The sequence below is a fragment of the Arachis hypogaea genome, chromosome 1 (genome assembly GCF_003086295.3).
Source record: "Arachis hypogaea cultivar Tifrunner chromosome 1, arahy.Tifrunner.gnm2.J5K5, whole genome shotgun sequence".
Taxonomy (NCBI): Eukaryota; Viridiplantae; Streptophyta; class Magnoliopsida; order Fabales; family Fabaceae; genus Arachis; species Arachis hypogaea.
The window spans coordinates 54,649,542-54,787,745 of record NC_092036.1 but is presented as its reverse complement, the minus strand read 5'-3'; the positions used below and the strand labels follow the sequence as shown (position 1 = coordinate 54,787,745).

The following is a 138,204-nucleotide window of genomic DNA, read 5'->3' as shown; positions in this document are numbered from 1 at the left end:
TCACCTCTTCCATGGATGGGTTCTCAGGATCATAAGCTTCTTCTTCAGATGAAGTGTCCTTAGTACTGCCTGGTGCAGCTTACATTCTAGACAGACTTTGAGAAATCATATTGACTTGCTGAGTCAATATTTTGTTCTGAGCCAGTATGGCATTCAGAGTATCAATCTCAAGAACTCCTTTCTTCTGATTCATCCCATTGTTCACAGGATTCCTTTCAGAAGTGTACATGAATTGGTTATTTGCAACCATTTCAATGAGTTCTTGAGCTTCTGCAGGCGTCTTCTTCAGATGAAGAGATCCTCCAGCAGAGCTATCCAATGACATCTTAGACAGTTCAGACAGACCATCATAGAAGATACCTATGATGCTCCATTCAGAAAGCATGTCAGACGGACACTTTCTGATCAATTGTTTGTATCTTTCCCAAGCTTCATAGAGGGATTCACCTTCCTTCTGTCTGAAGGTTTGGACTTCCACTCTAAGCTTACTCAATTTTTGAGGTGGAAAGAACTTTGCCAAGAAGGCATTGACTAGTGGTGCACGAAATTGTGATCACTACAATTTCGCACAACTAACCAGCAAGTGCACTGGGTCGTCCAAGTAATACCTTACGTGAGTAAGGGTCGATCCCACGGAGATTGTCGGCTTGAAGCAAGCTATGGTTATCTTGTAAATCTTAGTCAGGATATCAATAATTATCAAGGTTGATTGTGAAAAGTAAAAGGACATGAAATAAGTACTTGTTCTGCAGTAATGGGGAACAGGTTGAGGTTTTGGAGATGCTCCATCTTCTGAATCTCTGCTTTCCTACTGTCTTCTTCTTCAAGCACGCAAGGCTCCTTCCATGGCAAGCTGTATGCAAGGGTTTCACCGTTGTCAATGGCTACCTCCCATCCTCTCAATGGAAATGTTCAACGCACCCTGTCACGGCACGGCTATCCATCTGTCGGTTCTCAATCAGGCCGGAATAGAATCCAGTGATTCTTTTGCGTCTGTCACTAATGCCCCGCCTTCAGGAGTTTGAAGCTCGTCACAGTCATTCAATCATTGAATCCTACTCAGAATACCACAGACAAGGTTTAGACCTTCCGGATTCTCTTGAATGCCGCCATCAGTTCTAGCTTATACCACGAAGATTCTGATTAAAGAATCCAAGAGATATCTACTTAATCTAAGGTAGAACGGAGGTGGTTGTCAGGCACACGTTCATAGTTGAGAATGATGATGAGTGTCACGGATCATCACATTCATCCGGTTTAAGAACAAGTAATATCTTAGAATGGAAGCAAGCATGATTGAATGAGAAACAGTAGTAATTGCATTAATCCATCAAGACACAGCAGAGCTCCTCACCCCCAACCATGGGGTTTAGAGACTCATGCCGTGGAAGGTACACAAAGAAACGTGTAAAGTGTCATGAGGTACAGATACAATGTCAAAAGATCCTATTAATAGTAAGCTAGTAACCTAGGGTATACAGAAATGAGTAAAATAACGTAAAAATCCACTTCTGGGTCCACTTAGTGTGTGCTTGGGCTGAGCATTGAAGCTTTCATGTGTAGAGACTTTTTCTGGAGTTAAACGCCAGCTTTCATGCCAGTTTGGGCGTTTAACTCCAATTTTTATGCCAGTTCCAGCGTTAAACGCTGGGAATTCTGAGGCTGATTTGCAACGCCGGTTTGGGCCATCAAATCTCGGGAAAAGTATAGACTATTATACATTGCTGGAAAGCCCAGGATGTCTACTTTCCAACGCCGTTGAGAGTGCGCTAATTGGGCTTCTGTAGCTCCAGAAAATCCACTTCGAGTGCAGGGAGGTCAGAATCTAACAGCATCTGCAGTCCTTTTCAGTCTCTGAATCATATTTTTGCTCAGGACCCTCAATTTCAGCCAGAAAATACCTAAAATCACAGAAAAACACACAAACTCATAGTAAAGTCCAGAAAAGTGAATTTTAACTAAAAACTAATAAAAATATACTAAAAACTAACTAGATCATACTAAAAACATACTAAAAACAATGCCAAAAAGCGTATAAATTATCCGCTCATTACAACACCAAACTTAAATTGTTGCTTGTCCTCAAGCAACTGAAGATCAAAATAGGATAAAAAGAAAAGAATATACTATAGACTCCAAAATATCAAGGAAACTTAGCTCCAATTAGATGAGCGGGACTAGTAGCTTTTTGCTTCCGAACAGTTTTGGCATCTCACTCTATCCTTTGAAGTTCAGAATGATTGGCATCTATAAGAACTCAGAACTCAGATAATGTTATTGATTCTCCTAGTTAAGTATAATGATTCTTGAACATAGCTATGTCATGAGTCTTGGCTGTGGCCCAAAGCACTCTGTCATCCAGTATTACCACCAGATACATACATGCCACAGACACATACTTGGGTGAACCCTTTCAGATTATGACCCAGCTTTGCTAGAGTCCCCAATTAGAGGTGTCCAGGGTTCTTAAGCACACTCTTTTTGCCTTGGATCACAACTTTATTTCTTTCTTTTTCTCTCTCTTTTTTTTTCTTTTTCTCTTTCTTTTTCCTTCTCCTCTCTTTTTTTTTCATCGATTTTTTTTGAATCACTGCTTTTTCTTGCTTCAAGAATCAATTTGATGATTTTTCAGATCCTCAATAACAGTTCTTTTTTTCCCTCATTCTTTCAAGAGCCAACAATTTTAACATTCTTAAAACAACAAATTCAAAAGACATATGCACTGTTCAAGCATTCATTCAGAGAACAAAAAGTATTGCCACCACATCAAACTAATTCAACTGGTTTCAGAGATAAATTCGAAATCCTGTACTTCTTGTTCTTTTGTGATTAAAGCATTTTTCATTTAAGAGAGGTGATGGATTCATAGGACATTCATAGCTTTAAGACATGAATTTTAAATTTTATTAATTATGAATTAAGAACAAGACTCAAAAATAGATATAAGATGAGACTAAAAAAATATAGAAAACAAAAAATTTAAATAGGCTCCTAATGATAGAGGTTTTCACAGAGTTAGGACTCAACAACCTTGATTTTGAGAAGTGGATGCTCCCTCAAATTGAGGGGAGAACTTTTGGCGTTTCAGTTCTTGAAGTTCACGCCCCTGCTTCTCTTGTTCCTTCAGCAATTTGCAGAGCATGCAGTTCTGATTCTGCTGTTCTTCCTTAAGTTGCTCCATAGTCTCTTGCAACTTGGTGATAGATGTTCAATGGGTATGAATTCATCTACTCCCATCTTTACCCCAGCCTCTTTACAGAGCAAGGAGATCAAGCTTGGGTAAGCCAGTTTGGCTTCAGTGGAATTCTTATTTGCAATTGTGTAGATCTCACAAGCAATCACATGATGAACCTCCACTTCTTTTCCAAGCATAATGCAATGAATCATCACTGCTCTCTTGATAGTGACCTCAGAACGGTTGCTAGTGGGCAGTATGGAATGCCCAATAAAGTCTAGCCAACCTCTTGCAATTGGTTTGAGGTCTCCCCTCTTGAGTTGGTTTGGGACACCCTTTGAATTGGTTATCCACTTAGTTCCAGGGAGGCATATGTCCTCTAGAACTTGATCCAACCCTTTATCTGCTCTCACCATTCTCCTATTAAAGGATTCAGGATCATCCTGCAGTTGAGGCAATTTGAAGATTTCTCTTATTTTGTCCAGATGGAAGTATAAACCTTTCCCTCTGACCATGGTTCTGTAAGTATGGTAAGCAGTTCCAGTCATTCTCTGCTTATCTGTTAGCCACAGATTTGAGTAGAATTCCTGAACCATATTTCTTCCAACCTTTATCTCAGGATTGGTTAGAACTTCCCATCCTCTGTTTCGAATTTGCTCTTGGATCCCCGGATATTCATCTTCTTTCAGATCAAATTTAACTTCCGGGATCACTGACCTCAGACCCATTATTTTGTGATAATGGTCTTCATGTTCTTTGGTTAAGAACTTCTCTTGATTCCAAAGATTCTTTGGATTATTCTCTTTCTTTCCTCTTAAATTGGTTTGTTTTCCCTTAGGAGCCATGATCTTGATGAATCTTGGCTTAGTGATCACGGAAAAGCACACCAAACTTAGAGGTTTGCTTGTCCTCAAGCAAAAGAAAGGAAAGAAGAGAGAGAGAGGAGAAGAGCAAATTCGAATGGTGTGGGGGAATGAGGATGCCGAACGTGTTTTTGTAAGGGGGGGAAGGAGATTTCGAAAAAAATTGAAAGGAGATTTGAGAAGATATGGAGAGAATTTGAGAGAAGGGTGAGTTTTTGAATAAGATTTGGGATTGATTTGAGAGAGATTTGAAGAATGTTTTTGATTTCTGAAGATTTGAAAGTGAATGATGAAAGGTTGAGATGTGTTTATGTAGAAAAGTATGGGTAAGAAAAGGAAAGTTTGAAAAAAATTTGATTGGAAAGCAAAATCTTGGTCCCCCACCTTTCTGGCGTTAAACGCCCAGAATGGCATCCATTCTGGCGTTTAACGCCCATTTGCTGCCCATTGTGGGCGTTTAACGCCCAGCCAGGTGCCCTGGCTGGCGTTAAACGCCAGAATTCCCTTTATCACTGGGCGTTTTGCTAAACGCCCAGGATGCTGCACACCTGGCGTTAAACGCCCAGAATGGTGCCCATTCTGGCGTTTAACGCCCAAAATGGTACCTTTACTGGCGTTAAACGCCCAGAATGGTGCTCATTCTGGCGTTTAACGCCCAAAGTACCCCTTACTGGCGTTTTTTCGCCAGTAAGCTCTTTTTCTCTGCTTTTTGCACTGAATCCTTCTGTAACTTTGTGAATTCCTTCATTTTTGATACTTGCCTTTGTAAAAACAAAACATATAACCTGCTAATGACTGGGTTGCCTCCCAGCAAGCGCTTCTTTATTGTCTTTAGCTGGACCTTTACTGAGAATCACTCAAGTCTCAGTTTTGAGCATTCCTGCTCAAAATTGCCTTCAAGATAATGCTTGATTCTCTGTCCATTAACAATGAACTTTTTGTCAGAATCAATATCCTGAAGCTCAACATATCCATATGGTGACACTCCTGTAATCACATACGGACCCCTCCACCGGGATTTAAGTTTTCCTTGGAACAATCTGAGCCTAGAGTTGAAGAGCAGGACTTTTTGTCCTGGCTCAAAGACTCTGGATGATAACTTCTTGTCATGCCACTTCTTTGCCTTTTCTTTATAAATTTTTGCATTTTCAAAGGCATTGAGTCTGAACTCCTCTAGCTCATTTAGCTGGAGCAATCTTTTTTCACCAGCTAACTGAGCATCCATGTTTAGGAATCTGGTTGCCCAGTAGGCTTTATGTTCCAGTTCCACGGGCAGATGACAGGCCTTCCCATACACCAGTTGGTATGGAGAGGTTCCTATAGGAGTTTTGAATGCTGTTCTGTATGCCCACAGAGCATCATCCAAACTCTTTGCCCAATCCTTTCTTCGGGCTATCACAGTCCGTTCTAGGATTCTTTTTAGCTCTCTGTTAGAGACTTCAGCTTGCCCATTTGTCTGTGGATGATACGGAGTTGCCACTTTGTGGCTAATTCCATATCTGACCATAGCAGAGTATAGCTGTCTATTGCAGAAATGAGTGCCCCGTCACTGATTAGTACTCTGGGAACACCAAACCTGCTGAAGATGTGTTTCTTTAGGAATTTCAGCACGGTCTTGGTATCATTAGTGGGTGTAGCAATTGCTTCTACCCACTTAGATACATAGTCCACTGCCACCAGAATGTAAGTGTTTGAGTATGATGGTGGGAATGGACCCATGAAGTCAATTCCCCATACATCAAACAATTATATCTCTAATATCCCTTGTTGAGGCATGGCATATCCGTGAGGCAAGTTACCAGCTTTTTGGCAACTGTCACAGTTACGCACAAACTCTCGGGCAGCTTTATAGAGAGTAGGCCAGTAGAAGCCACATTGGAGGACTTTAGTGGCTGTTCGCTCACTTCCAAAATGTCCTCCATACTGTGATCCATGGCAGTGCCATAGGATCCTTTGTGCTTCTTCTCTGGGTACACATCTGCGGATCATTCCGTCTGTACATCTCTTAAAGAGATATGGCTCATCCCATAGGTAGTACTTGGCATCTGAAATTAATTTCTTTCTTTGGACTCTGCTGTACTCCTGGGGTATGAACCTCACAGCTTTATAGTTTGCAATATCTGCAAACCATGGAGCTTCCTGAATGGCAAAGAGTTGCTCATCTGGGAAAGTCTCAGAAATCTCAGTAGAAGGGAGGGACGCCCCAGCTACTGGTTCTATTCGGGACAGATGATCAGCTACTTGGTTCTCTGTCCCTTTTCTGTCTCTTATTTCTATATCAAACTCTTGCAGAAGCAACACCCATCTTATAAGCCTGGGTTTTGAATCCTGCTTTATGAGTAAGTATTTAAGAGCAGCATGGTCAGTGTACACAACCACTTTGGATCCTACTAGATAGGATCTAAACTTGTCAATGGCATAGACCACTGCAAGTAACTCTTTTTTTGTGGTTGTGTAATTCTTCTGTGCATCATTTAGAACACGGCTGGCATAATAAATGACGTGCAGAAGCTTGTTATGCCTCTGTCCCAACACTGCACCAATGGCATGGTCACTGGCATCACACATTAGTTCAAATGGCAATGTCCAATCTGGTGCAGAGATGACTGGTGCTGTGACCAGCTTAGCTTTCAGGGTCTCAAATGCCTGCAGACACTGTATGTCAAACACAAATGGTGTGTCAGCAGCTAGCAGGTTACTCAAAGGTTTTGCAATTTTCGAAAAATCCTTTATGAACCTTCTGTAGAATCCTGCATGCCCCAGAAAGCTTCTGATTGCCTTAACATTGGCAGGTGGTGGTAATTTTTCAATTACCTCTACCTTTGCCTTATCCACCTCTATTCCCCTGCTTGAAATTTTGTGCCCAAGGACAATTCCTTCAGTCACTTTCTCCCAGTTTAAAACTAGGTTAGTCTCTTGGCACCTTTTCAGGACAAGTGCTAGGTGATTAAGACAGGAGCTGAATGAGTCTCCATATACTGAGAAGTCATCCATGAAGACTTCCAGGAATTTCTCCACCATATCTGAGAAGATGGATAACATGCATCTCTGAAAGGTTGCAGGAGCATTACACAGACCAAAAGGCATCCTCCTGTAGGCAAACACGCCAGAAGGGCAAGTAAATGCTGTTTTCTCTTGGTCCTGAGGATCTACTGCAATTTGGTTGTAACCTGAATAGCCATCCAAAAAGCAGTAATAATCATGACCAGCTAGTCTTTCTAGCATTTGGTTTATGAATGGTAAAGGAAAATGATCCTTTCTGGTGGCTGTATTGAGCCTTCTGTAGTCAATACACATACGCCACCCTGTGACTGTTCTTGTAGGAACCAGTTCATTTTTTTCATTATGAACCACTGTCATGCCTCCCTTCTTGGGGACAACTTGTACAGGGCTCACCCAGGGGCTATCAGAAATAGGATAAATAATCCCAGCCTCTAGTAATTTAGTGACCTCTTTCTGCACCACCTCCTTCATGGCAGGATTTAGCCTCCTCTGTGGTTGGACCACTGGTTTGGCATTATCCTCCAACAGGATCTTGTGCATGCATCTAGCTGGGCTAATGCCCTTAAGATCACTTATGGACCACCCAAGAGCTGTCTTGTGTGTCCTTAGCACTTGAATCAGTGCTTCCTCTTCCTGTGGATTTAAAGCGGAGCTTATAATCACTGGAAAAGTGTCACCTTCTCCCAGAAATGCATACTTCAGGGATGGTGGTAGTGGTTTGAGTTCAGGTTTGGGAGGCTTATCCTCCTCCTGAGGAATTTTCGAAAATTCCTTTGTTTCCTCTGGTTCTTCTTGATCAGGTTGAGCATCCTTGAAGATGTCCTCAAGCTCTGATTCTAGGCTTTCAGTCATATTGATCTCTTCTACCAGAGAGTCAATAATGTCAGCGCCCATGCAGTCATTTGGTGTGTCTGGATGCTGCATAGCTTTTACAGCATTTAACTTGAACTCATCCTCATTGACTCTCAGGGTTACTTCCCCTTTTTGTACATCAATAAGAGTTCGTCCAGTTGCTAGGAAAGGTCTTCCTAGAATGAGAGTTGCACTCTTGTGCTCCTCCATTTCCAGCACCACAAAGTCAGTTGGAAAGGCGAATGGCCCAACCTTGACAATCATGTCCTCTATTATGCCTGATGGATGTTTAATGGAGCCATCAGCAAGTTGGAGGCATATCCGGGTTGGTTTGACTTCTTCAGTCAACCCAAGCTTTCTGATAGTGGATGCAGGTATTAGATTGATACTTGCTCCAAGGTCACACAGGGCTGTCTTGGTGCAAGCACCTTCTAATGTGCATGGTATCATAAAGCTTCCTGGATCTTGAAGCTTTTCTGGTAAGCTTTTTAGAATGACTGCACTGCATTCTTCAGTGAGAAACACTTTTTCAGTTTCTCTCCAATCCTTCTTATGACTTAAGATTTCTTTCATGAACTTAGCATAAGAAGGTATTTGCTCAAGTGCCTCTGCAAACGGAATCTTTATTTCAAGAGTCCTTAGATAGTCTGCAAAGCGGGCAAATTGCTTATCCTGTTCTGCTTGGCGGAGTTTTTGAGGATAAGGCATCTTGGCTTTATATTCTTCAACCTTAGATGCTGCAGGTTTATTCCTTACAGAAGTGGTTGAAGAAGCCTTGTTAGAGGGATTACTGTCAGCACTCTCAGGTGTCTGATCCTCCCTTGGCGTCTGAACGCCAGAATTGGATGAAGACTGGGCGTTTAACGCCAACTTCTCTCCCTTCTCTGGTGTTTGAATGCCAGAACTGGGCAGGGAATGGGCGTTTAACGCCAGCTTTCCCCCCTTTTCTGGCGTTTGAACGCCAAAAGTGTTCCTCTCTGGGCTCTTACTGTCCTCAGAGGGAATTTGAACAGTGGTTTGGTTATCCTCTGTCAATTGTTCCTTATTTGGCTTTTTGCTCTTTTGAGCAGTGTTATTCAGTGTCTTCCCACTCCTCAGTTGAACTGCTTGACATTCCTCTGTTATCTGTTTAGATATTTGCTGTTTTGCTTGATTCAACTGCAGTTCTATGTTCTTGTTAGCAACTTTAGTTTCGTGGAGCATCTCTTTAAATTCTGCTAACTGTTCTGTCATCAGGAGCAATTGTTGATTAAGCTCAATCATCTGTTCTTGAGGATTGGGATCAGTGGCTACTGCCATGACTTCCTCTTTTGGGGAGGACTCATTGCTAGAGTATAAATATTGATTTCTAGCAACAGTGTCTATAAGCTCTTGAGCCTCTTCAATTGTCTTCCTCATGTGCATGGATCCACCAGCTGAGTGATCTAAAGATATCTGAGCTTTTTCTGTAAGCCCATAGTAAAAGATGTCTAACTGTACCCACTCTGAAAACATTTCAGAGGGGCATTTTCTTAGCATACCTCTATACCTCTCCCAGGCATTATAAAGGGATTCATTATCCTCTTGTTTAAAGCCTTGGATGTCCAGCCTTAGCTGTGTCATCCTCTTTGGAGGGTAAAAATGATTCAGGAATTTGTCTGATAACTGTTTCCATGTCTTTATGCTTGCTGTAGGTTGGTTATTCAACCACCTCTTAGCTTGATCTTTTATAGCAAATGGAAACAGTAATAGTCTGTAGACATCCTGATCCACCTCTTTATCATGTACTGTGTCAGCAATTTGTAAGAACTGTGCCAGAAACTCAGTAGGCTCTTCCTGTGGAAGACCGGAATACTGGCAATTTTGCTGCACTATGATAATGAGTTGAGGATTTAGCTCAAAGCTGCTTGCTTTGATGGGAGGTGTACAGATGCTACTCCCATATGCAGCTGTAATGGGGTTAGCATATGACCCCAGAGTCCTTCTGGACTGTTCAATCCCACTTAGGTCCATGATGGATAAAGGAAAATGATATGGATTGCAAGTAGATAAATATTTTTTTTTGAATTAACCAAAAAAAAAAATAAAATAAAATAAAACAAAAGGAAAATAAAATAAAAATTCGAGAATTAAAAGAGAATAAGATCAAAGCAAATTGAAAACTGAATCAATTAGTTAATTAAAAAGATTTTGAGATAAGCAATTAGAAAGATATGATTGAAAAATTTTTATGAAAAAGATTTGATTTTTGAAATGAGGAAAGAGAAAAACAACAAAATGACACCAAACTTAAAATTTTTAGAAAATCAAACACTAATTTTCGAAAATTTTAAGGGAAAAACACAAAGAGGACACCAAACTTAGAATTTTTACAGATCAAAAAGGGACTAAAGACATGCAAATTCGAAAATTAAAAGAAAAACAAAAGCATGCAATTGACACCAAACTTAAAATATGAAACTAGACTCAACTAAAAGACTCTAAACCAACAAAAATAAAACCGTCCTAATCTAAGCAACAAGATAAGCCGTCAGTTGTCCAAACTCGAACAATCCCCGGCAACGGCGCCAAAAACTTGGTGCACGAAATTGTGATCACTACAATTTCGCACAACTAACCAGCAAGTGCACTGGGTCGTCCAAGTAATACCTTACGTGAGTAAGGGTCGATCCCACGGAGATTGTCGGCTTGAAGCAAGCTATGGTTATCTTGTAAATCTTAGTCAGGATATCAATAATTATCAAGGTTGATTGTGAAAAGTAAAAGGACATGAAATAAGTACTTGTTCTGCAGTAATGGAGAACAGGTTGAGGTTTTGGAGATGCTCCATCTTCTGAATCTCTGCTTTCCTACTGTCTTCTTCTTCAAGCACGCAAGGCTCCTTCCATGGCAAGCTGTATGCAAGGGTTTCACCGTTGTCAATGGCTACCTCCCATCCTCTCAGTGGAAATGTTCAACGCACCCTGTCACGGCACGGCTATCCATCTGTCGGTTCTCAATCAGGCCGGAATAGAATCCAGTGATTCTTTTGCGTCTGTCACTAACGCCCCGCCTTCAGGAGTTTGAAGCTCGTCACAGTCATTCAATCATTGAATCCTACTCAGAATACCACAGACAAGGTTTAGACCTTCCGGATTCTCTTGAATGCCGCCATCAGTTCTAGCTTATACCACGAAGATTCTGATTAAAGAATCCAAGAGATATCTACTTAATCTAAGGTAGAACGGAGGTGGTTGTCAGGCACATGTTCATAGTTGAGAATGATGATGAGTGTCACGGATCATCACATTCATCCGGTTTAAGAACAAGTAATATCTTAGAATGGAAGCAAGCATGATTGAATGAGAAACAGTAGTAATTGCATTAATCCATCAAGACACAGCAGAGCTCCTCACCCCCAACCATGGGGTTTAGAGACTCATGCCGTGGAAGGTACACAAAGAAACGTGTAAAGTGTCATGAGGTACAGATACAATGTCAAAAGATCCTATTAATAGTAAGCTAGTAACCTAGGGTATACAGAAATGAGTAAAATGACGTAAAAGTCCACTTCTGGGTCCACTTAGTGTGTGCTTGAGCTGAGCATTGAAGCTTTCATGTGTAGAGACTTTTTATGGAGTTAAACGCCAGCTTTCATGCCAGTTTGGGCGTTTAACTCCAATTTTTATGCCAGTTCCAGCGTTAAACGCTGGGAATTCTGAGGCTGATTTGCAACGCCGGTTTGGGCCATCAAATATCGGGCAAAGTATGGACTATTATACATTGCTGAAAAGCCCAGGATGTCTACTTTCCAACGCCATTGAGAGCGCGCCAATTGGGCGTCTGTAGCTCCAGAAAATCCACTTCGAGTGCAGGGAGGTCAGAATCCAACAACATCTGCAGTCCTTTTCAGTATTTGAATCAGATTTTTGCTCAGGACCCTCAATTTCAGCCAGAAAATACCTGAAATCACAGAAAAACACACAAACTCATAGTAAAGTCCAGAAAAGTGAATTTTAACTAAAAACTAATAAAAATATACTAAAAACTAACTAGATCATACTAAAAACATACTAAAAACAATGCCAAAAAGCGTATAAATTATCCGCTCATCAACTAGCTTTTCCCAAGAGTTCAGGCTTTCTTTAGGTTGTGAATCCAACCATATCGTAGCTCTATCTCTTACAGCAAAAGGGAATAGCATAAGTTTGTAGACCTCAGGGTCAACCCCATTGGTCTTGACAGTGTCACAGATTTGCAAGAACTCAGCTAAAAACTGATGAGGATCTTCCAATGAAAGTCCATGGAACTTGCAATTCTGTTGCATTAGAGAAACTAATTGAGGCTTAATCTCAAAGTTGTTTGCTCCAATGGCAGGGATAGAGATGCTTCTCCCATAGAAGTTGGGAGTAGGTGCAGTAAAGTCACCCAGCACCTTCCTTGCATTGTTGTTGTTTTCGGCTGCCATGTCTTCTTCTTGTTTGAAGATTTCTATTAGATCCTTTACAGAGAGTAGTGCTTTAGCTTCTCTTAGCTTTCACTTCAAGGTCCTTTCAGGTTCAGGGTCAGCTTCAACAAGAATGCCTTTGTCTTTGCTCCTGCTCATATGAGAGAGAAGAGAACAAGAAAGTATGGAATCCTCTATGTCACAGTATAGAGATTCCTTGATGTGTCAGAGGAAAAGAAGAATAGAAGGAGAAGGTAGAAGAATTCGAACTTATCAAGAGAGATAGAGTTCGAATTGTACATTGAGGAGGAGTGTTAGTCCATAAATAGAAGGATGTGAGAAGAAGGAAAGAAATTTTCGAAAATTAAAGTGAATTAATTAAAAGAAATTTTGAAAAATGGTAATTGATTTTCGAAAACTAAGATTGGGAAAGAAATTAAGTGAAATTTGAAAAAGATTTTGAAATTAGAAATAAAAAAGATATGATTGAAAACTTATGGTTTTAAAAAAATTTGATTGAAAAGATATAATTGAAAAACAATTTAAAAAGATTTGATTTTTAAAATTGATGACTTGGCTAATAAGAAATTTAAAAGATATGATTCAGACATTAAACTTTTCTCAACAGAAAAGGTAACATACTTAAAATGTTGAATCAAATCATTAATTGTTAGCAAGTATTTTTGAAAATGGAAAGAAATTGATTTTGAAAATATATGATTGAAAAGATATGATTTGAAAAAGATTTGATTTTGAAAAATTATGAAAACTTGAAAAAAAAATTGAATTAAAAACAGAATCTTCCCTCTTGTGCCATCCTGGTGTTAAACGCCCAAAATGCTACCCTTTTGGGCGTTAAACGCCCAGCCAGGTGCCCTGGCTGGCGTTTAAACGCCATTTTTCCTTCTTCACTGGGCATTTTGAACACCCAGCTTTTTCTGTGTAATTCCTCTGCTGCATGTTCTGAATCTTCAATTCTCTGTATTATTGACTTGAAAAGACACAAATTAAGAATTTTTTTGAATTTTTAATGATGAGGAATAATCAAAATGCCACTAAGATCAAATAAACAATGCATGCAAGACACCAAACTTAGAAGTTTGTATACTATTGACACTAACAAATTGAGAATACATATGAGAAACAACAAAACACTCAAGACAAGAGAATTTAAAGATCAGAGCAAGGAAATCATCAAGTACAACTTGAAGATCAATGAAGAACACAATGCATGTAATTTTCGAAAATTAGAAGAATAGAGACATGCAAATGACACCAAACTTAAAATTAGACACTAGACTCAAACAAGAAACATAAAATTATTTTTTTGATTTTAAGATTTTATAAATTTTTTTTGGATTTTTCGAAAATTATATGGAAAAGAAAATAAAGAGGATCAAAACTTTTAATAAGAATTCCAAGAATCATGCAATGTTAGTCTAAAGCTGTAGTCTAAAAAGATTAGACATGGCTAGCCAAGCTTCAGCAGGAGATTACATTCAAGAGCTAAATTGATGAGAATCAATCAGCTTTGGTGATGATAAGAACATCACCTTGAAACTCTAGAATTCATTCTTAAAAATTCTGAAGAAAAATACCTAATCTAAGCAACAAGACGAATCGTCAGTTGTCCAAACTCGAACAATCCCCGGCAACGGCGCCAAAAACTTGGTGCATGAAATTGTGATCATCAATGGCGCCATCAACATGGTACGCTCAATTGCAATCTCAACTCTTTATCACAACTTCGCACAACTAACCAGCAAGTGCACTGGGTCGTCCAAGTAATAAACCTTACACGAGTAAGGGTCGATCCCACGGAGATTGTTGGTAAGAAGCAAGCTATGGTCATTTTGTAAATCTCAGTCAGGAGGATTCAAATAGTTATGGAGGATTAATGATTAAAAGATAAATAAAACATGAAGTAAAGATAGAGATACTTATGTAATTCATTAGTGAGAATTTCAGATAAGCGTATGGAGATGCTTTGTCCCTTCCATCTCTCTGCTTTCCTACTGTCTTCATCCAATCCTTCTTACTCCTTTCCATGGCAAGCTGTATGTTGGGCATCACCGTTGTCAATGGCTACAGTCCTGTCCTCTCAGTGAAAATGTTTAACGCGCTCTGTCACAGCACGGCTATTCATCTGTCGGTTCTCGATCATGTCAGAATAGAATCCAGTGATTCTTTTGCGTCTGTCACTAACGCCCCACAATCGCGAGTTTGAAGCTCGTCACAGTCATTCAATCCTTGAATCCTACTAAGAATACCACAGGCAAGGTTTAGACCTTCCGGATTCTCAAGAATGCTGCCATCAATTCTAGCTTATACCACGAAGATTCTGATTAAGAAATCCAAGAGACATCCACTCAAGCATTGTTTGCATGTAGAACGGAAGTGGTTGTCAGTCACGCGTTCATAAGTGAGAATGATGATGAGCGTCACATAATCATCACATTCATCATGTTCTTGGGTGCAAATGAATATCTTAGAAGAAGAATAAGCTGAATTGAATAGAAGAACAATAGTAATTGCATTAATACTCGAGGTACAGCAGAGCTCCACACCTTAATCTATGGTGTGTAGAAACTCCACCGTTGAAAATACATAAGAACAAGGTCTAGGCATGGCCGAGAGGCCAGCCTCCCATAATCTAAGAACTAGACATCCAAAGATGATCCTAAGATCTAAAGTGATCAAAAGATTTCTAATACAATAGCAAAAGGTCCTATTTGTAGAGAACTAGTAGCTTATGGTTTACAAAGATGAGTAAATGACATAAAAATCTACTTCCGGGCCCACTTGGTGTGTGCTTGGGCTGAGAATTGAAGCTTTCATGTGTAGAGACTTTTCTTGGAGTTAAACGCCAGCTTTTGTGCCAGTTTGGGCGTTTAACTCCCATTCTTGTGCCAGTTCCGGCTTTAAATGCCAGAATTCTTGAGCTGATTTGAAACGCCGATTTGGGCCATCAAATCTCGGGCAAAGTATGGACTATTATACATTGTTGGAAAGCTCAAGATGTCTACTTTCCAACGCAATTAAGAGCGCGCCAATTGGGCTTCTGTAGCTCCAGAAAATCCACTTCGAGTGCTGGGAGGTCAGAATCCAATAGCATCTGCAGTCCTTTTTAGCCTCTGAATCAGATTTTTGCTCAGGCCCCTCAATTTCAGCCAGAAAATACCTTAAATCACAGAAAAACACACAAACTCATAGTAAAGTCCAGAAAAGTGAATTTTAAGTAAAACTAATAAAAATATAATAAAAACTAACTAAAACATACTAAAAATAATGCCAAAAAGCGTATAAATTATCCGCTCATCAGTGGTTATGCCTTTCGGTTTAAAAAATGCTGGAGCGGCTTACCAATGGGCAATGAATGCCATTTTCTATGAATTTATTAGAAAATTTATGGAGGTATATATCGATGACATAATGGTCAAATCGATTTCTGTCAGTCAATATATAGACCACTTAAGAAAAGCATTTTTGACTATGAGAAAGAAAGGATTAAAAATGAATCCTTTGAAATGTGCTTTTGGGGTATCGGCTGGAAATTTCTTAGGTTTTGTTGTTCATAAAAAGGGGATAGCTAAAGTAGATGCAATACTAGCTTTATCTGCACCCAAATCGAAAAAAGAAGTAGAATCATTTTTTGGGAAGATAAATTATCTTCGAAGGTTCATTTTGAATCTTTCAGATCGAACAAGGGTGTTTGCACCTTTAATAAAATTGAAGAATGGTTCGAGATTCGAATGGACTATAAAGCATCAATTAGCGTTCGATTCGATTAAAACGTATTTATCTAAAGCCCCAATTATGGCGAATGTTCGTCCATTTGAACCTTTAAAATTGTACATTGCTGCATCTGAAGATACTATTGGGTGTATATTGGCCCAAGATGGTGAAGACAGACATGAGAGAGTGATTTACTACCTTAGTCGAGTTTTAACTGATATCGACATAAGGTATTTGCCGATTGAAAAATTATGTTTGTCGTTGTATCATGCTAGTATGAAGTTAAAGTGTTATATGGTGGCTAAATTGAAAAAAGTGATAGCACAGACCGATATTATTAAGTATATGCTTAGTTTTCCTATGTTAAGGGGACATTTGGGAAAATGGATGTTAGCATTGACAGAATTCGATTTGCAATATATCCCAGCAAAGGCTATTAAAGGACAGGTCATTGCAGACTTTCTTGTGGATAATTGGAAAGGTCTGAATGACCAGGGGACAAATATAGTCGATGTAGAGGTCAACTATTAGAAATTGTATTTCGATGAATCTAAGCACAAAGATGGTGTAGGGGTTGGAATCCTCATTATTTCACCAGAGGGTATTCCGTCAGAATTTTTGTTCGAATTAAAGTATCATTGCTCCAATAATGTTGCTGAATTTGAGGCTTTAATTCTAGGTCTCGAAATTTTAATCGACAAAGGAGCTTTAGAGGTTCAAATTCTAGGGGATTCACAGTTGGTTTTAAAGTAGTTGTCAAAGGAGTTTAAATGTAATAATGAGACGTTACAGAAATATTTAGTAACTTTCTGGGAGTTATTAATGTCTTTTCAGAAGGTATCTTTGGTACATATCCCTAGAATTCATAATGAAATTGCCAATGAATTGGTTCAAATTGCTTCGAGGTATCGAATTGGCCTAGAAACGTTTAAGAAGTTATCTAGTATCCATCAAATTTTAGTACCAGCAAATGAAAGAGAAGTGTTGTGTATGGATGAATGGGAGGACTCTGATTGGAGAAAGACTATTACTCAGTATTTGAAAGATCTCAATACTACAGTCGATAGAAAAATAAAATTACGGGCAATGAATTTTGTTTTATTGGCTGATGAATTATATAAAAAAGGGATTGATGAAAGTTTAATGAGATGTTTGAGTCGAGAAGATCAAAATATTGCTTTGGGTGAAATTCATAATGGAATTTGTGGTGCTCATCAAGCAGAAAAGAAAATGAGATGTGTGTTATATTACAATCATGTATATTGGCCATCTATGATAAAATATTGTATCGATTATGCAAAGGCATGTCAAGAATGTCAGAAACATGGTTCGATACAACAAATTTCAGCAGCCGAATTACATTTGATAATAAAGCCATGACCATTTAGAGGTTGGGCTTTGGATCTAGTTGGGTTGATTCACCATCCTTCATCGAAACAACACAAGTTTATTTTGGTGGCTATTGATTATTTCACAAAGTGGGTTGAGGCTATTCCGTTAATAGAAGTTAGTCAAAATGAGATAATTAATTTTATCGAGGAAAATATTATCCATCGATTCGGAATTCCTCAGACCTTAAGTACTGACCAGGGTACTATGTTTACTGGCCAGCGAATAAAAAATTTTGCGACTTCTAAAAATATTAATATGGTTACTTCAACCCCCTATTATGCACAAGCTAATGGGCAAGTAGAAGCAGCATGTAAGATATTGATAAGCTTAATTAAAAAACATATCGGTAATAGGCCTCGAACATGGCATGAGACTTTAAGTCAAGTGTTATAGGCTTATCGAAACTCACCAAGGGGTTCGATAGAAACTTCATCTTATAAATTGGTGTATGGCCATGATGCAGTGCTACCATTAGAAATTAATTTAAATACTTTGAGAGTATCAAAATAGAATGATTTGCCAGTCGATGATTATTGGAATGCAATGTTTGATGAATTGAATGAGTTATATTCAGAGCGAATCTTAGCATTGGAAAATATAATCCGACAGAAAGAAAATATTTCTCGAAGTTATAATCGTCGAATTAAAGAAAAGTCTTTCAGGGTAGGTGATTTGGTTTTGAAAGTTATTTTATCTATGGAAAAGAAATCGAGGTTTTTAGGTAAGTGGTCCCCTAGTTGGGAAGGACCTTTTCCAAATTATAAGGACATACTCGGGAAATGCTTATCAAATTAAAGATATCGAGTCGAAAAAAATAATTGACTCGATCAATGGGAAATACTTAAAACCTTTCTATTGTTGGCAAACTTAAAAGTTCAACATATCTATTAAAGATCAGAAAGGATAGAAAGTGTTATAAAATAAAGCTAGAAACGAAAAAAAAATTTTCAAGGTGCCAATAGCTTTGCCAAATCGGAGCGCAGCTTTGTTCTTTTGTTTTTCAGGAGTGTAAGTACTTCAATCTGCTTGAACTTTTTAGCCTGGATTTTCTCAAGCTATTTTTCATATTCTCCTCGTTCGGTATCGAGTGAGACAAGTTTTTGAATAAGGAGATGCTGCTCTTGTTGGGCTGCAACAAGAAGCCTGGCTATAGTGACTTGATTTTGGCGAATGGTAGCAAGTTGTTCTTGAATCTGAGCCAATTCTGCTTTGAGTCTTGCTTCCTCCTGATCATGGAAAGCTTGTACAGAGATGGCATGAGAGATTTTCAGATCAAATTCTTCACGAGAAGCTTGAATGGGTTGAGCAGTTGTAAGAACATTGTCTATTTTTTATTTGGCTATGGCTTCTTCATTTTCAGTTTTTTGAAGTTGAAATTGAGATGCAACACTCTCATTGAGAAGTGGTTTGAATTCTCGAATCGAAGCAGAGTATGGTGTGTTGGTTGGGAATTCAAAAGAGAATTTCAAAACATCAGCCAAGATTTGATTGAGAATTGGATCATTAACCCAGGTAGTAGGAGCATGATCCAAGAGCTTGATGAGTGATCGAAGTTGTTCCTGAGTAGTAGGATTTAATTCGATCAAGGGCCTTGATGTAGAAGGTTTGGAAATTATTGGTGCAGGGACTGGTACTTTGTGTTCCTGGATGATTTTGTTTAAAACAGAGGTCAGATCCTCTAAAATAGCACTGGTTGGAGTGGTAGGAATATTTGATGTTCCTAGTCTTGGACCTAGAGGGGTTTGATGTGAAGGATCAGGTTGCAACTCTGAAGGGGTCTCTAATACCTTGGACCTAGAAGAATCTGAATTAATAGTGTCAACAGCCTTAGAAGTAGAGTCAGAATCTGGGACTGCTTGGTTCTTTTCAGTGAAAGCAGCTTGATCATTTGGTGAAGTTGTTTCAACTCTGATGGTTTCTTTTGGAGAATTTTGCAAAGGATTCGTTATCAAATCAATCACTTGTATTGTGTGAGAAACAGGTAGAAAAGTGGCTGGGATTGTCTGAATGGGCCTTGTGAATTGAATGGAGTCATGTGATGTAGATTGTTCTTGACCTTGTGGTTGTGGTAGAATTGATGGGTCGAGAATCCCAACAGTTGTTGATTCAGCAACATTGACAGGCTAATACAAAAGGTACACAATTGTAAATCAAAAATTTATTTTAATCAAAATATGATATATGTAGAAATAATGGTATTACCTGAGAAAGCCTGGATCTTAATACTAGCCGAGAACCAGGATTAGAATCAGCTGCCCCTTCTAATGGAGAAGAGATTGTGATAGCATTTTTATTGGTTGGTTCACTTTCGTCAGCGCTTTTACTCGATGTTAGTAGTACTAACTGATAAGAGATTTAGAATTAAATCTAGATAAAGGTGTATAACTTATAATGTTGTTAAGTTAAAGAGAGAAATTATGAAAGTAGGAGTTCTTCTACTTTTAGATGATGGTGGTCGAGCAGTTTTCGCTTTCCTTTTTTGAGTTCTTTTTGGGAAACTCTCAGCAATAGGAGTGGTCCAAATCACAGGTTGTTGAATTTCTTCTAAGGTACGGGTATACCACTACAAGAAAATGGAACATTTGTAACAAAAATTTTGTATCAAATTTAAAATTGTTACAAAAAACCATTTTTTTGTAATAATAGTTGCTGATTGTTACAAAAAAATATGTTTTGTAACAATATCACAAATTGTTACAAAACATCCAGATATTTTGTAACAATCTATTTTATTTTGTTACAAATTATGGTAGTTTTCGTAACGCCGTATTGTGTTGTTACAAAATATTATAATATTTTGTAACAGAAAGTTAAATAGTTGCAAAAACTCGTAGTATTTTGTAACAAAATCGTTTTTTGTTTCAAAAATTCAAATATTTTGTAACAAAATATTTTTTTGTCTGAAAAACTCAAATTATTTTGTAACGAAAAATTCATTTGTCACCAAATTCAACATTGTTTGTAACAAGTTTTTTTTTTTGTGTCACAAAATATATGTATAATTTATAATTTTCTTTTCAAAATGTTAAAAACTTTAAGAATTAAAAAAATTGTCTATATATATTTTTTAAAATAATTGTATTTTATTTCAGAAATTAAAGAAATTGTTTATATAAATCATTTAAAATATATTTTTTATATTATTTTTTACATATTCATTAATTTTTAAATGATGTAAATATTAATTTATATGCCTTTATAAAATTAGTATATAATTTTTAATAATCAGAATTATAAGATAACTTAAAACTAATTTGTGAAATTTAAAATTTTTTTATTAATTTATAACTATAAATAACAGTAATTAAAAATATCCCAAAAAAATTAAAAAAACAAAATGCAGTGTAAAAACCTAAGAGTTAATATCTATAGTGAATGTAAAAAGTAAAAAAACCCTAAGTTCCCCCATTCCCCCACCTCACTCGAAGCCTCACACCTAGCCACTCTCAAACCATCGCGCCGCCGAAACCCTATCTATGAGGGAGAATGGAGCTGCTGCCAGAGGAAGAGTCGCCGGCCTAGCCCCTGGGAGACGTCTCGGCGGCGTCGTGGTCCTCCACTCGCTCCTCAAATCTGCTTCGTCTGCGCCGCTGCTCACCTCTGTCCGTGTCGTCCTGGCCGTCTAGGCTCCCCTGCGTTCTGCCTTCTCCGCCTCCGCGTTGTACCTCTTCTGTATCTACTACCTCCGTTTCTGTGGTCGTCTTGTTGGGTGACTCCTCTGCTGGCTGTGCTCTGTCCGTGCCGAAGCTCTGCTCGTGCCAAAGCTCTGATCGTGCTGTCAACTGTCCTCGCCTGTGGCCTGCGTCTTCGACGGTGGAACGGCCCCAACCTTTCACTCAGTGTGGTTCTGCTGCTGACATTCTTCACTGTAGAGGTGATTTTTTTCTTATATGTAGTTATTGTACAGTAATTTTGTGGACTTCATTGTTGCTGTTTTATTGTAGGTTTAGAAGAGAAAAATTGATGCTAATTCCTAACTGTATCTGTATGTAAAGTAGATGATTTAATATGTTGTTCTGTTTGTTCTTTTTTCTTTGTTGAGGCTTGTATACTTATGTTGGAAAACCTGAGTTACATAATAAAGCAGAAGAAGCTTTTATTAGCACTAATTTCTTTGTCTCCTAGCTTGATAGTGAAATGATGAAGATTTAATAAAATGGTCTTCTTCTGGTGTTGTGTTGCAGTCTTTAATTTCATCTGGTTCTGCCGTGCTTTGTTGATCTGCTGCCGGTCTGCTCCGATCGTCTCCTCTGCTGAAGGTAAGTCCAGTTTAATGTAGATGAACCTTGATTCTGCTGATGTTGTGACTGAAGATATTAGTTTTATATCTGTTGGACTATATTAGTGTTATTAGCTTTTGCTTTCTTTTAACTCTGTTCTATTTTGTTTTTTTTTTTTTTACTTTTGTGTTTGTGAATTGAGTAAAGTAGGTAACTATTTGATCCTTAGTAACATAGAGATATGGATTAAATTTTGTTAATAATGTTGTGTATTTTACATTGCATTGAATTAGGATAGTTTATGCTGCTCTGCTCATCCGGTGTTGTCCTTTGCCTCTGCTGGTCTGATTCGGGTGTCCTTCTTCTCCTGCTGGTCTGGTCTGGTCCGATTACATTTCTGCTTAAGGTAACTTCAGTTTATTTGAGTATTGTTAAATATGCTGCTATCTGATAATCTTAGCTGAAATATTGAACATTGAGTCTGCTGAAGGTAGCTTCAATTTATTTGAGTATTGTTGGTTGATTATGCTGATGTTGTTGTGGTTGAAAGTATTGGTGTGTAACATGGTTGATTATCTGATTTTTAGGTTATTGGGAGAGTTGATATTTTTGTTCTATTTTTTATTTCTGGGCTTTATTATTTTGGTTCTATTTTTTGCACTTTTTTTGGTGATTTTGAAAGTGATAGTCCCGGTGATGCTATGTTATGTCATGCTGCTCTCTTTCTTTTCACTCTTTACATCCTTCTATCCATTCTCGTCTCCTGCAGAAATTAGTCCAATGGTCAATTACCAGAAATATTGGGTTAATTTTGATAGGCGTACTCCTGAGTTTAGAAAGTGCCTCGATGAATTATTTTTGGATATTGCCTTCTCTCAACCCGGTGTGAAAAATCAAATACGTTGTCCTTGTCCCAAATGCAACAATTTTATGTTCAAATTTAGAAATGAAGTTCATCATCATGTGCGCCAATGGGGGATAGTGACCTCTTATAAAACATGGGTGCATCATGGTGAGATACTTCAAGATACATCCACTATAGATGTGTCTGATCTAAATGAAATTGATTGTGAAAGGGAGAATGATTCTGCCACTTATGAGATGTTGTATAACACCTTTAGAGGAGAAACACTAGGGGAGACGCCGAGAGATTTCGCTACCAACGTAGATGAAAATATAGAAGAAGAACCTCATCAGGGAGCAAAGAGGTTCCAGAGGCTAATGAGGGATTATGAGCAAAGCCTGTATCCGGACAGTGGGATATCAAGGTTATCTTTCATTGTCAAGTTGTTTCAAATGAAATGTCGCTATGGATGGAGCAACAATTCAGTTGATGCTTTGTTGCTCTTTCTAAAAAGCATATTTCCAAAGGAAAACTCTTGTCTAACTTCATTTTATGATGCTCGAAAAGTGATTCAAGATTTGGGATTAGATTACGAGAAGATAGATGCTTGTGTGAATGATTGCATTTTGTTTCGGGGGCAAGAATATGCTGATCTTGATGAATGTCCAAAGTGTAAGCAATCTAGATGGGTGAAGGGGAGGGGGAATGAAAAGGATAACCTTCGGAAGAAGGTACCCCAGAAGATACTAAGATACTTTCCGTTAAAACCTAGGCTTCCAAGGATCTTCATGTGTGAAGAAACAGCGCGAGCAATAAGGTGGCACAAAGAGAAACGACTTGACGATGGAGTCCTAAAACACCCAGCAGATTCGATGGCGTGGAAGACATTTGATGAGGAGCACGAATGGTTTGCACGTGATGCTAGAAATATCAGGCTTGGAGTTTCTAGTGATGGATTCAATCCGTTCGGAAATATGAACATTTCCTATAGTACTTGGCCAGTTGTTCTCATCCCATATAACTATCCTCCTTGGATGGCTTTGAAACATTCAAATTGGATGTTATCTCTACTTATTCCAGGCCCTAAATCCCCTGGCAATTCTATTGATGTATACTTAGAACCGTTAATTGAAGAGTTGAAAGAATTGTGGGAAGGGGGTGTTGAAATATTTGATGTGGTTCAGAGACGGAACTTTAAGTTGTCTGCTGCAGTTTTATGGACAATAAATGATTATCCAGCCTATTCTATGTTATCCGGTTGGAGCACTAAAGGTGCACTAGCATGTGCGTGTTGCCACAGGGAAACTAGTTCTAAGAGGCTGAAACATGGACACAAGCATTGCTATATGGGTCATCGCCGCTATTTGCCGCATGATCATCCGTGGCGAAGAAATAAGAGTTCTTTCGACAATACCAGGGAACTTGGTGAAGCACCTAAGCCACTGTCTGGTTATGATGTCATAGAAGAATTCAAGACTTTTGAACAAACGGAGTTTGGGAACAATACTAAAAAGAGAAAGAAGTCTGAGCATGACAAGGTGGCTGGAAATTGGAAAAAGAAAAGCATTTTCTTTGAGTTGCCTTATTGGAAGACATTATTGTTACGTCATAATTTAGATGTAATGCATATAGAGAAGAACGTGTTCGATAATATACTGGGTACACTATTGAATATAGATGGAAAGACAAAGGACAATCTTAATGCACAGCTTGATCTTCAACTTATGGGTATCAAGAGAGACCTTCATCCTCGTAGAGTGGGCAACAAGTTTGTGATGCCGATAGCCAAATATACTTTGTCAAAGACTAGGAAGGAGAATGAAAGGCAACTTCTTTGTCAGTTCTTGAAAGAACTCAAGTTGCCTGATTCGTATTCATCAAATATTGGAAGGTGTGTGCACGTTGAAGATTGCAAAATTTATGGCTTGAAGAGCCATGATTGCCATGTCCTAATAGAACGGCTGCTACCACTTGCAATTCGTGAGCTTTTACCCAAAGAAGTTTGTGAACCGTTGATACATCTAAGTATTTACTTTGGAGAGCTTTGTTCCAAAGAATTGAAGGTGGACGTTCTAGACAAACTTGAAACCCAGATTGCAATCACACTATGTAAATTAGAGACCGTTTTTTCTCCGGCTTTTTTTGATGTGATGGTTCACCTAACCGTTCATCTTGCCCATGAAGCTAAGTTAGCCGGACCTGTTCAATATCGCTGGATGTACTCTGTTGAGAGGTTAGCCCTTTAGAATTGACAACAACTTAGAATTTGCCTTATAGTATTGTATATGTAGGTTTCTAACATTCCTTAAAAATTCAATTCTAGATATTTGCGCACACTAAAGAGTTATGTGGGAAACAAAGCACGTCCTGAGGGGTCAATATGTGAGGGTTATATCTCGGAAGAAGCAATGACCCTTGTGGGGAGATATTTGGATGAAAATTCTAAGAATTCTGACCCTGGCGAGAATGAACCTATGCGAGGCATAGCTGTGTTCAAAGTACTTTACCAGTTTAGTTGTAAAGGGGCATACAAGGAACTTAGTATCTTAGAGCATAGGGAAGCTCAATTCTATGTGATGAAGAATTGTGAAGAAGTTCAACCATGGGTTGATGAACATATGGCAGTTTTAACAAGAGAAAATCCAAGATATCTGCAGAAAAGGCACAAGGATCAATTTGTGAAATGGTTTGAAAGGAAGGTAAATGAGTAAACTTTGATAATTGTAGAATTGAAGAGTCTCTTGGTAGTTTTTAGTTTTAATTGCAATTCGTTAATGTAGATTTCAGATCTACACAAAGTAGGGAGTGCACGGGTGAATAATCAGCTGCTTTCTCTAGCAAGAGGTCCTGATCGTTGTGCACATTTCTACAACACATGTGCTGTCAACGGTTTTACATTTCGAAGTAAAACCCATGAAGCCTCTTTGAAGACTCAAAATAGTGGAGTAGTTGTGAAGGGAGATGAATTGACTGGGGGTGTGGATTATTATGGCGTGTTGACTGATATTATTGAGTTAGATTATGTCGGAAAACATAAAGTGGTCTTATTTAAGTGTGAGTGGTTTGATGTTCCTCCAATAGGCCGAAATCAAAGTAGGAGATATAGTAAAGATGAGTATGGATTCATAAATGTGGATGTCACATATGTTAGATATAAGGATGAGCCTTTCATTTTAGCATGTCAAGCTGAGCAAGTATACTATGTAAAGGCAATTAAAAGGCCTAATTGGTGTACTGTGATCCGAGTAAAGCCTCGCAATACATATGATGTGCCCGAGCAAGATATCATGCAAGAAGAGGCATACCAACAAGCTGAAATGGGAAGCTTTAATCAAGTACCCAGTTCGGGTGATATGAATTTTTTGATGGAATTGGGTAGAGGTGACATAGAGGGATCAAGTGTGGACGTCCCTAAGTCTATGGAAGATAAAGAAGAAGAAGAATAAGAGGAAGAAGAAGAAGAAGAAGAAGAAGAAGAAGATTCAAATGATAGTGATTGACTTCTTAGTATTTTTATTTTGGGGATTACAAGATCTTTGCAATTGCTAAATTATCCATTTTTTGTATAGGAGGATGATTGACCTTATCCACTTTTTGTATAGGATGGTGACTGAATTTAGAGTAGTTTGACTTTACGCTCTCACATCATATTTGCATTTGCTAAGTTATTCACTCTTTGTTTCACTTGTTTAACCTTTTTGAAAAGTATAATATATTTTGAATCATGTCCAACAAAATATTGATGTACTTTCCTTTGTGTAATTGTATATTAAATGATGTAGATATTTTATTATTTCATTTCTTTAATTTTATCTCTGTTAACTTTATTGTAGATTGCGTAACATAATGGCATCACGGAGATTGACAAGGGCTGCTGCATCTGGTTATACACCACGAGTACCTACCCCAGCCCCGGCAGCCCGTGCCCGTGCCCCAGCCCCAGCCCCTGCCCCAGCCCTAGCAGCCTCTGCCCCTGTAGCCCCTGCCCCAGCCCCTGCAGCCCCTGCCCCAGCCCCAGCAGCCCCTGTCCCAGCCCAGGCAGACCCTACTTCAGCACCACCCACTGCCCCCGTTGATAGGCGTATTGGTAAAAGGGGACCTTCGCGTGGGATTACAACAAATAGGGTTATAAAAACAAAGACAAATGGGAAATTGGAATTGCCAATCTCTATGGAGAACTTAGCTCCTAATGGCATCCATGCTGATCTGTTTGCATCTGAAGTGGGTATTGTTACAAGACAAAATGCTCCTTTGGATGTAGAGAAATGGAGCCAAGTTGGAGATGATGTCAAGCAAAAAATATGCGACATTGTTTTGGTAATACATATTTATATTTTCTGCTATTATGTATATTATAGGGTTTATTTCTGCTAACTAATTTTGACAAATCATATGTAGGAAAAGTTTGATATAGCAGATACGCAGGTAACGCGCAATATGATTTTAGCTAAGGCTAACATATGTTATCGAAGTTGGCGCTCAAGACTGCGTGAGCACTATGAGTTGTATCAAACTGATGAGGAGCGCCTTCAAAATCCGCCAAACAATGTTCTACCGGAGACATGGGAGAATTTGGTATCCTACTTTGGAAGTCCTTCTTTTTAGGTTTGAATTTTTCATTGTGACAACCATTCAGGTGTGCTTATGTTGTTTTGCTATTTTAGGTCAATGCAAATAATTATACCTTACCTCCTTTTCTCTTTTGTGAGTTTGGTCTTCTATAGGAAAAAGTTTAAGAAACAAAGATAATAGAAAGCATCACGTTGTACCACATATTGTTGGTCGAAGGACATTTCAAGTTGTTAGACGTGATCGGGTAAATAGTCTTAAACTATTTAATTTGGTCTTAAATTTTCAGCTATGTCACGTTTGCACTTAACTACATGCTATATTTTAAACTTCCAAAAAATTTGCAGCGCCATCCTAGAACCGGTGTCGAGCCTGACATTCAAGAATTGTGGCAAATTACTCATCAAAAGAGTAATGGAGAATGGGTCAATGAAAAAGCTAAACAAATTGATGTAATATTACTAACCTTTTCCTCTTTCAACTGCATGGAAGTTAAATTTTATCTCCATTTTCAAATCACAAATTGGATTGTGTAGGATGATATTAGCTCTATGCTCGATGAATCCTATGATTTGGAAAATCCTCTCACTCCAAATGAAGCTTTTCTACTTGTGAGAGGTGATAAAAGTGGTGCAAGTTATGGCATAAAGGCTACAAAGTCTAAGTTAAGGATTCAAGCACAACTTCAAGAGGCAATGCAAGACCGTGAGGAGCTAACAAAGGAAATAGATGTGCTCAAAGAAAAACTTGAAGAGCAACGAACACGGCAAGAGGAAGAATTAGCTCAAATGAAAGCTCAATTGGAAGCTCAACAAGTTGTTGTGAACTCTCTCATGGCGCGCTTTGACAATGAAACAAACTAGACCCTAAAGGTACTCCTAAAGTTGCTTATGGCTTTAATACATTTTCGTAGATGATTCCCATTTTATATTAGTATACTTTAATTTGTTTATGGATCTATCTATCACATTTTGCTTGTGTCATGGTTGAAATATGACAAATGTCCTATTATTTGGTTTGATAAATTTGGTTGGGTATGGCTGAGACATAAGTTGCGAATTGGTTGTGTTTGTTGGAACCGTGGACGGTGGAAATATCCAAATTTTAGGGGAGGTTCTGCCGAAATTTTTCTAAATATTTTGGATAAAACTTAGTGAAAAAAATAAAATCAGTGTTATATCTTGTTTCTAACTTCTTTCTTTCGGTTTTTCTTATTTACAGGAGTGCTGAAATGGTGATCATATGCTACCAAGAATTAGCTCAACAATGTTTTGATGCATAGAGACATTAATCTATGTTAGAACTTTTATGTTTTGGTTGAACTTTGTATGTTAGAACTTTTATGTTTTGGTTGAACTAATCAATGTACTCACTAACTAATGTTATTTTGTTTCAAGACAATTTTAGCTAAAAAGATCTTGTTTGACTTATGTATGTTTTTGCATGTTATATACATGTAAACTTGCTTATTATCATTGTTAATATATTATTTAATTTAAAAAATAATTTAGTAAATTATGCATGTAATTTGTAATAAAAAAAAGTAGTTACAAAATAATTAATTTGCTTTCGTAACTAAAGAAAAATATGTTACAAAATCATGTTACATTTTGTAACAAAATTTTTTGATAGGAAAAAAATTGACTGTCACGAAAAATACCTTCAAGATCAAAAATTGTTACCACTTTTGTAACGGATTATGTTTTTTTGTATCAAAAAAAAGTGTTACAAAATATGCTTTTGAATTGTAACAGTTCCAGTTTTCGTTACAAAAACTTTTTATAATGGGACTTACTGCAATGGACCCTTATTTGTTACAAAAAACTTTTGTTTCAAAATTTCGACGTTTTGTAACAATATTTTTTGTTACAAATGCGCCTTTTTCTTGTAGTGTACCTAGAGTAGTAAGCAGCCCACCATTCAAAACAAGATTTGGTGATATAGAAACTACGTTCGTATACCATGAAATTGAAGCGGTCCTTACGCTGCTGATTCTTTAAGAGGCAAGAATCAAAGTCTTCTTGAGTGGTTAAAGTGAAATGGAAGAAAGGTTCGTCATTTCGAGGTTGTGGTGTTGGGATGACTTGAGATAATCCAAACTGTCTGGCTGTCATGTTTGGAGCATACAGGGTAATTTTGAATTTTTCTTTTTTTATGCAAAGACAACCCTGTTGGTATTACTTGTAGATCCAGTATATTTGTCCAAATTCGATTTGCGAGTTCATTTGCTTCATTGGTGTCAGGAAAGAGTAAACGGTCCAACCAAGCAGGACCACGATTGCGACGCAAGAAAGGAGTGAAATTGAGTTGATCATTATCAAAGTCTTTACAAGAATGAAAAAGAGAGAAAATAGCCTAAAATTTATCTTCATCTGATTTAGTATCTGGAAAACTTGGTTTGTATTTAGACAATCAAAAACCATCAATATATTGTTTATCAGTATTGCCTCCTTCAGGTTTTGTCATAAAATTTTCAAAAATGGCAGTAAGCTATAATTGGAGGAGCCATAGAGGGCCTCCTGCACTGATGAGTTTGTTGTCTCAAAGGTCACAAACAAATTGACCAAGTTTTTTCAAAAACATGTCCTAGAAGAAGTTTGACCAAATTGAGGGATTTCCTTTCGTGGAGAAGAATGGCTAAATGAAGATAAATTTTTAACATTTGGATGCTCCGAGAGCAAAATAGGATAGCATTCAACCAGTAAAACAAGAAGGCAACATGTTCATTTTTTGTACCTTCAGCACCCATGTTATGGGCAATGAAATCACTATAGGAGGTGGTCAGAACTACATTGTACTGATGTTTTGGCTGCATGTCAGGAGTATAGTCTGGAGAATTGATTGGAAGCCCTGTAATGGCAGCCACATCCAGAAGAGACATTCCGATCATTCCACAGGGGAGGTGAAAATTGTTCGTCATCCTGTTCCAGAAACAGGTGATAGCCCTGATCATCCAAGGGTGTGTGGTAAGGGCAAAGTGGAGAGTCTTAGCAATTCATGAATTCCTAAAGATCTCCAATAAGCACTTTTAGTGGGTTCAAGATGACGATACCAGGCTGTGAAATCATAGCCCCTAGGACTAATCTTCGGATTATTCCGGAAGGTTTTCTGGTTGATAAAATGAGAAATGTTGAAGGAATGATTTATCAATAAATCTTCTGCTTTGGCGTTGGGAAAGAAAGAGAGCTTTTTGTTCACCTTTTCTTGAGATTCAATGGGTCCGAGAAAACAGCGTGTCTCGGCTCCAATAGTAAAAGGAATCAGCATTCTGGTGTCTTTAGACGATAGTTGGGGATCGTCGATGACCTCGTCATTTACTTGGTTGAGAATGCGAAGAGCTGATGGAGATGACGGCATTATTTCGTGACCTTTTCCCTTATCTTGGGTGGTGGTTTAGGAAGAAGAACCAGCCATATTTTAGTGAAGAGTAAAGACTGAAGATTTTGTGAAGAAATTTTAAGGTGTAAAGAGAATTAAGAAAATGATAAGGTTTAGGAAGTTTGAACAAAGGCGAGAATGATGAATTTAAACCCACCGTAGCCGTTACTGTAGATGGAATACGAATAGAAGTAACTTTATGGGGAATGTGAAGTGGTGAGAGAGAGAGCGCAAGCCTCGGGAGACGTGTTGAGTGAAACAGTAATTGGGTTTTAATGATAATTATTGCTGATTTGAAAAACTGACGTTTGTTGGATTAAGTACTCTAATCTTCGATAATTTTTTCGAAAACAACCACATTAATCCAAGGGGGCAATTTGTTGATCGAAAATATTTTCGATACAAATAAATTGAATCGAAACAAGTTGTGTGACCTTTTTGAGAAGGTCTAGGTTCGAGATGAAGATTGAAAGTAATCGGTTCTATTCTTAGGCTTCGATTGAGGTGCTAATCGGACAAAGCCAAATCGAGTAGGAGTCTCGATTCGAAGAATCAGGAAGAGTTTTTGAAAGAGCTTTTCAGTTCGTGGCTTTTATCACACGAGGAAAATATTGAAAATATCTACAATCACACAATGAGAGCAGTTACCAGGAGTGATTGCAGTTCAAATTTGTGATTTTTTGTTTAATTGTAATTAATTGTAATTAAGTTAACCGTTATGTAAGATAGTCTATAAATACTGTGAAGCATTAGGGGATAGTGGTTGGAACTTTCACTCAGAAAAACACTCTAAGCATTCTCACATCTCAACAATTCCCTGAGTTTGCAATCGAGTTATACTTTCTGTAGGGTTCCTTCTACCTTCTTTTTCAATTCATTTCCTTTTCTGTAAAATTTAACATTTCAATTAGGTTTATTCTTCCAATGTTTGGTACTTCCTTGGTTTATTTAATCTTTCTGCACTTCATTCTGTTTAATTAGCCTTTTCAATTTAATTTTAGTCATTGTTATTGCTTTCTTTTAATTTTCAAGCAACTCTTCTTTTCATAATTTAGTTAGTTTTTCAAGAATTTCAATTTCTAAACTCCATTTATTAATTTTACAAATTTATTCTTTTTCTTATTGTCAAAATTTGTCTAATCGAAGGTGCTTTGATGCATTTCTAGAAAACTGGTACTCGCATAGAGGAGTTGGTTTCGCTCCCAAACCATTAGAATCAAACCACCATCGATTTGTTAAAAATCGACAAAACATGGAGATAATGGATCTTTCATCTTATTATTATTTTTTAATTCAATTTTATGCCAAATCTTATAGATATGATCTAAATTATTGCATAAATCTGCTTATAGTGAGTTATGAATTATGGACCAGTAATATTTTGTATGTTATATCAGTAAAATATGAGTCTCATAACTGAAGAACATATACAAAATCCTGAATTAGTTCTTGTTACAATTTTGTATTATTATTATTATTATTATTATTATTATTATTATTATTATTATTATATGTTTAGTAACCTGTACTTATATATATTGCTTAGAAATAATTTAAGATCGTAGAAATGATTGAAAAACAAAAGATTTGTTAATTAGTTATGAAATTAATAACACATTTAATAAAGACACATCTAAATAAATTTTAAATAGAAGATAAATTTATTAAAAACACAATTAACAAAAGATATATTTGAGTAAGTTTTGAATAAAATATATATATCTATTAAAGATACATTTAAAGAAGTATAAAACAAAGGATATATTCATTACTATGTTCTGTTTTGTTGGCAGCTGTATATAAATTGCGGTGACTTTTATATTTTTATTTCTTACATCTAAATCGCAATGGCTTTAGGTGTTTTTTTTTTTTTTTTTTTTTTTACATAAATCACATTGGATTTGATATTATTTGTTGTTCGAGTAAATCACGTTTAGCCGCTGCGATTTACTCTTTTACTCACCTGGACACGTTTTGCAACTACGTATACTACTATACTTAAGTCGCATATGCTTTTGGTAATTTAATTTGTCTTCTAAATTTTTAAATGACCAGTGCGATTTATTAGCAACTTATAATGGATTAAGTCACCGAATTCTATTGTGACGTACATTTTATTTGTTAAAATTAAATTAACCAATGCGATTTATTAGTAATAAAAACAAGACATTTACGTAAATAATATTGTACTAAGGGAACACATCATTAACTATTTTTTAAGTTTAAATAAGTAAAAAAATCCTTATGTTTGTGTTGAATTAATGTTTCAATAATTTCAAAACTTATTCCGTTGCAGCTTCAATGAGTCTTTCTAAGACATTTTTTTTAAATTAGGAAAAAGATTCGAATTCGAGACCTCTAGATAAAAATAAAAAAATTATGTTATTTAAATTATAATTTATTAACCGTCTTTTTAAGACACATTTATAAAACTCTTGCGATGTTTATTATTAATGTACTCTGAAGTTTTTAATTTTACCATTTTCACCTAATCTTATAAGTCCAACAAACAATGAGGTGGCTCTCTTCTCTTCTTCTGTCGGTGACTATTACAATATTTCTTTATGGTTTGGAGTTTTAAAACTCCGTAAAATTTAAATAAAAAAATAAAAAATTTGAATCTATTTTAACTTTTTATTTTAATTATTTTTTTATTTTATCCAAAAAACTTAGTACCTACTCTCGTCTCTTCTTCTCCTCTCGTCACATCATTAAACATCACCCTTCCATTGCCATCTCGAAATGTCGCGCCTCCGCCAGTATACAGCCACAACACTTGCTACGACGCTGACCCCTTGCCACCCGGCCATAATGTCAGCCTGAGACAGAAACTCCAATTTCTCTCATCTGGTATTAACCCATATTTTTTGGCATCAACCCCAATCTCATGCGGAGCAGTTTGAAGCCAGGAAAGAACAGAGGCGATGGCGTAGCAAAACGGTACTACTGAGGAGAAGGATAAGTGATGAGTTCAGGTAAAACTAGAAAGGAGCAGAGGTGTTGCAGAACCAGGGAAGCAACAACGATGTAGGTGAGTTGATCGTGGAAATTGCACCTAGGTGTGTTTGGCTGCACCTGTTCCTGACCAAAAAAAAATAATAAATAAATAAATAATAGAAACTCCAAGATTAATCTTAAAAAAAATATTTTAATTTTTTATATTAAATTTATATTTTTAATTTTTTAATACATTTAAACAAATATTTCGAAATTTTAAAATTAATCTTGAAAAGGAATAATTTTATCTTTTTAAATTCAAATATACATTTTTAGTCTTTAAAATAATTAAATGACTATAATCGTAAAATGATATATTTTTTTATCTTTTTATAATTAAACTAAAATGAGTTGTACTCTTTTTAAATTAAATTAAAATTTTAATTTAAATTCAGTAACTTTAATCCTAAAAAGTAATATAGTCTTTTAAAATTAATACTAAAAATATAATTTGAACTTTTCAGTTTTTTGAATTTTTTATTTTTGTCAAAAATATTATAATAGTCTAATATGAATAATATTAATCCAAACACATAATAAACTCAAATTGGTCCAAACTGAGATAATAATTTTAGTCCAAACAAATTTTAAATAAAATATACAGAATAAATATAAACGTTAATTTTTTTAACTCTTTAAAAATAGTTTTAATATTCTAAAATTTCAAAGAGCATTAAATCGATTTTTGGATGTCATGATGAATTTAGTTGTGATATATTAGAGGTGTTAAAATTCTCCGAAGCGCGAAGATTCCCACAGGGACTGCCCCAAATGAAGACTCGAAGGCTAAAAATTTTTCCCGTAACGATGGGATAGAGACTAAAATCCCCTCAAAACAGGCGCGGGAACCCGAGCGGAAATCCCCATCCCGTCCCCAATAATTCTCCGAAATTCTTGAATTTACTTAAATACCTTTAATTTATTTCTAATATAGGGGTTTTTAAGTAATTTCACATATTGAAAACCCTAACCCTACTTTATTGAATGTCTTCCCTTCTCTCCTACTACTCCACTTTATTACTGCCCCGTCCTCAAGCCCCAACTCTCCAGTCCCAAAAGTTCAAAACTCCTATAGTTGTGTCCACACTCAGCCATAACACCATACACCCTCACCAGTCGCCACTAGCCACTCCTCCAACTCAGTGTTTATCGTTACCGCGCCATCACCGTCATAACTTCCCCGCGTCGTTCTCTCTCTTCAGGTGCGACGTCCTTCCCTTCTCCACTCCTGTGTCTGCGTGATTGCATCCATTCTTGTGACTGTCGCCGTGTCCATTTTTTCCTCTCTTCCGTTGTATCCCACTGCTCTGCCATCTCTTCATTGCTTGTTGTCTACTGGAGAGCATCGCTGCTGATGTTGCAGCAACCACCGGTCGCCCTCTTCCAGTCCTCTTCCTCCTCCCCATCTACTTGACTTCAGATTTGATTCTCTCTCCTTCTATTTATCTGAAGCAATTAAATATATAGGGTTCATAATTATGAAATCGTTAGGGTTTGATACTCTTCCTTTGCATAATCTTTGTTATGTATTTTTTGAATTCTGAATATTGAATAATACGCTCTATTATGTGTTCTTTTGTTGATTTATTACAGTTTATAATTTATCATTCTCTGTGTTTTTTGCCCTTTTTACTGATTTATTGTAGTTTAACATCTTAGTTTGTATAATCTTTGTTATGTGTCTTTGTATAATCTTCTCTATTATGTGTTCTTTTTGCTTATTTATTGCAGTTTATAGTTTATCCCTCTCTGTTTTTGCCGTTTTGATGATTTATTATGTATTCTTTTGTATTTGATTTAATTTTTTTTGTTCTTTTGAATTTTTTCTTTGTATCTAAAGTTGAGAATCTAACTTAATGTTTCTGTATTGAATCTTAATTTAGTATTTTTGTATTAAATCTCATTGTACATGATGGATAGTTTTAGCTCGACTCCTATTAAAAATAATAATGAGACAGAATCAACTCAAGGTGATGAGGGTCAAGCAATTGAAGCACATCTCTAAGAAACACAAGAGAAACGACAAGAAGTTAGCCAAAACGTGCAAAGCAATCTTAACAAAAAAGGATTAACTTTCAAGGCTTGGAAACATTTTAGGAGGAAGAAAATAGATGGAAAGTAGAAGGAAACATGTAAATATTGTGAAAGAAAGATTGGAGGTGACATGAAGCAAGGAACTAAGCACTTTCACATTCACATTAGAATTTTTCCGATTCGTACAATTAGGGGATCAAAGCAATCAATATTGAAAAAGGTTCAACAATCATTAGGTTCGACAGGAACGGAAAGGCCAACCACTACAACAAAACAACATTTTGGCGACGGTTTTTTTAATGCTTAGTGACGGTTTTAACTGTCACTAAATGGTTTTGAGATGGTTAAAAAAGCGTCACATATTTGAGCATCGCCAGCTGACATAGTGACGTTTTTGGACTACTGTTGGTAAGGAGTGTCGCTAAATTGTTTGTGATGGTTTTTAAAGTATAAAACCGTCACTAATTTGTCACACTTGTAAAGGTGTTTTTTATACTATATTTCACGATATTTTAAAACTGTCGTTAAATTACTAAATTATGTGACAATTTTTTCTATTTCATGACTGTTTTAAACCGTCACTAAGTTACCAATTCTTATGACAGTTTTTAGGCATATTTAGTGACTATTTAAACCGTCACAATATTTTTAGTGACAGTTTTTTGATTTAAAACCATTACTAAGTTACTTATTCCTGTGATAGTTTTTTCCTGTATTTAGTGACTGTTTTAAACTGTCATAATCTCTCCAACATCAAAGATTTCTATTATCAAAAGTTGAATTCTCTAAAAATGACATTATATTTTAACAAATCCAAATTCAATCCCTCAAGTTTTACAAAAATTACAGAAATAACAACAATGTGAGGCTAATTTTTTCCCAGCTATTTTATGGAGTGGAGGGGCCCAAAAAAGAGAGAAGAAAAAAGCTCATATATACTACTAAAAATTAAATGCATATAGCATTGTAAAAGGGTATAAAGGAATGACAATAACATTTAGGAAGCATATTATTAAATGCTGCTAATTTCTTTCTTAACCAAGGTGTCATCTGAAAATTCTCCATGTAGCAGCTGGTTTAATGGTTCTTCTTTTTCGATGTTATCTTCATTGTAACACTTGTTGCCCAAAAAGTTGGGTTGATTCGTCAAAGATACAGCCTAGCCCACATTCTATCAGTTATCACTACATTATTCTCATTGATTCTCTGCATAAAAATAAACCCAACAAAGAGTTAGGCCAAAGATTTTCACAACTTTTGCTACCAAAAAGTGTTTACTATTTACTCTGCTATTATTACTTCCTTAATAGAAGTTACTTCCTAAACTTGCTTTATTTTTTGGTTAGAATTAAAGAACAAATGCAAATGTTCAAAGGTTCATTTAAATACCAACAATTATATTACACTAAGACTCCATTTACAGTACAGCAAAGAAGATTACCTATATGCAGCATCTGCAACGGCAAACGGATGTGGACTTAGCTCACCAAACACTACTCCTTTATATTGTGCCATCATATGACTATCATATAAATGAGGAAGCTTTACGAAAGGGTTCACCGCAATCTATATATTTCCAGTGTAAGTCTGAAAGCAAAGTATTGGACAAATTAGCATAACATTCCATATTTCCAACCATACAACATCATCAAAATATGAAATATGTACGTAAATTTCATTGATATCATATCTTGATCTCAAATTTTCTAGTACACCAGGTTTGTGTAGGTATGCAAGCTTTGTCATATCATCTACTCTACTTGGCGGAACTTCAGTGTCTTTATGATAAATACAAGACACTTTAACAACAACATGAATTTCAAGGAAAATTAAAGTATGGGCATATTGCAATACAAAAACAATAGTTTCATTAAGCTAAAATCAGAGGACCCTCACCGTCTTCCTTGAAGTGCAAGAGACTTTAACTTCTTCTTCATTAACCTCCAAGACTTCACTATCTATCCATGCTACTTCAGAATCCTCAACCCAAACATGGGACCCAACTATAGGAGTGGTAGCAGCAACCTACAGTGCAGAAAGTGTCCAACTTTGCTTAACTAATCATAGTAGGATTGATTTGCCCCTCTAAATAAATTTATGCATAATCAAGCAACTAAAACAAAAGGCATTCACAGAACAAATTTTATAATTTTTTTTCTTTTTTTAAAAAAAAAGAAAGATTCCAAATTCAGTTTTCTATGCAACAGAGAAAAATCACAGCCGCCAATATAAAAAACTCCATCTCACACTAAGACTTGGAATTAACTCAAGCAAGAGGAGAAAAGACCAAGAAATAGATACCATTTTGAGAATGGGGATGGGATCAAGAATTGAGCTTGCAACTGGAATAGTGAACTGGGCTAAGGGTCAAATCTATAGCTTTTACCTCCCACACCTGAATAAATAAATAAGATAATATATGATCAGAAGTATTCCCTACAAGTTAAATTGAGATATAACACTATAAAGAAAATATAGTTTGAGTACTACTTATCAATGGCACATAGTACACTAATAGAAAATGACCTCATATCTTCCATTTAAGCAATAGAAAGAAGTGTGCAGTATTCCAATAATCAAGAGGCAAACGACAACTCATTGATAGAACTAGAGAACAAGAACAAAATTACCAAGGGCATACAATACTCTTACCTCACTTGCTTCAAGCCAGAAATATGGCTTCATTGTATCTCCATATCAATAGTATGGTTGAAAATTACTAGTAATATTAGGCAGGATTCAAACCAGGTTCAAAGAGGAACATGAAATTGAGGTACCTTTAGCTCAGGAATCACTTGAGAACCAAGACTTTTAGAACACGCTTCGAGCATGTCTTCAGTAAATTCTGTTCTTACTCAGAGTAAAAATTTTAAAATATAAGACAATTAATTTTAAGAAACAAAGGAACTCAATAGTTACTTAACAATATCCAATCACTCACCAATCTTACAAATACTTTGAAATTCTTCGTTATTGTAGTCATAGAAACCTGAAAAGGTCAGCTTAGTATATAAGTATCATTGTTATTTTTATTTATTAATCAAACATGCCTCAACTGATGCACAAAATCTAACCAGAAGATAATACTCTATGGCAAACAGTAGCATTTTGAATCTTTTCTTTCTTGACAGTGGAGGAAGGGCTTTCTATCAGGGATTTCAAACATATGAGGGTATAAGGGAATCTTAACTTAATTGGCTCCAGGTAATAACAATGTTTGATTTTTAAATTCTTCTTTAATCCCAAAAAAGAAATTAACAATGTTTGATTTCAATATTGTTATCAGTTGGTCATTAATGATAGAGCAAATTCGTAAATCGTTCCTCCAAAGATAATTAGAACATCAAGTTAGTCCCTCAAAACATTAAACACCAAATTTGTCATGCACAGGGTAAATTAATAATCAATTCAATTAAGGATTAAGTTGGTATCCCAAGATATGTTGAAGAATTAAACTGATGTCTATTTTAGACATTAAGCAATCTACTCAATGATAAAGAATCAAACTCTGTAGAAGACTAACTTGATAGTTAATATAGCCATATACATTTGGCCAACGAGCACTTACAAGTTGAGTTATTAGGAATGAGCACCCTGTATTATTTGTTGAGCAAGAGAGTTTTCATGAGTTTATGGCTGAAACTCAATCTTTGCTCAAATTTTATACAAGAAATACACTGAGAAGTGATGCTAAGAAGATGTATGAAGTTGAAAAGGCAAAGCTTTTAAAATTGTTGGAAAAAAAAATTCAAGCCGCATTGCTATAATTACTAGCATGTGGAGTGCTGAGTGACAAAACAAAGGTTATATATCAATTACAACTCACTTTATTGATAATGATTGGAACTTGTAATGTCATCTTGTGAGGTATTATTCTAATTTATTTGTGTTTTTAGTATCTTTTATATATGTCAATTTTTTATATCATGACTGTTTATTATATTTACATTACTTTAGGTTTGCATGCATATGTGCCTGCACCCTATACTGTTGAGGTTCTTAGTGATGGTTTGGTGAATTCCTTGTATGGTTGGAACATAGATAGAAAATTGTCAATTTTTACAGTTGATAATTGTAGTACAAATGATGTCATGATTCATCTTGTACTTGATAAGATTTCACCATCTAACTTTATCAAGAGAGAAGAATTTTTTCACAAGCGTTGTTGTACTCATGTTGCTAATTTGATTGTGAAAAATGACATGAATGCAATATATATTTTCATTGAAAAAATCAGAGAGAGTGTTTCTTTTTGAGTTGCAACACAGAAAAAGAAAGAAAATTTTGAAGAGACTTGTAGGCAATTGAATATTAATTATAGGAGAAAACTTGCACTTGATTGTAGAACTAGATAGAATTCAACTTATCTAATGCTTGCTTTTGTATTGCCATATAGAGAAGTTTTTGAGCTTTTAAGACACCGTGAATCTCTGTATAAATATGTACCATCTAATGATGAGTGAGAAATGACAAATGAATTTGTTGATAAATTAGAAGTCTTTTATAGTGTGACTGAATTGCTCTCTGCCACTTTATATCCAACCACAAATTTATACTTTTCCAAGGTGTGTGAAATGAGATTGATATTGAATGAATGGATGCTTAGTTCTAATGACATGATTCATAAAATGACAACAAATATGATTAGTAAGTTTGAAAAGTATTGGGATCAAATTAATGAATTCATGGTTATGAGAGTTATCTTAGACCCTAGATATAAGATGAAGTTGTTGAAATTTTTTTCTCTAAAATATATGGATCTCAAAGTTAGTTTTAATTGAGCAAGGTCAAGAAAATGATGAAAAAATTAGTATGTGAATATCAACTTAAGACTAGGGTTAAAAGAAGAGCTCCAAATGATGATAGTTTAGTTTCTACTTTAAATGTTAGAGAATATCACTTTAAAGAAAAAATTTAATTCTATCTACTTGAAATTCGTGGAAGATACGTCTGAAGAATGTGTTACAAAAATTGAGTTGAATTTCTATTTGGAAGAGAGTGTTATGGTAGATAAAATAAATTTGAAAAAATTTGACATTTTGGGCTATTGAAAAAATATTAGAGTGAAATATCCAACCTTACAAAAGATTGCAAGAGATTTTTTAGCCATTCCTATTTCTACTATTGCCTCAGAGTCCGCTTTTAGTACCGGTAGTCGAGTTTTACATCCACATCGCAATAAATTGCATTATGAACTTGTTGAAGCGTTAATTTGCGGTCAGCATTGGATATACTTTTAAGGTAAAAGTACTAATAACTCAAGTTTTTATCTGGTATTAAAGTTTAATCTCATGTCAAATTTAACTCTCATGACTTGTTGATTGATATAATATAGATAAATCAGGGTCGAAAATTCCAATTTGAGACTATGAGATGGATATGAGGGATTTAAGAGTTTAGGTAATTATTTTTTTATTATGTCAAATTTTTATTTAATATATAGTATTCTTGTTTATAATGTATGTTAATGTATTCATGTTTATATTATTTTAACAGAGAATATGGAGTTGTTTGTTAGAAGTTATATACTGACAATGGAAGAATATTTGATGTTGAAGACTTTATTTATGGCTTTTTTTAGAATGGAAGTTGTATTTTAAGGTTTTGTTTTATGGACTATAATTTGTTATGTTATATTTCTGGACTTATAATCTTGGATATGATATGTTTTTGTGTTTGTAACAACGTCTTGTAGTTTGTTTCTTTTTTTTTAATTATTTTTTACCATAATTTTCATATAAATATTCAACATAGGGAGATGGAGAATATGCCCTCGTGAGAAACACGAAAAACATAGAGAACAAGAATGGGACAATTATCCCATGGTGGGGATCGGGGTGGGGACAGGAATCAATTCCGGGAGCGGAGACGGAAAGCAGGAAGGCATCTCCCGCCCTCACCCCCACTTCATTGACATCCCTAATGCATGATAAAGAATCTATGAAAAAGTCAAGAAAGAAGTTTTCAATTGGGAGCATCAAACAAGTGAAAAAAAGTGTACTCTATCAAAGATGGACATTGAAGACCAAATAATGATAAGGATTATTGTGAATTGTGCAAGAAGCTTAAAGTACAAGTACTATTGTAACAAGAAAAAGTAAAACTTTCACCAAAAAGAAATCTTGTCTTGATCTCATTGCATTATTATTCAATGAGAATTAGTGATGTGTCTAATGAAAAAAATATATATAAAGGTTGAGTTTGGAACCGTTGAGCTAGTCAACAATGGAAAACTTGAAGGTCTTCAAGAATAAAATAGACCTTTCCATACCCCTTCCCGGTCAACACTCAACAACCTCCCTTATACAAAATCTCATGGTATTATTGTGCTTTTGGCAATCCCATTTTTCCTTTCTGCTTTGTTTTTCTCATTTCATCTCTACTAAGAAAGGATCATAATTCTAAGGTAAAGAAAAATGTTCAGATACTAATACCAAATGCTTGACGCAGCACCCTCTTTTCAAGACTCCCTGAAGGCACTTGATGCTGACATTCAACATGCCAACGTCATGTGAGTCTCTCATTCAAAATTCTTTGATGTATATATTGTTTTGTTTAATTATTAATGGGTCCCCAACTTCAAGTGGGGCCCACATATTATAAAAAAAGAAAGAAGTGGCTAAAAAGCCACGGAGGGAGAGAGAGCGAGAGCCTTACTCTCTCATTTAGAAACAAAAGAAAAAAAGGAACAGTGAGCCGTCGAAGAGAAGAAGAGAAAATTTAGGGAAAAAGGGCAAGTTATCTTGATCCGATTAACCTGGTAAATTCACTCCATTTCTTATGAAGTTTCAGTATATTATTCCTGGTGTAGAGATGAACATTAGGATATAACTTGCTAGTTGTATTGCCTTCTCTTTTTCTTGATTTGAGATACCCATTTTTGTGGAGGATTTATGTTGATTCCACAAGTTTTGGTGATGTATTTTGTTGATTGTTGAGATGCTCTAGTGTCACTAAAAAGACTGTTTGTGTACCCATTATTCTGATAGTGAAAGATTTTTCTAGACTAGGTCTCGTGGGTTTTTTGTCCCTCTTTTGGGGTTTTTCCACGTTAAAATTCTACTGTCTGATTATTTAATTTCTGCCATTATAATTGTTGCTTGGAGTATCTTTGGTATTGCCTATTTAATCGCACAAGTTGTGAAAAAATTATTTCTGGTGCTTCTGCTGTTAGACAGGTTCTTGTTTGAACCTTTGTTGAGTTTTCGCAACAAAGTGGTATCTAGAGCTCTGGTTGTTTATCTCTGTGCTGATTAAATGGAGAAAAATACTCATGGACCGAATATGGTCAAATTGATTTCCCAAAATTAATCGATTTGGAAGATCCTCATGGAAGATATGTTGTATAGTAAGGACTTGTATGATCCTATGGAGGGGGATAAATCCAAAGGTACTAAATCCGATGCTAAATGGAAGAAGCTGAATCGGAAGGCAGTTGCTTTGATTAGGCAATGGCTTGATCTTAGTGTGTATCCACATGTAGACACTGAAACAAATACTGAGAAGATGTGAAAGAAATTGAAGGACTTATATGAGAGAAAGAATGTGCAAAACAAAGCATTCTTGATTAGAAAGCTTGTCAATATGAAGTATATTGAAGGTAAATCAACGGCGGAGCACTTGAGCATTTTTCAGGAGACGGTGAACCAACTGACAAATAATGAAATCACTTTGAATGATGAGTTACATGCCTTGTTGTTATTGAGCTCTTTACCTGATAGTTGGGAAGTTCTGGTTATGACACTGACTAACTCAGCTCCAAATGGGAAATTGACGTTAGCAATGGTTAAAAAGAGCATGTTGAATAAAAAAGCCAGAAGAAAAGAGCGAGGTTTGACTAATGCCTCCACCCAGTCAGAAGCACTTGTTTCAAAGTCACGAGGGAGAAGTCAAAGTAGAAAACCTCGTAGTTCCGACAAGTCAGAGAGTCGAAGCAAGTCAAGAGAAAAGTACAAGCCAAGAAAAGAGTTCATTTGTCACCATTGTGGCAAGCCGAGGCATATCAAGAGATATTATAGGTTCTTGAAAAGAGAATAATCAAGGGGAAGAAACAAAGACAAAGGTAAAGATAGTGATAAAGAAACTGCTGCTTTTGTTTATGAAGATGTTCTTATGACATATGATGAAAATTATGTGAATCTTGCCTGTGATGATTCCACTTGGATTATGGACTCTGGTGCCTCATGTCATGTCACTCCGAAACGTGAATTTTTCATCCTATACTACTGAAAACTTTAGCAAGATCAAATTGGGAGATAAAGGAGTGTGTGATATCACTGGTATGGATGATTGATGTGCTATAACTGAGTATAGCTACGATTAAGGAAATTGCACAATCGGCAAAATTCCTTCCGGCAAGTGCACCGGTTATCGTCAAGTAAAAACTCACAATAGAGTGAGGTCGAATCCCACAAGGATTGGTTGAATGAGCAATTCGAATTAGAAGTTTGATTAGTTGAGCGGAATCAAGAATTGGGTGTGAATTGCATAAAGTAAATTGGCGGTAAATGTAAATTGCAAGGAATTGAAATGACTGAATCTTAAATTGCGAGAATTAAAGTGCGGAAAAGTAAATTGCTGAAATTAAAAGGGAATTGGGGAGGATTTGCATGAATTGAAATTGCAGAATGTAAATAGAAAAGGTAGATCAGAGATGGGGAGTTCATTGGGTATGAGGAGATATTGAGATCTCCGAATCAAAACATTTTCATCTCTTCCTCGACCAATGCATTCATTGAATCTTGCTTGGCAATCTTATATGATTGGATCCCAATTCCTTGGCTCACCAATTCTCTCTAAAAACAAACAAATTCCCAATCCCTTGGTTTAAATGTTCATAAGAAGAGATGAAGCTCGATCACTGATTATACCACACAGTTTCATGAACCACAATTTGGTAGGATTACATGTCACAATATCCATCCAAACCCCAATCCAATTCACTGTGAGAAAGCTTCTCTAGCATGAATCCTCCATTCCTTTCCTAAGGTTCCGAAGGATTCCAATTATGGGTAGTTTCTTTCCCAAGACAACTACCCAATGGAATTAGATCGAGAAGCTTTCTAACAAAATTCAAGAGAAAAGATTGAAGAAGAAGATAAAACTATTATTGATTCATTGAATTACAATAGAGCTCCCTAACCCAATGAAAGGGGTTTAGTGAGTCATAGCTCCGAATTCAAAACTAGAAAAATTGATGAAAAATTCTCAAGTGTCCAAAAGTAAAAAAAAAGTCCTCCTTGACTTCAATTCTATCCTATTTATACACTTTCTAAATTGAGCTTCTGTTGTGATTCTTGGGCTTTGAGGCCTTTCCCTGATTTCCTTTTTACTTTGGGTTTATGATCCATAATCCTGATGAGGCTGTGATCCCATTCTGTAACATTCATTGAGCAAACTTAGTGATAAACAAGTAATGATACAAGACTCAACAATTTGAAGTTCCAGACTCATCAATTCTTCAGGCCCAATCCCATAAACTATGATATTCAATTGGGTTTCATACCATAATAGGTTTAAGTTAATATTTGTGCTCAAATGCTAACTTAAACCTCAATATAATTGGCCCAGAAACCCTTTCAAAGAGTGGCGTTTAAGTTGAAGTTTAAGTTTCAGTTTAAGGTCAAACTAAAACTTAAACGTGGAATTGGAAGAAAGCACCCCAGGAGTGTACATAGTCGAACACGTTTAACCTCCAGTTTAAGGTTAAACTGGAGGTTAAACTTGGAAATGAAGAAAGCAACCCCTGGAGGCTATTAGGATCGAACACGTTTAACCTCCAGTTTGAGGTCAAACTGGAGGTTAAACTTAGAAATGAAGAAAGCAACCCCTGGAGGCCATTAGGATCGAACACGTTTAACCTCCAGTTTGAGGTCAAACTGGAGGTTAAACTTGGAAATGAAGAACACACCCTGGAGGAGAAAAACCATCGAACACGTTTAACCTCCAGTTTGAGGTCAAACTGGAGGTTAAACGTGGAACTCTTCTGGTGCCTCTCTATTGCTTCTGGCGTTTAACCTCCAGTTTGAGGTCAAACTGGAGGTTAAACGTGGAAATGCTTTTGTGCCTCCCTTAGTTCAATTCTCATTCTGGCGTTTAACCTCCAGTTTGAGGTCAAACTGGAGGTTAAACGTGGAATGCTCCTTAGTGCCCTTTCTCATTCTGGCGTTTAACTTCCAGTTTGAGGTCAAACTGGAGGTTAAACGCCAGTTACAGCATTTCCTCTCTTCTCATAATTTTGGCGTTTAAGCTCCAGTTTAGGCTTAAACTGGAGCTTAAACGTCCCATTTGAATTTCAAGCTTCCTTCATTGATTTTGTTGCTTCCTTGCCTAGCCTCTCTTCCCTGAAATCATCCAAACAATTGCATCAAAATCTTGCAAAATTTCATGAGAATTCATCCATTCATAGCATTCAAGTAATATAACTAAAAACTCATGGAATTTGCATCAAAATTACACTGTTTGGATGATTCATTACTTTGTTGTTCATTTAACCATTCTTGGTTACTTTAAGCTCAAAAAAATGCATAAAACAACTAAAACTAACAGAAAAATGCTAGTGAAACTAGCCTAAGATACCTTGGCATCACAACACCAAACTTAATACTTGCTTGTCCCTAAGAAAGTCCTGAGTTAATTGAGAAAACAAGTATGAAACAAAAAGCAATTACATTGGCTATATTAGCAAGCATTTGAAGTTCATCAGAAGGGTTTTATGCAGAAAGTTGCAGTATCACTTTTTCATTCTTATCAGGTAGGATTATCACTTTTTCATTGCATCCATCAAACACTGCTATGGCCTCTTGTTATTCTTATGTCTTTGGCACATTTCCTTTCTTTGTTTTTCTTTTTCTTAGAGCTCCCTTGCTCCTTGTTTGCTCAGTGTCATGTGTTGCACAAGCCTTTGGCATTTTCTTTTTCTTATCAGTGCACTACACATATCCACTACAGGCATTTTAGTTCACATTTCTTCTTGAGACATTGGTGCCCAGCACCTCTTTGTGTGACTAAATGTTTTGTATTTAGGTTGCTCTTGATAATGGACTTTTGGTTGATAATCTCGGGTTAGTTAACCCAAGTTACCAAGTGTTGAAACACTCCTCCGAACCTATTCATCCAAGCATATCCTTAATACATAAACACCACAGGCATTTGTCTCAGAAGTTCAAACCATTGGTGCCTAGCTTATTTTCTCAATTCTTTTTCTTGCTTTTTGGTTGCCCTTTTTCAGTGGCTTTTACTTCTTCTTTTTTTTTCTTTTTCATGGCCAAAGACATTTATTCATCAAGATCCATAGACAGTATTCAACTTCTACACAAAAATGATAATTCTACACTCAATTTCCAGTGAGCTGACTAAACAATCAAGCATGCATACCACCACTTAATTCTACTTGATTTGTCACTAATTGAGCCAAGTTACTTTTGTTCAAACTTTTCTTTTATTTTTGGAAACAGAACAAGCATGGCAAGCATTTGTTTAAGAAGGTGAAGTTATATCCAAACATCTAGGCATTCACTTTATTCAAAGCAGTAAACAAACAAACATACAAATTGACTTAAAATGAAAGAAAGCTCATAAAGACAATTCATAAACTATTATTTGATTATTAAGGAACAAGACCACCTCTCATTTGTTGCTTGGTTCTTTTTGATTCTTGGGGTTCTGCTTCTTCTTGCTTCTTACCTCTTTTTGACCGCTTGTACTTCCTTTATCTTTTCTCATGAGCTTTGTCCAGAATCCAGCCTTTTTCATTGTTTCTTCCACTCCTTTTTCAAGGATCATCGCCTTGTTTATTTCTCCTTCTTTTCTCCCTTTGAAATACTCATCAAAAGATGGGAATGCTGGGTCCATCTTGTATAGATGTTCCCCTATGTAGTTAAGCTTGATTTGAGAGCTGATGTTGTAATCAGCTTGAACTGAGTATCTTGCATTTTGCAAAGTGGTGGCTTTCTTGATTGCCAAGATATTGGCATCTTGGTGTTGGCATATGTGGCTGAGGGATTCCTGTAATTGTAAATTCTGTTCCCTTTGCAGATCTAGGAATATTGATTCAAAGTTCCTTTGCATGTCCATCATTTTGAGGTGAAAGTCCTCTTGCCTCTCTTGAGACCTCATGTATTGTTGAGACATTCCTTCCATGATTTCCTGCATTCTGCTCATATCAATGGGGTCTCTGGGAACTTGTTGCCTTCTTTCTGGACTTCTTTGCTCTTCTTGCTCTTCTTCTCCTTCTTGCTCTGCTTCTTGCTCCTCTTCTGCTTGTTGCCCTTCTTCATTTCTTCTTTTTGTATGTCTTGGGGGAGTTGGGCCAAGAGTCATTCTGTGAGCAGTTATGGCCATTCCAGGATATAGCCAATTAGGTCTTTCATCTTCAAGTGGTACTTGGGCATCAATGCATAGTCTAATGATGGTGCTAGGGAAGTGGAGCCAGGAGTCAGGGTCACTTTTCTCACTAAACTCTTGTATCTGATCAGCAATGAGTTTATGAACCTTGATCTCTCCTCCCACCATAATGCAATGTAGCAAGATGGCTCTTTTAGGGACTATTTCTGAAGAGTTTGCAGTGGGTAGGATGGATCTCCTAACTATTGCATACCACCCCTTAGCTTCAGGTGTTAGGTCTCCCCTTCTCAAGACTCTTGGAGCCCCTTTTGTTTTTCTTACCCATTCAGCTCTGATGGCACAAAGGTCTTCAGCAATAGTCGTATAGTCAGGTTCTCCTATCATCCTTTCCTCATAACTTGCTTGGCTGAAACGTATGTTTTTCAGGCCAAGAGTTTTCATGATTGCCTTGGGGCTGAAATCAACTTCCACCCCTCTCACATAACTTTTGTAGGTAGGTTCCACGGTTGGATCCTCCCTCACTGCATTTGCATAAAACTCCTTCACCAGATTGATGTTGATCTTAGTGATTGGCTTAGTCAAGAGCTCCCACTTCCTCTTTTTGATCTTCTCCCAAATACCTGGGAACTCATCCATTTCCAGGTCAAAGGGAACCTCAGCTAGTACCCTTTTAGGTCTCATCCATTCGGCTTGGATCTCATGGAAAACTGATTTGTATTTCCATGCATCAAATTCCCTTTCCTCCTCCATGGGTTGCTTGTCTTTTCTTCTTTTGTGGCTAGATGAGGCTGCCATTGGTTCTTTAGTTTTGGAGAGTAACAAGCTAAGGTTGACAAGGTGAAGTAAGAAAATGTGGTTAGAAGAGTGGTGAGGTTGTTTTCGACAAGAGATAGTTATGCTATGATGAAAGGAAATGTGCAAGAAGGAGCTTTGGTGGTGTGGAGCTCGTTCCCTAATTGCTTCTTTATATTGCAAGCAAGTGAAAAATGGACGGCTAGGGTGATTTGTGAAGGATGGCTTGATGGTAAATATATGAATTAGGGAAAAGGACGAATTGCTTTTCACTTTCTTGGAAGTATTCTAGGTGCATTAGGTTGTACATGTAGCTATCTTTTCATGCAGAACTTCTTTTTCCCATTTGTTAGTTTCAAAGACCTTTGAACTTCCTTTTTGACCAAGCACCGTGCCTCCCCATTTGTCTTTTTCCTCCATTATTATCCTTCCTTTTGTACCTGCACAAACAAACAAATTTGTTATCATTTTTTTTTTCGGTCATGTGAATAAGGAAAAGCACTTGCACATGTTTTTCATTCTTTTTGAATTGTAGATCAATGATTAACTTTATGAGCTTATAGCCGTGACTTTTATATGTATGCACACTTATTATTGGACACCAAACTTAGTGTTTGGTAATGTCTCCTGATGACATGAAATCCATGTTAGTGTCCTTAATGAATGTGCATAATTCTTAATAAATCATAGTCACCTTGACTCTTTGATCCTAAACAATTTCACTACCTAAAGTAATTGAAATCAAAGTATTAAGACATGCAAATGGTATACTTGTCATGAAATTCTAAATCCAGAGGAACTTCTTGCTTTTCATTAACTGTGTTCAAAAAGGAACACCAAACTTAATGTTTGGTTGTGCACCTTGAATGAAAAACTAAATACAATTTTGCATAAGATTTGGAGATGCCTTCAGGCACACCAAACTTAGAGACCAATTGTATTTTACATGTAATGTTTAGTGCACCTTATCAACGGTTGTCCTGAGGATTCACGTTCATGCATAAGAAACCATGCTTTATTAGATGCAGAGTAAAACAATAAAGAGTAAGGATACTAAAAACATGGGTTGCCTCCCATGAAGCGCTTCTTTAACGTCACTAGCTTGACGGTTGTCCCTTGTTAGGGTGGATTGTAGTGCTTGATGTCTTCTCCTCTCACTATGAAAACATCCCCATTTGATTCCTTTATGATTTCCAAATGTTCCATAGAAAGAACTTTCCTGATTGTGAACACTTGAGGAAGCTGTGAAGGAATGGTTTTGAGGCCAGGTGGCATTGGCAGATAATGACTTGATATCACTTCATCTCCCGGAGAGAAACCTTTAGTGGGAATTTTCTTGTTTCTCCACCCTCTTGGCACTTTCTTTACAATTCTTCCCTCTCTCTTGAGGACTTCTTCTTTGACTCTTATGCCAGGAGGTTCCTTCTTATTTGTTTCTTTTAATTCTTGTGGCTTTAACTCTTGCAAATCTTGTTTGCCTTCCAAGGACTGTTTTAGAGTTTTAGTTGCTGGATTGCTTTCCTCCGAACAGAGATGGCTACTATCATCCTTAGGCTTTTCAGATTCTGGTTCAGGGTCAGATGCAGGTTTGAAAACATGGAAAATGAGCTGTTCATCATGTATTCTCAAAATTAGCTCTCCTTGTTCTACATCTATGAGCGCTCTAGCAGTGGCTAGAAATGGCCTTCCCAGAATGATAGGGTGTAGGTAGCTTTCCTCCATGTCCAAAATGACAAAGTCTGTAGGGAAGAAATAATTTCCCACTTTCACAAGCACATTCTCCACTACCCCTTCAGCTTGCTTTTGAGTTTTGTCAGCCAGTTGTATGATTACATCAGTGGATCTTACCTCATTCAGTTGTAGCCTCTTCATAAGAGTCAGAGGCATCACATTTATGCTAGCTCCTAGATCACAGAATCCTCTATCAATTTTTGTTTCCCCTATGATGCAAGGGATATGGAAACTTTCTGGGTCTGTTTTCTTAGAGACTCTGTCCTTCTTGATGAGTGCACTGCATTCCTTGTTCATTATTACAGTTTGTCCTCCCTTCAAAACTCTTTTCTTGCTCAGCAATTCTTTCAAATACTTGATATGTGTAGGCATCTGCTGGAGGATATCAAGAAAGGGAATATTGATATGGAGAGACTTAAATGTCTCTAGGAACCTTGAATATGTTTTCCCTTTTTCACCTCCTCCTAACCTCTGAGGAAATGGTGCTTTTGGTTGGTATGTTTCCAGCGTGCCTTCCTTTTGCATATCCTTAGCTTGCTCCGTTTCGCTTTCCTGCTTAGCTTCTTCCACACTTTCTTTCAAGATTTCTGGCTCCTTTTCTGAGGGTCTGATTCTGTCTTCTTCTGAGACTTCCTTCAATGTGGTGATGGCCTTGCATTCTTCCCATCTCACTCCCTTTTGTTCCCCTTTAGGATTCTTTTCTGTGTCACTAGGGAACACTGCAGTTGACTTAGGGGCCTGTTGAGAAAGTTCTCCTACTCGAGCCTCCATCCACTTGAGTTTTTCGCCATGGTTTCTTAAGGTTGATCTCACATCGTCCCTAAAGTTTTTCAACTCACTTATGTCCTGACCCATGTTTACTAACCTTCCTTCTATCCTGTTTAATTGATCTTGAAATTGTTGGTTCGGATTAGGTTGGGCAGGTTGGTTATTTTGGCCATGATATGGTGGTTGGGAGTAAGTGTTTTGTGTGGCTTGGTATGATCTTTGGTTGGAGTTTTGGTATGTGGAATTGTTATGTTGGTTGTGGTTGTAAGGTTTGTGGTTTTGTGGTTGGCCTTGCTGGTTTCCCCACCCAAAGTTTGGGTGGTTTTTCCATCCTGGGTTGTAAGTGTTGGAATGTAGATCATATGGTTGCCTTTGTTGATTTCCCACATAGTTGGCCTCTTCCCAATCACCTCCTTCAGTGCTTACTTCCTCTTGATCTTGTGTGTGTAGTGCAGCCACTTGCTTTGTGTCTAATTTCCTGGTGAGCTCTGCTAGTTGCTTGGCAAACACCTTGTTTTGGGCTAGAATTGTATCAACATGGTTCAGCTCCATCACTCCCTTAGTGTTGTGCCTCTCTGAAGCATAGTAGTACTCATTCTCAGCCACTGTCTCAATCACTTCAATGGCTTCTTCCACAGTCTTTTTTCTGTTCAATGAACCTCCGGATGAATGGTCTACAGCCTTCCTTGATTCATAAGAAAGTCCATCATAGAAAATATGAAATTGCACCCAGTCAGGGAACATGTTTGGTGGGCATTTCCTTGTCAACTCTTTGAACCTCTCCCATGCCTCATAGAGAGTCTCACCATCCTGTTGTCTAAAAGTCTGAACCTCAGATCGAAGCCTATTGATCTTTTGTGGGGGGTAGAAACGTGCCAGAAACTTGCTCTCCACCTCATCCCAGGTTGTTAGGCTGTCCCTTGGGAATGATTCCAGCCACTTAGCTGCCTTGTCCCTAAGTGAAAATGGGAACAAGAGCAGTTTGTAGGCATCTTCCTGGACTCCATTGGACTTCACTGTGTCACAAATTCTCAGGAATTTGGTGAGATGTTGATTTGGATCTTCATTAGCACTCCCACCAAATGAACAATGGTTCTCCACCAGTGATATTAGCTGTGGTTTGAGTTCAAAATTGTTGGCCTGAATGGGTGGTTTCTGAATGCTACTACCACAATTCCCAGAGGTTGGGTTTATGTATGAACCAAGAACCCTTCTCTCAGGAATGGCATTGTTTCCATCATCCCTCTCATGGTTGTGAACTTCTCTATCCATGTTGAGATCTAGAGCTCCCTCAAAGTTGTCCTCAGATTCTCCTTCAGATTCTTCTTCTCCCAGTACCCTCTTCCTTCTTGCTTCCCTTCTAAGTCTATGAAGGGTCCTCTCTGGTTCGGTATATGGAGGGGTTGATGTCTCTCCTCTCCTACCTGTCATACAAGAACACACCACAAGCAACAACCAAGTGGAATACTCTTGGTTAATGGAAGAGTATGGTTAGAGCAGTTGAGGAATTAATTCAAATAGTTAGCGGGTCAGTGAGTTAGTTGCTCGAAATGAAAGGCATAAGAAAGAAAAAGCAAATAACAGAGTGCAGGAATTAAAATTCAACAAGTAACTTGAACTAAATTAACAAAACAAAAAAAAATTGCTCAATCTAGTTAACTTCCAATCTGAGAATTGTCAATCGAAAACCAATCCCCGGCAACGGCGCCATAAACTTGATGTGCTATAACTGAGTATAGCTACGATTAAGGAAATTGCACAATCGGCAAAATTCCTTCCGGCAAGTGCACCGGTTATCGTCAAGTAAAAACTCACAATAGAGTGAGGTCGAATCCCACAAGGATTGGTTGAATGAGCAATTCGAATTAGAAGTTTGATTAGTTGAGCGGAATCAAGAATTGGGTGTGAATTGCATAAAGTAAATTGGCGGTAAATGTAAATTGCAAGGAATTGAAATGACTGAATCTTAAATTGCGAGAATTAAAGTGCGGAAAAGTAAATTGCTGAAATTAAAAGGGAATTGGGGAGGATTTGCATGAATTGAAATTGCAGAATGTAAATAGAAAAGGTAGATCAGAGATGGGGAGTTCATTGGGTATGAGGAGATATTGAGATCTCCGAATCAAAACATTTTCATCTCTTCCTCGACCAATGCATTCATTGAATCTTGCTTGGCAATCTTATATGATTGGATCCCAATTCCTTGGCTCACCAATTCTCTCTAAAAACAAACAAATTCCCAATCCCTTGGTTTAAATGTTCATAAGAAGAGATGAAGCTCGATCACTGATTATACCACACAGTTTCATGAACCACAATTTGGTAGGATTACATGTCACAATATCCATCCAAACCCCAATCCAATTCACTGTGAGAAAGCTTCTCTAGCATGAATCCTCCATTCCTTTCCCAAGGTTCCGAAGGATTCCAATTATGGGTAGTTTCTTTCCCAAGACAACTACCCAATGGAATTAGATCGAGAAGCTTTCTAACAAAATTCAAGAGAAAAGATTGAAGAAGAAGATAAAACTATTATTGATTCATTGAATTACAATAGAGCTCCCTAACCCAATGAAAGGGGTTTAGTGAGTCATAGCTCCGAATTCAAAACTAGAAAAATTGATGAAAAATTCTCAAGTGTCCAAAAGTAAAAAAAAAAGTCCTCCTTGACTTCAATTCTATCCTATTTATACACTTTCTAAATTGAGCTTCTGTTGTGATTCTTGGGCTTTGAGGCCTTTCCCTGATTTCCTTTTTGCTTTGGGTTTATGATCCATAATCCTGATGAGGCTGTGATCCCATTCTGTAACATTCATTGAGCAAACTTAGTGATAAACAAGTAATGATACAAGACTCAACAATTTGAAGTTCCAGACTCATCAATTCTTCAGGCCCAATCCCATAAACTATGATATTCAATTGGGTTTCATACCATAATAGGTTTAAGTTAATATTTGTGCTCAAATGCTAACCTAAACCTCAATATAATTGGCCCATAAACCCTTTCAAAGAGTGGCGTTTAAGTTGAAGTTTAAGTTTCAGTTTAAGGTCAAACTAAAACTTAAACGTGGAATTGGAAGAAAGCACCCCAGGAGTGTACATAGTCGAACACGTTTAACCTCCAGTTTAAGGTTAAACTGGAGGTTAAACTTGGAAATGAAGAAAGCAACCCCTGGAGGCTATTAGGATCGAACACGTTTAACCTCCAGTTTGAGGTCAAACTGGAGGTTAAACTTAGAAATGAAGAAAGCAACCCCTGGAGGCCATTAGGATCGAACACGTTTAACCTCCAGTTTGAGGTCAAACTGGAGGTTAAACTTGGAAATGAAGAACACACCCTGGAGGAGAAAAACCATCGAACACGTTTAACCTCCAGTTTGAGGTCAAACTGGAGGTTAAACGTGGAACTCTTCTGGTGCCTCTCTATTGCTTCTGGCGTTTAACCTCCAGTTTGAGGTCAAACTGGAGGTTAAACGTGGAAATGCTTTTGTGCCTCCCTTAGTTCAATTCTCATTCTGGCGTTTAACCTCCAGTTTGAGGTCAAACTGGAGGTTAAACGTGGAATGCTCCTTAGTGCCCTTTCTCATTCTGGCGTTTAACTTCCAATTTGAGGTCAAACTGGAGGTTAAACGCCAGTTACAGCATTTCCTCTCTTCTCATAATTTTGGCGTTTAAGCTCCAGTTTAGGCTTAAACTGGAGCTTAAACGTCCCATTTGAATTTCAAGCTTCCTTCATTGATTTTGTTGCTTCCTTGCCTAGCCTCTCTTCCCTGAAATCATCCAAACAATTGCATCAAAATCTTGCAAAATTTCATGAGAATTCATCCATTCATAGCATTCAAGTAATATAACTAAAAACTCATGGAATTTGCATCAAAATTACACTGTTTGGATGATTCATTATTTTGTTGTTCATTTAACCATTCTTGGTTACTTTAAGCTCAAAAAAATGCATAAAACAACTAAAACTAACAGAAAAATGCTAGTGAAACTAGCCTAAGATGCCTTGGCATCAATGATATGTGGCTTGAAACCAATATATGATGCAAGTTGCAGTTGAAGAATGTTAGGCATGCGCCAGATATGCGGTTCAATCTCATTTCAGTGAAGGTATTGGATCAAGAGGGGTATTGCACTTCCTCTGGTAGTGAAAAATGCAATATTATCAAAGGGGCTCTCATTGTTGCTAGAGAAGACAATAGTCTCACTACTCTCTACTGGTTGCAAGCAAAGTTATGCAAAGAAGATGTGAATGTAGCTGATGATTCTTCTTCTGATTTGTGGCATATACATCTTGGTCACTTGAGCGAGAAAGGACTAAGCGTCTTGGCCAAGAAGAACTCACTTCCAGTGAAAGGTACAACTTTAAATACTTGCACTCATTATTTTGTTGGAAAGCATGCTAGAGTATCATTTCATAGTTCTGGACCTTTGATGCGTGATCATCTTCTCTATCTTTTCCTAGTAAATTTGTATTCAAATTGTTGAGTTTGATCAAAATTTAAATATCTTTTAGCCATTATGGATGCTACTTTGATTTGTGTACAATTCTATTTATTTCAAGTAGCATTCGGATGGATTTGACGGAGTTTTGTAGCAGAAAAGGAAGAAAGCGAATGATGCTATCAATCCTGACCTCCTTGCACTCAAATAAGAATAAATTGAGCTACAGAAATCCAATTGACATAATTCTAGCAGCATTAGAAAGCTAACTTCCATGGCTTTCCAACGATATATAATAGTTCACATTTTTCCTCCTGCAACCTTTGCATCCTTCACGCTGAACTTGGTTCTTACCAAGTTCAGCGTGGATTTGAGAACTCCCAGGGAAGCACACGCTGCCTTCTCCACGCTGAACTTGGGAAAAGCCAAGTTCAGCGTGGATTCAATGGAACACGCTAAAGATGCCACTGCCTCCTCCACACTGAACTTGAAAATTTACAAGTTCAGCGTAGATCCTAATAATACCAGTGGTCCCCAATCCTCTTCCAAAGGCTGCACGCATAGTTTAATTAATTTTAATTAAATTTGTATTTTATTTTAAAATAAAAAAGATATTATTTTAGTTTTAGAAAATGGATTTTTAAATTAATTAGGATAGATATAAAAGAGAAAAGAAACTTCTCTTTTGGGGAATTCTACCTCATTCTGAAAATTACAGTTTACCAGAATCCTAGTTTTCACTCTTTTTCACGAGCAACTAAATCTCCACTGTTAAGGTTAGGAGCTCTGTCTATTATATATATTGATTCTGTTCCTTGTTTTTTTCTATTTTAATTTATGTACTGATTTATATTTCAAGAATTGTTTTTGTTCTTTATTTTATGAAATTGGGTGGAACGGAAGTATGACCCTCTTTCTAATTGAGTTCATGTATAATTTGGAAAAGCTCTTTACTTGAACAACAGCTTGAAAATATATTCTCCTAAATTTTTAATTATCTGGATTTAATGGGATACGTGACATATAATCCTCTTATATTTGGATAATTAGGATTTCTGTGGCATATAACTAGAATTGAACTTCACCCTCTAATTGGAATTAATTGACCAAGGAATTGGCAGTTGATGAATTTTAGAGGAGACTAAAAAGGTCTAAGGAATTAGGGTTTAGTCATATATAGTTTGCCAGGAATTAAATCTTGCATGATTAAAATAAATTAATAAGAAAAATCAATCCGGAAAATAGATAACTCTGAAGCCTTAATTGCTTTCTCCATATTTTACTCCCAACTTATTTATTGCATGTCTTCTGATATTCTGAGTTTCCTGTTTAATGCTTTTTGAACTCCCAAACGCTCTTTTCTGTTTGTCTAACTAAGCAAATCACTTAACCATTGTTGCTTAATCCATCAATCCTCATGGGATCGACCTTCACTCACCTGAGGTATTACTTGGTACGACCCGGTGCACTTGCCGGTTAGTTTGTGGTTATAAATTCAGCACCAAGTTTTTGGTGCCGTTACCGGCGATTGACTGTGATTGACAACTACTGGTTGTTTGATTTCTTAGATTAGGCGTTTTTGCTTTAATTTCATTTAACTTATTTATTTTAATTTTAAAAAAATTATTTAGATTTATTTTATTTAAAATTTTTTCTCTTAATTTCTGAAATTAAGTTTGGTGTCCCCTTAGTTGTTTTATTCTTCCTAGTATTTTATTTATTGAGTTTAAATTTTACACTCCTTTTTGCTTATTAGTTATTTTATTTTCTTAATTATTCAGTTTATTTTTTTATATTATTTTTCTTTTTCTTTTGTTTTCTTTTATATTTTACTTTATTTTCATTTTTTATTATTTTTATTTTTCTGTATGTTCTTTCTTCTTTACTTGCCTGTTTACCACATGGTGCGTTTAACTCTGTTTGGTATTTTGTGCTAAGGAAAAATAATAGAGAGAGATCACATGGGTTACTACTCACACCCAGGGAGTGATTCTTATTATTGCGGATGGAGGAACTACTCAAATTTTGGTTGGCAAAGTCAAAACCAAAGAAACTTCAGTGCTCCCTGTTCCAACTATCAAGAACCACCATCTCCATATTCATACCAAGAGCCACCATCTCCCTATTCATACCAAGAACCATCCTCTTTTTACTCTTATCAAGAACCATCATCTTCTTCTTATTCATATCAAAAACCATCATCTATTGAGCTTCTCATAAAAGAATTCATACATGATATAAGGGCGAGTGTCAAAAATGTAGAGAAATATGTGCAGTTGATTATCAAACACCAGGAAGAGGAACAAGTAAATTCCTTCCCAAGAGATATAATGTAAGATCCTATGGAAGAAAGTGAGGAAATCAATCAAAGGAGTTCATATTCCAGTGAATTAGAGAACTTTCCACCCTCACACATGGAAGAAGAAGAAGAAGATGCAAAAACAAAGGAGGAAGATGCACCAACAAAGAAGGAAGATTAACGTACGAAAAATTACCGATTAAAAATTTAATTCGGAAATCAGCACTGCAAGTATAGTTCCTAATCAATAAAAGTTTCGCGTATCAATTTAAAATAGTTGTCACAAAATTTAGAAATAAAATACTGGGAGTATGAATCCCAGGTCGTCTCCCAACGAGTTGACAAAAGAGTGCTATTTTATTGATCGGAGGTTTTCCAAGAATTTTTAAGAGTTGAAGAATAGGTAATTAAAGGATTGTGAATTAAAGCAATGCAAATTAAAGAGATTTATGTATTCAGAATAAAAGGCCTTGACCGGGGGATGGTTAATTAGAAGTTCTATCCTTGTTGGATTTTCTCAAGTGTAGTATCAAGAGGTTGTTATTTTCACTTAGTTAACCCTTACTAAATAAAGGAAAGTCAAGTTATTGAGCTAACTCTTATTCGCAAGTCCTAATCCTCTCCCATGGGAAGGATTAGCGTTAGTAAATAGAGAATTAGCCAACAACTTCCAATTTAACTAATCACTTGAGCATTCTAACTCAAGGGTCTCCTCTTAATCAACCCCCAAGTCAAGTTGCGAGTGTACTCCATTGACATGAAAATTACTCGCATAGAATTAAAAAGAGAATAAAAGGAAGACATGATGAACAATAACTAAAAATTGATTAAATGTAAAAATAGTTCTTACAATAATAAATTCTAAAAACAATCCAATTGTAACTCTGAACAAGGATTAAGGATATAAAAGAGTAAGGGACAAAGGAAATAAACTAGAATAATGGAAACTTCAACGGAGGTAGTAACTCTTCTCAATATCCAAATCACAAAGCATCAAAAGCATCAAAATTAGAAATCTATGAATGTGAGGAAAACCTAGAGAAAGGAGTAATTTTTCTCTCAGATTCCAAAACTCAAAACTAAAACTAATGAATGAGATAATGTGTGAATGTGTGTTGGGTCTCTACTTGTCCCCTGGCTCTAGTCTGTGTTTCTTGGCCAAAAACTGGGTCCAAACTCGGCCCAAAATTGCCCCCAGCATTTTTACGTTTTCTGCAGGTTGCGCATGTCATGCGTACACGTCAGGTACGCGCACGCGTTGCTGTGCAAATTCGATTTTCGCGCGCACACGTTAGGTACGTGCACGTGTCATTCTTCGCTGGTCAGCTCCTTAGTTTCTTGTGTTCCTTCCATTTTTGCAAGCTTCCTCTCCACCCTCTAAGCCATTCCTGCCTTATAAACCTTGAAAACACTTAACGCACAGATCACGGCATCGAATAGTATAAAGGGGAATTAAAAATATACAATTTAGATGTCTAGGAAACAAGTTTTCAACCATCGAATAAAATTGGGAAGGAGTTGCAAAATCATGCAAATCATTTGAATAAGTGAGTAAAGAGTTGATAAAAACCACTCAAATTAGCACAAGATAAACCATAAATAGTAGTTTATCAAACTTCCCACACTTAAACATTTGCATGTCCTCATGCTAAGATCAAGGAGACAAAAAAATGAATAGGGGAAAGCAAGACTCATGCAATACAATACAATGCAATCTATGTATATGAATGCAACTATATGCTAAGACGTTTCTATCTGCTTGGTCAAAAGTAAACAAGTTCTCCAAGACAAACATAAATCAAATTCCACTAATTCAAATCATACAATAAGAAGCAATTAAACTTGTAAGAAGATAGCTCATGAAAGCAGGGAATCATAGAATCGAGCATTGAACCCTCGCTAGTAGTGTATATGCACTCTAGTCTCTCAAGTGTCTAGGGTTGATCACTCTACTCTTCTCTAATCATGCTTTCTAAGAATTTATTCTTCATCTAACCAATCAACAAATATTTAATATACCAATGCAAACATCATGAGGTTTTTTCAAGGTTGTAATGGGGCTAAGGCAAGGGTGAGGATATATGTATGGCCAAGTGAGCTATAAATTTGATCTTTGAGTAACCTAAGCTATCACCTAACATACACATACTCTATGAAATTCTAAAATCATGCTTAGCTACCCAAAATTCCCACTTTTGCATTAAGTACTCATGCATCAACTTTTCTTTAATTTCATCACGTATGCATTGATCTTTCTTTAAACTTGACATTGGGGTAATTTTGTCCCCTTATTCACTTATTTACTTAATTATTTGAATCTTTTTGTTGAAAATATGAAAGTAGACAGAAAGTAGACATGCCATATCGATGCACATGAATTTTTAATTTTTTTGTCTCGCATGAGTATGCACCCAAATTCCCAATACTTTTGTCAATGAAACACAGTACCATTTCATTAACCCAAGTTCCCACAATTCTCCGCACTTAGTTTATACATAATCTCTATCTTAAGCAAACCAAAGATTCAAATTAGGTAATTAATTATTTTTCTGCTTAAGGCTAGTGATATGGTAAAATATAGAACAAAAGGGGATAAAAAGGCTAAAGGTGGCTAACCAAGGTGATTAAAAGGGTAGGCTATTTGGGGTAAGTGAGCTAGTAACAAATGATGGCCTCAATCATATACATACAAGTAAATACACTAAACAATGGACATATAAAGTGGAACAAAGTAAAGATTGCAATTATAGACAAGGACACACACAAGAATAAATATCATGGTTAAATAATGTAACCATATAATTAAGCTCGAAGCTCATGGGTTGTGTGTTCTTAGCTATAATTCATGTTCCAAATACAAGCTTCAAACAAGTTTAACATAGAATTTTTAATTTGAATTAGTGAAAATTTTTCAAAAATAGGGTCTTAAAAAGAAACTTATTATATTTCAACCAAGTAGAACAGATATGCAAACACTTATTACTATGCAATCTATCCTATCTAACAAAAGAAAAAATAACCTATTGGTGCTAAGAAAAAGTAATTACCTCTGGAAGTTAGGTACTGACCGACCTCCCCACACTTAAAGCTTGGCACCGTCCTCGATGCCATCAGTCAGGAACAAAGGGGGGCTGGTAACAGCGTCTCCACTATCGGGGTCGTCATGGCTCCCGGTGTTGGTAGGTGAAGTGGAGTCTGGAGTGTTTGGTTCTTCTTCAGGTGGGTGGTTGCTAACAATCAGCTCCTTGAGGTATGTAAATCGGCACTTGTTATGGCGCTCCATTTACTTTGCCTGCCGGTCTAGCCGGTCCAACCTCTGTAGTATATAAAGGAGTAGCTGATTTGTTGACAGTGCTTATGATGTAGAAGGAGAAGGAATATCTCTGGCTGAGTCGGTAGTCTCGCTGATAGTGGCTGCTGGCGGTCTGATATATTTTCCGTTGGGAACTTTCTGATCATCCCGTGGAATCATGGCCTTGGTGTCCCCATCTCTGTAGGAGACTCCGGTGACTGAGACTAGATCTGAAATCAAGGCAGAAAAAGGTAGGTTGCTTGCAATCTGTACGTATCCCATGACTTGCCAGAGGTGTCTTGGTAAGTTTAGGGGCTGGTTTGTAAGGATACACCAGATGAGAACAGCCATGTCAACAGTGAAGGAGGATTCGTGAGTGCTTGGAAAGACGTAGTGGGACATGATTTGTGCCCACACTCGAGCCTCTAAGGTAAGTACTGACGCCAATATACCCTTAGGTCGGGATCGATGGTATCTATAGATCCATCTGCTGTCAGGTTGTGCTATATTTCTGAGGATGTCGTCCCAGTCAAATTGGTATGTCTGGCGCTTGAGAGAGGTTTCTTGGTATGCATCCAATCCTTCTGGAGAAGGGAGAAGATCTAAAGTCTGTTGAATGGCCCTTTCAGATATAGGGACTTGCTTCTGATGGACATAGATAGACTGCAGATTTGGCATGTGGAAATTGGAGTAGAATTCAACTACCCATGAAAGGTTGACCTGCCTTGGTTGCCTCCATAAGAATCCCCATTGTCTGCGCTCAATGCGGGGCTCTACAAGATCAACAATGTTGGTAGGAAGGATGAGAAGGTGCTCATTTTTGTAATTCCACTCAGCCAGGATGGAAAACATCTGCTCAAAGTAGCGGTTAGTGAACCGCGCAGTGTCCTTTGCTGGAAAAGCTTTCTTGACTTCATCGACCTTGATAATCCTCTTGACCCGCTTTGTTGATGGCTTGACCGAAGTTGAGGGTGGTTCCCCCACTGGTGCTCTTTTTATTCCTCTCCTCACTGGTGGTTTGTTAGCGGCTTCCGTTTTACCCTTTTTGGTGGCCATCCTGAAAAGGAAAAAGAAAAGTACATGTAAGTCCAAGGGTTGGGGCAAGGAAGAGGAAAGTACAAGTGATAATCTTGCCAAGGTAAAGAAGGATGTCGTTAACACATGGTCACGACTTCATGTAATTAGGACATCACTGGAAATATAGCAAGAAAGATGAAGGCAATTAAATGCAAGATGTTTATTAGCATGCCGGCAAAGGCATGAGTAGCATAGATCAAGTATTAATTGTGAAAAATGTATTATCACTCGTAACAAACTAACAAGCACGTTTATATTGACAATTATATTTAATTAATAAAATATAATAAGGATTTTGTGAAAAACAGGCATTAGAGTAGAAGAATATAATATTTAAGAATGCACATGCCATACGGGCTTTTTCACAAACACTTGGTATGCATTTTAAGTATGCAAGGGAAAGTATTAAATCATAACATGTACGTAACCCAAGAATACTTAATATTAATTGTCAAACAATTCTATAATAATCCACAAGTAATTATAGAAGAAAACAAACACCGAATTAAATGGCTAACACCAATTAGAATAATGCAAAAATAAATAAACAAGGAGAAGAAAAAGAGAGGATAGAAAGAAAGAACCTTGAGAAGGATCTGATAAAGAGAGAGGTGATGGAAAATGTGAGTTGGGAAAATATGAGGGAAGGGGGAAGAAGAAGAGAGGAGTGATAAACTCTAATTTTGTGGTTTATCTGGTGCTTAATTTGGGAGATTTTATCACCTTTTCCCACATTTATTCAATGAAATAGCATGGTTTTGTAATTCTCCCTAGATTTGTGCTTAAGTGTGAAAACATGCTTTTTAGGCCTTAAAATAGCTAAATTTAATTCACTTTAATTTCATTCGATACCTTGATATATTTGTTGAGTGATTTCAGGTTCATAAGGCAAGTATTGGATGGAAGAAGTGAGGAGAAAAGCATGCAAAGTGGGAGAACTCATGAAGAAATGAAGGAACTGTAAAGCTGTCAAGCCTGACCTCTTTCACTCAATCAATCATAACTTAAGCTATAGAGGTCCAAATGAGGCGGTTCTAGTTGCGTTAGAAAGCTAACATCTGGGGCCTCAAAATAATATAAAATTTGCCATATGTTGCTTCGCGTTTAGGGGCGCGCACACGCCATGTATGCATGCACGCCGATGTTGCATGTGGGTCCACTTTAAGCAATTTGTGGCCAGCGATTTCTAGAGTATTTTGGACCCAATCCAACTCATTTCTAATGCTATTTCATGCAGAATTCAAGCTTAGGCAAGGGGGGAGCAATTGTTTGGTAGCTTAGCATCATGTAAGTTAGTTTCTAGAGAGAGAAGCTCCCTCTTCTATCTAGAATTAGGTTAGGTTAATCCATCTTAGATCTAGGCATGATTTCTTGATTTCATCTTGTTTCCTTTCCAATTTCTTGTTTCTACTACTTTATTCTTCTTAGTTTTTTTGTCAATTTTACTTTTATGTCTCTTTTATGTCTATGAACACTCATGTTGGATCTTGTTTACATTTGATGAAATTTAATGATGATGTTTCTTTTATTGATGATTTGAGTTGTTGATTTACTTTTCTTGCAATTTGTAGATGGTAGATTTTACTATTCTTGCACATTTACCATGCTTACCTTATACACCCACCAAGTATTTGACAAAATGCTTGGTTGGGTTTTAGTGTAGACTTTGAGCATTCTTGGCTTGGAAAGAGTAATTAGGCAATCTTGAGTCATGAATACCCAACTAATGTTAGTGATCTAGAGTTGTTAGTTAATATGAATTCCATTAACTCTAATCTTTTGCTAATTCTATTAGTGAGTTGATTAGTACATTTGGATTGAGGTTAACTAGTCTTGTTTGACTTTCTCTCATGGAAGATAATGTGATACCTTCTTCCAATATTGGAGATGACAAAATGAGATAGATTCTTGTTATTATTGTGATATGATTAATTAGTCTTGTTTGACATTCTCCCTATGTGAAGATAACATGATACCTTCTTCCATTTGTTGGAGTTGACTAAATAAGATGAATTAATCATTGTATGACTAGGATAGAAAGCCTATGATCTCAATTCTTGCCATGAATGTCTCTCCTTATTACTTGCTTTCTTTATTTATTTGCTTGATTTACTTTCCTTGTCATTTATTTTCTTACCAAAATATAAAAATCAAACCCCCATGTTCTTTCATAGCCAATAATTGAGCACTTCATTGCAATTCCTTGTGAGACGACCCGGAGTCTTAATACTTATGTTAATTCTTATTTGGGGTTTATTACTTGTGACAACCAAATTTAATTTGATATGAGATTTGTTTGTTGGTTTGGAGCTATGCTTTCAAATTAATGGCGCTGTTGCCGGTGAGTTGCAATAGTGTTACATTATTGGCTATTGTGAATATTGTGAATATGTTTGCCTTTTGCCTATTTGTTTGTTTTTGTTAGCTTTAGGACTTTGTTGCTTATTTTTGTTAGTTTTCGTTTCTCTTTGCTATTATGAATTCTCATCCTCACTTTGGCTATGAGTTTCGCTCAAATTATGTTGTAGGGAATGGGAACTATAATGACAATATGCATCAAGGATTTGGAAATCAAAGATGGGAGGAGCCTCAAGGGATTGATCAACCTTCTTGGCAACAACAACCTCCGGTTTCTTATGGGTATAATTCTAATCCTAATGCATATCAATCTAATGGATGTGGTGACCCTTATTGTGATTGTCAACAACCACCACCACATGCCTATGAACCACCCCCCAACATGGTTTTGAACCACCTTACTCACAAGTCCCATACCACCAAACACCTCATTATGAACCTAATCCCTATCCACCATACCAACCATCTTATGAACCATATGAACTACACATGAAACCACCAACATTCTAACACAATTACTCTCAAGAACCACCTCAATATACACCACCTCCATACCCTTACCAAGATGAACCAACTTCCAACTATAATGCCTTCCCCTCAAACAATGAACCTTCTCTTCCACCATCACCTCCCGATGAAACCCCCACGCGGGAATTGATAGATCTTGAATCTCATATCCAAAGGCAACAAGAGGAGATGGAAAAGGAGTTTAAGGAGATAGGAGCCAAGATGGCTATCCTAGTGGAAGCCGTTAGCAATATGGCCTCCTCCCGACTAAGCCTAAGCAACCAAGGCACTCCCATTGATGAATGTAGAGAAGCAACCAAGGAGCATAGTGAGGGAGTGAGTTTAGAGCTTCAAGGTGAAGAAGAGGAGTTGAAGCAAGAATTGCCACAAGGGGAGGAAGATGAGACAATTGAGCGGGAAGGAGTGGTTGAAAACATAAGAGATGTTGGAAGTCCATGGGAATGTAGCATTAGAGATCCCTCTTCCGAGATACTTGATGTTGATGTTAAGGAGGGTGTACAACCTCCAAAGCATATTATGATTGAAGACTTTAAAGAGGTTGATCAAGAGATGAATTCAATCATTGAGGAGTTCCTATCTATAATTGAATCATCTCCTATTGGGCTTGACATAGAGGGTAAGGAAGAAGATACTTCACCTCCCAAAACCTTGGTAAGCAATGAAGAAGAGATTGAATTGGAAGGAAGCTACCAAGAGAGAGAGGTTGAGCAAGAAGCAAGCTCCACCAATGAAGGGTGTATAGAAGAAGTTGGTGAGCAAGGAATTGAATTTAAAGAAGCTTGCAAAGAGGTAGAAGTTACAAGGGAAGAGTACAAGGGAATGGATCTCACATTGGCTAAGTGTGGGGAGGTCCTGTTCATACCCTGGGTCGAGCTGTCAGACCCGGAATGTTCTACCGACAAAGCGACCAACCTCTTCAGGTCAGGACAATCCGACCTCTTCTCAAAGTGCTCGGCCAAACTACCAGGAAAGCCCAATAAAGGGCCCAAATAGAGAAACACGACCTGAATCCAAGGGCAGCCCAAGTCTAGAGAGATGAAGGTGGTTCTCTTAAAGATAAGATGGCCTCACTCGAAGATAAAGATAAGATAAGATAACTAACTTATCTTATCTAAGGAAGGTCTCTCTACACCATTATAAATACACTGGAGCACCCAGGTATAACTCAAACTCTGATTCTACAAAAAACCTGCTTAATACCCTTGCTAACTTAAGCATCGGAGTCCCTTGCAGGTACCACCACCTTTCGGTGATGAAGGATCAGCACCATCACCAAGTCCAACAAGTCGGACACAACAGCTCCGACCAGTACAGAAGGTCTCGTCTGAGATCAACCTACAGATTCAGGTAACCCTCGAAACATTGGCACCGTTGTCGGGGAGCCTGGAAGTCATCCCATCCTCATGGCAGACGACCATTACAACGACCACAACTCAGATCTGGAGGATAGAACGCCGCACAAAAATGCAGATACTACACCAAAAGATACTTCACAACTTAACAACAAAAAGAATTCTCCAAATGCAGAAGCCATGGAGACGCTTCAAAACCATTTGAAACAACTGGAAGAAGACGTCCTACGTCAACGAGAGGCTGAGAAAGATCTACAAAAGGAAATAAGGCGACGCCGGAAATTGGAGGACAAACTCCTAAAACTCGAAGCCGATCTCAAAACCAAAGCCACACGATCCCCTCATGAGGATAGTTCCCGCAAAGAGCAAGACCCATTCACCAAGGAGATCATGAAGACCAAGATCCCAAAAGACTTTAAACTCCCGGACATGACTTTGTACGACGGCACTACAGATCCTGGCCATCATCTCAGCAATTTCAGAAGTAGAATATACCTCACCAATGCCTCAGATGCAGTTCGCTGCAAAGCCTTTCCTACTACTTTAACAAAGACGGCAATCAGATGGTTCGACAATCTGCCTCCTAGGTCCATCTCGAGTTTCGATGACTTGGTGATGAGCGGATATTTTATACGCTTTTTGGGGGTAATTTCATGTAGATTTTAGTATGTTTTAGTTAGTTTTTAGTAGATTTTTATTAGTTTTTAGGCAAAAATCATATTTCTGGACTTTACTATGAGTTTGTGTGTTTTTCTGTAATTTCAGGTATTTTCTGGCTGAAATTGAGGGAGCTGAGCAAAAATCTGATTCAGGCTGAAAAAGGACTGCTGATGTTGTTGGATTCTGACCTCTCTGCACTCGGAATAGATTTTTTGGAGCTATAGGAGTCCAATTGGCGCACTCTTGATTGGGTTGGAAAGTAGACATCCAGGGCTTTTCAGAAATATATAATAGTCCATACTTTGCGTAAAGATAGAGGACGTAAACTGGCGTTCAACGCCAGTTCCATGTTGCAGTCTAGCGTTCAGCGCCAGAAACAGGTTGCAAGTTGGAGTTCAACGCTAGAAACAGGTTACAACTTGGTGTTCAACTCCAGAAACAGCCTAGGCACGTGAGAAGCTTAAGCCTCAGCCCCAGCACACACCAAGTGGGCCCCATAAGTGGATTTCTGCACTATCCATCTTAGTTTACTCATTTTCTGTAAACCTAGGTTACTAGTTTAGTATTTAAACAACTTTTAGAGACTTATTTTGTATCTGATGAAATTTTTAGATATGAATTTTATACTCTTTGATGGAATGAGTCTCTAAACCCCATTGTTGGGGGTGAGGAGCTCTGCAGCGTCTCGATGAATTAATGGAATTATTTCTGTTTTCCATTCAAACATGCTTGTTCCTATCTAAGATGTTCATTTGCGCTTCACTATGAAGAAGGTGATGATCCATGACACTCATCACCTTCCTCAATCCATGAACGTGTGCCTGACAACCACCTCCGTTCTACATCAGATTGAATGAGTATCTCTTAGATTTCTTAATCAGAATCTTCGTGGTATAAGCTAGAATTGATGGCGGCATTCATGAGAATCCGGAAAGTCTAAACCTTGTCTGTGGTATTCCGAGTAGGATTCAAGGATTAAATGGCTGTGACGAGCTTCAAACTCGCAATTTTTGGGCGTAGTGACAGACGCAAAAGGATCAATGGATCTTATTCTGACATGATCGAGAACCAACAGATGATTAGCCGTACTGTGACAGAGCATTTGGACCATTTTCACTGAGAGGATGGGAAGTAGCCATTGACAACGGTGACACCCTACATACAGCTTACCATGGAAGGAACCTTGCATTTATGAAAGTGAGGAAGCATTATGTTATAGGAATTCAGAAGACAAAGCATCTCCAAAATTCCAACATATTCTCCATTACTGCATAATAAGTATTTTGAATTTTTCAACATTTACTATTTTTATTCCAATTTTGTATTACTTAATCCATGTCCTCTTGTTCATTTGCAAGTCAACTGATAATCACAATTGATATCCTAACTAAGAATAATAAGATAACCATAGCTTGCTTCAAGCCAACAATCTCCGTGGAATTCGACCCTTACTCACGTAAGGTATTACTTGGATGACCCAGTGCACTTGCTGGTTAGTTGTGTGGAATTACATAGTGTGAAGTAATTTTTGTGCACCACTTGGCCAAGAAGTTTTTGGCCAGATTCTCCATCTAAAAAGACAAAGCTAAACACGCCCCAAGTCTATTAGGAATCAGGCAAGGAGAACGGAAAAGTCTTCGCAACTACATGGAAAGATTCAACAAAACATGCCTAGACATACAGAGCTTACCAACAGAGGCTACCATTATAGGCCTCATCAATGGCTTGCGAGAAGGACCCTTTAGTCAATCTATATCCAAAAAATACCCCACATCTCTGAACGAAGTGCAAAAATGAGCTGGGAAGTATATCAATATGGAGGAAAACTCTCAGCTAGGAGAGACCTCAAAATCCAGATTCACCTCCCAGGATAAAGACAAAGAGTCCAAAAAGAATGAAGATCGACATGGTGAAAAAACTAAAAAATACCACAATTACACCTCTCTTCGGGTGTCCCTTGTGGATGTCTACAGAGAGGTTTGCCACACTGAAAAAATACCTCCAGCTCGACCACCCAAAGGCAAAAAAGGAGGAGAAAATCGGGGCGAATATTGTGAGTATCATTGCATCTGCGGACACCACACTAACGAATGTTTTGACTTAAAAATGTCATAGAAAAGCTAGTAAGAGAAGGGAAGCTAGATCGGTATCTAGCCAGCCAGGACGATGAGCAAAGAAAAAGAAGAAGGGAAGAAGATGTCGGACGCACTGAACGGTCACCTCGTACACCAGAAAGACACATCCACATGATACACGACAGATTTGCGGGAGGAAGAGTCTCCAAATCATCTCACAAAAGATATCTTAAAGATGTATATCACGTTGAGGGGAAGGAGGAAGCACCCGACATTCCCGCGATTACCTTCACCAGAGAAGACGTATCCGGTATAATCTCAGGACACGACGATCCCATGGTCATCACTGTTATACTGGCAAATGCAAATCTCTACTGCACATTGATAGACCAAGGGAGCTCCGCCAACATCTTGTTCAAAACTGCCTTTGACAAGCTCGGCTTGGAAGAAAACGAACTCAGAGCATATCCGAACAGCCTGTTCGGACTAGGAAACACCCCGGTTCAACCGCTTGGATACATCTCGCTACACACAACCTTCAGAAAAGGAAGCCAGTCAAGAACACTCAAGATAGATTACATCGTGGTAGATGTAAGTTCAGCCTACAATGCCTTAATAGGTCGGACGACATTAAATCAACTCGGCGCAATAGTCTCGACTCCATACCTATGCATGAAATTTCCGACTGCAGAAGGGATAGCTATGATAAAGGCAGACCAGAAGATGGCACGCCACTGTTACCATGAAAGTCTAAACCTCAGAGGCAGAGGAGAAGAATTCCACACAATCGAACTCGATGGAGTTCAGAGGCGGGAAGAACGCTGCCCACAGCTTGAAGGTGAAATAGAGAAAGTCCAGATCGGGGACACCCCGGACTAAACAATCAATATCGGTACAATCCTAAAAGGAGACATAAAAGAATCACTCATACAGTTCTTACGAAATAACGTCGACCTCTTTGCGTGGAAGGCCGCAGACATGCCAGGCATAGACCCCAAGGTAATGTGCCACAAACTAGCAGTATACCCAGGATGTCGGCCAGCACAACAGAGGCATAGAAAGCTCGAAACAGAACGCTCTCAAGCTGTGGAAGAGTAGATACAAGCTCTATTGGAGGCAGGGTTCATAAGAGAAGTCAAATACCCACTATGGCTAGCTAACGTTGTCTTGGTAAAAGAATCAAATGGGAAGTGGCGAATGTGCACCGACTACACTGATCTCAACAAAGCCTGCCAAAAAGATCCTTATCCACTCCCAAGCATCGACGCTCTAGTAGATGCCTCCTCTGGATATAAATACCTCTCGTTTATGGATGCATATTCGGGATACAATCAAATCCCAATGTATCCACCCGACCAAGAAAAAACTTCCTTCTTAACCCCAAAAGAAAACTACTACTACATCGTCATGCCTTTTGGTCTTAAAAATGCGGGAGCTACTTATCAGAGATTAATGAATAAGGTCTTCTCGGATCACATCAGAAAAATTATGGAAGTCTACGTAGACGACATGCTGATAAAGACACAAAATGAAGAGATGCTACTGTCCAATCTGACCCAAGTATTCAACACTATAAGACGGCATGACATGCGACTCAATCCCGCAAAATGCACCATCGCAGTAGAGGCTGGCAAATTCTTAGGTTTTATGCTCACACAAAGAGGAATCGAAAAAACCCGGATAAATGCCTAGCCATACTCGACATGAAGAGTCCGACTTGTGTCAAAGAGGTACAACAACTCAACGGGAGGTTGGCGGCCTTGTCCAGATTTCTAGCCGGATCGGCAATAAGATCTCTTCCCTTCTACGCCACTCTAAGGAAGGGAAAGAAGTTTGAATGGACAACAGAGTGCGAGCAAGCCTTCCAAGATTTCAAAAGGTTCCTGGGACAGCCACCTATCCTAACTTGTCCACAGGAGGGAGAACCACTCGTATTGTACCTCGCGGTAGGAAGTCGGGCAGTGGCCTCAACACTAGTCCGAGAAGATGACAGTGGGCAACAACCCGTATACTTCATCAGTAAAGCATTACAAGGAGCCGAACTGAACTACCAAAAATAGAAAAGTTTGCCTACGCTCTTCTACTAACATCTCGACGACTCCGTCCATACTTCCAAGCCCACACTATTAGGGTTCGAACCAACCAGCCCATAAAAGGGATTTTACAAAAAACAGACCTGGCGGGCAGAATCTTGCAATGGGCAGTCGAGTTGTCCGAATTCGATCTTCACTACGAAGTTCGGACTGCCATCAAATCACAATACTTGGCCGACTTCATTGCAGAATTTACACACACCGAAAATCCCCACAGAATGGAATCTCTACGTGGACGGTTCCTCAAGTAAAACCGGAAGCAGCGCAGGTGTGATAATTGAAAGTGACCAAGGAACCCAAATCGAACTCTCCCTTAAATTCAGGTTCCCTGCCTCAAACAACCAAGCGGAATATGAGGCACTGCTAGCGGGTTTGAAGCTGGCTATGGAGGTTGGAGCTCAAAAGCTTATCATCCTCAGCGACTCACAGGTAGTCACTTCGCAAATAGCAGGAAGCTACCAAGAAAAGATCCCACCATGAAAAAGTACTTGGACAAAACTAGGGAACAGCTCGGACAAATCGGAGAATATGAGATCCGTCATATACCCCGAGAACAGAATGCCCGAGCTGACACACTCTCAAAGCTAGCCAGCACCAAACCAGGGGGTAACAATAGAAGCCTCATCCAAGAAATTCTGCAGAATCTATCAATCTCGGAAAAAGAAAAAATCCTGGCCATAACAGGTCAGGATTAAGGATGGATGACTCCCATAATTAACTACGTCAAAACATAAGCACTCACCATAGAGGAAAAAGAGGCAAAGAGGTTGAAATGGGAGGCACAACACTACACTATCATAAACAATACTCTATACAAAAGAGGGATTTCAATACCATTATTAAAATGCGTACCAACTTCTAGATCAAAGGAAGTTCTAAAAGAAATACATAGTGGCATTTTTGGGAATCACCTCGGAGCACAGGCACTTACCAAAAAAGTACTTCGAGCAGGGTTCTATTGGCCAACCCTACAAAAGGAAGCCACAGAGTTCATAAGGACATGTCCATCATGCCAGAAACATGCCAACTTTCACATCGCCCCACCAGAGGAACTCATCAGCGTGACCTCACCTTGGCCATTCGCAAAATGGGGACTCGATCTTCTTGAGCCCTTCCCTCAGGGATCGGGACAAGTTAAATTCCTCATAGTAGGGATAGACTATTTCACAAAATGGATCGAGGCAGAACCCCTAGCTAATGCCACTGCTCAAAGAAGTTGAAAATTCTTATATAGGAACATTGTCACGAGGTTCGGGGTTCCACACTCCATCACTACGGACAATGGTACCCAGTTCACAGATGCGGGCTTTAGAAAGCTAGCGGCTGACTTGAATATAAAACAACAATTCACTTTCGTAGAACATCCCCAAGCCAATGGACAAGCTGAAGCTGCCAACAAAGTCATATTGGCCGGGCTGAAATGTAGATTACAGGACGCAAAGGGAGCCTAGGCCAAAGAGCTCCCACAAGTCCTATGGGCATTTCAAACAACACCACATTCCACCACAAAGGAATCACCCTTCCGATTAGCGTACGGAATTGAGGCAATGATCCCAGTGGAGATTGAAGAAAGGTCGCCTAGAGTGATCCACTATAGTGAAGAAGCCAACTCCCAACTTCAAAGGGAAGAACTCGACCTACTTCCAGAAGTCCGAGAAAGAGCTCGAATTAGGGAAGAAGCATTAAAACGACGAATGGCTACGAGATACAATCAAAAGGTAGTACAGCGAGTTTTTGCTGAGAACGACCTCATCCTAATCCGAAATGATATCGGAACAACCCGACCTGGAGAAGGAAAGCTGGCAACAAACTGGAAAGAACCCTACCGAGTCATAGAAGTACTTGGAAAGGGCTACTACAAACTGTCCAAACTCGATGGGCGAGAGCTTCCTAGGTCGAATGGCACACCTGCAACCTAAGAAGGTACTATAGTTAGGGATGATAAAGGATCTTAGGATAAGGCACACTCTTTTTCCTGAAAAGGTTTTTTAATGAGGCGCTAAGCCAAGACCTACAAATCACCTGACTTAGAGGATTAACCTCCTGCATGTATATATTTGCATTTTCTTTTGAATAAAACCTGTTTAGATCTTCTACAAACGCTCAAGCCGCATTAATCTGAAACATTCATTGTCCGATTATAAAGCTACAGATCGGCAGAAATTGAAAGTCAAATTCACTGTGCGATCACGATAAAGACCAAAAATGAAAACCAAATTCATTAAAAGGTCGATCAAACGAGGGTTAAACCCAATCTCTACAAAATCGACAAAGATGAAAATAGAATAATGCAAGAAGTTATAGAAAGTGATCCATAGAAAGGACCTGACGAGGTCCTAATAAAATGGATTGCTATAAAATAACTTAAAGACTGGCCGACATAAAGAAGTCGGACCAGTCGCAGCAGCCGAAGTTATAAGTAAATCCCTGGAAAGAGGTCTGGCCAGCCCTATAAAAGAGAATTACTATAACTTAGAAGGGCCCGGCGTGACGAAGTCGGCCTAAAGCACAAAAGTTATAAAAGTAATCCCTGAAAGAGACCTGAACAACATCCAAGAAAGAGGATTACAAAATAACTCAGCAGGGCCCGATGTGGCGAAGTCAGCCCGAAGTATAAAGCTACAAAAGTAATCCCTGAAAGAGACCTGAACAAGGTCTAAGAAAGAGGATTACAAAATAGCTCTGCAGGATCCGACATGACGAAGTCGGTCTAAAGCATAAAAGTTATAAAAGTAATCCCTGAAAAAGAACTGAACAAGGTCCAAGAAAGAGGATTACAAAATAACTCAGCAGGGCCCGACGTAGCGAAGTCGGCCCGAAACATAAAGCTACAAAAGTAATCCCTGAAAGAGACCTGAACAAGGTCCAAGAAAGAGGATTACAAAATAGCTCCGCAGGACCCGACGTGACGAAGTCGGCCTAAAACATAAAAGTTATAAAAGTAATCCCTGAAAGAGACCTGAACAAGGTCCAAGAAAGAGGATTACAAAATAACTCAGCAGGGCCCGACGTGGCGAAGTCGGCCCGAAACATAAAGCTACAAAAGTAACCCCTAAAAGAGACCTAAACAAGGTCCAAAAAAGAGGGTAACTAACAACTCTTTGGACAAAATCAACATAACAAAATCGGCAACCACAGCGAACTGAACAAAGAACAAAACGAGTTGCTGGAAATAACATCAAGCAAAAGAATCAAGCCAATCCAAAGAGGTCAGACAAAGAAAGGTTCTAACACTCCCAAAACCTAGAAAGGTACCAAGCCAAATGCAAATAAGCATGATATAAAAACTACCAGTTAGGATAAATAGCAAACTTCAGAGGCCACTAGAATCAGCCCCAAAAGCTCAGAAGCTACTTTGTTTTTCAAATAAAAGTTGCCAAACAGGCAACTAAAAGGGTATAAAAGTCCACAAGCCAGGCTATCTACACAAGCAATTACAAAATTCAGTTAACATCTGAAGGCTTCTCGGCAGTATCAACACGGGGTGAAGGAGTACGAGTCTGAAGAGGCACTGCATCCACCGTCCCATCATCCCGTTTAAGATTTGGCAATCCGGTTCTGACTCAGGGCGGTCGATCTCAGCAGTGGAAGTCAGAGAGGTCGGCGCGACAGAGGTCTTGGTGGCAGACAGTGAAGGACGATCATCATCATCATCATCATCAGGGTCATCAGGAATAATCTTACCATCCCTAACAATGTTGTCCAGGCTAAAAAGGGAAAGGTCGAGCTTTGGCGCAAGAACTCGAACTTGCTCCTTCAAATTCTCATAAGGAGTAGTAACGCTGCCTACAAGGTGACTTTGAAGTTCGGTATAATCGGCCCGGACAGATTGCAAGCTATTCCTGATATCCATCATCTCTCTATAGGTGGTAATATAGTTATCCTTATGTTTTAACGCCATATCCTTAGCTAGTTGCACAGCAGCCACCAGACCAATAGCCGGAGTCTTTTCCCCTCCAACTCCTTCTCAAGCTCCGTCACTTTCACCTCAAGCTGCTCTTTCAAACCCTTAATCCGGTCAAACTCTGATTTTGCCTCCTCTATAAAGGCCTTTGTAGTACGGATAGGAAGATCTTGAGTAGTTCGGTATAAAGCCGCTCCCATGTATGCCAGTTTAATACCACTCCGAGTAATAAAATCCAAATGATGAAGAATGGATACATCATCAGTAGGCATGACACCATAGGGAGCAATCTGTTGTTCTACAAACACGACAGCATCAAAATCGGGAGCATCCAGACTAAAAGGCTCGACAGTTTGAGGTCTTTTTGGAGGAGGAGCTGCAGAAGGAGAAGAGGTACCAGCAGAAGTTTGTGAAGGATCAACCAAACGAACCCGAGGAGTAGGAATAACCCTCCTTGGCCCAAGAGTACTCGTAACCAAAGGCTTCGACGAAACCTGAGAAGACCCCTCCCCAGCTGCCTTGGCCAAGGCATTCTGAGCTGTAGTAGCCTTCCTCGCCCTTTTAAAGGCCTTCATGGATTCGTTGTTTTTAATCATCTCTGCAAACAAACACCACAGTAGGAAACCAAGCTACGAGTCAGAAAAAGATCTCATAAGAGACAAACTCAACAAAGCAATGAGCAAAACCAAAAGAAAAAATTGACCCCTACCCAGCTCAGCTCGGAGGAGAGATGGGTTAGCTAAAAGTTTCTTGGTGTCGAGATGAGGAGGCTGCCACCAGTTTTCTTCCAGCACAGTCACAAAAGCTTGTTCAGCCTCATCTAACATCTCCCATAAATATCTCGATACCACTACATTCTTTTGCCATTCTAAAGGAAAGGTGGGCTCATCATTTTCATCCAGAAAAAAGGGCCGAGCTCCTTCAACAGCTCGGACCCTAAAAAAGTAATTTTTGAAATCACGAAAAGATTCATCAAACATGGTGAAAACCTTTTTCCCCTGGGAAGTTTGGAAAGAAACCCAAGCAGCTTTCTTTTTCACTACACCAGGCTTTGTCAAGACGAAAAGATAAAAGAAGAGAGATTGCGAAGCAGGGATACCGAACTCTGATGCACAAAAACTTGTCTCTCAACAAATTTCTCTTTCGCAAGTATACCGAATTGTCGTCAAGTAAAAACTCACAATAGAGTGAGGTCAAATCCCACAGAGATTGATTTGTCAAGCAACTTTAGTTGAAAGAGTGTGCTAGTTGAGCTAAACAGAATGTAGTTGGTATTGCAGGAAATTAAATGGCGGAAAAGTAAATTGCAGAAAATAAAGTGCAGAATCTTAAATGGGGATTTGGGGAGATGAACATGGAAATAAATGGCAGAAAGTAAAGAGAATGGGTAAGATCAGAAATGGGGATTCATTAGGCTCAGGAGATGTTGCATTCTCCAGATCAAATTCATTCTCATCTATTCCTCAATCAATGCATTCATTAATCTCCTTGGCAATCTTAAGTGATTGGATCCCAATTCCTTGGCAATTCAATCTTTCTAAGCTTGAACAATTGCCTAATTTCTTAATTTAATTACTCATGAGAAGAGATGAAGTGTGGTCACTGATTATACCACATGTATTCCCAAATCAAAGTATTGGGAGGATTACATGTCACTATATCTGCCCAAACCCCAATTTGGTCCAACATGAGAAAGCATTTCTAGCATGATCTCCTCATCCCTTTTCCAAGGCTCAGAGGAGATCCAATTATGGAGAGTTTCTTTTCCAAGACAACTAACCAATTGAATTAAGATCGAAAGCTTTCTAGTAAATCAAGAGAAAAGAAAGAGGAAGAAGAATAAAAACTATAATTGATCCATCAAATTACAACAGAGCTCCCTAACCCAATGAAAGGGATTTAGTTGTTCATAGCTCTGGAAATGGAAAATGGTAGTGAAGAATACATGCTTAACTAGAAAATGTAGAAAAGTAAATATACAGAAGGTAGTTCTCCAAAGTGCCAAAAAGCTCCCTACAGTTCAAAACTACTCCTATATATACTACTCCTCTTGATCTTCTAGTGAGTTCTTCAAGTCTTGGATATGGGCCTTTGATCTTGAGTTGAAGCAGTTACAATCTTCAGTGGGCTGAGCTTTATTTGCATAAAAAGTGTGAGTTAGGCATGGGCGTTAGTTAGGACGTTAGTGGCGTTAACGTTAAGTGAGGATGTGGGTTCGGAAATGTTAGTGACAATCACCTTTTCCACTAACGTTCCAACCCAAAATGATCAACGTTAACTTCAACGTTAGTATCACTAATGTGACCACTAACGTTGCTTCTTGGTCCTTCGTGAACGTTATTGGGAATCACATTTTTCAATAACGTTGCCTTGTGCCCCCTTTCCCTACGTTAGAGTTCACGTTAGTATAACTAACGTGACTCTTAACGTGGGCATGCCTAAGCTTCGAGAGCGTTAGTGACACTTACCTTTGTCACTAACGCTCCAAACGCCCCTCCTTCCCACGTTAGAGCTCACGTTAATTGGATTAATGTGGCCACTAACGTGGTAGTGAATGCCATCTCCAACGTTAGTGACAAAGGTGAGTGTCACTAACATTGGCTCATCATGCTTAGCTCCACGTTATCTCTCACTTTAGTGGTCTTAACGTGACCACTAACGTGGGCAATGTTGGCTTAATTCAATGTTAGTGACAAAGGTGAGTGTCACTAACGTTGGCATTGTCTTCCCCTTCCACGTTAGAGTTCACGTTAACTGAGTTAATGTGACTCTTAACGTGGCCAATTGCCAATTTGGAGCGTTAGTGGTATTCACTTTTACCACTAACGCTGGAGCTCCCTTTTCTTCCACGTTAACTACCACGTTAATGTAGTTAACGTGGCAGTTAACGTGGGCTATGATGGCTTTGAAGACGTTATTGGCGATCAATTTTCTCTTTAACGTTGCAAACTCATTCCCATTCCACGTTAGTGGTCACGTTAATTAGATTGATGTGGCTACTAACGTGGCTCTTCCTTGCTTCCTTTGTCCTGAAATCAAGCAATTAAAGTGCATCAAAGTTCTGCTCCAAGTCATGAGATTATGCATCATCAATTATATCATTCAATTCATGCCTAATTCTCATGAAATCATATAAAATTCATAATACTTGCCTGAATCAAGGTGTTAGTGTATTTTCATCCAAAACTTGCCTTATTTACTAAAAAAATGCATGAAACTATCCTAAAATAGTAAAGAAAAGGTCAGTGAAACTGGCCTAGATGCCCTAGCATCAAACTCAGGAATTTGGGTGAAGTTGGGATGGAGCTACATTACAGGACCATAATAGGTTGGTCTCAAAAGGGGTAAAAGGAAGAGTAATATTCATTTGACTAAAAAAGAAGTCGTAGGCATAGAAAAAAGGACGCTCTCCAACAATTCGGGTAGAAAAACAGACCCTTTCCTCAGAAGTTGGAGATACAAGCTCATAATTCTTCTCATCACTACTGTTGCCACAGATCCTATGAAATTGCATAAGTTGTTGACAAAACTCTGAGTCAACCAGTGAGACACACAGAAGGACCATAGAATCCACCCAATCAACCATCCCCTCAGGAACCTTAGAAGACACCTCGACAATATTTTTGTGAGATAACATGGCCAACTAATCCTACAAGCAAAGAAAAGGAAACGGATCACTAACCCAAAAACAAATTCGGGCAATATGGAAGCAACTCAGACAACGCGACCTCGAGCACACAAATTGTAAAAGGAAGACCCCAAGACGCACACCAAGGTCCAGGGACATCTTTTGGAGGCAATGACAGAGTAAAGTCTCAGAAAAATCTACAAAAGATAAAAACGAAACCCTCAGCAAAAAAAATAACCCTCTCCCAACAAAGCAGCGTCCCGAGAAAAAAAGGGCAAAAATCAAAGAAAAAATATCATCTCCATCAAAGAAAAGCAATCAACATGACAAAAGCCATCAAAAGGAGCAACCTTTCTCAAAAATAACAGTTCAGAAAGCAGCAGTAGCATACGAAGCCCTAAAAGAGCCAAACCAGAAAAATACACTCAGAAGCATACATAAGGTCAAAAGGAAAACTAGAAAACATGCATCATAGTGATAAACCAAGCGTGATAATATACAAAGATTCAAGCTTTCCAATATGCACTCAGTCAAAATAAAAACTTCACCAAAAGAATCAAAAACAGAGTAGCAAAAATAGACGACGAAAGAAAAAGCAAAACCAACCTGGAAAAAGAGAAGAGTGCGTAAGGAGGTTGAAGATGAAGAAACCAAAAATTGCCGTCAAAAACAAAGAAAGCACTTACGATCACCAAACAATGTTGCAAGGAGAAACACAAAAAAACGTAAGTTTTCAGATGAAAACAGAAGGAGAGAAGAAAAAGGAAAGCTACAGAAAAAAGCAAGAGAAGAAGAAAAATGTTTCTTGAGAGTAAAATTCAAAATAAAAGCCAAAAGAAATGGAGCATCAAAAACCAATTAATGAGGACATTAAAAACCCTCGCGCATTCCCAAAGCCAGGACACTAATGCAAAAGCGCGCACTTTCAGAAGAAACGGAACAGAAATGTTCCGTATTCAAAAGGAACTCTACAAAGATAAAATCGATGAAATGCTCGAGTTCGGTTTCACCTGAGAAGGATTGAAGTCCTAAAACTAAAGACTCGACCTCAAAAGGAAGACCGAGCTCGAGCAGGGGCACTGTTCATACCTTGGGTTGAGCTGTCCGACCCAGGATGTTCTACCGACAAAGCGACCGACCTCTTCAGGTTAGGACAATCTGACCTCTTCTCAAAGAGCTCAGCCAAACTACCAGGAAAGCCCAATAAAGGGCCCAAACAGAAGAACACGACCTGAATCCAATGGCAGCCCAAGTCTAGAGAGATGAAGGCGGTTCCCTTAAAGATAGGATGGCCTCACTCGAAGATAAAGATAAGATAAGATAACTAACTTATCTTATCTAAGGAAGGTCTCTCTATACCATTATAAATATACTGGAGCACCCAGGTATAACTCAGACTCTGATTCTACAAAAAACCTGCTTAATACCCTCGCTAACTTAAGCATCGGAGTCCCTTGTAGGTACCACCACCCTCCGGTGATGAAGGATCAGCACCATCACCAAGTCCAACAAGTCGGACACAACAGCTCTGACCAGTACAGAAGGTCTCGTCCGAGGTCGACCTACAGTTTCAGGTAACCCTCGGAACAAGTCCCCCTTCCTAAGTCACCATCATCCAACACCACATTCAAGTGGGTAAAATTTTTATCCCTAAGATTCACTTTCTCATTTGAATATGGTTTGATTGAAAATAATGGGCAACTTAGAGCTCTTTGTGGAGTTAGGAGTAAGAGAGAGTTGTGTAGTGGTTGGGAACATCACTCTAAGTTCATAATGGTTGCATGCTCAAAGTTGAATAGTAATGGTTGGTGTAGAACCAAATTATATGGGTCTAGGAGAATGTTTGGATGCTTAATTGAGAATTCTAAGGTCATGCCACCCAATTGGAATCATGATGATCAATTTGAAAATGGGTGTCAAAACAAAGTGTGGGATCCCGGATCGCACAAAGAGAATCAAATTTGGGAGCCCATGGCTTGTGTGGAACTCCATCAAGGCTTGGAGTTATCATCTTTGAATACTAAAGCTTATTGGCGATTCAAGCATTGGTGGATGTTCAAGGATAACTTCAAGCACAAGCCACCTTAAGAGGAACTCCCCATAAGTCCAACTTAAGGACAATAAACAAAAGTGCTAGGTAGGAGACACCCCACTATGGTAAATTCCTTTCATTTTTCCCTTTTGTACATGTTGGTAATTAGTTTAATTTCATATTTTGTTGAGTTTGCTGAGTATAATTAGTAGTTTAGTAGGTTAAATAAGGTTTTATGGTGTTTTGGTAGCTGTTTGAAGGTTTGGAAGGCTTGGTTTGGTGCAAGAATTTGGAAAAATTTTGAAAAACAGAGCACCAACCTGCGTGTGCGAGCGCGTACGCGCACCTCAAGCATTTTCGATCACCCACGTGAATGCGCCATGTACGCGTACACGTGGATGCGAAAATTCCACCCCCAGCCAAAAACCTGATAGTTAGGCCTGCACTGTGCGAACATTGGGCCTGAGGCACAAACCCAGCCGCGCGTACGCGCACCTGACGCGTACGTGCCATTGACTCTAATTGCACAATGCACGTGTACGCACATTGTGCGCACACGCGCCGATTGCGCTACCTGCCTCCTGGTACATTTTCCAGAGAGTTGGGCCAATCCTGAGCTGACATTGTGCCCTACGCCCAACCTATCCTGCGCGTGCACACACCTGGCGCGTACGCGTGCTTCGGCCAAAATGCACATCGGCATGTAAGCGTGCATGACGCATCCGCGCCGGTAAAAAAAATTTCTCATCTTCCATTTTCTTTCGTCCATTGCATTCGCATATTTTTATTCTTCGCATTTCCATTTTGTTTTTATAGCCTGTTTTTACTTTTTTTTTTGAGTTTCTTATTTTAATAATAGTGTTGAATGCTCTTACTCAATTGTTGAGAACTCCTTAGTTAATCTTGGTGCTTTGTGACTTGTTTGGCATTAATTGTAATATTTGCTCTACACACAAGATTAATGCTTTAGTCCTTCCTGACTCATGATCCCTTGTTTTTATACCTCATCATCATTGAGTTAGGATGGGACCAAATGCTCTCATGCTTATCACTAATCTTGTTTGTGTCAATTATTGATTAAGTTTGATGCAACATGCTCTTCATGTCATGTACCTATGCTTTGACTTTATTCTTGCATCAAGTATTAGTTGATATGCCTTAGCTTATATTGTCTTCTCACTTATATATTATAGCTACCATATAGTGAGAACCCTACTTTTATTTGGCATTAGCCCCGCCTATGTTCTCTTTGCTTTAATATCTTTGTTGCAGTCTTAATTTTATTTCTTTTCTCTCCTTTTAGGTTGGCCACCAAGAAGGAAAGGATTGGAAAGGCTTCTAAAGAGGCAACAAACAATTTCACCCGCACAACCTTTTGAATGAGCTCATCAATTGTAGCAACCCATCCACATTGCTCTTCTTTGCATACACCGAGGACGGTGCAAATTTTTAAGTGTGGGGAGATCGTCCGACCGATCTCCATGGGTAACAATTTCTTTCTTTCAACACCAATTCTTAATTTTTGTCTTTGTTAGTTAGTTGTTGCATTGCATGATAGGTTGCATGTTAGTTAGAATTTGTACATATTTCACCATTTCTTTTTATGTTAGGACTACTTGGTTAGGGTGATGATTTCTTTTTCAAGAAACTGTTTTTAGGGCACCTTACCAATTTGAAAAAAAAAATTTGTTGAACTTGCTTGAAGAATTTATTTTAGAACATGGTTTTTGAGCTAAGAACACAAGCATGTGAGTTTTGAGCCTAATTGCGTGGTTACATCTTATAACCACTTATTTCCATTCTTGTGTGTATTATTCTCTTTCTATGATTGTAATCTTTGATTTTCTTGATTCTATATGTCTATTATTCCATGTATACATGCATTTATATGATTGAGGCCATCATTTTATTTAGCTCACTTACCCAAATAGCCTACCTTTCATCAACCATTGTTAGCAAATTTGAGCCTATTTAATCCCTTTTGTTCTTAATTTTAGCACATCACTACACCTAAGTGAAAAACAATAAATATCCCTTAATTTGGATATTTGATTAGCTTAGACTAGTGAGGGTGTGTATCATTTGGGTATGGGAAACTTGGGACATTGGTTGAGGTAAAAGTGTAATTTTTTGTATTTTTGTTGAAAATATTGGGAATTAGGTACATATTCATGCACTATATGTAAAACCATATGCATTGATACGTTTGTATATACTTTTGAAAAAATAAAAAAAATGTGAAAAAAATGATAAAGAATATATATATATATATATATATATATATATATATATATATATATATATATATATATATATATATATATATATAGAAAAGGAAAAAAAGAGAAAAAGAAATAAATAGGGGACAAAAATGCCCCAACGTAAAGTTCAATAAAAATCAATACATATAGAATGTGAATTAAAGAGAATGCATGAGTATGTAAAAAGGTGGGAATCGTGGGTAGCTAGGTTGTGTATTAGAATTGTATTGGTTGTTATATGTGTTTGGTGAGAGCTTAGGTTAATCAAAGATTCAAATTCCAAGCTCACTTGACCATATGCATCCTCACCTTTACCCTAGCCCCATTACAACCTATGAATAAGACCTCATGATAAATGTATGCATGCATTGAATAATTGTTGATTGTTAGATGAAAAACAAATCTTAGAAAGCATTATTAGAAGAGAATTGAGTGATCGACCCTATACACTTGAGCGACTAGAGCGGATACATTTTCGGTGAGGGTTCGATGCTCAATTCCTTGTTCTCGACTTTCATGAGAGCTTTCTTCTTGCAAGTCTACTTGAACTTCATTTTAATGTTTGAATTGGGAGGATTCATGAATCATCATATGATCTCAGCCCTACTTGTTCATACATGCTCTTAGAGATTGATTTGCTTTCGACCAAGTAGGTAGAAGTATTTTGCATTTAGTTGCATGCATGTAGATAGGTTTATATAGTTTCTTTGCATTGAATAAATGTTCATACCCCTTTCTTGTCCTTCTTTATTCTTAGCATGAGGATATGATTGGTTTAAGTGTGGGGAGATTTGATAAACTCCAATTTTGTGGTTTACCTTGTGCTTAATTTGGGGTATTTTATCACCTTTTCCCACATTTATTCAATGAAATAGCATGGTTTTGTAATTATCCCTAGATTTGTGCTTAAGTGTGAAAATATGCTTTTTAGGCCTTAAAATAGCTAAATTTAATTCACTTTAATTCCATTCGATGCCTTGATATGTTTGTTGAGTGATTTCAGGTTCATAAGGCAAGTACTGGATGGAAGAAGTGAGGAGAAAAGCATGCAAAGTGGGAGAACTCATGAAGGAACCGTAAAGCTATCAAGCCTGACCTCTTCGCACTCAATCGATCATAACTTGAGCAACAGAGGTCCAAATGAGGCGGTTCTAGTTGCGTTGGAAAGCTAACATCTGGGGCTTCAAAAATCTATCATATGTTGCTTCACGTTTATGGGCACGCACGCGCCATGTACGCGTGCGCGCCGATGCTGCACGTGGGTCCACTTTAAGCAATTCGTGGCCAGTGATTTCTAGAGCATTTTGGGCCCAATCCAACTCATTTCTAATGATATTTCATGTAGAATTCAAGCTTGGGCAAGGGAGGAGCAATTTTTGGGTAGCTTAGCATCATGTAGGTTAGTTTCTAGAGAGAGAAGCTCCTTCTTCTCTTTAGAATTAGGTTAGGTTAATCCATCTTAGATCTAGGCATGATTTCTTGATTTCATCTTGTTTCCTTTCCAATTTTTTGTTTCTACTACTCTATTCTTCTTAGTTCTTTTTTCAATTTTACTTTTATGTCTCTTTTATGTCTATGAACACTCATGTTGGATCTTGTTTACATTTGATGAAATTTAATGATGATGTTTCTTTTATTGATGATTTGAGTTGTTGATTTACTTTTCTTGCAATTTGTAGTTGGTAGATTTTACTATTCTTGCACATTTACCATGCTTACCTTATACACCCACCAAGTGTTTGACAAAATTCTTGGTTGGCTTTAGAGTAGACTTTGAGCATTCTTGGCTTTGAAAGAGTAAATAAGCAATCTTGAGTCATGAATACCCAACTAATGTTGATGATCTAGAGTTGTTAATTAATATGAATTTCATTGACTCTAATCTTTTGCTAATTCTATTAGTGAGTTAATTAGTACATTTGGATTGAGGTTAACTAGTCTTGTTTGAATTTCTCTCATGGAAGATAATGTGATACCTTCTTCCAATATTGGAGATGACGAAATGAGATAGATTCTTGTTATTATTGTGATATGATTGATTAGTCTTGTTTGACATTCTCCCAATGTGAAGATAACATGATACCTTCTTCTATTTGTTGGAGTTGACTAAATAAGATGAATTAATCATTGTATGACTAGGATAGAAAGCCTATGATCTCAATTCTTGCCATGAATGTCTCTCCTTATTACTTGCTTTCTTTAGTTATTTGCTTGATTTACTTTCCTTGTCATTTATTTTCTTACCAAAATATAAAAATCAAACCCCTCATGTTCTTTCATAACCAATAATTGAGCACTTCATTGCAATTCCTTGTGAGACGACCCGGAGTCTTAATACTTCGGTTAATTCTTATTTGGAGTTTGTTACTTGTAATAACCAAATTTAATTTGATGTGAGATTTGTTTGTTGGTTTGGAGCTATGCTTACAACGAAATTCTTTTTTCTATAAGAGAAATTCCTAACCAACGCAATTCTTGCGATCAAGGAGTAAAGTTTGAAGAAGAAAAATAAAAGAGAAAAAATGTAGAATAAAGAAGAAAGAAGAAAGAAATTAGGATTGAGAAAGAAAAGATAAGAAAAGTGGGTGTTGCCGGGTTTTGGTGACGCGGCACTGTTGACGCGTACGCGTGATTGACGCGTAAACGTGGGGCGTGCAAGTGGGGAGGCGACGCGAGAGCGTCGCGCACGCGTATGCATGACCGTGTTTGTGCTACTCGCACGAAGCCAGCCTCGTGCACGCACAACTCTATGTTCATTCAATGTTGTGGCCCAACTTTGCATATGATGCGTGCGCGTCAGGCACGCGCATGTGTGATCACTCAGAAATTGAAAACAACACGCACGCGTCAGGGACGCGTATGCGTGGGTGATTTTTGTGCCTCTAGCACAGTGCCAGCACCAGGCCATCACAACTTTCAGCCAATACACCTTTTACGTCAATTTTTCAGGGCCACGCATGCGCGTGCGCGTCATTGACGCATTCGCGTGACATGCCACAATTCCAAGTGACGCGTACGCGTGGGGTACGCGTGGTGATGCTTGTGTGATTGGCACACTTTCTGCACGCTCCCACGCAACTTTTTACCACTTTTCTTTTTTTTGATGCAATTAAGCAGATGTAAATACAGACTATATGCAGAAATAATGAGAAGAGCACTAAATAGAGCTAAAAAGAGAGAAGGGAACGATCATACCATGGTGGGTTGTTTCCCACCTAGCACTTTGCTTTAACATCCTTAAGTTAGACAGTCCACAAGCTCATTCGTCTGCTGATGGTGGATCTTCCAGGAGGAAGACCTCTTGCTCTTTATGGTTCTTCATTTTCTCACCATGATACAGCTTCAAGCGATGTCCATTGACCTTGATGAATTTGGAGCTTGAAGGATGACTCAGGTGGAAAACTCCATATGGCTCTGCCTTTTTCACTCTATAGGGACCTTCCCATATAGATCTTAGCTTGCCTGGTATGAGCCTCAATTTGGAGTTGTAAAGGAAAACTAACTCCCCAGGTCTGAACTCCTTTCTTTTGACATGCTTGTCATGCACAGCCTTCACCCTCTCTTTGTATAGTCTAGAGTCGTCATAAGCTTCGAGTCGAAGGGTCTCCAATTCTGCTAGTGCAGCATCCTTTCAGTGCCAGCTTTCTCAAATCCCATGTTACACTCCCTCACAGCCCAGAAAGCCTTGTGTTCCACCTCCACTGGGAGGTGACAAGGCTTTCCGTAGACTAGACAGAAGGGACTCATCCCAATAGGTGTCTTGTACGCTGTCCAATATGTCCAGAGCGCATCAACAAGTCTGGTGCTCTAGTCCTTCCTATGAAGCTTGACTATCTTCTCCAGAATGCGCTTTATTTCTCTGTTAGACACCTCCGCTTGTCCATTGGTCTAGGGATGGTAGGCTGTTGCTATCTTGTGAACAATTTCATGCTTCTTCAGTAGTGTTGCGAATCTCCTGTTACAAAAGTGAGTGCCTTGATCACTCACGATTGCTCGTGGTGATCCAAAGCGACAGATAATATAGTTTCTAACGAAAGAGACAACAGTGTTAGCATCATCAATACGGGTAGAAATTGCTTCCACCCATTTAGAAACATAATCTACAACTAACAATATATATAAGAAACCATTAGAGTTTGGAAATGGACCTATGAAGTCAATGCCCCAGGCATCAAAAATTTCACAGGACGGCATAAGCTGTTGGGCATCTCATCCTTCTTGGATATATTACCAAATCTTTGGCATGGGGAACAGGATTTACAGAAAGCAGCAGCATCTTGAAAAAGAGTGGGCCACCAGAATCCACAGTCTAAAATTTTTCCAACTGTTCTTTGAGGGTCAAAATGTCCACCACTCTTAGAAGAGTGACAGGCCTCTAAAATGGACTGAAATTCTGATTGAGGCACACACCTTTTAATTATCTAGTCAGTACCATACCTCCATAAATATGGATCATCCCATATATAATATTTGGACTCACTTTTCAGCTTGTCCTTCTGATGCTTAGTAAAATTAGGAAGGAAGGTATGACTAACTAGATAATTAGCTACAGGTACATACCAAGGAACTACTTCAGATACTGCATGCAAGCTATCAAATGGAAAAGCATCATTGATAGGAGTGGAGTCATCCTTAATATGATCAAGGCGACTCAAGTGGTCCGCCACTAAATTCCGAGAACCACTCCTATCCTTAATTTCTAAATCAAATTCTTGCAGCAGCAGTATCCAACATATTGGCCTTGGTTTGGACTCTTTTTTAGCTAATAAGTATTTTAGAGTTGCATGGTCTGAGTACACTACCACCTTAGTACCAAGTAAATAAGCTCGAAATTTGTCCAGAGCAAAAACAATAGCCAGAAGCTCTTTTTCAGTGGTAGTGTAATTAGACTGAGTAGTGTCTAAGGTCTTTGAAGCATATGCAATTACAAAAAAATCCTTACCTACGCGCTGGGCCGGCGCCACTCCCACTGCATGGTTGGAGGCATCACACATAATCTCAAAAGGCTGGCTCCAGTCTGGTCCTCTCACAATTGGAGCTTGAGTCAAGGCGATCTTCAGCTTATCAAACGCTTCTATACAGTCCTCACTCAGCTCGAATTCAACATCCTTCTGCAGCAGTTTGGATAAGAGCAAAACTACCTTACTGAAGTCCTTGATAAATCTCGGGTAAAAACCTGCATGGCCAAGGAACGAACGGACTGACAGGCGATCAAGCATCTGATCGATAAAGGGCAGGGGGTAGTGATCCTTGCGGGTAGCTTGGTTGAGACGCCTGTAATCAATGCATACCCTCCAGGCGTTCTGCACTCTAGTCGCAATGAGCTCTCCATGCTCATTCTTTACTGTTGTGACTCCAGATTTCTTTGGAACCACTTGTACTGGGCTGACCCATTCGCTATCTGAGATTGGGTAGATGATATCAGCTTCCAGCAATTTGGTCACTTCCTTCTTGACAACCTCCAAGATGGTGGGGTTCAGCCACCTCTGAGGTTGATGGACAGGTCTTGCTCCCTCTTCTAAAAATATCCTGTGCTCACAAACTTGAGGACTGATGCCTACTATATCCGCCAAGCTCCACCCAATAGCCTTTTTGTGTCTTCTCAGCACACTAAGCAGCTGCTCCTCTTGTTGGGAAGTGAGTTCCCTTGTAATGATAATAGGGAGCTTCTGATTATCCTCAAGGTAAGCATACTTGAGGTGGAGTGGAAGGGGCTTTAACTCCAATTTCTGCTCATGGCTAGGTACTTGATCATCTGGAGCTAGTGATGATGGCAAAGTGTCATCGTTGTGTTCAGGGGGTATCCCCACACTTGGAACTTGCTCCATGTGCATCTCTTCTACTTCTTCTTGGTGAACCGCAGCCACGGTCTCATCAATGATGTCGAACTGGAAGATGGAATGATCTTCCGGGGGATGCCTCATGGCTTCATTCAGATTGAAGCTCACCACTCTACCATCTATCTCGAAGGAGTAAGTTCCTGAGAAGGCATCCAACTTGAACTTGGAAGTCTTTAGAAATGGTCTTCTAAGTAGGATGGATGATGGTCTTCCTGAGTCATTGGGGGGCATCTCTAGGATGTAAAAGCCAATAGGAAATGTTAGTCCCTTAATGCTCATGAGCACGTCCTCAGCAATTCTAACAACTGTGATTATGCTTTTATCTGCTAACACAAAACGAGCTGCTGACCTTTTTAAGGGAGGGAGCCTCAAAGCATCATATATAGACAAAGACATAATACTCACGCACGCTCCTAAATCACACATGTAGTCAGAAAATATTACACCTCCAATGGTACAATTAACCATGCATGAACCTGAGTCACTACATTTTTTAGGTATATTCCCCATTAAAGCAGATATGGAACTACTTAAAGGAATGGTTTCTAATTCATTAATCTTATCCTTATGCATGCACAAATCCTTTAGGAACTTAGCATATTTAGGTACTTGCTGAATAACATCAAAACGGAGAATAGTTACCTCAACCTTTTTTAAGATTTCTTCCATTTTAGGATCGAGTTCCATCTGCTTTCTAGACTTCCTTGCAATGTGTGGAAAAGGGATAGGGATGGCGCCACGTGTAGCTTCAACTGCCTTTGATGCGCTATTCTCTGGTTGAGTTGCTTCTTCTTCAACCATGTCTTGTACTTCCTCTTCTTCTTCAGCATCCTCTCCCTTAACAATATCCTCCACTTAAATGTTTTCCTTGAAGCTTGGCTCCTCATGACTCTTCTCTTGTAGTGTGGTTCCGAACCGCAAGGTAATGGCGTTAATGCCACCTTTGGGGTTGGGTAAGGGTTGAGAAGGAATTGCACTGAAGCTTGAAGGTTGATTGTTGGAGGGAATTAGCAAATCCATCCGGGAGATGAGAGCTTGTATTGTGGAGCTAAGACCATTTATGGAGGAGTTAATTGTATTTTGAATGTCTTGGTGTCCTTGCGTCATAGTGCGAAGCATCTCATCATTAGAAGAAGAAGGGGGGTAAGTGATTTGAGGGGCCTGCTATTGGTTGTTCTGAGGCGCTTGGGACTGCCTTAGGTGAGGTGCTCTGTAAGGCTAGTTCTGGTTCTACTGTCTGTTGTTGTTGCTGTTCCACCACTGATTTCCATTGTTGTCTCTGCCTCCTCTATTGTAGTTGTCCCTCCATTCCTGGTTGTAGTTGTCCCTCCACCCCTGGTTGGAATTATCTCTCCAACCCTGGTTGGAGTTGTCTTGCCAAAATTGATTGTAGTTTTCACCTTGGTTGTAGTTGCCGCCTTGTTGATGGTATTCTTGACTCGGGCGGTCATAGAAATTATGAGTAGCTGCTAAGGTATTGTGTTCTTGTAGGAGCTGCGGACACTCATCAGTGTAATGAGTATAATCGGCACATATTTCACACACTCTTTGAAGGACCAACTGTTGACTCTGTTGTGATGGGGGGCTGAGGTTGTTGTTGATGCAGTTGTGTATCTGCTTCAGTAAGTTGGTCATCTCACATAGTGTTTGTGTGAGGGCAGTATTCTCACTGCTAGAGGAAACCTCTGCAACAGCCTTAGGATGGTTGTTGCTGTGCCAGGCGTTCCGAGTAGACTCAGCTAGATCGGTAATTAGTTGCCAAGCTTCATCTGCGGTCTTGTACTTTTTCAGAGAACTATTGCTTGCACCATCTAATGTGGTTTTTTCCTGAGACTTCATGCCTTGTGCTTTTCAGAGAACTATTCCTTGCGTCACTTGTGCTTTTCCAATCCGCGAGGTCGCGAGAGCCATGCGACCGCGTCATTGCGGATTCCTTTCTTCCGTGCGGTCGCGTCACTGACGTGTACGCGTCACTTCTCGCTGGTCATCTCCTCAACTTCTTGTGCTCCTTCCATTTTTGCAAGCTTCCTTCCCAATCTCTCACTCATTCATGCCCTATAAAGCCTGAAATACTTAACACACAGATCAAGCCATCGAATGGTAATAAGAGAGGATTAAGATTAGCTAAATTAAGACCAAAGAAGCATGTTTTCAATCATGTAATAATTTTAGGAAGGAAATATAAATGCATGCTAATTATATGAATAAGTGGGTAAAGACCATGATAAAACCACACAATTAAACACATTGTAAACCATAAAATAGTGGTTTATCAACCTCTCCACACTTAAACATTAGCATGTCCTCATGCTAAACTCAAGGAGACCAAATAAATGAGTAGGGAAAGGCAAGACTCATGCAATGCAACCTATGAATGTGAATGCAACTACATGCTAAAATGATTCTACCTACTTCGTGAAAAAGTAAATAAACCTTTCAAGAATAAATATGAACTGGATTTCACTAATTCAAATCACAAAATACAATATAAATAACTTGCAAGAAGAAGATAGCTCATAAAAGCAGAGAATATAGAATTAAGCACTGAACCCTTACTAGTAGTGTATATCATTCTAACTCTCAAGTGTCTAGGGTCAATTCTCTCAATTCTCTACTAATCTTGCTTTCTATAGCTTGCTCTTCATCTAACAATCAACAAAAATTTAATGCACCAATACACAAATCAAGAGGTCTTTTAAGGGTTGTAATGGGGTTAGGGTCAAAGTAGGATTGTATTTGGCCAAGTGGACTAAAATTTGAATCCTTAATTAACATAAACTTTCCACCTAACTTAAAACAATCTATTTAATTAAAATACAAAATCTAACTTTCCATTAACTGTGCTTACTACATATTTATGCATTCTAAGTTTTGAGTACAGCTCATATGCATTGATTTCACTTATTTATTTTGGGGCATTTTGTCCCCTTTTATTAATTGCTCTTTTCTTTTTCTTTTTCACTTCTTTTTTTTTTCAATGCATATAATTAAAGTATTGAATGCAATAACATGTGCTCAACCATTATTTTGCACATTTTTACTAAAATATACAACATCCAATTATTCAAACCAAATATTTTCAAACCCAACTTCCCCACACTTAAATCATAAGCACTTTTACTAGTCTAAGCTAACCAAGGATTCAAATTAAGGACATTATTATTTTCCGCTTAGAGTCAGTAATGAGCTAGAGTAAAGTACAAATGGGTATATTAGGCTCAAATTGGTTTGCAAAGGATAATGAAAGGGTAAGGCCATATGGGTATGAAAGCTTAGTGAAACAAAGGCCTCAATCATATCAGTGCATGCATACATCAAACAATGGAAATATAGAATTAAGCAAGACAAAGATCACAATTTTAGAGAGAAAAACACACACCAAAAAAAATTAAAATATTGGTTGATAAAATGCAACCAATCAAATAGGCTCAAAATCTCACTGGTTTTGTGTGTTCGAGCTCTAAACTATGTTCCAAAATAATATTTCTTCAAACAAGTTTTTTTTAAAAAAGTTTTATTCAAATTAGTGAAATACTATAAAAATTTCTTAAAAAAGAAAATATTACTTTAACCAAGTGGTAAGATATGCAAAAATCAAAAAAATATGCAATCAATCATGCAAATGCAACAATGAACATGGAAAATAAACCATTGGTGTTGAGATAGAAGAGTAACTAACCCATGGAGATCGGTATCGACCTCCCCACACTTAAAGATTGTACCATCCTCGGTGCATGCTAAGATGTACAAGTGGATGGGCTGCTCCAACTGATGCCTTTCTCCAAAAATTGTGCAGGTGGACTTGTTTGTCTTCCCATTAAGAAGCTTTTCCTCTCCCTTCGTGGTGGCCATTCGGAAAGAAGAGGGAAAAGAAAAAAATTAACCCAAAAATAAAGATAGAAAATAAATAAAATATGGGTGTTAATGCCAGATAATAAGGGTCTCAATTACATGGTAGCTACAACATGCAAGTGAGAAAACAGTAGAAGTACATGGCAAAGCAAGAGTGCAAAAATTTGCAACAATGGGAAGGAGAGTGCAAGATAATATAAATTTATGTCAATGCAAAATTAATACAAATATCATAAAAGAATAGCATTGACTTAAACAATATTACCCAACAGTGTAAAATAAGTCACTGAGTACCAAAATAATACCAGAAAAGACACAACAGTTGAATATGAACAAGTAACACCAATGGAAAAATTAATAAATTTAGAAAAGAAAATAAAAAGATGCACAAAATTAAAATGCAATGGAAGAAAGTATGCAAATAAATTAAATAAAATAGAATGGAGGAGAAAAAGATGAGAAGAAGAAAGTAAGAAAAGGAAGAAGAAGGTAGAAAAGAAATAAGAAAGGAAGAAAATAATTAGGTATAGGGAAGAGAAGATAAGATATTTGGCTGCGTTGAAAAAGTTCTGCGGCGCAAGCAACGCGGACGTGTGGAAGATGCGGTCGCGCGACTGGCGCTTAAATTAATCGACGCAGTCGCGTCAGTCACGCGGACGCGTGACTCAGGTTATGCTACTGGCGCGAGGGCAGCCTCGCGCTCGCACAACTCTCTGTTCGAATTTTTATTTTTGCCAAATTTGGGGTGATGCGATCGCGTGGGGCATGCAATCGCGTGAGTGGGCTTGAGAAGGGAATGACACGAACGCGTCGGCGACGCGGTCGCGTGACAGATTGTGCGTCCAGCACCACTCTCGCACAATAATTTGTTGTGCACCCTTTTTACGTCGAAAATCAGGGCACGCGGCTGCGTGGGTCACGCGGTCGCGTGGGAGGCCATTATTCCCATGTGACGCAGACACGTCAGCGACGCGGTTGCGTGGGACGATTTGTGCCACTGGCACGCCTCTAGCCACGCTCTCGCATGACTCTCTATTCGATTTCTCTTCTTCACAACGCACATGTGACGTGGACGCGTCAGCGACGCTGCCGCGTCGCGTGCATGCTTTTTTTTTAATAATGCAGTATGCAGAATTCAATGCTAATATGAATGTTATTCAAAATTCCAGGTTCAATACAATAAAATAAAATAAAACTCGAAAACAAATAAAACTAGATAAAAATGAAAAAGAAACGATCATACCATGGTGGGTTGTCTCCCACCTAGCACTTTTAGTTAAAGTTCTTAAGTTGGACATTGGTTGAGCTTCCTGTTATGGCGGCTTATGTTTAAATTCATCCAGAAATCTCCACCAATGCTTGGAATGCCAATAGCCTCCGAGGTCCCAAACTAGGCATGTAAAGCTTTTGAGCAACTTCAAACAAATTTTCAGGCTCCCGGGATGACGAATGTCAGGATAGGATCCATGATCCCAAGCTTTGCTTTTAAATCCGCCTCCGTCTTGATCTACATGATTCCATACGGGCGGTTTAAAAAGTAGATTCTCACCATGGTGACCAAACGTTCTCCGTGATCCATTCAATTGGGCGTGATACCAAACCGTGCGCTTCGAGTTGAAGTGTGGAACCTTATTGAACCTTGTGCACCAGCTCTGGGTACGAGCCATTTCCCTTTTCCTCTTAAAGCCGCAAATAGCTCTAAGCTGGCCATCTGTTTCGAGCAAACCATATTCAAGTGGAAAAATAAAGATAAGAGTCAAGGATTTTACCCATATGAAGTCTGTATTGGGTGGTAATGGCCTTGGGATCAGTGTTTTCAGTGGTTCTGCAAGATCTACTACCTTGTGGTCTTTAGTGGATTCCTCCACTTCCTTGCAAACCTTTTCCATTCCAGCCATGTTCTGGTCAAAGTCTTCCATATCTTCCTCATCACTTGAGTCATAAATAGGAGGTTGAGAAAAGTCGACCTCTGCATCATCTTCGTATTCACTTGGGGAAGATTCTTCTGTCTCAGAGAAATCACTCGCGGCTGCAAGTTCATCACTAGGAGGACTTGACTGGTGACTATCATCATCAAAGAAACATGCATCTTGAGTTATTCCGTCCAGTTCTTCATAAGATATCCGCATTGGAGGTTGTGCAATATCCTTTTTAGCGTCAGTTGTAACATCCTTGACGGGGTCTTCCATGACTCTGTATTCCCATGGAGGTTCAGCATCTCCTAAATCTTCAACCAACTCTTCCTCTTCTATAATGACAGCATCCTCGACTTGTTCCAGTACGAAGTTATGCTCTATGCTGTCAACTGGAGTCTCTTGTGTCTTCTTCACAATACATTCTTCATTAGATTCTCCACATGAAGCCATGGGATTCTGTTGAGTGTCCGAACGTCTGGAAGATAATTGATTTATTGCTTGCTCCAGTTGATGAAGGGTTGTATTGAATTGGTTTATTGATTCTTCGAGCGAACCTGTGATTCTGGCTTTGATGGATATGGGCATGGTGTATGGGGGAGTGGTGGTTCTCGGGAGTAATTGGATTGGTGTTGGGGTGGATAAGGACCGTACGGTGGCGAATGGTGAAAAGAAGCTTGTGAGTGTGGTGGGTTGAGGTTGTGTTGCAAGGATGATCTCTGAGCATGGGGTGGGGCTTGTTGGTAGCTACAAGGCGGTCCACCATATCTATCAGCTTGGTATGCATTGTAGAATGGTCTTTGTCCATGATATCTAGGAGGGTGTTGTTTCCTAAAGGGGTGATTAGATCCTTGTGGCTCTATCCATCTTTGATTGCTTAGACCTTGATGCATAGTCCTGTTATAGCTTCCATCCCTTGCAACAAAATTAGAACCAAACTCAAAGTGAGAGGGGTGAGAATTCATAGTAGTTATCAGAAATAAGGGGAAAAAGGAGAAACAAATAAATAAGTAAAAGAAAGATATATTTTTTTAAATATTTACAATAACCAATAATAAGGCACACGTTTGCAATTCTTCGGCAACGGCGCCATTTTGACGTTAGGATTTTTGCTAGTAAAGAATTTTACAAAAATAGTCGCGTTGTAGATATAGATTCTAAACCAATAGAAATCCCTTCGTGCAAACGTTTTGGTTGTCACAAGTAACAAACCCCTTTGAAATTGATAACCGAGTATTCAAACCTCGGGTCGTCTTCTCAAGGAATTGCAGGGAGGTATGTTCTTATTATTGGCTATGAAAAAGGTAAAATTGGGGGTTTTGGAATTAAGGAAGAAGTATGACAAGTAATTTAAATGACAATTAAAATAAATAAATACTGTAAAGAAAACTTTTGGCAAGGTATGAGAAATTGGAAGTTCAGACTTAGTTATTCTTATCAATAATAATGAAAGTTGAATCTTAATTCCACTTAGTTAACCTTTGCTAAAGCAAAGGAAAGTCAAGGGACTAATTAGTTAGACCTTCGAATCCTATTTATTTCCTAAGAAAATGTTGGGATTATTGAAGTTCAGTTTAATTAGCAAGATAACAGTTATCAATTATATTGAGTTAAGATAACTCCTGAGTTACTGATTTCTTAACCAAGACCAAAAGGGAAGGAAATTAAATCTACCGGAATAAGAATATCTTCAGATTGGGAATGATCAATAACATAAATAAAAGAAGGCAATATTAAACTGAAATACATCAAATAACATTAAATAAGAAAATCATCATGAATGTGGCATAAGCCAAATAGGCAACATAACTAATAGAAGCAAGCATTAGTGGTATCTGAAAATAAGGGATAAATATAAAGTAAAAGAACATTGAACTTGGGATCGAGAGTCACTCCTAAAACTAAGAGAAGTCCTAAATCCTAATTTCTAAAAATCCTACCTAAATCCTAAGAGAGAGGAGAGAACCTCTCTCTAAAAACTACATCTAAAACATGAAAAGTGAATTATGAAAAGCATAATGAGTCTCTGCAAGTTCCCTGACTTTAATCTGTGTTTCTGGGCCGAAAACTGGTTGAAATGCGGCCCAGAATCTCTGCCAGCGACTTTTGTAATTCTGCAGATCGCGCACGTCACGCGATCGCGTCATCCATGCAGACGCGTCATTCACGTTTTTCCCAGCCACGCGTTCGCGTCATCCACGCTTCCGCGTCACTTGTGCTTTTCCAATCCGCGCAGTCGCGTGAGCCATGCAGCCGCGTCACTGCGGATTCCTTTCTTTCGCGCGGTCGCGTCGCTGACGCGTACGCGTCACTTCTCGCTGGTCATCTCCTCAACTTCTTGTGTTCCTTCCATTTTTGCAAGCTTCCTTCCCAATCTCTCACTCATTCATGCCCTATAAAGCCTGAAATACTTAACACATAGATCAAGGCATCGAATGGTAATAAGAGAGGATTAAGATTAGCTAAATTAAGACCAAAGAAGCATGTTTTCAATCATGTAATAATTTTAGGAAGGAAATATAAATGCATGCTAATTATATGAATAAGTGGGTAAAGACCATGATAAACCCACATAATTAAACACATTGTAAAGCATAAAATAGTGGTTTATCAACTCCCAATACTCATACAGAGTCTCTGAAATGCTTTGAATAATGCAGGAGATTTCTTTCCTCAATCTATCATTCACTTCAGTTGGAAAGTATTTTTCTAAGAAATCTCTCCTGAGCGTATCCCAGTTAGTAACGACTGCTTCAGGTTGAGTGTAGTACCACTCCCTCGCCTTCCCCTCAAGAGAAAATGGGAAGGCAAGTAGCAGAATGGAAGTCTCGTTTTCACCCTGCTGCCTAACAGTAGAATAGGCTGTCTGGAAATCTCTTAAGTACTTGAGAGGCTCTTGAGCAGGTAAGCCATGAAACTTCGGTAGTAGAATGATTAGTGTAGTCTTCAGTTCAATATCTGCACCCAGATTCGGATGATGCACTCGGAAAGGTGGCAGTGTAAAGTCCGGATCTCCTGCTTCTTGGAGAGTAACTCTGCGGTGTGTTGCCATATTATCTGCGCGTAAATCAGCAAAATCAGTAGAAGAGGAGCTGGTTTCTCCCTTAAATGACGCTTCAGATTTGTCCTCAGATAGGACTGGTGAATTGGTAGTAACCACTTCACCACCCTAAGAGGCTAACCGACGCCGAGCTCGCCTTATACGTGAAAGCGTTCTTTCAATTTCTGGATCAAACGCGGCTAAGCTCGGATCAGGTAGTGAACGCATCATTCAATGAAAGAAACATACAGCTTATGGTAATAAAAATAAAGATAAAATAAGCAAATATGTAAATAAAAATAAAAATATTTACACTAATCATTAATTTAGCACAGTATTGCAACTCCCTAGCAATGGCGCCAAAAATTGACATACAAAAAATTACCGATTAAGAATTTAATCTGGAAATCAGCGCTGCAAGTATAGTTCCTAATCAATAAAAGTTCCGCGTATCAATTTAAAAGAGTTGTCACAAAATTTAAAAATAAAATACTAGGAGTATGAATCCCAGGTCGTCTCCCAACGAGTTGACAAAAGAGTGCTATTTTATTTATCAGAGGTTTTCCAAGAATTTTTAAGAGTTGAAGAACAAGTAATTAAAGGATTGTGAATTAAAGCAATGTAAATTAAAGAGATTTATGTATTCAGAATAAAAGGCCTTGACCGGGGGGATGGTTAATTGGAAGTTCTATCCTTGTTGGATTTTCTCAAGTGTAGTATCAAGAGGTTGTTATTTTCACTTAGTTAACCCTTACTAAATAAAGGAAAGTCAAGTGATTGAGCTAACTATTATTTGCAAGTCCTAAGGATTAGCGTTAGTAAATAGAGAATTAGCCAACAACTTCCAATTTAACTAATCACTTGAGCATTCCAACTCAAGGGTCTCCTCTTAATCAACCCCCAAGTCAAGTTGGGAGTCTACTCCATTGACATGAAAATTACTCGCATAGAATTAAAAAGAGAATAAAAGGAAGACATGATGAATAATAACTGAAAATTGATTAAAGGTAAAAATAGTTCTTGCATTAATAAATTATAAAAATAATCCAATTGTAACTCTGAACAAGGATTAAGGATATGAAAGAGTAAGGGACAAAGGAAACAAACTAGAATAATGAAAACTTCAACGGAGGTAGTAACTCTTCTCAATATCCAAATCACAAAGCATCAAAAGCATCAAAACTAGAAATCTATGAATGTGAGGAAAACCTAGAGCAAGGAGTAATTTTTCTCTCAGATTCCAAAACTCAAAACTAAAACTAATGAATGAGATAATGTGGGAATGTGTGTTGAGTCTCTGCTTGTCCCCTGGCTCTAGTCTGTGTTTTTGGGCTGAAAATTGGGTCCAAACTCGGCCCAAAATTGCCCCCAGCATTTTTTGCAGGTCGCGCATGTCACGCGTATGCGTCAATCACGCGTACGCATCGATGGATATCTTCGCGTGTCCCGCGTACATGTCATGTACGCGCACGCGTCGTTCTTCGCTGGTCAGCTCCTTAGTTTCTTGTGTTCCTTCCATTTTTGCAAGCTTCCTCTCCACCCTCTAAGCCATTCCTGTCTTATAAATCCTGAAAACACTTAACGCACAAATCACGACATCGAATGGTATAAAGGGGAATTAAAAATATACAATTAGATGTCTAGGAAACAAGTTTTCAACCACCGAATAAAATTGGGAAAGAGTTGCAAAATCATGCAAATCATATGAATAAGTGAGTAAAGAGTTGATAAAAACCACTCAAATTAGCTCAAGATAAATCATAAAATAGTGGTTTATCAAAGATGCACAAACAAAGGAGGTTGTAAGGGATGAAAATAATTATGGGAATCTACACTGCAATAAAGCAGCAAGTGGCATAGAAGTGAAGGCAACCAAGGAAAGCACTAAAAAGGGGATTGTGACCAAGAAACAGAAGAAAATATCCATGAAAAATAAAAGGTTAGAAAAAAACAATCCAACCTCTACACCAATAAGCAAGGTGAATCAAGCTAATCACGATAAAAGAAAGCTTGTTAGGAGGACTTTATATCAGGGGCACTAATCTTCACCTCTCCCCCCTTGGAGTCATTTCTTTTAACCAACTGGAAGAAGAGGAAGAAAATTCAACAATCAAGTGTCAAGCTAGTGACATTAAAGAAGCGCTTGTTGGGAGGCAACCCAAATAGTAACATCCTTGGTTTTGCAGTTGCTTTGGTTTTAATTTTATAGTTATTTTGATTTTAGCATTATAGTTATTTTAGTTTTGGTTTTAAATTACTTTATCTAATTTTTTCTAGAATTTTTCTTGTTTTACATGTGTTTTGGTCAAGCAGAATGATTAGAACAGGAACAGGAGCAATTAAGAAGAATTTTTGACACCCTATTTTCAAATTTTCTTTGCTTGAGGACAAGCAAACTTTTAAGTTTGGTGTTGTCGCTTTGCTTTTGGCCTTTTCTGTTTATTTTAATAGCACCAAAGGGAGATGAATGTTCTTCATGGAGGAATGAGATGGCCACCAGCATAATTGAGGTTGTTGAGTTTCTTTCATTCTATTTCTCTTCCGTTCTTATTTTGTTGTCTTCTGTTTTCTATTTATTTTGTTACTGCATGATCAATTACTATTTCAATTCTTAGGGTTTAGTTTTATTTACTATTCATCTTGTTATTGAGTTTTATGCAAAAAAAAAGGGTGTCTCATGTATTGCTCACTGAGCTTGAAAATCAAAAGAAAAGAAAAAAGTGATGTAACGCATGAAAAGAGTGATTTGATATCTAAGATTAGTCATATTTACTTAATTGTGGTGGTGTTATTTGTAACTCTGAATGAATGACATAAACAGAGCATATTTGATGTTGAATTAAGGGATGTTGATGTATGAGGAATAGAGATTTAGAGAATTATTATGACTTCTCTAAAATAAACAAAAATTTAATCCTTGAAGCAAAAGAGGCAGCAAAATAAGCATAAAAGCAAGGTCCAAGGCTCTGAGCATCAATGACTAGGGAGTTTGAAATAATCAAAAGCTCAAAGAGTTGTTTTTCTAGTTATATGCTTGTGGTATTCTTGTTTCAAGTAACCAAAGATACAGAATATTTAGAGTCGTAACCAAATGCATTCAGTAGAGTATGCCAAAGGCTTTGAGCACCACTGTCTGGGAGTAACGGAAAGAAAAATCAAAATTTAGAAAGAGTTCCCCAGTCAAGTGCTTGTGGTGTTTATGTGTCAAGTAAAGCTTGAGACAAAATATTTAAAGTCACGGATAGGCTCAAGGTGCAAAGCACCAAAGAAAAGAGAATTAAAGTAAATTTTGTTGTGTTCAAGGATTAAACTAGAGTATAAAGATCAGAGAATTCATAATATGATCCGGGTTCTAATTCCGAATAACACTAACATTCCTCTTCTTCAAAGGAGAATGAGATGCCAAAACTGTTCAAGATTACAATGAATAAACCCCATTTTAAGAATAGAGTTGAGCATGGCTAAACTCTCACTTCTCATGTAAATTCACATCTTAATCATGCACTTATTTTGGTTGCTTGAGGACAAGCAACAATTCAAGTTTGGTGTTGTGATGCGTGAGCATCTTCTCTATCTTTTCCTAGTAAATTTGCATTCAAATTGTTGAGTTTGATCAACATTTAAATATCGTTTAGCCACTATAGATGCTAATTTGATTTGTGTACAATTCTATTTATTTCAGGTAGCATTCGGATGGATTTGACGGAGTTTTATAGCAGAAAAGAAAGAAAGCGAATGATGCTGTCAATCCTGACCTCCTTGCACTAAAATGAGAATACCTTGAGCTATAGAAATTCAATTGACATGATTTTAGCAGCATTGGAAAGCTAACTTCCAGAGCTTTCCAACGATATATAATCGTTTACATTTTGTCTCCAGAAACCTCTGCATCCTCCACGCTAAACTTGGTTCTTGCCAAGTTTAGCGTGGATTTGAGAACTCCCAGGCAAGCACACGCTGCCTTCTCCATCCTGAACTTGGGAAAAGCTAAGTTCAGCGTGGATTCAAAGGAGTATGCTAAAGACACCACTGCCTCCTCCACGCTGAACTTGAAAATTTCCAAGTTCAGCGTTGATCCTGACCAGTGGTCCTCAATCTTCTTCCAAAGGCTGCACGCATAGTTTAATTAATTTTGATTAAATTTGTATTTTATTTTAAAATAGAAAAAGATATTATTTTAGTTTTAAAAAATATATTTTTAAATTAATTAGGATTAGATATAAAAGAGAAAAAAAACTTCTCTTCTGGGGAATTCCATCTCATTCTGAAAATTACAGTTTACCAGAATCCTAGTTTTCACTCTTTCATGAGCAACTAAACCTCCATTGTTAAGGTTAGGAGCTCTGTCTATTGTATGGATTGATTCTGTTCCTTATTTTTTCTATTTTAATTTATGTACTGATTTATATTTCAAGAATTGTTTTTGTTCTTTATTTTATGAAATTGGGTAGAACGGAAGTATGACCCTCTTTCTAATTGAGTTCTTGTATAACTTGGAAAAGCTCTTTACTTGAACAACAGCTTGAAAACATATTCTCCTAAATTTCTAATTATCTGGATTTAACGGGATACGTGACATATAATCATCTTATATTTGGATAATTAGGATTTCTGTGGCATATAACTAGAATTGAACTTCACCCTCTAATTGGAATTAATTGACCAAGGAATTGGCAGTTAATGAATCTTAGAGGAGACTAAAAGGTCTAAGGAATTAGGGTTTAGTCATATATAGTTTGCCAGGAATTAAATCTTGCATGATTAAAATAAATTAATAAGAAAAGTCAATCCGGAAAATAGATAACTCTGAAGTCTTAACTGCTTTCTCCATATTTTATTCCCAACTTATTTATTGCTTGTCTTCTGATATTCTGAGTTTCCTGTTTAATACTTTTTGAACTCCCAAACGCCATTTTCTTTTTGTCTAACTAAGAAAATAACTTAACCATTGTTGCTTAATCCATCAATCACCTGAGGTATTACTTGGTACGACCCGGTACACGTGCCGGTTAGTTTGTGGTTATAAATTCCGCACCAACCTCATAGGAGATCACATGTTCTAGATTTAGTTCACACTGATGTTTGCACTATGGATGCTAAGACACTAGATGGTGCATCATATTTTGTTACTTTTATTGATGATTATTCTCGAAATGTGTGGGCTTTTATTTTGAAATCTAAAGACCAGGTGCTCGGAATCTTCAAACACTTTCATGCAAGTGTTGAAAGAGAAATAGGAAGAAAATTGAAATGTGTTCGAGCAGATAATGGTGGTGAATACAAGGGTCCGTTTGAAGAGTATTATAAAGGACATGGTATCAAGCTTGAGAAGACAGTTCCTAAGACTCCTCAACATAATGGAGTTGCAGAGAGAATGAATCGCACTATCAATGATAGAGTCAGATGTATGCTCTCTCATGAAAAGTTGCCTAAATCTTTTTGGGGTGAAGTGATGAGGACTGCAGTAGATCTGATCAACTTTTCTCCTTTAGTTCCACTAAATGGTAATGTTTCAGGGAAAGTTTGGAGAGGGAAAGATGTCTTCTATAGTCACTTGCGAGTGTTTGGCTGCAGAGCTTTTGTTCACATTCCAAGAGATGAAAGGTCTAAACTTGATGGAAAGTCAAAGCAGTGTATCTTCATGGGTTATGGTCACGAAGACTTTGGTTACAGATTACGGGATCCAGTGAGCAAGAAGATAATTAGAAGCCGAGATGTGATTTTTCTTGAAGACCAAACTATTGAAGATCCTGAGAAGACAGATAAGCCAACAGTAACTGTTAGACATTATACTGATGATAAACCTGATCCTTCCACTAGACCTCATATTATTGGGTGAGATGTACGAGTTGATAATGATGGTGATGATTTGCATGATGAACCTACATCTCAACCTGAGGTGCTAGATGTTGAAGTTCCACCTGAACCACCAGTTGAGCTTGAATTGAGAAGAACTACTAGAGAGCGTCATCCTTCTCAGAAATACTCTCCTCATGAGTATGTGATGAACACAGAGACTAAGGAGCTAGAGAGCTACCAGGAGGCTTGATGAGCGGATAATTTGTACGTTTTTGGCATTGTTTTTAGTATGTTTTTAGTATGTTTGAGTTAGTTTTTAGTATATTTTAATTAGTTTTTAGTTAAAATTCACTTTTCTGGACTTTACTATGAGTTTGTGTGTTTTTCTGTGATTTCAGGTATTTTCTGGCTGAAATTGAGGGACCTGAGCAAAAATCTGATTCAGAGACTAAAAAGGACTGCAGATGCTGTTGGATTCTGACCTCCCTGCGCTCGAAGTGGATTTTCTAGAGCTACAAAAGCCCAATTGGCGCGCTCTCAACGGCGTTGGAAAGTAGACATCCTGGGCTTTCCAGCAATATATGCTAGTCCATACTTTGCCCAAGATTTGATGGCCCAAACCGGCGTTCAAAGTCACCCTCAGAATTCCCAGCGTTAAACGCCGGAACTGGCACAAGGATGGGAGTTAAACACCCAAACTGGCACCAAAGCTGGCGTTTAACTCCAAGAAGAGTCTCTACACGAAAATGCTCCAATGCTCAGCCCAAGCACACACCAAGTGGGCCCGGAAGTGGATTTTTATGTCATTTACTCATCTCTGTAAACCCTAGGCTACTAGTTCTCTATAAGTAGGACCTTTTACTATTGTATTGAGATATCTGGGTAGTTATCTTTGTTCTGATGCTATCTTAGATCATTGGGAGGCTGGCCATTCGGCCATGCCTAGACCTTGTTCTTATGTATTTTCAACGGTGGAGTTTCTACATACCATAGATTAAGGTGTGGAGCTCTGCTGTACCTCGAGTATTAATGCAATTACTATTGTTCTTCTATTCAATTCCGCTTGTTCTTGTTCTAAGATATCACTTGTTCTTCAACTTGATGAATGTGATGATCCGTGACACTCATCATCATTCTCACCTATGAACGTGTGACTGACAACCACCTCCGTTCTACATTAGATTGGGTGGATATCTCTTGGATTCTTTAACCGGAATCTTCGTGGTATAAGCTAGAACTGATGGCGGCATTCAAGAGAATCCGGAAGGTCTAACCTTGTCTGTGGTATTCTGAGTAGGATTCAATGATTGAATGACTGTGACGAGCTTCAAACTCCTGAGGGCGGGGCGTTAGTGACAGACGCAAAAGAATCACTGGATTCTATTCCGGCCTGATTGAGAACCGACAGATGGATAGCCGTGCCGTGATAGGGTGCGTTGAACATTTCCACTGAGAGGATGGGAGGTAGCCACTGACGACAGTGAAACCCTTGCATAAGCTTGCCATGGAAAGGAGTAAGAAGGATTGGATGAAGACAGTAGGAAAGCAGAGAGACGGAAGGGACCAAGCATCTTCATACGCTTATCTGAAATTCCCACCAATGAATTACATAAGTATCTCTATCTTTATCTTTATGTTTTATTCGTATATCACCCATATCCATTTGAGTTTGCCTGACTAAGATTTACAAGGTGACCATAGCTTGCTTCATACCAACAATCTCTGTGGGATCGACCCTTACTCGCGTAAGGTTTATTACTTGGACGACCCAGTACACTTGCTGGTTAGTTGTGCGAAGTTGTGTTTATGCCATGGTATTGAACACCAAGTTTTTGAGTTCATCACCGGGGATTAATTGAGTTGTGAAAAGTAGTGATCACAATTTCGCATACCAAGTTTTTGGCGCCGTTGCCGGGGATTGTTCGAGTATGGACAACTGACGGTTCATCTTGTTGCTTAAATTAGGTATTTTTTTTTCTTCAGAGTTCTTAAGAATGAATTCTAGTGTTTCATGATGATCTGTTGAAGTCTGGCTGGCTGTGAAGCCATGTCTAATTTTATTGGACCGAGGTTTCAACTTATCATCACAAGAGCTTGTTGATTTCTATCAATCTTGCTATTGGAGCAGTGATCTGCTAAGGCTTGGCTGGCCATTGGCCATGTCTAGTGTTTTGGACCAAAGCTTTCTTTGAAAGCTTGGCTGGCTGTGAAGCCATGTCTAATTCCTGGACCGGAGTCTTAGACTAAACATTGCATGATTCCTGGAATTCTCATTAAGAATTTTGATACCTTTATTTTCTTTTTCCACTTAATTTTCGAAAAAAGCACAAAAAAATTTACAAAATCATAAAAACCAAAAATATTGTATGTTTCTTGTTTTAGTCTAGTGTCTCATTTTAAGTTTGGTGTCAATTGCATGCATTCATTCATGTGTCTTAAGGATCTTCAAGTAATTCTTGATGATTTTCTTGCTCTGACCTTTGAATTCTCTTGACTTGAGTGTTTTGTTGTGTCTCATATGCATTCTCATTTTGCTGAGGTATACAGACTTATGCTATTCCCTTTTGCTGTAAGAGACAGAGCTAGGACATGGTTGGACTCACAACCTAAAGAAAGCCTGAACTCTTGGGAAAAGCTAGTCAATGCCTTCTTGGCAAAGTTCTTTCCACCTCAAAAATTGAGTAAGCTTAGAGTGGAAGTCCAAACCTTCAGACAGAAGGAAGGAGAATCCCTCTATGAAGCTTGGGAAAGATACAAACAATTAATCAGAAAGTGTCCCTCTGATATGCTTTCTGAATGGAGCATCATAGGAATTTTCTATGATGGTCTGTCTAAACTGTCCAAGATGTCTTTGGATAGCTCTACTGGAGGATCTCTTCATCTGAAGAAGACGCCTACTGAAGCTCAAGAGCTAATTGAAATGGTTGCAAATAACCAATTCATGTACACTTCTGAAAGGAATCCTGTGAACAATGGGACTAGTCAGAAGAAAGGAGTTCTTGAGATTGACACTCTGAATGCCATATTGGCTCAGAACAAAATATTGACTCAACATGTCAATATGATTTCTCAAAGTCTGTCTGGAATGCAAAATGCACCAAGCAGTACTATGGAGGCTTCATCTGAAGAAGAAGCTTATGATCCTGAGAACCCTTCAATGGAAGAGGTGAATTACATGGGAGAACCCTATGGAAACACCTATAATCCTTCATGGAGAAATCATCCAAATTTCTCATGGAAGGATCAACAGAGACCTCAACAAGGTTTCAACAATAGTAATGGTGGAAGAAACAGGTTTAGCAATGGCAAGCCTTTTCCATTATCTTCTCAGCAACAAACAGAGAGTTCTAAGCAGAACACTTCTGACTTAGCAACCATGGTCACTGATCTAATCAAAACCACTCAAAGTTTCATGACTGAAACAAGGTCCTCCATCAGAAATTTGGAGGCACAAGTGGGACAGCTGAGCAAAAAAATTACGAAACTCCCTCCTAGTACTCTTCCAAGCAATACAGAAGAAAATCCAAAAGGAGAGTGCAAAGCCATCAACATGGCCAAATTTGGAGAGGAGGAAGAGGCAGTGAACGCCACTGAGGAAGACCTCAATGGACGTCCACTGGCCTCCAATGAGTTCCCCAATGAGGAACCATGGGAATCTGAGGCTCAAAATGAGACCATAGAGATTCCATTGGACTTACTTCTGCCATTCATGAGCTCTGATGAGTATTCTTCCTCTGAAGAGGATGAGTATGTCACTGAAGAGCAAGTTGCTAAATACCTTGGAGCAATCATGAAGCTAAATGACAAGTTATTTGGAAATGAGACTTGGGAGGATGAACCCCCTTTGCTCACCAAAGAACTGGATGACTTGTCTAGGCAGAAATTACCTCAAAAGAGACAGGATCCTGGGAAGTTTTCAATACCTTGTACCATAGGCACCATGACCTTTAAGAAGGCCTTGTGTGACCTAGGGTCAAGTGTAAACCTCATGCCTCTCTCTGTAATGGAGAAGCTAGGGATCTTTGAGGTGCAAGCTACAAAAATCTCACTAGAGATGGCAGACAACTCAAGAAAACAAGCTTATGGACTTGTAGAGGATGTTCTGGTAAAGGTTGAAGACCATTACATCCCTGCTGATTTCATAGTCCTTGAGACTGGGAAGTGCATGGATGAATCCATCATCCTTGGCAGACCCTTCCTAGCCACAGCAAAGGCTGTGATTGATGTTGATAGAGGAGAATTGATCATTCAAGTGAATGAAGAATCCTTTGTGTTTAAGGCTCAAGGATATCCCCCTGTCACCATGGAGAGGAAGCATGAAGAGCTTCTCTCAAAACAGAGCCAAACAGAGCCCCCACAGTCAAACTCTAAGTTTGGTGTTGGGAGGCCACAACCAAACTCTAAGTTTGGTGTTGAACCCCCACATTCAAACTCTAAGTTTGGTGTTGGGAGGTTCTAACATTGCTCTAAGCACCTGTGAGGCTCCATGAGAGTCCTCTGTCAAGCTACTGACATTAAAGAAGCGCTTGTTGGGAGGCAACCCAATGTTATATTTTATCTATTTTCTTTTGTTATTTTATGTTTTCTGTAGGTTGATGATCATGAGAAGTCACAAAATCAATTGAAAAAGCAAAAATAGAAAGAAAAACAGGAAGAAAAATAGCACACCCTGGAGGAAGAACCTACTGGCGTTTAAACGCCAGTAAGGCTAGCAAATGGGCGTTTAACGCCCAGTCTGGCACCATTCTAGGCGTTTAACGCCAGAAAGGGGCACCAGACTGGCGTTAAACGCCAGAAAAGGGCAAGCCCTTGGCGTTAAACGCCAGAAATGGGCATCAGCCCGGCGTTTAACGCCAGAATTGGCTCAAAACGCATTTTTGCATGACATTTGGTGCAGGGATGACTTTTCCTTGACACCTCAGGATCTGTGGACCCCACAGGATCCCCACCTACCCTACCACTCTCTCTCTTCTTCACCCATTCACCAATCACCTCAACACCTCTTCCCCAAAAACCCTTCACCTATCAAATCCCATCTTTCTCTTCACCACTCACATCCATCCTTCATAAAACCCCACCTACCCCACCATTCAAATTCAAACCACTTTCCCACCCAAACCCACCCATACATGACCGAACCCTACCCCTCCCCACATTCCTATATAAACCCATCTTCACTCCTTCATTTTCACACAACATAAACACTCTTTCTCCCCCTTTGGCCGAACCACAAAGGCATTTCCATCTCCTCTATTTCTTCTTCTTCTACTCTCTTCTTTCTTCTTTTGCTCGAGGACGAGCAAACCTTTTAAGTTTGGTGTGGTAAAAGCATTGCTTTTTGTTTTTCCATAACCATTTATGGCATCCAAGGCCGGAGAAACCTCTAGAAAGAGGAAAGGGAAGGCAAAAGCTTCTACCTCCGAGTCATGGGAGATGGAGAGATTCATCTCAAGGGTGCATCAAGACCACTTCTATGAAGTTGTGGCCTTGAAGAAGGTGATCCCCGAGGTCCCTTTCAAACTCAAAAAGGGTGAATATCCGGAGATCCGACATGAGATCCGAAGAAGAGGTTGGGAAGTTCTTACCAACCCCATTCAACAAGTCAGAATCTTAATGGTTCAAGAGTTCTATGCCAATGCATGGATCACCAAGAACCATGATCAAAGTGTGAACCCGGATCCAAAGAATTGGCTTAAAATGGTTCGGGGGAAATACTTGGATTTTAGTCCGGAAAATGTAAGGTTGGCATTCAACTTGCCCATGATGCAAGGAGATGAACATCCTTACACTAGAAGGGTCAACTTTGATCAAAGGTTGGACCAAGTCCTCACAGTCATTTGTGAAGAGGGCGCCCAATGGAAGAGAGATTCAAGAGGAAAGCCGGTTCAACTAAGAAGGCATGACCTCAAACCCGTGGCTAGAGGATGGTTGGAGTTTATACAACGCTCAATCATTCCCACTAGCAACCGGTCCGAAGTTACCATAGACCGGGCTATCATGATTCATAGCATCATGATTGGAGAAGAAATAGAAGTTCATGAGGTTATATCCCAAGAACTTTATAAGGTGGCGGACAAGTCCTCTACCTTGGCAAGGTTAGCCTTTCCTCATCTCATTTGTCACCTCTGCTATTCAGTTGGAGTTGACATAGAGGGAGACATCCTCATTGATGAGGACAAGCCCATCACTAAGAAGAGGATGGAGCAAACAAGAGACCCCTCTCATCATCAAATCCCTGAGATGCCTCAAGGGATGCACTTTCCTCCACAAAACTATTGGGAGCAACTAAACACCTCCCTAGGAGAATTGAGTTCCAACATGGGACAACTAAGGGTGGAGCATCAAGAACATTCCATCCTCCTCCATGAAATTAGAGAAGATCAAAGAACCATGAGAGAGGAGCAACAAAGACAAGGAAGAGACATTGAGGAGCTTAAGCACTCCATAGGATCTTCAAGAGGAAGAACAAGCCGCCATCACTAAGGTGGACCCGTTCTTTAATTTCCTTGTTCTTTATTTTTATGTTTTTCGAAAATTATGCTTGTGTTTATCTATGTTTGTGTCTTGTGATCATTAGTGTCTTAGTGTCTATGCCTTAAAGTTATGAATGTCCTATGAATCCATCACCTTTCTTGAATGAAAAATGTTCTTAATTGAAAAAGAAAAGAATTGCATGAATTTTGAATTTTATAGCAGTTTAATTATTTTGATGTGGTGGCAATATTTTTGTTTTCTGAATGTATGCTTAAACAGTGCATATGTCTTTTGAATTTGTGGTTCATGAATGTTGGCTCTTGAAAGAATGATGAAAAAGGAGACATGTTACTGAGGATCTGAAAAATCATAAAAATGATTCTTGAAGCAAGAAAAAGCAGTAAATTCAAAAAAAAAAGGAGAAAAGAGAAAACGAAAAGAGTGTGCTTAAGAACCCTGGACACCTCTAATTGGGAACTTTAGCAAAGCTGAGTCACAATCTGAAAAGGTTCACCCAATTATGTGTCTGTGGCATGTATGTATCCGGTGGTAATACTGGAAGACAGAGTGCTTTGGGCCACGGCCAAGACTCAATAAGTAGCTGTGTTCAAGAATCATCATACTTAACTAGGAGAATCAATGACACTATCTGGATTCTGAGTTTCTAAAGAAGCCAATCATTCTGAATTTCAAAGGATAGAGTGAGATGCCAAAATTATTCAGAGGCAAAAAGCTAAAAGCCCCGCTCATCTAATTAATACTGATCTTCATAGATGTTTTTGGAATTCATTGCATATTCTTTTCTTTTTATCTTATTTGGTTTTCAGTTGCTTGAGGACAAGCAACAATTTAAGTTTGGTGTTGTGATGAGCGGATAATTTGTACGCTTTTTGGCATTGTTTTTAGTATGTTTTTAGTATGTTTGAGTTAGTTTTTAGTATATTTTTATTAGTTTTTAGTTAAAATTCACTTTTCTGGACTTTACTATGAGTTTGTGTATTTTTCTGTGATTTCAGGTATTTTCTGGCTGAAATTGAGGGACCTGAGCAAAAATCTGATTCAGAGACTAAAAAGGACTGCAGATGCTGTTAGATTCTGACCTCCCTGCGCTCGACGTGGATTTTCTGGAGCTACAGAAGCCCAATTGGCGCGCTCTCAACGGCGTTGGAAAGTTGACATCCTGGGCTTTCCAGCAATATATGATAGTCCATACTTTGCCCAAGATTTGATGGCCCAAACCGGCGTTCAAAGTCACCCTTAGAATTCCCAGCGTTAAACGCCGGAACTGGCACAAGGATGGGAGTTAAACGCCCAAACTGGCACCAAAGCTGGCGTTTAACTCCAAGAAGAGTCCCTACACGAAAATGCTTCAATGCTCAGCCCAAGCACACACCAAGTGGGCCCGGAAGTGGATTTTTATGTCATTTACTCATCTCTGTAAACCCTAGGCTACTAGTTCTCTATAAGTAGGACCTTTTACTATTGTATTGAGATATCTGGGTAGTTATCTTTGTTCTGATGCTATCTTAGATCATTGGAAGGCTGGCCATTCGGCCATGCCTAGACCTTGTTCTTATGTATTTTCAACGGTGGAGTTTCTACATACCATAGATTAAGGTGTGGAGCTCTGCTGTACCTCGAGTATTAATGCAATTACTATTGTTCTTCTATTCAATTCCGCTTGTTCTTGTTCTAAGATATCACTTGTTCTTCAACTTGATGAATGTGATGATCCGTGACACTCATCATCATTCTCACCTATGAACGTGTGACTGACAACCACCTCCGTTCTACATTAGATTGGGTGGATATCTCTTGGATTCTTTAATCGGAATCTTCGTGGTATAAGCTAGAACTGATGGCGGCATTCAAGAGAATCCGGAAGGTCTAACCTTGTCTGTGGTATTCTGAGTAGGATTCAATGATTGAATGACTGTGACGAGCTTCAAACTCCTGAGGGCGGGGCGTTAGTGACAGACGCAAAAGAATCACTGGATTCTATTCCGGCCTGATTGAGAACCGACAGATGGATAGCCGTGCCGTGACAGGGTGCGTTGAACATTTCCACTGAGAGGATGGGAGGTAGCCACTGACGACAGTGAAACCCTTGCATAAGCTTGCCATGGAAAGGAGTAAGAAGGATTGGATGAAGACAGTAGGAAAGCAGAGAGACGGAAGGGACCAAGCATCTTCATACGCTTATCTGAAATTCCCACCAATGAATTACATAAGTATCTCTATCTTTATCTTTATGTTTTATTCGTATATCACCCATATCCATTTGAGTTTGCCCGACTAAGATTTACAAGGTGACCATAGCTTGCTTCATACCAACAATCTCTGTGGGATCGACCCTTACTCGCGTAAGGTTTATTACTTGGACGACCCAGTACACTTGCTGGTTAGTTGTGCGAAGTTGTGTTTATGCCATGGTATTGAACACCAAGTTTTTGAGTTCATCACCGGGGATTAATTGAGTTGTGAAAAGTAGTGATAACAATTTCGCATACCAAGGCTATGTCTGATGAGCATAAGGGAGATTGGTTGAAGGCCATGCAAGAAGAAATGAAATCCTTGCATGAGAATCATACTTTTTAATTGATGAAGTTGTCGAAGGGTAAGAGAGCATTCAAGAATAAATGGGTGTTCAAATTGAAAGCGGATGAAAATGTGTCATGGCCAAGGTACAAAGCTCGATTGGTTGTGAAAAGCTTTGAGCAAAAGAAAAGTATTGATTTTGAGGAGATTTTCTCTCCAGTTGTGAAGATGTCCTCTATTCGAGTTGTGCTTGATGTGAAGACTACATTCCTTCATGGTGACATAGATAAAGAACTTTATATGGAGCAACTAGAGGGTTTCGAGGATAAAGGAAAGGAGCATCTTGTATGCAAGTTGAAGAAGAGCTTATATGGGCTGAAGCAAACGCCAAGGCAGTGGTACACGAAGTTTGATTCCTTTATGGAAGGTCATGGGTATAGTAACACTTCTTCTGATCATTGTGTGTATGTTATGAAATTCTCTGATGGTGATTTTATAATTATCTTGCTTTATGTTGATGACATGTTGATTTTCGGTCATGACACTAAGAAGATTGAAAGTATTAAGAAAGACTTGAACAGATCCTTTGCTATGAAGGATTTGGGTCTTGCAAAGAAAATCCTTGGCATGAGTATCACTCGTGACAGGAAGAATGGAAAACTGTGGTTGTCACAGCAGAAGTACATTGAAAAGGTTTTAAAGAGGTTTAGCATGAGTAATTCCAAACCTGTTAGTACTCCACTTGCTAGTCATTTCAAGCTGAGTTCGCAGCAATGCCCTACAAGTGAGAAAGAGAAAGGAGAAATGAAGAAGATTCCATATGCATCTGTAGTTGGCAGTTTGATGTATGCTATGGTTTGCACCAGGCCGGATATTGCTCATGCTGTTGGAGTTGTTAGTCGGTTTCTCTCTAATCTTGGCAAGGAACACTGGCAAGTAGTGAAGTGGATTCTAAGATACCTTAATGGTACTTCCAGAGTTTGTTTATGCTTTGGGAGTGGCCAACCTGTGTTAGATGGTTACACAGATGCGTATATGGCTGGGGATCTTGATTCAAGAAAGTCTACTTCTTGTTATATGATGACTTTTCAAGGGGGAGCTGTGTCGTGGCAATCTCGACTTCAGAAATGTGTTGCTTTGTCTAATACAGAGGCATAATACATCGCTGTTGTTAAAGCTTCTAAGGAACTCTTGTGGATGAAGAAATTTCTACAAGAGTTAGGCATCAACCAAGAGAAGTTTGTGTTATTTTGTGACAGTCAGAGTGTTATCCATCTCAGCAAGAATCCGACATTTCATTCCAGATCGAAGCATATAGGGCGAGGTATCATTGGATATGTTAAGTGGTGCATGAAATTGTGATCATCAACAATGGCGCCAATAGACTTGGAGCTCTCAAACGTAAATCACACTTTGTCACAACTTTGCACAACTAACCAGCAAGTGCACTGGGTCGTCCAAGTAATACCTTATGTGAGTAAGGGTCGATCCCACAGAGATTGTTGGCATGAAGCAAGCTATGGTCATCTTGTAAATCTCAGTCAGGCGGATTCTAATGGTTATAATGGTTTTCGAATATAAAATAAATAAAGCATAAAATAGAGATAGAGATACTTATGTAATTCATTGGTAAGAATTTCAGATAAGTGCATAGAGATGCTTTGTTCCTGTTGAATCTCTGCTTTCCTACTGCCTTCATCCAATCCTTCATACTCCTTTCCATGGCAAGCTCTATGTTGGGTTTCACGTTGTCAATGGCTACCTCTCGCCCTCTCAGTGAAAATGGTCCAAATGCTCTGCCACAGCACGGCTAATCATCTGTTGGTTCTCGATCATGTCGGAATAGAATCTAGTGATTCTTTTGAAGCTCGTCACAGTCATTCAATCCCTAAATCCTACTTGGAATACCATAGACAAGGTTTAGACTTTCTGGATTCTCAAGAATGCTGCCAATGGATTCTAGCTTATACCACGAAGACTCCGATCTTTCGGATTGGAGGCTAAGAGATACACGCTCGTTCTAAGGTAGAACGGAAGTGGTTGTCAGTCACGCATTCATAGGTGAGAATGATGATGAGTGTCACAGATCATCACATTCATCATGTTGAAGTGCAACGAATATCTTAGAATAAGAATAAGCTGAATTGAATAGAAGAATAATAGTAATTGCATTAATACTCAAGGAACAGAAAAGCTCCACACGTTAATCTATGGTGTGTAGAAACTCCACCGTTAAAAATACATAAGTGATAATAGTGTTCATTGGGTTTAGCCCCAGAGAGGGAACCGGAATAACCAAGACCCGGTCAAAAGACACTCAATACAATAGTAAAAAGTTCTATTTATACTAAACTAGTTACTAGGGTTTACAGAAATAAGTCTTAGTGCAGAAATCCACTTTCGGGACCCACTTTGGTGTATGCTTGGGCTGAGCTTGAGCTTTACACATGCAGAGGCTTCTCTTGGGGTTAAACGCTAAGTTGTAACGTCTATTTGGCGTTTAACTCTGGTTTGTGACGTGTTTTTGGCGTTTTACTCCAAAATGCAACATGAAACTGGCGTTGAACGCCAGTTTACGTCATCTAAACTTGAATAAAGTATGGACTATTATATATTGATGGAAAGCCCTGGATGTCTAATTTCCAACGCAATTGAGAGCGCGCCATTTTGAGTTTTGTAGCTCCAGAAAATTCATTTTGAGTGTAGGGAGGTCAGGATCCAACAGCATTAGCAGTCCTTTTTCAGCCTAAATCATATTTTTGCTCAGGTCCCTCAATTTCAGCCAGAAAATACCTGAAGTCACAGAAAAACACACAAACTCATAGTAAAGTCCAGAAATGTAAATTTTGCATAAAAACTAATAAAAACATCCCTAAAAGTAGCTAGATCCTACTAAAAACTACCTAAAAATAATGCCAAAAAGCGTATAAATTATCCGCTCATCACAACACCAAATTTAAATTGTTGCTTGTCCCCAAGCAACTGAAAATCAAATAGGATAAAAAGAAGAGAATATACTATAAATCTCAAAATATCAGTGAATATTAGTTCTAACTAGATGAGCGGGACTTGTAGCTTTTTGCTTCTGAACAGTTTTGGCATCTCACTTTATCCTTTGAAGTTTAGAATGATTGGCATCCATAGAAACTCAGAGTTCAGATAGTGTTATTGATTCTCCTAGTTAAGTATTTTGATTGTTGAACACAGCTACTTTTATAAGTCTTGGCCGTGGCCCTAAGCACTTTATTTTCCAGTATTACCACCGGATACATAAATGTCACAGACACATGACTGGGTGAACCTTTTCAGATTATGACTCAGTTTTGCTAAAGTCCCCAGTTAGAGGTGTCCAGAGCTCTTAAGCACACTCTTTTTGCTTTGGATCACAACTTTAACCACTCAGTCTCAAGCTTTTCACTTGGACCTGCATGCCACAAGCACATGGTTAGGGACAGCTTGATTTAGCCGCTTAGGCCTGGATTTTATTTCCTTGGGCCCTCCTATCCATTGATGCTCAAAGCCTTGGATCCTTTTTACTCTTGCCTTTTGGTTTTAAGGGCTATTGGCTTTTTCTGCTTGCTTTTTCTTTTTCTTTCTTTAAATATATTTTTTTTTGCCACTTTTTTTCTCGCAAGCTTTGTTCTTCACTGCTTTTTCTTGCTTTAAGAATCAATTTTATGATTTTTCATATCATCAATAACATTTCTCTTTTTCATCATTCTTTCAAGAGCCAACAATTTTAACATTCATAAACAACAAGATCAAAAATATGCAATATTCAAGCATTCATTCAGAGAACAAAAAGTATTGTCACCACATCAATATAATTAAACTAATTTCAAGGATGAATTCGAAACTCATGTACTTCTTGTTCTTTTGTATTAAAAACATTTTTCATTTAAGAAAGGTGAATGATTCATGAAATTATTCATAGCCTTAAGACATAGTTATTAGATGCTAATGATCATGTAATAAAGACACAAACATAGAAAAACATGAGGCTTAAAAACCGAAAAACAGAGAGATAAGAATAGGGAAGTTAAGGAATGAGTCCACCTTAGTGATGGTGGCGCCTTCTCCTTGAAGGACCAATGGTGTTCTTGAGCTCCTCTATGTCTCTTCCTTGCCTTTGTTGCTCCTCCCTCATAGCTCTTTGATCTTCTCTAATCTCATTGAAAATGATGAAGTGTTCTTGGTGTTCCACCCTTAATTGGTTCATGTCATCCTTCTAGAGAAGTGTTGAGTTGTTCCCAATAGTTGTTTGGAGAAAAATGCATTCCTTGAGGCATCTCAGGGATTTCTTGATGATGAGCTTCCTCATGCGTCTCTTAAGATCCATGAATGGGCTCTCTTGTTTGCTCCATCCTTTTCTTAGTGATGTGCTTGTCCTCTTCAATGAGGATGTCTCTTTCTATGACAACTCCAGCTAAGTAGCATAGATGGCAAATGAGATTAGGAAAAGCTAGCCTTGCCAACGTGGAGGGCTTTTTGGTTACTTTGTAGAGTTCTAGAGAGATGACTTCATGAACTTCTACTTCTTCTCCAATCATGATGCTATGGATCATGATGGCCCGATCCACAGTTACTTCAGATCGGTTGCTAGTGGGGATGATGGAGCGTTGGATGAACTCCAACCATCCTCTAGCCACAGGCTTAAGGTCCAGTCTTCTCAATTGAACCGGCTTGCCTTTTGAGTCTCTTTTCTATTGAGCTCATTCCATACATATATCCATGAGGACTTGGTCCAATCTTTGATTGAATTTGACCCTTCTAGTGTAGGGGCGTGTGTCTTCATGCATCATAGGCAAGTTGAACGCCAACCTTACGTTCTCCAGACTGAAATCTAAGCATTTCCCTCGAACCATTGTAAGCCAATTCTTTGGATTCGGGTTCATACTTTGATCATGGTTCCTAGTGATCCATGCATTGGCATAGAACTCTTGAACCATTAAGATTCTGACTTGTTGAATGGGGTTGGTAAGAACTTCCCAACCTCTTCTTTGGATCTCATGTCGGATCTCCGGATACTCATTTTTCTTGAGCATGAAAGAGACCTCAGGGATCATCTTTTTCTTGGCCACAACTTCATAGAAGTGGTCTTGATGGGCTTTTGAGATGAATCTCTCCATCTCCCATGACTCGGAGGTGGAAGCTTTTATCTTCCCTTTCCTCTTTTTAGAGGTTTCTTCGGCCTTAGGTGCCATCAATGGTTATGGAAAAACAAAAAAAGGCTATGCTTTTACCACACCAAACTTAGAATGTTGCTCGTCCTCGAGCAAAAGAAGAAAGAATAGATGAAGAAGAAGAAGATATGGAGGAGAAGGAGAGAGATGTATATTCGGCCAAGGGAGATAAGAGAGGGTAGTGATGTGTGAAAATGAAAAAGGATAGAGGGGTTTATATAGTGGAGGGAGAGGGGTTAGGGTTCGGTCATTTAGGGTGGGTTTGGGTGGAAAAGATATTTTAAATTTGAAGGTAGGTGGGGTTTATGGGGAAGAGTGGATGGATGTGAGTGGTGAAGAGGTGATGGGAAAGAGTGATTGAGGTGATTGATGAATGATGTTTGGGGAAGAGTGTTATGAAAAGGTGTGAGAGAGAGGGAGAAGGTAGATGCGGATCCTGTGGGGTCCACAGATCCTGAGGTGTCAAGGATTTCTCATCCCTGCACCCTTTAGGCGTGTAAAACGCCCTTTGTATGCAATCCTGGCGTTTAACGCCAGACTACAGCATATTTCTGACATTAAACGCCACTTCTATGCTTGTTTTGGGCGTTTAACGCCAGTCTTCCTCAGGGTGCAATCATGGCATTTAAACGCCAGACTGCTACTTGTTTCTGGCGTACAACGCCAGCTTCATGATCTGTTCTGGCGTTAGACGCCAGCCAGATGCTCCTTACTGGCGTTTAAACGCCAGTAAGCTCTTCCTCCAAGGTGTGCTATTTCTTCTGCTATATTTTATTCTGTTTTTAATTTTTGCAATTGTTTTGTGACTCCACATGATCACAAACCTAATAAAACATAAAAAAACAATAGAAATATAGATAAATAAAAATTGGGTTGCCTCCCAATAAGCGCTTCTTTAATGTCAATAGCTTGCCAGTGAGTTCTCACGGAGCTTCACAGATGTTCAGAGCATTGTTGGGACCTCCCAACACCAAACTTAGAGTTTAAATGTAGGGGTTTAACACCAAACTTAGAGTTTGGTTGTGGCCTCCCAACACCAAACTTAGAGTTTGATTATGGGGGCTTTGTTTGACTCTATATTGAGAAAAGCTTTTCATGCTTCCTCTCCATGGTTGCAGAGGAATATCTTTGAGATTTAAACACAAGGTAGTCCCTATTCAATTGAAGGACTAGCTCTCCTCTGTCAACATCAATCACAGCTCCTGCTATGGCTAGAAAGGGTCTTCCAAGGATGATGGATTCATCCTTATCCTTTCCAGTGTCTAAGATTATGAAATCAGCAGGGATGTAAAGGCCTTTAACCTTCACTAACACATCCTCTACCAATCCATAAGCTTGTTTTATTGACTTGTCTGCCATCTCTAATGAGATTCTCGCAGCTTGTACCTCAAAGATTCCCAGTTTCTCTATTACGGAGATTGGCATAAGATTTATACCTGACCCCAGGTCACACAGAGCCTTCTCAAAGGTCATGGTGCCTATGGTACAGGGTATTAAGAATTTACCAGGATCTTGTTTCTTTTGAGGTAAAGTTTGCTGAGCCCATGTATCTAGTTCACTAATGAGCAAGGGAGGTTCACCTTTCCAAGTATCATTACCAAACAACTTGGCATTCAACTTCATGATGGCTCCTAGATATTGAGCAACTTGCTCTTCAGTTACATCTTCATCCTCTTCAGAAGAAGAATAGTTCTCAGAGCTCATGAATGGTAAAAGGAGGTTCAATAGAATCTCTATGGTCTTTAGGTGAGCCTCAGATTCCTTAGGTTCCTCAGTGTGGAACTCCTTTTTGTTCAGAGGACATCCTAGGAGGTCTTCCTCACTGGGATTCACGCTCTTCTCCTCCTTTGTGCATTCGGCCATATTAATTATATCAAGGCACTCTCCTTTTGGATTCTCTTCTGTATTGCTTGGGAGAGTACTAGGAGGGGTTTCAGTGATTTTCTTACTCAGCTGACCCACTTGTGTCTCCAAATTTCTAATGGAGGACCTTGTTTCACTCATGAAACTTAAAGTGTCCTTAGATAGGTCAGAGACTATGTTTGCTTAGTTAGAGGGACTCTGCTCAGAGTTCTCCGTCTGTTGCTGAGAAGATTATGGAAAAGGCTTGCTATTGCTAAGCCTATTTCTTCCACCATTATTAAAGCCTTGTTGAGGCTTTTGTTGATCCTTCTATGAGAAATTTGGATGATTTCTCCATGAAGAAATATAGGTGTTCCTATAGGGTTCACCCATGTAATTCACCTCTGCCATTGCAGGGTTCTCAGGATCATAAGCTTCTTCTTCAGAAGATGTCTCTTTAGTACTGTTGGATGCATTTTGCCATCCATTCAGACTCTGAGAAATCATGTTGACTTGCTGAGTCAATATTTTGTTTTGAGCCAATATGGCATTCAGAGCATCAATTTCAAGAATTCCCCTTTTCTGAGGCATCCCATTACTCACAGGATTTCTCTCAGAGGTGTACATGAATTGGTTATTTGCAACCATGTCAATGAGTTCTTGAGCTTCTGCAGGCATTTTCTTTAGGTGAATGGATCCACTTGCAGAATGGTCCAGTGATATCTTAGAAAGTTCAAATAGACCATCATAGAATATATCTAAAATGGTCCACTCTGAAAGCATGCCAGAAGAACACTTTTTGGTCAACTGCTTTTATCTTTTCCAAGCTTCATAGAGGGATTCACCATCTTTTTGCTTGAACGTCTGAACATCCACTCTAAGCTTACTTAGCTTTTGAGGAGGAAAGAACTTGGCCAAGAAGGCCGTGACCAGCTTATCCCAAGAGTCCAGGCTATCTTTAGGTTGTGAGTCCAACCATGTTCTAGCTCTGTCTCTTACAACAAAGGGGAAAAGCATGAGCCTGTAGACTTCAGGATCTACTCCATTAGTCTTAACAGTATCACAGATCTGCAAGAACTCAGTTAAAAATTGATAGGGATCTTCTGATGGAAGTCCATGAAACTTGCAGTTCTGTTGCATTAAAGTAACTAGTTGAGGTTTCAGCTCAAAATTGTTTGCTCCAATGGCAGGGATTGAGATGCTTCTTCCATAAAAATTAGAAGTAGGTGTAGTATAATCACCAAGCATCCTTCTTGCGCCTCCACCATTGTTATTGGGTTCGGCCATCTCTCTTTCTTTTTCGAGATTCTCTATAAGGTTTTCTCTGGATTGTTGTGCTTTAGCTTCTCTTAGCTTCTTCTTCAGAGTCCTTTCAGGTTCAGGATCTGCTTCAACAAGAATGTTCTTATCCTTGCTCCTGCTCATATGAAAAAGAAGAGAACAGAAAAGAAAGAGGAATCCTCTATGTCACAATATAGAGATTCCTTTGTGTGAGTAGAAGAAGAAAAGAATAGAAGAAGAAGGAGAAAAATTCGAACACAGAAGAGAAGTGTTAGTAAATGAATAATTAAATAGAAAGAGATGAGAAAGAAGAGTGTTCGAAAATTGTTTTTGAAAAATAAGTTAGTGATTTTCGAAAATTAAGAGAAAAAATAAAATTAAAATTAAAATTTGAAACAATTAGTTAATTAAAAGAATTTTGAAAAAGAGTGAGGAATTTTTGAAAATTAGAAAAAAAAGTAGTTAGGTGGTTTTGAAAAAGATAAGAAATAGTGAAACAAACAAAAAGTCAGTTAGTTAGTTGAAAAAGATTTGAAAATTAATTTTGAAAAGATTTTTGAAATCAATTTTGAAAAAGATATGATTTGAAAATAAAAGATATGATTGAAATTTATTTTGAAAAAGATTTGATTTTTAAAATTAAAATTGATTACTTGACTAACAAGAAACTAAAAGATATGACTTTAGAATTTAAAGATTGAACCTTTCTTAACAAGAAAGTAACAAACTTCAAATTTTTGAATCAATCACATTAATTGTTAGTAAAGTTTTTGAAATTTTGAAATAAAGATAAGAAAAAGATTTTGAAAATCAAAATTTTTTAAAATTTTCGAAAAATAATAAGAAAAATGAAAAAGATTTGATTTTTGAAAAAGATTATGAAAAGATAAGATTTTTAAAATTGAAATCTTGACTTGACTAACAAGAAACAACTTATTTTAAAAATTTTTGACAAAGTCAACCCAAAGATTTCAAAAAATATGAGACAAATAAGGGGAAAGATATTTTTTGATTTTTAAATTTTTTTTATGATGAGAGATAAAAACACAAAAATGACTCACAACATGAAAATTATGAATCAAAACACATGATGCATGCAAGAATACTATGAATGTCAAGATGAACACCAAGAACACTTTGAAGATCAAGATGAACATCAAGACTTATTTTTGAAAAATTTTCAAGACAAGAAAAATATGCAAGACACCAAACTTAGAAATTTGCAATGCTTATACACTATGAATGAAAAAATGCATATGAAAAACAACAAAAAACACAAAAACAAGAAAATATGAAGATCAAACAAGAAGACTTACCAAGAACAACTTGAAGATCACGAAGAATGCAATGCATGAATTTTTCGAAAAATGCATAAATTTTTTTTTAAAAACATGCAATTGACACAAAACTTAAAAATTGACACTAGACTCAAACAAGAAACACAAAATATTTTTGGTTTTTATGATTTTATAATTTTTTTTGGATTTTTTTTTTGAAAATTAATTTTTGGAAAAACGAAAACAAAGAAAATTTTTTTTTGAAAAATTTTTGAAAACTTTTTTGAAAAGAAAATTACCTAATATGAGCAACAAGATAAACCGTCAATTATCCAAACTCGAACAATCCCTGGCAACGGCGCCAAAAACTTGGTGCACGAAATTGTGATCATCAACAATGGCGCCAATAGACTTGGAGCTCTCAAACGTGAATCACACTTTGTCACAACTTCGCACAACTAACCAACAAATGCACTGGGTCGTCCAAGTAATACCTTACGTGAGTAAGGGTCGATCCCACGGAGATTGTTGGCATGAAGCAAGCTATGGTCATCTTGTAAATCTCAGTCAGGGGGATTCTAATGGTTATAATGGTTTTTGAATATAAAATAAATAAAGCATAAAATAGAGATAGAGATACTTATGTAATTCATTGGTAAGAATTTCAGATAAGTGCATAGAGATGCTTTGTTCCTGTTGAATCTCTGCTTTCCTACTGCCTTCATCCAATCTTTCATACTCCTTTCCATGGCAAGCTGTATGTTGGGTTTCACCGTTGTCAATGGCTACCTCCCGCCCTCTTAGTGAAAATGGTCCAAATGCTCTGTCACAGCATGGCTAATCATCTGTCGGTTCTCGATCATGTCGGAATAGAATCTAGTGATTCTTTTGCGTCTGTCACTACGCCCAACACTCGCGAGTTTGAAGCTCGTCACAGTCATTCAATCCCTGAATCCTACTCGGAATACCACAGACAAGGTTTAGACTTTCCGGATTCTCAAGAATTCTGCCAATGGATTTTAGCTTATACCATGAAGACTCCGATCTTTCGGATTGTAGGCTAAGAGATACACGCTCGTTCTAAGGTAGAACGGAAGTGGTTGTCAGTCACGCGTTCATAGGTGAGAATGATGATGAGTGTCACAGATCATCACATTCATCATGTTGAAGTGCAGAATTGAATAGAAGAATAATAGTAATTGCATTGATACTCGAGGAACAGCATAGCTCCACACCTTAATCTATGGTGTGTAGAAACTCCACCGTTGAAAATACATAAGTGATAATGGTGTTCATGGCTTTGGCCCCAGAGAGGGAACTGGAATAACCAAGACCCGGACAAAAGACACTCAATACAATAGTAAAAAGTTCTATTTATACTAAACTAGTTACTAGGGTTTACAGAAATAAGTCTTAGTGCAGAAATCCACTTCCAAGGCCCACTTTGGTGTGTGCTTGGACTGAGCTTGAGCTTTACACGTGCAAAGGCTTCTCTTGAGGTTAAACACCAAGTTGTAACGTCTGTTTGGCGTTTAACTCTGGTTTGTGACGTGTTTTTGGCGTTTTACTCCAGAATGCAGCATGAAACTGGAGTTGAACGCCAGTTTGCATCATTTAAACTTGAATAAAGTATAAACTATTATATATTTCTGGAAAGCCCTGGATGTCTACTTTCCAACACAATTGAGAGCGCGGCATTTAGAGTTCTGTAACTCCAGAAAATCTATTTCGAGTGCAGGGAGGTTAGAATCCAACAGCATCAGCAATCCTTTTTCAGCATAAATCAGATTTTTGCTCAGGTCCCTCAATTTCAGCCAGAAAATACCTGAAATCATAGAAAAATACACAAGCTCATAGTAAAGTCTAGAAATGTGAATTTTGCATAAAAATTAATAAAAACATCCCTAAAAGTAGCTAGATCCTACTAAAAACTACCTAAAAATAATGTCAAAAAGCGTATAAATTATCCGCTCATCATTAAGCGCTTGAGATGAAGTCATATGCACTTGAGAAGATCCATACTGATGATAATGGTTCAGATATGATGACTAAAAGTTTACCTGCAGTGAAGTTTGATTTCTACAAAGAGAAGGCAGATTTAGTGGAGCAGCCTATCCCTACTTGAGTTGGTGAGGGAGAAATTTGTTGGTGGGTCCCCAACTTCAAGTGGGGCCCACATATTATATAAAAAAAATGAAAGAAGTGGCTAAAAAGCCATGGAGGGAGAGAGAACGAGAGTCTTGCTCTCTCATTTAGAAACAAAAAAAAAGGGAACAATGAGCAATCGAAGAGAAGAAGAGAACATTTGGGGGAAAATGGCAAGTTATCTTGATCCGATTAACTTGGTAAATTCGCTCCATTTCTTATGAAATTTCAGTATATTATTCCTGGTGTAGAGATGAACATTAGAATATAACTTGCTAGTTGTATTGCTTTCTCTTTTGCCTGATTTGAGATACCCATTTTTGTGGAGGATTTATGTTGATTCCACCAGTTTTGGTGATATATTTTGTTGATTGTTGAGATGCCCTAATGTCACTAGGAAAACTGTTTGTGTACCCATTATTCTGATAGTGAAAGATTTTTCTGAACTAGGTCCCGTGGATTTTTTGTCCCTCTTTTGAGAATTTTCCCACGTTAAAATTCTGGTGTATGATTATTTAATTTCTCTGCCATTATAATTGTTGCTTGGAATATTTTTAATATTATCTATTTAATCGTATAAATTGTGAAAAAAATATTTCTAATACTTCCGCTATTAGACAGGTTCTTGTTTGAACATTTTGTTAAATTTTTCCAATATTAATTTAGTGAGAGCCTAAAAAATTTTGTGGATATGTCAATATATGAAAGCCTATGGCTTGGTGGCTAATGATTGACCTGCAAATTAACAAGTGACACTTGTTAGATATAAAAGTTTGACTAGGTTTTGGCTTACACACTATTGTTATGTCAATGCCTAGTAGGTATAGCCAGTCTAACCACCAAATTTATCATACCACTAGAGACGACACGTACATATAATGGATATCAATGTAATTATATTCTTTATTTCTCCTTAAAAGTAACTCTTGAAAATTAGATGGGACTATTTGGGCTATTTGATTATGCCTCTCAATTTACAAGGCATAATGAATTGAATCTGAAACTGTATATTGTAGGGCAGCCTCTATTCCAAGGGAAAATGGCAACAAGGCCTGCCTTCAAATGAAGTTAGTTTACAATAAATTGGCACCAATTTTTCTGTGTGTATTGGGATGGATGGAATGTGTTTGTCCATGCCTACTTTTCAGTGAATTAGAACTTTTTCATATGATTGTGTTTAAGGTTTGTGTCTCTACTCCTTATTCTTTCTCTACAAATTAGTTTATAGCGTCCCTCCTCTGCAATTTCATAACTTTTATTCCTTTCTTCAGGTTTCCACCATTGAGAAATCCAGTATCTATTCTCATGGAAGGAAAACAACCATAAAGGAGTTCTACAGTAAGAACTAACTATAAGTAATACTAATTATGTACCTCTTTTTTACTCATACTTCTCTAAATAACATAAAGCTAAGGGTTATATTTGATGCCATGCAACCCTCATATTTCTGCATTTTACTTTAACTAGTTGACATCATCAATTTTCATAGGAGAATTTTCTATTGTCTTTTATTTTAATGTCGAAATTGCTAAATTTTGTCTTCTTTATCATTTTGAAAAAGTTACAAGTGTGGGCTCATTACTTTGTATTTGAAAATAATAAAATTTTAATTCTTTTTTATAAGTTTGACAACTCATGTTGGATACCATAGAAGGCACCATTTTTAGAGGAAGATGTCTTTACTTTCTCGGAGATGATGTGGTATTACACATCTTGCTATTTGATTGGTCAGAGTTACATAGATAAATATCTTATTTACAAGGAAGGCTAGTGACTTAGTGTTGCATTTTTAAAATACAAGACAATTGAATGTTATATAACTTAAATGACATGTTAGTATATACTTCTAGAGAAGTGTAATATGTAATAAGTATTGTCTAATATATATCAAAGAGAACTCAGTCTAATATACCCTTTTACTAATTTAAAATCCATAACTACAGGTGTTATATTACCTTCTCTCATGCAACTTCAGGGTGATTTAGTAGATGCTGACATTACTCAGGAAAAGGTACCAAATGGGAAGCATCAATAGTAGTACTGAAGATAATAGAAAACCTTATGATTCAGACACATGGAGAGAGAAAATGAATGTGGCATTTGCCTAGTAGAGCCTTGCACCAAGATAGTTTTACCTAGTTGCTTGCTGCCATGCCATGTGTATATATTGCTACAATGATTGGTAATTATGTTATGTGTTCAAAATTACATTACTTTATATAAGTTATAGGAAATATTCTATTAATTTAAGAAAATGTCAGGTGATTAACATTTTTCTTTATTTTATTTTAAAATTTATATTTGAACCAACATTAATTCTATATTTTTTTTACTCTAAAACTATCAGCTCCCTGATATTCTAAACATTATTCAATTTATCGTTAGATGAAATATAAATTGGTACAATATTTTAATTTTTCAAATATAATAGGTACAATTAATCCTATAATTTTTATAAGAATAAACACGTGGAATTAATTTTAAATGTCAACCCGTTTTTTTCCATCTCACTTTTTTTTTTGCTCTTACAGGAACACAAGATCAAAATCTTGTTCCATTTTGCAGGGAAAGTTCAAAGAGAATTAAGTCAAGGGATTTGTGGGTTCTAACATGATGTGATTGATGTGCAAGAAATATACAAAGAGGACATATTACTTCTGTATCTATTTATAAACAACCTACCTGAATATATCACGGATGCTATTTTCTTTATGTATTATGAGTACTTAATTGAATTGAAAAGTATGTACAGTGATAAAAATCGCCAGCCATCAATGTACAGAATCTGGTCAATTTTTTTGGTCCCAATTATTATTTGTTTGTAAAATTTTTAAAGATTATGAATTTATTTGAGTATCATTAAGTTGTTAAAAAAATAATTTTTAATAAATTTTTATTTTATTTTTTAATGTATTTAACAAAATTTTAATTAATAAAAATACTAAAAAAATTCTTTTTTAAATTTTAATTTATATTTTTTATTAAAAAGATCTTTTTTACTAAAAAAAGATGATTTTAACATTATAAATAACAAAAAAATATTTTTATATTGTCGTATCCAAATATAATTATTAAATAAAAATAAATTTTTACATAAAATATTTAAATATAAAATTATTTTTATTTTTTTAAAATTTTTTAAAAAATCACTTAAAAAATATCTTTTCGTAAAAATTTACGCAAATAAATCATATATCGAATTATATGAAATATATCTAATATTGTTTCTTAACTGAATTCAATACATCAATAGGAATTAGGACAAGAAGGGTGACTAATAAACATTTTTTAAGAGTATTAACAAATTAACCTTTGGCAAAACTATTATATATATTCTATCTTTTATTCATAATAATCATCGTTACAACTTATTTAAAAATATTAATTTATGAATATACTTAAAAAAAATCAAAATGAAAACTGCGAATCAAAGAGAGTATAAGCTAATTTATATAAATATATAATAGGACAAATGACACAATTAAACTAAATGAAGGCAGATATTACACGATTTTACTAAAAGAAAAAATGCAACAAAAATCTAGAACGACAATTTTATATAATTCGAATGAGGTTTATTCGAATTATACAAACCAATAGTAATTCAAATCACTTACATTCGAATTATGCATGCATGCTCTTCATAAAAGTAATTCGAATCACGTTAATTTGAATTACACACATGACTTCCTGTTAGTTCGAATCAGCCTAAGTTAAACTAACCCATGGTTTAGTGTATATAGTAATTTGAAACAGATTACACACGATTTAGGCTGTCCATGGTAATTCGAATTGCACCCATTCGAATTACAAAGCCTTTCTCTATAAAAAGAGTTCGAATTAAGCTCATTCGAACTATCATCTCAAACCTCTGCCCCCACTAGATCCCAGAGAAAACTCTTTCTTTACAACTCCAACAAAGTGTTCAACAGAATATTCAACTGATGGGGGATAACTCGAACTGATTTTATCGTTTGGATGGAGTCACCCATATAGCTGTGTCATCAATGAAGAGGTTAGTGCGAACTTTTCCATTTAAAATATGATTTAATGTGTTGTTTTTATATTTTTGCCTTTTGTTTGTTATAATGGTAGTCATTATTTACCGTTGTTAAATTATATAGGATTGTTATATAAGTGGTTATATTAGTGGTTACATGAGTGATTTATTAGTGATTACAAATAAATAGAAAAGTATGCGTGGTAAGGATAATGGAGGGCGAAACTAGAGTAAGATTTTTTTGTTAATGTAAGAACCAAATTTTTTACGTAAAATCGCTTTAATAAAATAATAACTTTAAATTGCTCGAGATAGATTCAAAAATATAGAAATGATATTTTAAAACAAAAAAGGTGAAATTTGAATTCAATGAATTTTTTTGAATTGAAAAATGTATCTTTTGCGAAAGATTTTTGTAAAAATGTGTACCGGTACTTAAGTTGGCAATACCAGCTCTAGTCTGTTCGATACTGTGTTTTAGGAAAAATAAAATTTTAAAAATTTAATTTATTGTTTTGAAAGGAAAAAATAATTTAGAATTGAAAACCGAGCGCAAATCTTAATAGTTTTAGCCCAAAGTGGGTCAAACGGACCTAAAACACTAACGAGTTAGACCGGACCGAAGTTGGGCCCAAGTCCAACTTATATAAGACCTTTAATAAGGATTTGCATCCTCATTTCAGCACCAAAGAGAGAGAGAAACGCGGATTGAGAGAGAGGGGAGGGTAGTACTATTTATCACAATCTTCCGAGAGCCATATCTTGAGTTATGGAGCTCCAATTGACGAGTCATTTTCGGCCATGCAAAACTCTCATGAAACTCTTTGTTTCTATCTAAACTTTGTTGGTAAGAAATGTAAACTCAAGCTCCAATTTCCAGCCCTAATAATTCTGCGTTTTAGGATTTGGTTTTTGAGTAAGTTGTGTGATTTTGATTGTTTAGGTGATCTCTAATAGCAAGTAATTGTTTAGTTTTGCCCCTAATCTCGTTGGGTAAGATAAAGTCTCACTAAAATTTTGTGTTTAGTTATTTTTGTGAACCTTAGGTTTTGATTTATATATATATATATATATATATATATATATATATATATATATATATATATATATATATATATATATATGATGTTAGTTTGAGTTTTGGTGCTTGTTGGAGTTGTCTTGGCTTTTTGGAAGATTGTGGGATCCATATTTTGGTGTGTTATGCATATTGGGAATCGGTCAAGGTATGATTTCGGTTTTCTCTATATAATATGTAATATTTCTGGACACTTAGGCTAATGGACCTTAGGATATGATTGAATTGATTGTTGGAAATTATTGAATTTGATTATGCATGATGGTGTTATTGATTTGATGAATTGTGATGTTGAACTTTAATGTTGTTATTCATTATTGAAATGAGGTTTGAAAATGATGATTGGAGTGTTGATAGTGAATTATGAGCTTATTGATATTGATAAAGGTTGAAAATGGAGAAATGATGCTTAGAGTGTAAACATTGATAATTTGAGGAAGGTAAAGGACAATTTTTGATAAAATTAGTGAAATTGCATGATGGTAGGATAAGGAATGAATTGGAAGGTGTATAAACATCATTTAGGTTTATTGGAACTGTTTTGGTAGTAGGATATTTGGTTTTGACTGTGAATTTTGGAAGTTTGAGAACTTAGTTAATTTTTAGTAAAAACCAGTTTTTGGTGAATTTTGACAGATCATAACTTGAGTCTCAGTTTTTTAAATTAGTTGAAATTTCTCTTGAATTAAAGTTCAATTCATTTAAAGATTTTTAAATTGATATAAATTTTGAAGAAAATGAATTTTTGTAGAAGAAGTTATGAACGTTTAAAGTTTGGTGTTAAAAAAACTGATTTCTGCAACTTTACAAAATTTTGCAATTCTGGAGGGGTATGTGTACGTGAACAACCCATATGGGAGAGTGCCATTCTTTTTGGCACCTATGCATAAGCAAACTCTTGTATGCGTATGCAAGAGGGATAAATTCTGGAGGTGTATGCGTACGCAAACCACCCATACGCGAGCGTGTCATTCTGTTTGGCACCAATGCGTACGCAAACTCTTGTATGCATATGCGAAATGGGGAAAATTTTATGTATGAGTACGTATACAATGGGTATGCGTACTCATAGACCCTGTTTATCTGAAAAATGATTTTTCTTTGATTTCAAGGATTCTCTAACTTTCTAAACTTCCTTCAAATGCTGTTTACGAGTACTATCGAGGACTTAGGTTCTCATATTACTAAAGATGAGTTAGTGATTTATTTTAGTGAATTTCTATATGAATTTTGAAGATGGAGACTTAGGTTTTTGGAGTACTGAAGATGGATTAGTTGAGTAAGATGGCGGAGTGTTGTAGTAACGATTGAAATAATGAATTGTGAATTTCGTATTGATGATGTTGAGACAAGTCAAGGGCTTGGAGTGGACTGAATACTGAAAATGATTTATGAAAGCCACTGATATATTGCTTTATGTTGAGACTGTTGAGTCGCCATGCACCTCAAACAAGGGTTGTGGCAGTCTCCCACTTGTCAAGGTCACGGCGTCGGCGTAAGGACGGTAGTTAATCCCACTTACGTTGAGATGTGAGGGCTGAGGTTGTATCCCGCTCGCATAACCTTCTCTGCTGCATGAGTGTGCAGAGCCTATATCTCTGGCATAGCAAACTCCCTGCTACATGAGTGTGCAGAGCCTATATCTCTGGACATGGCAGGAAGGCTACATCTGGAAGAATGTGTCGGGTTGGCATTTATAGACCGACAAGTGATATCATGATCCAATAGAAAAGGCATTCATCACATGTATCTTCTACCTATTTTATTGCTTTGCTTAATTTCTGTTATGCCTAAATGAATCAAATATTTACTTGCTAATTGTTCTATTTGTTGTACATGTATCTTACTTGTGCTTTACTTGTCTGCATTATTTATGCTTTCTTCTGGGATTGAGGAGGTTTGGTAGGCGGTGTCGATGGGATCGTACGGAGGTTAGGTTGGCGAAGGCTGTGGGATACAACGGTGTGATTAGTATTAGTTAGAAATCCCCTAAGTGTAGATAATCCTGTTATTATTTATGGTTTAAGTTATTTATTTTGCTAAGTTGGATATCTATTTGGTATGAAGCTATAGGATTGCCTATGGCATCCCGGGGTCTTACATCTTACATTACCAGGTACTATTACCATACTGAGAACCTCTGATTCTCATTCCATACTTTGTTGTTATTTTTTAGATGCAGGAAATAACCCACCTTGGTGAGTTGCTTGATAGTGACAGAGCGGAGGACCTTTATCATGTTTTGGAGTCTTTTGGTTATTTTGAATTAGTTCGCTCACTTTTGTACTTATATTTGCCATAGAGGCTTACTTTGAGAGAGATATAGTAGAAGCTATTTTTTTTACTTTCAAAACTCGATATGTCTGTATATTCTAGTCAGCTTAAACTCTGCGGGTTGCGGCTAGTACTTTATGACTATCCTACTTATATATCTATGTATGTCTTGATATCTCATATCTATATCATGTACCTCGATTCGTGTAGCTTCATGTGAATGTTTCACACTTTTAAAACTCTGTTTTTGAGCTTACTTCTTCATTGGGCTTCTAGAATTATTATTTCTTTCTATATATATACATTAATATAAAAGCCTTAGGATTGTCGTGACCTCTGATTAACCTGTGCTTTACGGCATAAGATAAGGCTTAGGGTAATTAGGGTATTACATTTAGTAGTATTAGAGCTGTTCGTCCTCATGATCCTATGAAATGGACCGATTATACTTCATTGCATACTCTGTGTCTTTTTCTTTCATGCTATTTAGGTTATCTGTTTGAAATTGCATAGCATGCTTGTTTGTGAGTGCCATTTTGGGATAATTGAAGTACTAGGCTTTTGATATTGAGACTGATCACCTTGATATGGACTGTTTGGTGAAAATAAGAACCCTAATGGCTACTCGCAGACGAGGTCGTACTCGTACCTGGGGAGGAACTGAGAATAACCAACCGGCCAATAACCATGCCGAATTTATGGCGGCGATGGCCAACTTGGCTCACACCATGGAGGCGAATGCTGCTGCGACTTTGCAAGCTGTACTTAGATTAGGGCAATCGGCAGAAAATAGAAACAAAAAATGGGGATGGAAATGGCAATGGAGACGGAGACAGTAATGACTTGGGAGGTACTCCAATGACTTGCATACACTACAGGCTCAACATGTCCCAGCTAACCAATACGTGGAGTTTGCGGCCTATCAGCTGTTAGGAGAGGCACAACATTGGTGGCAAGAAGAGTGTAGTTGCTGCGACTTCCGAATGCAGAAATCCCTTGGGATGTGTTTCAAATGGCGTTCTATAAGAAGTATTTTCTAGAGTCAGTGAGAGAAGCAAAGGAGTTAGAGCTTATGCAGCTGAAGCAAGGCTCAATGTCAATAGCAGAGTACACAGGCAAATTTGAAGAGCTATGTAGGTTCTCAAGGGTATGTCAGGGAGCCCCTGAATCCTATGAGAGTTAGAAATGTATCAAGTACCAAGAAGGTCTCAAAGACGACATCATGACTACTGTAGCTCCCTTGGAGATAAGAATATTCTCAAAACTAGTGAACAAAGCTCGAGTTGTGGAGGACTATGCCAAGAAGGTAGCTGAGGCGAGAGGAATTTATGGTTATACTGACAACCGAGCTCGTGGCGACCAAGGGGACAAAACTTTAAGAAAGATGGACACACTCCTCAGTATCTTCAAGATCAAGAAAACTTCAGAAGGGACAACAATATTCAATTCCACCAGATGAGGGAAAGCCATCTGTGCTATAGTTGTTGGCGTCCTGGACATATATCCATGTATTGCCGCCGTGGGAGGAATCGAGAGGTGGGTAGGAGTTAAGAACCAGGCCGAGTATTCACTATGGATGCAAAGGAGGCGAAGGAGTCAGATCCGATAATGAGAGGTAAACCTATAAAGTTGTTATGATATGTTTCTAAGAACCAGTTGGCTTAGTTTTATCTTATGGAAGGTTGTCGTAACTTTGGTCGAACTTAGAGATTCGTTAGAGGAACCAATGGAGAAGGAGGCTTTTGATGGATATGGCTGAGTAATCCGGATTCTTAATGACGATAATCAGAGTGACGCAGCGGAAGCCGAGAGGGAACATCGACACGGTAGGATGACGATGGACGAGATGCTTTGGCAACTTTTTTGGATTGACAATGTTGATAGTAGAATGCTTCGTGGAGGATATATCACGCGAATCAAATTTTGGGGACAAAATTCCTTATTAGGAGGGGAGGATGTAAGAACCGGAGTTTTCACGTAAAATCGCTTTAATAAAATAATAACTTTAAATTTCTCGGGATAGGTTCAAAAATATAGAAATTATATTTTGAAACTAAAAAAGTGAAATTTTAGTTCAATGAATTTTTCTGAATTGAAAAATGTATTTTTTGCGAAATATTTTTGTAAATATGTGTACCGGTACTTAAGCCAACAGTACCGGCTCTAGTCTGTCCAGTATCGTGTTTTAAGAAAAATAAGATTTTGAAAATTTAATTTATTATTTTGAAAGGACAAAAATAAATTAGAATTGAAAATTGGGCGCTAATTTTACAGGTTTTGGCCCAAAGTGGGCCAAATAGACCTAAAATACTAACGAGTTGGACCGAGCCCAAGTTGGTCCCAGGCCCAACTTATATAAGACCTTTAATAAGAATTTGCATCCTCATTTCAGCACCAAAGAGAGAGAGAGAGAAACATGAATTGAGAGAGAGGAGAGGGTGGTACTATTCATCACTATCTTCCAGGAGCCATATCTTGAGTTACGGAGCTCCGATTGACGAGCCATTTGCGGCCACGTGAAGCTCTCGTTGAGCTATTTATTTTTATCTAAGCTTAATTGGTAAGAAATTAAAACTCAAGCTCCATTTTCAGCCCTAATAATTCTACATTTTTGGGTTTGGCTTTTGAATAAATTTTGTGATTTTGATTGTTTAGGTGATCTCTAGTAGTGGCTAATTATTGGGTTTTACCCCTAATCTCATTGGGTAAGGTAAAGTCTCACAAAACTCTTGTGTTTAGTTATTTTTTTGAACCTTAGGTTTTCATTTAGATATATATATATATATATATATATATATATATATATATATATATATATATATATATATATATATATATATATATGATGTTAGTTTGAGCTTTGGTGCTTGTTGAAGTTGTCTTGGCTTTTTGGAAGATTGTGGGATCCAAGTTTTGGTGGGTTGTGCATATTGGAGATCGATGAAGGTATGATTTTGATTTCTTTTATGTAATATGTAATATTTTTGGACACTTACGCTCGTGGACCTTAGGATGGGATTGAATTCATTGTTGGAAATTATTGAATTTGATTATGCATGATGGTGTTGTTGATTTGATAAATTGTGATGTTGAACTTTAATGTTGTTATTCATTATTGAAATGAGGTTTGAAAATGATTATTGGAGTGTTGATAATGAATTATGAGCTTATTGATATTTATAAAGGTTGGAAATAGAGAAATGATGCTTGGAGTGTAAACATTGATAATTTGAGGAAGGTAAGGGAGAATTTTGGATGAAATTAGTAAAATTGCATGATGGTAGGATGAGGAATAAATTGGAAGGTCTATGAATATCATTTAGGTTTATTGGAACTGTTTTTGTTGTAGGATATTTGGTTTTGATTGTGAATTTTGGAAGTTTGAGAACGTAGTCAATTTTTTGTCAAAACTAGTTTTTGGTAAACTTTGACAGATCATAACTTGAGCCTCAATTTTCGAAATTGGTTGAAATTTATCTTAAATTAAAGTTCATTCAAAGATCTTTAAATTGATAAAAAAAGTTTGATGAAAATAGATTTTATAGAGAAAGTTATGAACGTTTAAAGTTTAGTGTTAAAAAACTTATTTCTACAACTTTACAAAATTTTGCAATTCTGGAGGGGTATGCGTACGTGAACTCTTGTATGCATACGCAAAATGGGCAAGATTTTACGTATGCATATGCATACAATGGGTATGTGTACGCATAGACCCTATTTTACTGAAAAATGATTTTTTTTTCTTTTTCAAGAATTTCCTAACTTTCTAAACTTCCTTCAAATGTTGGTTACGAGTACTATCGAGGAATTAGGTTCTAATATTACTAAAGATGAGTTAGTGATTTATTTTAGTGAATTTCTTTATGAATTTAGAAGATGCAGACTTAGGTTTCTGGAGTACTAAGGATGGATTAGTTGAGTAAGATGGCGGCGTATTGTAGTGACAATCGAAATAATGAATCGTGAATTTCCGATTGATGATGTTGAGACGAGTCAAGGGCTCAGAGTGGGCTGAATAATGAAAATGATATATGAAAGCCACTGATATATTGTTTTATGCAAAGATTGTTGAGTCACTATGCGCCTTGGGCAAGGGCTGTGGCAGTCTTCCGCTTGTCGAGATTGCGGCACTGGCGTAAGGAAGGTGGTTAATCCTGCTTACGTTTAGATGTGAGGGTGAGGTTGTATCCTGCTCACATAACCTTCTCTGCTGTATGAGTGTGCAGAGCCTATATCTCTGGTGTAGCAGACTCCCTACTGCATGAGTGTGCGGGGCCTATATCCTCGGCGTGGCATACTTTTCTGCTGCATGAGTGTGCAGAGCCTATATCTTTGGACGTGGCAGGAAGGCTACATTCGAAAGGATGTATCTGGTTGGCATTTATAGACCGACAAGTGATATCATGAGCCAATAGGAAATGCATTCATCATATGCATCTTCTACCTGTTTGATTGCTTTGCTTAATTTTTGTTATGCCTAAATGTATCACATGTTTACTTGCTAATTGTTCTATTTGTTGTACATGTATCTTACTTGTGCTTTACTTGTCTGTATTACTTGTGTTTTCTACTGGGATTGAGGAGGTTCGGTAGGTGGTGGCAATGGGATCGCACGGAGGTTAGGTTGGTGAAGGTTGTGGGATACAACAGTGTGATTAGTATTAGTTAGAAATCCCTTAAGTTTATATGACCCTGTTATTATTTATGGTTTAAGTTATTTATTTTGCTAAGTTGGATTTCTGTTTGGTATGAAGCTCTAAGATTGCCTCTAGCGTTCCGGGGTCTTACATCTTACATTACTAGGAACTGTTACCATACTAAGAACCTCCAGTTCTCATTCCATACTTTGTTGTTGTTTTTCAGATGCAGGGCGTAACCCACCTCGGTGAGTTGCTTAATGGTGACAGAGTGGAGGACCTTAATCATATTTTGGAGTCTTTTGGTTATTTTGAATTAGTTCTCTCACTTTTGTACTTATATTTATCTTAGAGGCTTACTTTGAGAGAGATATGGTATAAGGTATTTTTTACTTTCGAAACTCGGTATGTCTGTATATACTAGTCGGCTTAAACTCCGTGGGTTGCGGCTAGTGCTTTATGACTATCCTACTTATATAACTATGTATGTCTTGATATTTCGTACTTATATCTTGTGCCTCGATTTGTGAAGTTTCATGTGAACGTTTCGCATTTTTGAAACTCTATTTTTGAGCTTACTTCTTTTTCGAGCTTCTAGAATTATTATTTCTTTCTATATATATACATTAATGTAAAAGCCTTAGGATTATCGTGACCTCTTATTAACCTGTGCTTTATGACATAAGGTAAGGCTTAGGGTAATTAGGGTGTTACAGTTAACATAAATAGTAATCATTGAAGTAAATTTATTAGTGTTAATATTATACTATTTTTTAAAAAAATATTTTAAAAATATTTTTTTATTAAGCCCAATTTGATGTATATATGATGTTATTTTCCATCTAAAAGCGTAACAGGATTTGGTAGAGTACAAGTTGTATTTTTTAGATCAAGATATGCATTAGTAAATGATGTTGCATAAATATGTTCCGAGTTGAGAGACAATCTGATACATTCTTTATGTAGCCCCACCGATGTATTACGAGCATGCGACGGTTGTAGGGTATGCACCTGGACGAGAGGTACATTCCGTACTTGCAGATGGCCGGTTTATACCATCTTGCGAGGCTGAACAAGAGCTGGTTTAGGCTGGATGAGTCCCTGGTTAGTGCTTCGTGGAGCGCTGACGTCCGGAGACGCACACGTTTCATATGCCGTTCGGCAAGTGCACTATTACACTGCAGGACGTGGCGTACCAGTTAGGGCTGCCGATCGATGGAGTTCACACACTTAGTATGGAGTTCACATACTCGGAGATATTTGTCGTCATATGTCCGAACTTCCTACCCTCATCCTGATGCTAGGTCCACATCGCATACTCAATCCTGTAAGCCTAGTCACACATGGCAGGTTCTTTGGTTTGTAGAATATTAAACCAGTAATCAAATTCAATCTCAGTCTTGGCATACGCCACATTCACCAGAACCCTTCGTGAATCCTTGCCCTTAAAATTCAGGGAAAAATTTGCGGCCACATCTCAAATACAGAATGCATGGTATGCAACAGGTGGTAGCCAACCTCCTTCGGGAGCCTCAAGTGCCGCCTTGATGTCGTTCTGTCGATCTAATATCACTAGAATACCTGGTTGCGGAGTCACGTGCTGTCGGAGGTGAGATAGGAAAAGCGTCCAAGACTCAGCATTCTCACCCTCCACGAGTGCAAATGAAATAGGCAGGATGTTGGAGTTTCGGTCTTGTGCAATTGCAACTAACAATGTACCCCCATACTTGCCATATAGGTGGGTCCCGTTGATACTGACCAATGGCTTACAATGTCGAATGCCTCAATACACTGTGGGAATGTCCAAAAAAGCCAGTGAAAATAGGCGTGCAAGCCGTCCACTTGCCCACCCACTCGCACAGGACTCGTCCTCAACACTGCAACACTACTGGGCATCGTCATCTGCACACCTAAGATCCATCACAG

General features: G+C 37.9%; 1 protein-coding gene, 2 non-coding genes and 1 pseudogene across 3 annotated transcripts; 3 read left to right on the top strand and 1 right to left on the bottom strand.

The window, feature by feature from the left end:
* The first annotated feature begins 22,425 nt into the window (after window positions 1–22,425).
* LOC112727343 (uncharacterized) lies at window positions 22,426–25,935 on the top strand. Its single transcript, XM_025777081.1, has 3 exons — window positions 22,426–24,722; window positions 24,813–25,188; window positions 25,270–25,935. The coding sequence occupies exons 1-3, from the start codon at window positions 22,426–22,428 to the stop codon at window positions 25,933–25,935; spliced, it is 3,339 nt and encodes a 1,112-aa protein (XP_025632866.1).
* A 15,948-nt stretch (window positions 25,936–41,883) lies between these two features.
* LOC112727276 (E3 ubiquitin-protein ligase AIRP2-like) lies at window positions 41,884–132,154 on the top strand (annotated as a pseudogene).
* LOC112711388 (small nucleolar RNA R71) lies at window positions 51,846–51,949 on the top strand. The gene has a single exon (XR_003157463.1). It is a non-coding gene; the product is annotated as a small nucleolar RNA R71 (small nucleolar RNA).
* Window positions 106,233–106,340, bottom strand: LOC112712415 (small nucleolar RNA R71). Its single transcript, XR_003157786.1, has one exon. It is a non-coding gene; the product is annotated as a small nucleolar RNA R71 (small nucleolar RNA).
* Window positions 132,155–138,204: the final 6,050 nt, after the last annotated feature.

What these genes read in the sequence shown, in the direction of transcription:
- LOC112727343 (XM_025777081.1), top strand. Translation starts at nt 22,426, where the DNA reads ATGGTCAATTACCAGAAATATTGGGTTAATTTTGATAGGCGTACTCCT. An exon ending in TGGATGTACTCTGTTGAGAG is followed by an intron (nt 24,723 to 24,812) that starts GTTAGCCCTTTA and finishes ATTCAATTCTAG; the next exon opens with ATATTTGCGCACACTAAAGA. An exon ending in TGAAATGGTTTGAAAGGAAG is followed by an intron (nt 25,189 to 25,269) that starts GTAAATGAGTAA and finishes TCGTTAATGTAG; the next exon opens with ATTTCAGATCTACACAAAGT.